The sequence below is a fragment of the Pempheris klunzingeri genome, chromosome 11 (assembly GCF_042242105.1).
Source record: "Pempheris klunzingeri isolate RE-2024b chromosome 11, fPemKlu1.hap1, whole genome shotgun sequence".
In the NCBI taxonomy this organism is placed as follows: domain Eukaryota; kingdom Metazoa; phylum Chordata; class Actinopteri; order Acropomatiformes; family Pempheridae; genus Pempheris; species Pempheris klunzingeri.
This window is the reverse complement of record NC_092022.1, coordinates 12,767,260-12,898,055: the sequence shown is the minus strand read 5'-3', so window position 1 is coordinate 12,898,055 and position 130,796 is coordinate 12,767,260. Positions and strand designations below refer to the sequence as shown.

The 130,796-nt window shown below is 40.5% G+C and overlaps 1 protein-coding gene across 1 annotated transcript; it reads left to right on the top strand.

The window, feature by feature from the left end:
• Window positions 1-14,279: 14,279 nt before the first annotated feature.
• Window positions 14,280-90,944, top strand: LOC139210019 (chemokine-like protein TAFA-2). The gene is made up of 5 exons (XM_070839969.1): window positions 14,280-14,297; window positions 49,724-49,824; window positions 82,494-82,643; window positions 86,316-86,440; window positions 90,143-90,944. The coding sequence occupies exons 2-5, from the start codon at window positions 49,725-49,727 to the stop codon at window positions 90,152-90,154; spliced, it is 387 nt and encodes a 128-aa protein (XP_070696070.1). The 5' UTR covers window positions 14,280-14,297; window position 49,724; the 3' UTR covers window positions 90,155-90,944.
• Window positions 90,945-130,796: the final 39,852 nt, after the last annotated feature.

The window sequence follows — 130,796 nt, the reverse complement described above, 5'->3', positions numbered from 1 at the left end:
AGAATAGCAATGCTAATGTACAGAAAACAAGAGGGATGTTGCTTTACTATATATGGAAATGCAGAAAAATTCAAAAGTCATGAGAAGAGGTAAGAGCTATAATCGAAAAGATTATTTCAAAACAAATCTTAGATGACCCAAAGCTTTTTCTGTTGGGTGTGTATCTGGAGAAACACAATTGTAGTAAAAATAAATAAGAATTTATAGATCTCAGCCTGCTCTATGCCAAAACATGTATTGCAACAGACTCACAGACTCAGGCACTACTCAGTGGATAAGATGGATGTTATCAAGCCTTCTGTTACAGAGGATAACTTATATTTTAAAAGCTACACAGCAGGTATTTGAGAGCATTTAGACGCCCTTCATTAATTATGTGAAGGGATTGGATCTAACAGAAGAGACTGACTGCAGACAGTGCAGTTTCCGATCTTCTAGAATTAATAATTTTCTTAAGAGGCCTACTTGTTATATTTTACACAAAGGAATTAGAGTACTCTGTTCTGTGTTTCTGTGTTTTTCAAAGCAGCAATCTACTGATGTTTATACACTATATGTATATAACATGTTGTATTTTATGTAGTTGAAAACTCAATAAAAATATTGTGGAAAAAAATAGCAATACTAAGCTGCCCAAATAGTCCTTAAAGTACCAAAAGTAAAACAATTCATTATACAAAATGGCCCATTTCAGATTCATGTACATTATATTATAGGGTTAGAGCTACTGATGCATTGATGTGCACGTCACTTAAATGTCACTGCTAGAAAAGGTGGAGCTAATTTTAACTGCTTTATACAGTACAGGGAGGCTTAATACATAATAATGTGTCAGTATTTGTTAGTTGACTAATATTTTGTATTGATAGTCTAAATCTGCAACGTAACTAACATGTCAAATAAATGTAGTTGAGTAAAAAGCAGTAAAGTAATATTGCATTCAAAATGTTGTGGAGTAAAAGTGCAAAGCAGCATAAAATGGGGATAAGGCATAACAAGACAAGATAAAAACAGATATTTGTCTGCGTATGTACGTCTGTGTGTGTAAGTGTCTCTCTAAGAATCAGTGCAATTTATTTTTTATTTTTGTGAACTGTTTCCAGAACTGTCACACTACTGCTGACAATATTTACACTTTTTTCAGCTAAAAAAGGCCCCTGCATTAATGCTGCGTGTGGCATCCTGAGACAGAAATAGTCCACATGTTATCGAATATAGTGAAAAACACAGATTTGGCAAAGAGTATAAAACACATTTGAGACAGAGGGTCAGATGCATACCACACATTTCCACCAGAGCACTAAAAGGGCGATTAGAAAATTCTCGACTGTACCTGAATGCAGCATGGTGCCCTCGCTGTTTGAGATTGCAGCGCCTCCACGCTAATGGCTGAGAGGATTTAACCGTTACAAGGTCCCTCCCCTTTACGGTTAGAGAATGATGACGTCATTTTCATCAGGAGGTGTGTGCCATTTAAGTTGTCAGCATTAGTCGGGATTTCCATTATCCCACCAGCAATATTTCTGTGTAAAATGTGAGATGAATACTTCGTTTATTGTTGCTATCATTATTATTATCATTATTATATAAGGGAGTGAACTTTGACCCAAGTGCTTTTCTCCCACAGTGCAACAGGAAATCACACTACAGGGATTTGAGCTTTTTAACATGCCATTCCCTCAATGAGGTCGTAAGTTCATTCACCCTCCAGTGCAGTGCACTGTAAAAACACAGCAGCCCCAGTTTAAGAACATTTCAGGACCTTCAATATGCACATTGTTAACCCACAGTATTATTAGCGCTCACAAATCTTATCAAGTGCTCTTTTTAAAGTAAATCAAGAAGTTTTATTGTGCTCAAAAAACAACACCTAGCGGCAAATTTCTGGTGTTCTGGTTTAGCTTCTCATGGAGGGAAGTAGAAGTAAAACAAAGGCTTAGTTGTTGAGAGGCTGGATGCACAAACTGACTGTACAAACTGATGTAAGCCTACGTCTCTGTATCCTGGCTCTTTGACAGTAATTTGGACATTTCTCTGCAGTTTCCATGGTAATACCCACATACTGTAGCATGAGGAAAAACGGTGCACAGTGGCACCTCCCAGTCCCATGCAACAGCGATGCTATTTCTGTAAGCTGTCTGGGAGCGGGAGCTACCGGCTAATGTGTGTTGATGGGAGAAAGATGAGTGTTTGAAGTGCAGCTGCAGTTCAGGGAGAACACAACCCCACATATTGGTTCACAACACACCCATACTCTCTACCATTCTCCCCTGTCCCTCTGTAAACTCTTATTTTGACACTATACTACACGGTGCGTCATCTGATTCTGTAAATTTAGCTGGTTGGATTGTATGGAGACATCTACAGTGTTGAGAAATTCAGATATTTACTTGAATCAGTGCACACAGAGTCACTTTGGAGTCTAAATGTCTTACAGCCCAATGACACAAGCACTTATTCCATGCTGAAATCAATTCATTTAAATGGAATTAAATCAGTGGACTGGCTCGTGGAGGTGAAACAGAATTGTGTTTTCACATGTAAACTCGTGCCTTTGAGATAATTCAACTTGACTGTGCAGAGGGACCTGGTCCAATATAGAAACCAAGCAATAATATTAGCTGTGTCACACCACCCAATTTAAAACACCCTGCTCTGCCAGACTATAAAATACTCCACTAAAGAGAAGTGGCAAAGTTTGTAATCCTTCGTTAAACAGAAGTGGATGGCACAAATACAATTTCTTGAGTTAACCGTTTGAAACCGAGACTCAAAGAAGTCATCACTATCAGTGAGCCTCCAGCTCATGAAAGTGGCAGCAATAAAAAAACATTTAAGTATTATTTACAGCCACGTGAACCATGTCAACATTAACAACAAGGCTGTACTAACTTCACCAAACTGAGTGTCTTCAGCACAGAACAGGCTCTGAATAGGAGAGAAGTAAAAAATACAGCTGCTTGATGAACAACTCAGAAAAGCTGATATTGGATTAACTTCAGCATGTTTTATATTATTGTTAGAGTAGAAAATTTAACTGTTATTGTTACATGCTGACAAATAAATCAGATGTCTGCCTTGAAGACCAATAAGAACCAGATCGTGAACTCTCCCCCTATTTACCTTTCAAGGCTGTTTGAAAGAACTCAATTTGTAAGTTGAATGAAAATGTTAAGTGTCAAGTAGTACACATCACATGGTAGAAAAATCCATCCATTAATGCATTATCCATATCACTTATCCTTCAGGGTTGCAGGGGGGCTGGAGCCAATCCCAGCTGGCATTAGGCGAGAGGCAGGGTCCACCCTGGACTGGTCGCCAGTCAATCACAGGGCCCACACATAGAGACAGACAACCACTCACAACCTGAAGTCAATTTAGAGTCACCAATTAACTTAACCGGCATGTCTTTGGACTGTGGGAGGAAGCTGGAGTACCTGGAGAGAACCCACGCAAACACAGGGAGAACATGCAAACTCCACACAGAAAGACCCCAACCAGCCGAGAGGGCCAAACCCAGAACCTTCCTGCTGTGAGGCAACACTGCTTGGTAGAAAAGCCTGAGGTGGAAATACAGTCACGAATTATCAGAGGAAATTTTTGTTATTCAAAAATGGATTATAGAGTAGTACAGTAGACTCTGGTGTCAACATGTCACCATTATACAGTGTCCTGCTGGATTTAAAGGCTGCTGTTCTATTCTTGAACATTTTGTCTACAGCTGAGATGACAGTGTGAGGACAGAGTGTAGGACACCTTTTCATATACCGTTGTTTTGATCAAAAATAAATGAATAAATACAGGACATACAGAATAACAGCATCGATTGTGGCGTCTAAAACTTTAGAAAGGAGAAGCTGTTGATTAACACCAGCACCGAAAGTTAGTTTTAGTTTCTATGTCTGATTCTATTTAGTTTCTGTTTCTGAAGGTGTTCTGACATCTCTCCATGCAAGATGTGAGATTCACAAACCTCTGAGTGTTTTTAATGCAAATTCAAAAACTTAACTGTTGCATTTCTGTTTTAGCTAAAAGTATCACTTTGAAAGGACTGCTTGTGTGTTTAAAGCTGTACAAACAAAGACCTGTGAACCCTTCATTGATTTAACAAAGTTTATATAACTCAGTATATGGTTAACTGTGTTTTCACCCTCAGGACACAACGTCACATTATCAATAATAACTGTGTGTAACTTAGGCTTGGCATTTCTCATCTTTTTACCCACACTGGTCGTTATGGATCAGTGAACACAGAAAACAAGAGATCAAGCTCCAGACTGCTACTGAGTCACCCATCGTGTCCCAGAGGAAGTTTAATCAGGGGAGTGGAGGTGGACTAGATGTCCTCGCTTCACCCTTACTGTACTAACACAGCTGAAATGTGAGGACACAGTGACACTTAGTGGTTGTACACATAGTACAACCTGCATCCACATCACTGTATCAGGCAATCCTGTAGGCACAGTGAGGAACACCTATGACAAGGAGCAGAAGGAAATCCACCACAATAACCTGTCTGCTCTCATTCTCTTCTTTGGCTAAAATCATTATACAACCATCTGACAAGGTCTGGCTAAAAGAACAGAAACGGGATCTGGACTCTTTTCCCTCATTTTCCTCATAAATACTTTAAAGGAAAAGGTCCTGCACACTGTCAGCAATTAATTTATTAGAGACATATTCTTTAAATTTATGCTAAAGTCACGGGCTGTAACAACAAACACCTGCCACCTGACTGAACACACATACATTTAAAAAAAACGTGTTAAAATGAGACAAACAATATATGTCAAAATACTGTGTGTAGAATACAAATTAAAGTAGAAAATATAGATAATTAAAAAAAAAAAGATTAGATGTGCAGTGAAAAATAATCACAATTAATCAACAACAGAGCTGGAATGATTAGCCGATTAACTGATTAGACGAGGAAATCTATTGGCAGCTACTTTGGTAATGAATGTCTTGTTTGAGCAAAGACTCATTGGTTCAAGCTTCTTAAATGTGATTTTTTCTTGTTTTCTTTGTCTATTAAGGTAGTAAACTGAGTATTTGGACTGTTGATGAGATGAAGCAAGATGTTTCAAAACTTCACTATGGGTTCTGGGAACTTGGGATGGGAATTTTTCACTATTTGCTGTTTTACAGACCGCATAACCAGATAATCATCAAAATGATTAGTGGATTAATCAATAATGAAAGGGTTTGTTAGTTGCAGTTCAAAAAGTGGATGGTCGTGGCAGATCAGATAGTAAAAAGTCTTTTCTCATATCACAAAAGGAAAAATCTTCATAATTGTGAAGAACTAATCATACATCTGCAACAAAACATTCAAGTAAATAATCTGATGTTACACAACATGAGGCCAATAATTTATTGCACTCATGTAAAAATAGTGGAAACAGTTGTTTCTGGTAGTATAAAAAATCAAAGTGCATGCAGACCTGACCACTAGAGGGACCTAAAATCAAACAAATGTAACACCCCTCCTCTGTATGCCTTTCTGTCTTTATGATTGCATAATAATGAATATTCTTTATATAAGGTGTTTTAGGTGACTAATTTTACCAGCCCTGACATCTGATGAACCAACCCTACCCATTGCTCATGCTCATTCTCCCCTTCAGAGGATAAGTTTGGGATTTGTAAACTAGGCCAAAACTAAATAAAAAGAATTACATTTCTCCACGAGACAACATTTATAACCACCGACCTCGTCTGCCTCCTCCTACTCTTGCTTGGAGCTGATTTTTCTTCAAAATAGTGCTATTAGTAGCAGAGAATGTGGGCTCACTGGTTTTCTCCTCTCCAAAGTGTCTTTTATCTTGGCTCCCTCTGGTGTCTTTTTCCTCGGTAAGCTGGAGTCAGTTGAGTAAAAGACACTGCTGGGAACAGAGACAGAGTGAGTGAAAATTCCCCCTGCTGCCTCTCATATAAAATGCTCCCAAATCGCAGCCAATGGCCAGCATGGATTATCATTAATCATGAGTAGGTGTTGTCATCAGACTAAAGTGAGGAGGTCAGAGGAAAGAAGCGAGGGGAAAGGGGGAAGCAGGTGGGAAAGGAAGGGCGAGGGAGGGGTGAGACGGATGAATCAATGCAGTGTAGTCCCACTGGCAGCTTATACAAACAGACTGAATTGCTTTCAGTGGCCGTGCTTTGCACAGTGATGCCTCTATGGGGTTATAGACACACATCTGTATGGGTGGGATGTTGTCTGACTATCAGGCAATTTAAACCTATATAACTGTGAATCTGGGCTGGACAGACTTTTGTTCAGCAGACCATGTTCACAAGGATGAGCAAGTCGCCAAACATAAAAACCAGGAATTGAGGAGACCTTAAAAAGTTTAATCCCATTTCACTTGGGCGAAATATCCAGCTGTGGCGCTCAAATATGTAAAGCTAAAGGAGTGCATCCATGCTTGTGTTTGTGCCTCTAATCCAGCTTATATACACAGAGCCACAGTATAGCAGGGTGTTGGATGCAGGGATGGGTTAAGGGCACAATATCTGTTAATACTTTTCAATGCAAGAGGAAGAGCAGTCTCTAAACCCTAAGAAACTATATGCTCTCTCCCTCTCTCTGTGTCTCTGTGAGTCTGTGCTATAGTACAGTATAAACCTGCATTTGCAGAAAACTTTTCTCTTCAGCTTCCAAATAGAGCCCTTTGTGTCTGATCCCATCCTGATAAGAACTAAAGCTGTTTACGAGATTTAGAGAAGGAAAGAGAGAGAGAGAGAGAGAGACACTAAGAGGGAGACAGAGAAAGATAGGCTGAAAAATGGAGAGTGAGAGAGGATTAGAAAAAGAAAGACAGAAGTAGCGACAGATATTCCTGTCCCTGAACCGGTAGCGCGGAACAACATAATCCCGGATTTTTATGGGCGTTGTTTTTCTTGAAAAGCTTTTGGATTATGAGTGGCTGTTGTATCATAACGCCTGTATCTCATTGTGCTCTGGAGATTATAAACACGACCTCACTGCCCACGCAGCTCAGATGAGTGGAGCTAAGAGGTCAAGACACAAGGCAAGGAGAGAGACTGAGAGAAGAGTTTGAAAAGATTAGACTAAGAATTAAAAAAACAATTCTCTATATTTTTCTCTTATATACTCAGACACTTCATTGGCCCTATTAACTGTAAAAAGCATTAGAGCTTTTATTTGCAGTGTCAAAGCCAGAATGCTTTGTGAACCTGTGCCATCATCTTCACCACTGAATATTTTAAAAAGCCATGGAAACAAGTCTCATGCAGCCTCTCTCATTGCACTGAGAGAGCTTTCCAGCTGGTGTGCATATCATCCTCCATGTATGGGACAACTGACTCCCATCACACATGGATACCTGATAAGTTAAAGGGTCATCACTCTGGGTCCTCCTCTTGTTCCAGAGCGGCCCATGTGTGACAAAAAAGGTGTCGCTGCATTCCTAAACAACACATATGTGTGCTTTCTCTTCTACTTACCACTGTAGTTCAGCTTGGTCATATGAGATCGCCAGCATGGTAAACAGAAACCATCAATGACCGAGTTCAATGTCAAAAGTTTTTTTGAAAGCATCACACCTTTTCCACATTTGGCACTGAATTTCAACATCAGCCTCAATTAGACTATAAGGACCTAGGCAACAATTATTCCTGCAGAGGACAGTGTGTTCCCTGCAAAGGTGTCCCTGCTGCACTCCTGTTGTGTTTACATTAGTGCAGAGCCTGACAAAGCATAAGGAAGTGACATTTTGAGAACAGAACATCAAGTAGTGACCCAGCTCTCTTCATTTCCTCCTTGCTGTGTTTATCAAAGTCAACTGGATGTAAGGAGGCCGCTATCATGAATGTCCTAAAGCCTACTGTATGTGTGTGACCATTGCATTTATATATGAAAAGAGCATTTGTGGAGTTGTTGCCCCTCAGTCCTCTCACATCACCAGTTTGGATAATGGGGAAAGACAAAGGAAAGTAATAATGTCATCACATTGTAAAGTATCATACTATTATTGAACTAACTCGAGGGCCAAAGGAGAGACATACAGTGGTGATCCAAATTGTGTTTAAAGCAGTTCTTAGCCATGTTTTTATTATGACAATGGATTAAATGACCGTGTGTGAAATGGGTCGCTCGTAGTGACACACACACAAACTGACAGATAATTGTCACCCGACTCTGGTGATCCCCTCAGCTCTTAAACTTTCTTTCAGCTCAATGCTTTGTTTTTACAAACGTCAACTTTACTGTCTGGTTCACACTCACCGCCATCATCAACCTTTTTCCCTACTGCAGCAGGCAGCTGTTTTCAGTGAAAAAGCTCTAATAAATCCACTATCCTGCCCAGCACCAGACAGACAAAGAACTTAGCAGCTACAGAGCCAGAGGCCAAAACAGTGCTGAAAGGAGAGTGAATATTGGACTTATATTTTCAGAGAGGCCAGAAACAAGACTCCAAATGAATGCTAATGTTGCTCTGTGTCTACTGGCTGGAAGTGCGTGCTAACATTTTTGTCATAACAATTCGACAGTGTTGTGTTTACAACTTGTTCTGCTGCCCCAAGTGGCAAAAAAATCAATTAATGCTGCTTTAAGAGAAAGCTATTTTACTAAAACTAATAAATGCAACTTCTCCCGCATCTTCCAGCTGAACTTTCAGGTTAAAGGTGCAGTGGCATCAGGTCAAGAGTATCGTAGATGTTCTTTATTGAGAACATCTCTCCCTGGAGGATCTCCAGATGCTGCCATACCAGCTGGGAAATGTTGTCATTCACTCTGTCATGTTGCTCTTGAACTTGAGGTTCAACAACTGCATATTGTCACGTGTTAGCATCGACCAGCATTCCCAGGGGAAACGCTCAGTCTGAAAAAGAGGTCTGTTCTTGTGGTTTGACCAGTCACAAGGAAAGTTGGGGCTTAATGCAAATGTCTGCATTTCTAAAGGACTGGAATGTCTGGAAGTTTTGATGATTGATCTCATTATTTTACACTAGAGACCATTTTTCAGATTTTTCAGATAAAGTAGAGAAAAGTGCAACATTCTTGCATCTATTGTTATTATGCAAATTAAAAATTAATCAGACCATATAAATGTAGGCGCCTTCCTCTGCAGATCATTCAGCTCACTTCCATGTATTGTAAGTGACATTTAAAGTGAAGGAATTAGACTGAGAGGAGATCAGTGTAAGGTGTGTCTAGGATGTCTGTAATGTAATTTTAATGGAGCTAACTGTAGTGTAGTTACCGCTAATGAGAGTCTCAAGCAACGCTCATCTAGCTTTCATGCTGCGATGCAAGGCCATCAATTAGCAATGAGGGCGGAGACTGGTCTTTCATGCTCATCGTAGCTTTGAAGGAATTAGTCCGTTTGAACATTTACATCTTTGAGAGAGAGAAAGAGAGAAACAGACATGAGGAGAGAGAGCTGAGATGGTAGGTTGCACCCTGCTGCTATCTGAGATAAAGTATTCTTTGCCGAGGGCAGCTCTGTCTTTCAACTCAACTTACAGCCTGTGATAAGTGATCTACTGTAACTTTTTTACACTGTAACTCACATTATTCTGAGTTTCAAAAATCACTGCTCAAGTAAAAAAAAATGGCTTCCTCAGCTGTTTCAATTTTATAAATGAATACAGAGTTTTCCAGATTAAGAGAATTTATAGGAAATAACCTTTAGAATAAGTGGAAAGTCAGCATATGTTTGAATTTTGACCAAGAAAAATGAAACAAAATATGATGAACAATGTCCACTCAAACATATACTGTATGTAGTCCCTTACTTTCCCCGAGAGATGTGATTAGTCACACGTGGAGGCCCAGGAAAAAACACAAGCAGTATGACTGACAGACAGAAGGAGATACACAGAGAGACAGGAAGGAGCGCAACAGTGAGCGCTCATAAGACGAGGTTTAGGAAGAACAGGGGAGCTGCCATCCAAATGGATAACACAACCAGCAACAAGCAACAACAACAGTGACAGCTACACCTTCCAGCTGCTGCCTTTCATATGCTAATGTTGGTATTACTGCCTGCCAACGCAACACAGAGGACAATGTGTGTGTTTTTGCGTGTGCACATGTTTATGTGTGTTTATTCCAAATGAGACGATGCACTCACATGGTATTGGTAATACGAATCATCTGGCAAGGCTTTGAAACATATGCACGCGTTCACACATATTACTGTGTAAAAAGCTTTCATCTTTGGTTTGATGTTTTTACATGAAAATGAAAATGAAATGCGATACAATATTGTACTGAGCTAGGTTTGTGATGCCAGTTGGCGGCCAAGGGAAATGGCATTTTTCTTAAAGGACAAATCTGGTGATATTCTACATTTTTCTTACTGGCAACAAATCCCATGAAAAGACCAGAACCAACATTTTACTGATCCTAAGTATTCTCTGTCAAGCCAAAGCCTGATACACTGTTGCTTGTTCCTTTGACCTTTGTTGTTGTCCATAAACTATTCAAAAAAACTTAAATTAGCCATCATGTTGCACTGAGTGACGTGTTCTTTCCTTGCAATCAATATGGTTTACTTAGTCCATCCCACGTACACCATTCTGCTGCTGTAAATACTCAACAGTACAGCTGTGATTGTCACCAACATGTACACTATTTACTCCTGTTTCAAGGACGTTTGCTAAAATTTTCAGTGCCCAGTTTTAGAAAATTACTTAAGTTTGACTGATCTTTGTTTTGGCCACATTTGGCAGCAGAAACAAGTTGTGAAGCAGCACTATCATTCAATTAGAGTTGTGTTTCTGGCCACCTGCCGAATGTAAGTCCAATGTTAATTTTCTGTTTTTGGTCATCCTCCAACTTCTGAGGGAAATATCAGCCATTTTCATTGCTGAATTCCCCACTATGCTCACCGGCTAATTGCTGACTATGTCTGCCTGATGTTTGGTGCTGAGCTGCAAGTATACACTGTATTTTTAAGGCTTTTTCACAGAACGCAGCTGCCTGCTGGGGCCCAAAACAATGCAATGAGAGCTGTGAGAGTGAACGGTAATTTGTGGCTGGACAGCTACACAATGAGCTGAAATTTGTAATGAAACTCCTAAAGCCGAGTGGAGATATAGATTCAGGTGATAACTCTCCACAGGTTTATCAATATGAGTGACCTGATTCATTTTGTCACGTTTTCTCATTGTCAGTTTTTAGATTAGTTATTCATTCATTTCATTATAATCTTAAAAAAGGAACTTTTTCTCTATGAGGTTTTGTATGTGATAGCTGCACCACAGAACAAAACACTCATTAACAGCTCTGATGATTACGGTGAGGAAAAGTAAGGTCATTTATATTTCATGTGTCATGCATTAAAAGGTGCCCAGCCTGCACTGGCTTACAAGACACTACAAACATAACAAACAGGAACAACAACATAGAACAATGAGAGCGAAAGAAAAAATGGAAAACACTCCCATACATGTTAATCAATGTCTAACCAAATAGGCAACACAGTCCTGCTCCTTAGACATTACAGCTATTAACAGACAACTTTAACATAAAGCACCCTTGTCTGTTGTTCGTAAGACTTTAACACAATTTCAGGTAGGTGTAACACTATTAATGTACTGAGGTCTACATTCATCTCATATACAAAACAAATCAGGACTTTCTGCAGACATTTTAGGAAATGCCTGTGTCTAAAATTATGACATAATGGACAATAGAACAAAAGTGAATTTCATTTTCGATCTCCCCCTGAATCACACAGGATTATGAGAAGCTAATATGCAGGACCATGTGGCAAACTCCTCATGTCTGCATGGATTATCTCATAGTCCAGCAGCATTTGTCTCCATTTCAGCTGTTTTGTTCAGCTGATTTCCCATTTACTCCAGTGAGTGAGGGAAATGTGACAAATGAATGTGATTAGACTATTTTGAGCTGCTCTATTAATGTGTCCACGTGCCTGCCTTTGTGTGTGCACACAGGCGTGTGTGTGTGCTACCCCATGTACATGCCTCTCCAAGGCTGTCATGTGGTCTGTAAAGCTTCTCTCCGTGGGAATCGACTATCTATTCTGTGACAGAAGTGCACCAGTGTCTCTGATTGGCACATGTTAAATCCCTCTCTGTGTAACTGGGAGGCCAACAACTGGAGCGTGTGTGGGTGAGGATGTATGTGTGCAAATGCCACAGATCCCAAAGGAATTAGGTTGATTTTTGAGGGCTTCCAAGCAGCCCTGGGATCTTGCATGCATGTGTGTCTCCATTTGTTATCTTGCAGTCCACATGCTGAGTTTAACTGTGCTGCCAGAGAACAGTGCAGAAGACAAATCCCATGCCTAGGTTATCCATGATTCACCCGTGTTATACTTAAGAGAGGGAGAGAGAGAGCAATGGAGAGACAGAGAGAGGGAAGGAGAATGCCTTGCTATATAAAGAAGATATTATGGAGGGATCAAAAAAAAGAAATGAAAGCACAGAGGTTGGGGAAAGATGAAAAAAAAAAGAGAAGAAGAGCATAAAAGAGGAGGAGAGAGTGTTGAAGGTTCAAGGAGGAGGACGGAAAGGAGAGGAGAGATCAGTAATCTGAACTCTTTGTCAGAGTAACAGATTAGCTCACTGGGTGAAATGATATATGACTGGCACTGGGCCTCCTCACATGCACACGCGCACAATCACGCCCCCACTATGGATCAATTACCCTGTCATCCATGTGTGCAACCATACATCATCACCTCGATTACATCTCACACACACAAACTCTCAGGCACTCGCATGCTGACTCCTATATATTCTATACACACACTGCTAGAACTTCAGCTGTACTTTGTTTCACTGAGCAGGCTGTGTTTGTGTGTCTAGTGTTTTACGACCAAGTTTCTCTACTGCCTGACTTCTGTGGCCTTAATACCTATTACTGTCCATCTGTTTCTCTTGCAGCCAGAGGAGAAACCCACACCCCGCCCCACGACACACATACACATGGATGCACACGCACACACACACACAGTTACACCCCAGAGCCGCTGGGGCTGATTCCTCAAATGAACTGCATTGGTCAGAGTGACTGCGTCTGGACAAAGTCATTTGTTGTGAGTAAACTTCTTTGGGCAGTGCAGGTCATTTCAGGCAGTGGAAGAGACTGAGACCACACACACACGCACAGGTCAGTGTGGTCGGGCATGGTGTCGATCACCCCTCTGCTCCTCTTGGTGTAGTCTACTGGGAAATGCCCATAGCTCAGCTAAAGTGAGTTCAATTTAATTTGAACTTCACACAGTAGAGAACGAGAGAGATAGAGAGAGAGGGAGAGGGAGAGGGGGGATGAGAAGGGAGGGAGGGAGGGAGAGAGAGATGGGGGGGGAGGATGAGAGCCAATATTGTTTTGTCCTTCTTGAAGTGACACAAACATTTCAGACTTCCCCCATGTCCAGCATCCAGCCCCCTGAGGAACAATGCTGACGCATCTGGAGTTGTATGACTCTGTGTGTGTGTGTATGACTGTGTGTGTGTGTGTGTGTGTGTGTATGACTGTGTGTATGTGTGTTTGACTGTGTGTGTGTGTTTGACTGTGTGTGTGTGTGTGTGTGTCCTTTTGTGAGTTTGAGCTGATACATCAGTCCATGCCTCTTTCTGTGTGTCTGCCAGTCTATGCTGAAAAGAGACGACTAATATCATATATCCAACAGGTCTTGGCGCAGCCCATATGGCCCTCTTCACATTACTGTACAGTATCATTTACATTTATTGCATGCGCTCCTCTGCTTAGCCGTCCCCCCCTCGTGCCGCTAGGGAGCGCTGCTCCACTTCACAGCTGAGCGTCAAGCTGCGCTCTCCATCTTCCAGGCGGACGGACGGGAGCGCACCAACAGTCTGCCTGACTCCCCGACCGCATCGCACCTCTGTCCCGTCACTCTGGGCTACTTTCTCGTCTCTCCCTATAAAGAGGATAAAGAGGGGATTCTCGGTGCAAAACAAAAGCCTGATTGCGGCGGTTTAAGTTGGATGTTTCCTCCATGTTGGTATGGCTTCATAACTAAGTTTCCTGTCTCACCAAGAGAGGAGAGGAGAGGAGCGGAACTTTCAGGGGACCTTTCCTTGCACCGGAGTAGCGCGCTGGTTTTAATCCAGGGGGTCACGTCTAGTTTCTCTGCGGCCCGGCTGCGGCAGGTGGATGGTATGGTATAACTTTACCGCTCCAGTCGAACCTGAGCGGCCGGTGCGTGAGAGGAGCCGATTTATGGTACTGGAGAGGGGATGCGAACCTCTCCTCCGTCTCGGATAGCGGAGCGGCTATGAGGAGAGAGGTTCACCTGCTGGGCTAACAGAACAAGACCACACTGCACCAACAGGTATGGATCCCTGGATCGCCTTTACACCTGCACAGACCAGCCCGGTGCATCTTATGGTTTTAATGTTGTTTTTGTTAACGCCATGATAAGTGTGCGTTATAAAAAAAGGGAATTCGAGGCACACCTGGCGTGCATGAATATGCCTGTGTAAACAGTCCACTGGTTATCTCATCTTTGAAAACCATTTACGCACAGAATGGATTACACTTCATCTGTTCTATTTTAGTGAATTGACAAGGATTTGATTATATGAAGGCATGAGAGTTATGCAAAAAGATTGCTCATGGCAATATCCCATCAGCCTGCTCTGGTGTGGTATCACTTTTATTATCACGGTTGTGATTTTACAGCAGAGACAAATGATTGCGGTTGTTTTAGGTGTTGCACAGTCTATAGCCTATAGGCTTGCCCTCCTCTGTCGCTCTTTCTCTCTCTCTCTAACACACACACACGAGCGCGCACACGCACACGCACACACACACACACACACACACACACACACACACACACACACACACACACACACACACACACACACACACACACCGGGGCGCAGATCTTAGCTGTGCGTCTATGGGCATATGGCGCCGGGTTCAGTGCGCTATTTTAGGCAGAGCTGGTGCTTAGCGGCTGCAAACAGCAGTCTGACTTCCTGATGATTGATTGTATGAGTTGCGATTTGTCCAGAGGTGCTAAATAACAAGTATGTTTGTCTTATTTCACCAAGGAAGAGCAGACGAGGAACCTTGACGTTTCCCTTCGCACAGGGTCGTCCATTAAAAACATAGTTGCAGTAAACAGTGGTTTGTGTAGTCTTTGCGTGACAGGAACATAATGTGGGTGCATGTAGGGAAACTCATCACCCTGAAAACAGTGATGGGCGTCTTCTGCGCAGGATCACCTGATGTACTGAAGATGGTTATTCATAAGATGACCTTTACTGGTGACAGTGACAACAACATAGTTGCAACAAAATGCATCAGTTTGGTAGAAGAGTTGAAGCGGTGAGGTACTGGCTACTTACTGCTAGATATGTTCACATGCACTGTTAGAGGTCTCCTAATCATGTTGTTTTATGGCTGTTCCATTTCTTGACCTTGAGTTGTTTGTGTGAGCATACAAGCTGGTTTGATTTAAACAAAGATGGTCATCCCAACTGCAAATATATTTGACATGCTCCTGCTCCAGCTGTCTCTGTCTCCTACTCTCCCTCTGTTTTCATGAGCCTCTCTGAAGAACATAGCAGAGACGAAGCAGAGAAGCAGAGTGAGGGAGTTACAGAAAAAAAAAGGAGGAAAAGAACTGACAGTGAGGCATGATTGACAGTGGAGGAAGATGCAGGGAGATGGTGACTAGAGTGGGGAGGAAGACTGGATGTTGAGGTTTATGTGGAGATACAGGAATACATTAAAAGAAACAAATGTGCGGCCACTGATTAGTTGCTCCTGGAACTGTACTCAAATGTATTTTTAATGTGACCACAGGCCAATGAATGCCATCATGAAATGTTGTAACATCACCGGTTTATTCAGTAAACACTTCTGGTTTTCTGCTCACATTGCTAATCACATGCACACAGATGTGACAGACAGAAGAGATGGAAGTTAGAAATGGTGAAAACAGAAGGAAAGATGAGAGTTTTATTTATTAATGAAGCTTAAAAATGTGGTATACATTTATGTGAGTGTATTGTTATGAATCTACTTTTGTGCCATGTCATTTAGGAAGCATGTTGTAACTACAGCCTCCCTCCAACGACAGGCTGCACACCCGCCTCAGTAAATAAAATACAACAGTATAGTACTCCTCCTCATGTGTAATTAATTAGATATGAATTGCCATGTTGGCTGAATCACATTATATTTCCTTCAAAACGAGAAGGAAATATAATGAGACAAGACGAGAGACAGGGAAGACAGCAAAGCGATGACGACTTTTAGACTGAGGACATTTTTGGAAAGAGCTTGAAGGTTGGTTTTAGGTTAGATTACGTTTAGGTTAAGGCTTAGGATATGGGCTACATGGGGGCATACAGGGCACATAAAGCTGATCCCTACAAGGATAACCATTTATTGTAGGCCAACACACGTTTTTTGGCTAAAGATAATGCGTGTGTTTTCATGAATGTGAAGATGAATGCATGTCTTTGCTTTTTATAAATAATCTTTAAAATCACTTTATTACATAGCAATCAGTGGAAAGATGACAGGAAACAACGGCAAGAGAAATGAAAAGAAGTCAAGCAAAAGACGGTTAATGTCTTAATCCCTGTGCCTCTGTGTATATTCTTAGAAAATGAATGGCTGCATATGAAGAACAGTGTATATGACACTGCTTTTAAAACCAGCACAGCACTCAAATGAGCCTTTTGCAGTTGTTTTCCAATTGTTGATTGTTGTTATAAAACACACACACACACACACACACACACACACACACACACACACACACACACACACACACACACACACACACACCACACACACTGCCCTCGTCATGCTCCTGTCTTGGGCGACAGGAGACTGCAGGCCACACAACTTGCTCAAATTGGACCAGCTTATCCTTCTTCCCCATAGCAACATGACCAAAAGTGCGCGCGCACACGCACACACACACACACACACACACTTTCAAGTGTCCACATCCCACAACTTCTTTATGTCTCCCTGTGCACCTTTAACACACATGGTCCCTCTTGCTGAATTTCTCTCGCTTACTTTATCCCTCTCTTCTACCAATAAGCCCTCTGGGCCTTAGGAATAATGTCAAAGCTCCTGCCCTGAGAGATAGAGACTGAGAGAGAGAGACGGGACAGGACAAAGACAAAGAGAGCAAGCAGGAAGACATAAAAAGTACTGCATGTGTCCTATAAAAAGTGATCTCTTTTTCATTTGCCACCTCCTGTAGCTGTGCATGATGAGAAGAGAACAGGAGAGAATGAAAAAAGACAGATCGAGAATGAGAAACCCGAATGAGACAGCGAGAGAGGGACAGAGACAGAGAAAAAAAAAGAAAGAAAGCTACAGGGGATAAATAAAAATAAATAAAAAGCATGTGTCCTATAAAAGGTGTTCTGTATTTCATTGGCCATCTCCAGTAGCCGTGTGTGGTGTGCTGAGACCCAGGGGGGACGAGTAGCCACTCTAAATGTGTGTAACCCACATAAAGAAATTGTTTCTAGGAGATCGGGCCCCGTAAATGAATTCCTAGCCGCCAGCCCTGTTCTTATCCCACCTCCCAAAGGTGAGCTATAACATCCAAACACATATATTTTTTAGATTCTTTCTCTCCACATGCACAGACACACACACACACAAACAGACTTTTCTACCAAACACACACACATCCAGACACCTTCCCTCACCCATAGACACACATCTTTCAGCAGAACCTCACCTTTATCAGTATGCGATTGTTGCTCAGGATGCACATAGACATGCATACACTTTCACACAAACATACACACGCTGCTTTGCTTCCCCAACGGCTTGTGTGGGACAGTAACGGTGACAGCTACAACAACATCAGTACCTGCTGTGGAACAGAACAGCGTCAGTGAGAAACAGCAGCAGATGCTGCGCTCACAGCTCCAGGATTACCTTAGCCTGAACAAACTCCATTACTGCCTCTATTACCCAGGTATACACAGCCTGGGAAAAAGCACTTTGCAGAACCACTGTTTACCCAGCACCTCTGAGCCCCACACACTGTGTCCCTTGACTACAGAGCAACTAAGGGGTGAAGACCAGAGGGAGAAGAGAGAAGCTGCATGGGGGGGAGAACATGAAACTTCTCTTTCAGTGAGTGTCACAGCCAGGGCAGTGTGGAGAGCTGAAACAATTAGTTGGTTAATTCAGTTGTCCGATAAGAAAAAACTAATCATTAGCCAATTAGTTAGCTGCTTGTCAGAAAATGAATGCCCAAAATGTTGATGACCGAGAGATCATTTAGACTTAAGAGAACTTTATGGACAACCCATTCATATACAAGAATAATTTAGTTTCCCTGAGGGCAGTGGTGCTACATTTAATATTTTAGCAGATGAAATAAGGCAGTCATCACAATGTGCAAAAAGACAACATAAAGTGCCACAACAAAATAAAACAAGTGCAAAAGTCAAGACAGATTCAGTGCAAGAATGTAAAATGTTCATTCATTAATCATTTATAAACTTAAAAAACCCCAAAAACAACACTTGCTTCTCAACTATGAAATTTGCTGACTTTCTATATCACCACTAACTGAATATTTTTGTGTTTTGGACTATTTGTCGGCTAAGCGATTTTAAGACATTTTCTGGACTAAATTTTCAATCAATAATCAAAATAATCGGTAGTTGCAGCTCTGAATTATTTAATAATATAATAAATATAATATAATAAATAACAAGCTTCTGCTGGTTACTGTCATATTGTATCAATTAAAGTTTTTTGACTGTTGGTCATAAAAAATAAACCATTTTAATACGCCATATTAAACTCTGCTGCAGTAATTCCAACAAGTGTGATAAGTGAGTGAGTTTTTAGGTCATTTATTAAGCAGTGATGCAAAAACAATCCTTGTTGAAATGTCTAAAAAAGGATTTGCTGCTTTTTCTGTTTTATATGATTATGAGTGGAATATTGTTGTGTTCTGGACAATTTGTTGAACTAAACAAACAACATTAAGACATTTTAGGGACTAGATCATTCAAAAATAAGGAGAGAGGCTGTAATCACTAAGATAATCAAAATGTTGATTGATAATAAAAATAACCAACATCTGTAGCTGAAATGAATTCCTATTTGTCAAGAAAAAATACCAAACATTTGTCAGTTACAACCATTTTGTATTGATTTTAAAATGGTTGCAATTTTGTTTGACTGACAAAATAAGAAATCTTAACACATCACCTTGAACTCTGTTATTCTGTGCCATTTGTCATCATTTTTGTACATTTAAAGATGAATCAATTCATTGAAAATAATAAGCAATAAGTAACAGATGATAATCGTTTGTGGCAAAGAGACAGACAGACAAGATGGAGACGACAGGGGAATACTGTGCTCTTTTTCTTTGACTGATCAGAGTATGTGATAGGGCAACGGTGAGTGATGCTCTGCGTGTGTGTGTCTGTGTGTATACACAGTGTTTTTCAAGGCTTTATATGTAATTGCAGTGCCAGCAATACAGTGCTGAATAGCATGTGCAAAACAGAGTAAGTGGATGTGCAGAAGGTTAATAAGGGAGAGAATGAGAGAAAGCATGAGAGAGTGTGTGACTGTGTGTGAAAATGCCCCGTGAAGAATGTGTGTGTGTTTGTGCCTGTGTTTGTCTGAAGTGAGTGATGAACTGCCATGTATTTGAGTGGAAAGCCATCCATCACCCTCATCAGTGACTCTGGGGTCCTGTCATTACATGTTTCCCTTCATTTGCACTGTTAATGGCTATCTCTCTTGACCAAACTATCTGCTGTGCTGATTTACTGTCGGTCGCTCACTCGTAGATTCTAATTTTCATTTTCAAATTTGGGATCAACTGCACTTTAGTATTACGTCAGTAAATGGACACATCACCACTCATAACATTGTAATGTTAATTCTGACTGTCCTTGGTTCAGTAGTGTGTTCAGTCTATTGCTGGTTCAAACTGTTATGTTCAGTTCAGTGTAAAGCTAGGCCCATACATGCAGTGTGTACAGGTTAGATAAGTCAGCAGCTGTTCATTTATTTCATTTATTTTATGAGGCTTTTGTGCTGTCAGTCACCTGTGAGGGGAGTGCCACTGCTACAAGCCACTGATGGAGTCAGTGACAATAGTGATTGAGTATAATCAGTTCATTTTTGGCATAACAATTATGAATTTCTCAGAAAAGACAACAAGTGGTTTGCACATTACTCCATAACATGCTATAATTACAGGTGACTTTTATTTTTAAACCTTTTTACATATTTAGAGTTCAAAGGGACTGGTAGGTACAAAAAGTTTTGGAATTGGTCCAGTAGGTTGCCTCCGCCAGCAGCTGTGGACGACCCTTAAACAAGCTACAATGATTGTACTGTAACCCTCTGGGAAATGTAGTAGCTTTTGCTTCTTCCCCTACACAGACTCTCGTGGTTTTCTACTTTGATGATGGTCAGAATTGCCTCCTAAATATCAATAAATCGCATAGTGTTAAAGTCGTGGTTTACTTTGATTGCAAAGCAACAAATTTGCCCTGTAAGCAGTTGTTTGATTGATGTCAGTTTTGTGTTGCAGAACTGTAAAACCTGCAGGCTCATTGAGCAATAATTGACAATATGTCAGAAACATCAAATTGCGGTGGATGCTGCAGTACCATGGTACCGAATTTCACGAAGAGAAGGTTAACTGCTGTAGTTGCTATTGTGGCAGCAAACTTGCTGCAACATGTTACAACTTATTAAGAAAGCAGTTTGATTTGTTGATTTTGGCACAGCTATAGCTTCTGCTAATTAGTCTGTAGTGACAGGACTGTCCACCAGCGTGTGGGCAGGGATGTGGAATCATTTTCAGCACTGGTTATAAACGCACACACACACAGTAGCTCTGACGGTGTCAGGGCTGACTCATTACGGCTGACAGCAAAGAAGAGCTGTTAGCCAAGAGTCCCAGCTACACCACCCATACAACCCTCCAGCTCCTGCAGCTTTCTTCATCAACAACAACCAGACAGTAATCACTGTGGTCATTAGGCCAGCATAATTAGACCTGGCCTTGTGTGTGTGTGTGTGTGTGTGTGTGTCCTATCTGTGCTCTCCTGAGGCGTGCTTGTGTGAGTCTTGCCTTGGTCATTCCTTGGGCAATGGTGTGGAGTAAGGAAAGGTAGGGAGCAACTAATGTCCCAAAGGCTGTGACATGGGAAGCTTAGAGACACTCACAGTCACCGCTGAACTGAGCCACTGTTGACAGAGTATAATAAGAGTAGTGAACTCCCTCCCTCTTGTCTTTTCTTTCTTTTTAATAATTCCTACTCTTTTTTGTGTGTGTAGCTCTGGGCCTATCCCACTGGCTGCCTGTGTTTGTATGTGTATACCCTTTTATCTTGTAGTCTTTGATTATGTTCTTATAAGTGGAACCACTAACTATTTTATGGCTGCCTCATTATGTTGTCAGGCAAGCCCACAGCACATGCAATTATATCTAATTATGCAATTATGAATTCAGCATAGAGCTTCATATACTGTAGATTGGTTTGTATGAGCTGGAGCACATACACAGGAGTATTCAGTGTAATTGTGCGAGTGGTTGTGGTGTGCATGAGTACACACTTCATTCAACAGCTTACCTTGGCTTCTTACCTTCAGTCTCACCGAACTGAAGGATCCTCTAGAAAACAAAACAAACTAGGAAAATGTAAAAAATTTAGACATTTAAGCATTTTCCGTTGTTACAATAGCAACAATAATAACAACAATAATGAAATATTGTCTGCTCAAGGCTTAAGGGCCTACTGCTTCTGTTACAGCAACTACAAAATGTAATAGTGCAGATCAAAAATGGTAATAGCCTACAGTTCCACCTATTATGCTATCTTACCACTTACAGGTTATTTTCTGCTGTGTTACTGCCATCTAACTAGACTGATGCAGCGGGAAATGGCCGATATTGTGGCAATAACAACACGAGATTGGCTACTCAACCAATCGCTGATGAAGACCACTGATTTATTGCTTTTAGAGCAAGTCTTCTGCACCGTTTATACACCCATATACTTGTATTAGATGGAGGCAGGATCAGGGGGAAGCCAGTGCTGAATTAACATGTGTTGCATGGCAGGGGTGGCACCAATTAGGAAAGAGAATACAATACATTTTATTTTTGCAGGTACCTTAATACTGTATAATTTCACTTGAAACTTGCCCAAAAAGTTAATATTAATATAAAGTTAATATTAAGTTTTTATTTGTTTATTTCAAATGTTTAGAAATAATCTATTAAGATTATGTTAAATAATTTAAGCTTTGTCGCTAGTGGGTTGCTGCATGTGCATCCTCTATAGCAAGCACCACTGGTATCAACACTGTATTATGAAAACATACTGTAAAAGAATATATGCACTTTAGTCACTGAGAAGTTTGTCACTTTGGCTTCAACCATAAATGACACATTTGGCCCAGTAAGAGAGGGAACACCTTGTTAAGCTCAAGAGCGTAGGACTTGCTCTCCTAATCCGTAAACTTCAACCTTCCAACACAGCTGGAGCATTTCTGTTTTTCTACGCGACATGTTTCACAACAGCACTTCAATAGATGAGATAAAAAAAAACACAGTGGAAGAGGGGAATGAGCTACAGTAGGTGGTGCGCTTCAGTGTGTCATGTTTCTCTACAGATCCTATTGAGGAAAGCAGGCGAGGCTGCTAGGCTCCCAGTGTGTGTGCGAGACAGGGCTGACAGTAATACAAGCAGTATCTGGCACCCCCTCCCAGGGATCACATCCTTAAGACGGTTTCTCTTACTAATCCCCTCCTAATATGACTAATATTATGACACTGCCATTAGCCACAGCACTCTGAGGGCACACACAGTCAGAAAACTATAGCCATGCACATGTGCTTGCACACAGAGTAACAGTAGTGTTTAGGTAGGTTTTAATCTGCAACATTTTCATACAAATAAACAGCAATTTTAATCCTCTGTTTGTGACTAAACACAACAGCTATCTAGCTTTTACTTTTGCTATTTGTCATCTTAAACATCCAGTGGTGTTTTGTTCATTTCTGTAGAAAACCATTTGGAGGACAGATAACGATGCCCTTTATTTTTGAGAGCAGCCAAAGCTGTTCATTACAGGAATGTGTTGCTTAGCTGGACTTAGTCATGGCCCCCAAGACCCCCAAGATATGTGTCAGTGCCTACAGAGAATGAGGCTTAATCAACAAATGGCGTGAAGAAAAAAAGAGTGACAACAAAAAGATGATATCTTTAGTAGGCAATGTTAACCACCAGCAGTGTCTCTTTAGCACCAAACATTTCGTTACAGTAAGAAAAGAGGATTTTACTCACTTTAACATAATTTAGAATCGTAGTAATTTTAAGTGTTCACGTTTTTGTACGATTAAAGTAAAAAAAAACAAATGCCTCACATGTCTGTCTTGTCAGTAGATAACACAACATTCTCTCAGTTTGAGCCAGGACGAGACTCGGGCTGTGTGGGAGAGACAGAGAGAGGCTCTGAATGCAGAACAAGAATTCTAATTTTAAAGCCATGAATTACCAAAAGACTGCTTTCAATTTGATTGAATCCAACTTTATTAGCATTCCGCCTGCCTTTATGTGATGAGGCTGAGCTGGCCTTGTGTCCTCTCCCAGGCTGCAGCTGTGGGAGGGAAGGGCACAAAGAGGAGCTTAATTTGTGGTGCCTAATTTGTGGTGCCGATGGCTTTAGGGCTTTCGGTCACAAGGAATTACATTGTCAATTATTTTTTTGTCAATATGTTTTCTACACTTTTCTTGCTCTAATCTCACATAGAAATTCTTTGGTTGTGACCTATTAAGAATGTCTGCACTATTATGTGGAAATAAGACAACAGCAAAGTTACATTTTTAGCCATGTTAGTGGTATGGCTCTATAGATGGCAATGTTGGTCTGTTGGTCTGTTGGTCTGTTGGTCGATCTGTTGGTCCAACACTTTGGTCCAGACTGGAATATTTAAACAACTATTGGGTGGATTGCCATGACAAAATACTAAACTAAGATGGTGAGATTGTGTCATAGTGCATCCTCACAGAGCCACTATCATGGCTGCAGGGTCTTGGTCTTGTTTTTTCAAGTGTTGTCTTCAACAATGACCTTTATGATAGTAAGGATCCCAGATTTCATTGACTTTGCATGTTTTTCCTTTCTTATTACTGAGCAACAAATGTGGATGACTGTGATTTACATTTGACATAAAAGAGATTACAGCAGCAGATAAACTGGGGTGTCAGTGTTAATTTGTGAACATGCTATTGTGTAACTATACTTATTATATACGTTAATACTGTCAGATAGACTGTTATTAATCGTGTATGTGGAAAGGTGGCATTGGAATAAGTGATAGTGTCGTTAAAAGTAAGATTTCACCATCTGTGTTGTAGGCTGTAGGAAATCTGTGAGTAAGCTCCAAAAGGCCATTGGACCCCTTTTTGTGAGTTGCAGTGCTGTGTCAGCCAGACTGCACCTTATGCAGTGGGGAGCTGTCTGTGGTGCTGACCAGTGCAGCAGGATCCAGTGAGGGAGCTGTCTGCGGTGCTGCAGGAGCGATGTGCAGTTTGAAACAAACATCAGGAAACAAAGACCTTTACAGGGGTCACCGTAACCGACTTTTGAATTACATGAATTCATCACATCACAATAATTCCTCACTGTGAATGTGTCTCTCTCTCAAAAACCTGGCCACCCACATGATGATGACAGTGCTGCCCTCTGGTTTCCTGTCTAAGACAGTGGTGGGAGGCTCTGCTGCTTCAAGGACAGATTTCCTCACAGTTGAGACTTCCCAGCACGGAGAGATGCTGATCTTAAGAATCTCCTTGACATAGCCTGGTCATTCTCACCCCCAAAGGTGTTGGAAAGAGAGGAGATAATGCATTCAGGCATGGTGTAGAGAAAATCCGCCTGACGTGGAGTTGTTTGTTCGCAGGGAGAAAGAGGAGATGGGAGGGCAGTGGGTCACTGCAAAAGGAAAAACAGCTGCTGAAAAAAACAAAAAGGAATGCCGGAAAGGGAGCATAAGGTGGATAAACAAAAGATGGAGATTTATGAAAGAAGTATGGTTTGCTTCCCCTTTCATTCAGTATAATTACCTGCAGAATGCATGAGAGCTTAATATTTTTTAGGGGAACTCAACTCTCTTTGTGCCATTTCAATTCACTTTCAACTTTAAAACATCCTGATTAAATATGAAACAGCCCCTCTCTAACTTTCACTCTCTCTATGAATGTGTGTCCGCTTGCTAGGGAAAGTGAGTGCATATGTGCATATATGCGCATGCATGTGTGAACCTGCACCTCATTAATAGATGATAACCCTGCCTGGACACAACCGTGCTAATGCACTTGTTGTCCGCATCTCTTTTTCTTGTCTCTCCATGTCCACCTCTCTCATATGAAGAACAACTGCTATGGACGAAGGAGAACTGTGAAGACTGAAATGGGAGTTGGGGATAGGGTTGATATGAGGATCCTGTGTGTGTGTGTGTGTGTGCTTGTGTGCTTGTGTGTGTGTTTGTGCAGGGTAAGCCTAGGGGTAAGCTTTTAGAGGTCTGAGCAGAAGGGTGTGAGTGAGAAGGAGAGGACAGATTTGAGCAGTTATCTCTCCCAGCAGACCTCCTGTCCTGCCTGCCTGCATATCCACAAACACACACACACACACACATATATATACACAGACACACACACACATCTGTAATCATGTTTAGCATGGCACCGCACAGCACACACATACACAGTCCAGCCTGAGTGGACTATCACATCCAGCTCGAACAGAATGCCTATGCGGACTGAGTCTGGCTGCTCTGTATTTGTTGTGCAGCAACAGCAAAATCTCTTCACTGTACCTCCTATTGCTCACCAGAAACAAGCCCTGAGCTGCAAGCAGACAGAACAGTGCCTGGGATTGTGGGGTTGATGCTATTTTTACAGCCAGTGTGATGAGGGGTGTGCTGAAAGAAAGCTCGGCTCTCTTCCCCTCCCAGATACTTTAATTAGAATATTTGCAGTTCTTGCTGTCTCACCTGTCTCTTTGTTACCACAAATGAATACATGTTAGGGAGATTCAGGTAAATGGATAAATGGAAAGATAAATTGAGTGAGCATACAATTTTCTTTGTTTCTTGTGAAGGCAGTTTTGCAAAGAAAAGGTGCTTCCAGGGAGTCGATGACTCTGCATGCACGGGTGTAAGTGTGTGTGTTTGCGTGCGCACGTGCATGGCACAGAGTGTTGCATTTGGAGTGGAAATCAATGCAGAGAATATAGTGGCAATTACTACAGCAGCCTGCAAGTGAACCTAGTGGAACAAACTAACTAATACATGAATAAATAAGCACAGTGAAATGGAGATGTGTATATGTGTGTGTGTGTGTGTGTGTGTGTGTGTGTGTGTGTGTGTGTGCAGACTGGTCTGTAGATCTTGGACGGTCCTTTGCTGTGCCAGCCAATTAACGAAGTGTGTAAACCGAGCTCATTAAAGAAACACAGCATTGGCCACACACTAACAAACACTTTCATACACACACACACACTTTTAGTCTCAGTATCAAGTAAGACTCTCTCCCATTTCAAGCATATCATGCATAGGAAGTGAAAGCCTTTTTTGTCTCACAACACAGGTCTGCTATAGTGTGTCTACAAAGTGTTGAGAATTGTCTGCTTGTTTGTGGTTGCTACTGTGTGTATGTCCTTTTTCAGGCCCATGTGTATGTGTCTATGTGAGTCTGTTTGGACAAGCTGTAAAAGATTGATTCAGAGTTTGTAGCTTTGAACCAACTGCCAAGTGCTGCCTCACTAACCCTCCATGTTCAGAGAACAGAGGCTCCTCAAGGTCCCCACCTACTAACCATTCCTCTGTCTTTCTCTGTCTCTCTTCCTCTTTGACTTGATGCCTCATCTTGCACTCATCTGTTTCAATCTGGTTTCTCAATTTTTCTGACTCTGCCCTTTGGTTTTGAAGTTGTGGATGAGTGAAGCACAAATACAAGCTCTTCATTTGCTTAACTGTGTTACAGTCATGAAGATGCTGTTTTGTTTGTACCATGAGCGAGTGCTTGGTGTCTGCGGCTTCTCTGTGGGTTATCTGCTCAATGAGACTGTGAAAAATAAGCAGCCAGGAGACTTAGGTGCAAATATTTTCTCTTACGTTGCTTAATAACCATGATTCATGGAACTGTGTGGACTATTATTAGTCACTTAAATATGGGAAATAGGATGGAGTGGGAAAACAGAAGGAGACTGGATCAGATGGTGTTAGTCACTCAGGGTAAGGCTGTAGAGAGTCATGCTGTCTGTCCTGTTTCTCCACCAGAGGTATCTCAATTCAAATCAACTGAGTTTAGCTTTATTCAATTTGCTGTGATTCATTTGCATGAATGTTAATGAAGTGTGTTTCCCAAGCTTCAAAATAAGATTGCAATTATAGATGATAAGGACTCAATATTCAATTTCACACAATGAATCACAGCCATTTGTGAGATTTTGTTAATCTTTTGAGTCAAGTGAAAATAAAAAGTATATATTTGACAGTTATGGCTTCTGAAATGTGAATATCTGCTTGCTTCTCTCTGCTTCACATCATTGTAAACTGAAAACCTTTGGGGTATTGTTTGTTTGTTAGAACTAAGTTATCTTAAGAGATCAATTTAATTTTGGCTCTACTGACTTGTAATATTAACAAGCATTTGTCTTTGTTTTTAGTATTTTATTATGGAATAACAGATGATTAATAAAAAAAATCAATTATGAAACTAGTCATTTGTTGCAGACCTCATTAAACTGCCTTTATCCTTTTGTGCATGTGTGCATGCCGTGTGTTGACAGTGGATGATCTGAGTTTAATTTGATTTCTCTTTGTTCTCACAGCAACCCTACAGACGTAGACTATGTGATGAATTCATGCTATATGTTTGCTCAACTGCATGCAGTGTTACCTCCTGTGTTCTGGTTCACTAGCAGAAATGTAAAGGATTTACATACTGTACATGCATATAGATACATAGAAGCTGTACGTTAATACAGACGACAGATGCATCCTTTCGTTAAACCTCTTGCAAAGCTGTGTGTGTGTGTGTGTGTGTGTGTGTGTGTGTGTGTGTGTGTGTGTGTGTGAGCGTTGGGGAATGGGGACATAGTGTGGGTCTGTGTGCATATCTTTGTTTTTTGTGTCTGTATAAAGACTGATAATGTGCTGAGCGAAGGATTTGGAGGATAGGAAAATTAAGCTGCTGTGTCCAAATTTTGTCACAGATTCTGGTTGGTTATACAATCCAGTGCAGCCAGTTATACCTTTAATACAAAACATGACCCTCTTTATCATTACATAAAAAATAAAAAAATGCTTTTCTTTTCTTTTCATCAGTCTCCTTTTGGAGCTAAGCCATACATGGTTGACCTCATTCTATCTTCAAGACATAGAACAATTCTGCTGCACACATTTACAACAAAGAAGTGGACAGTCAAGCCAAAATGCTAAGTCCTCATCCAACAGATGGGAAATTTCACTACATGCCACATGCTATATTGCTGAAGGGGAATCTTAGAAATGTGTCATTTTGAAAAGCCTGACTACAAACTGGTAATCAAAGAAGAGCAAGAGCAAATCATCCCCTGAGGCAAACATTCATGTATTCACATACACTTATGCAGCAGTATAGCCTGCAGGGCACCCATGACTCCAACTGTAACCAACACACAGCAGGACTGATCAGGAGAATGCAGTAGATGATCTGTTCAAACAGTTATCTTTGAGAGATTGAGGTTCAAAAATAGGCTACATGCCCTTTCTGCACTTACATGCTCCATCCATCCATCCATCCATCCATCCATCCGAGTTCCTGTTGAACCCTCTGCAACATGACAGTAAGGGTTGCCAGATTGGAGGTCTGTGTGGCTTGGTGTGATGCCAGTAGAGCCAGGTGGTGGGAATCTGTTGGAGATTAAACTGCCTGGTGACCAGCTACCCGGCTCACCCTGGCCCTAACTGACGTGGCACCCCTGGCTGATTGACCCGTGTAGCAGGTGTCATGGGTACGGGTGGCAGGTCAAAGCCTTCTCCTGGCTCAGGAGAGCGGTGGATGTGGGAGGTGGTTTGGTGGTGCTACCCAGTGATTAACACTTGCCATAATGCCATGCCACATCAAAGCAACTTATTGCAGTAATATTTCTAGAGAGGAAGATATTGGACAATTCAGCATAATCCTGGATTACATTCAGTCACATGTTTTTGACACTTAATGCCAGCATGTTTAACATTTTTTGATTTCTACAATATCCAAGCAAGGCAACTATAGTATGGTTAAGGTATGGTTGAAGGAATATGGTATGGTTGAAGGGTAATTTTCTGGACCATTTCTCATTGCTGTATGTTATGTAACAATAGGTGTTTCTTGATGTAAAATACCTCATTGTAATTGGCCACTTTTTCTGAGTAGCTTGTAGTAGTATTAGCTTTAAAACAAAGAGTATTGTTTCCTCTTATGGAGAGTAGCTTATATAATACGCACACTGAACTGCAGAATTGTCCAACATAAATGTAATTCATAGGGATACTGGGCTGCTTATTTTCACAATGATGCTGTATCAATGATCCAATCACATGTGTTGTGAATGTAATCTAAATGGGGCCTAGAGTAAGGCAACCTATTCAGCCCATTAAGGACCCTATTCTGTGATGTATTCATACCAGGAATACACAGAAGAGTCTTAGTGAATATGCTGACACATTTCAAGCTTTTGCTAATATCGTCTCATGGGCACAACACTCTATTGAGAAACAAAGGAATCTGAGTGAGTGATATTGAAAGGAAAGAGCAAGGAACTTACTTTTTGTAGGTTTTTATCCAAGGACTCTCCATGTGTCTCAGTGCTCTATCGCTGTCCTCTCTTTCTCTCTCTCTCTCTCTCTCTCTCTCTCTTGCATTTGCTCTTGTGCACAGTATCAAATCTATGCAAGTCACTGGGGAGCTGTAGACATTTACCTGCTCTGGTCTGGCTGTGTTAAAGGTCAGATATGAGAGGATCCCATACTATGGTCTCAGATGTCAACACTGACTGCCTCCCAAAGCTTAGATTAAGAGGCACGGAGACGATGGCTGCCAGAAAATCACTTGCCCCTCAGCATGTCAGTAACAGTCTGTATCTCTGTCAGGGGTGTGTGTGTGTGTGTGTGTGTGTGTGTGTGTGTGTGAAAGAGAGAGAGGGAGAGAAAGAGAGCAGGTGTATGCATGTATTTGTAATATCAATGTCCCGTTGATCCTCTTCTCCCTGCTGTGTGTGTTTCTGCACATCTCTGATTGCCAGATGTGTTTATAGTGTGTGTGTTTATGTCGGTGTGTGTGACGACCAGGTGTATGTCTGAGTCTCTAGTTCGCAGTGAGAGATTTCTGTGTTGACAGGGTTGATGCTGTTTATTTTGGCAATATGTTGTCAGGGGCGGTGGGACATTGGCTGTGTGTGTGTGTGTGTGTGTGTGTGTGGAGGAGGGGGGGAGTGGGGGGGTTGGCGTGTACCAAGCTGTACATCTGAGTTGCTGTCACACTCAGAAGACAGCAGTCTGTAATCAGGCATAACCAGGTGGATTGAATGGCTGTGTATGTAAACACTTTATGTTTATGTGTGTTAATCTGGAAAAGCACAACAAGAATCAGGTTTAATCATGGACCCACCCAGTCACCCACACAAGACCACAAACCTCCAAACTTTAGTGAGTTGAATAACAGACTGTGATCACTTAATTGTTTGTCCGCTAGTGTTTTTGATGTAGCCCTGTCTGTGAGATAGCACCCTACAGCTAGCTACAGCTGCTAGATAGTAAAACCAGTGAGGGGGCAAATGCAACACTATCATTTATTGGCACTACAGGGAGCTCCTTTAGGTGTCTAACTTAGGTCCTTCGGCACAAACACAACACATATGGTGTTATAAAAAAAACCAACCCATCCATCCATCCATCCATTTTCTATACCGCTTATCCGTCAGGGTCGCGGGGGGAGCTGGAGCCTATCCCAGCTGACTTCGGGCGAGAGGCGGGGTACACCCTGGACTGGTCGCCAGCCAATCGCAGAGCCACATATAGAGACAGAGACAGACAGACAACCTTTCACTCTCACACTCACACCTACGGGCAATTCACAGTTACCAATTAACCTAATGTGCATGTCTTTGGATTGTGGGAGGAAGCCGGAGTACCCGGAGAGAACCCACGCTAGCATGGGGAGAACATGCAAACTCCACACAGAAACACCCCGGGTTCAAACCGGGATTCGAACCCGGGACCTTCTTGCTGTGAGGCAACAGTGCTAACCACAGCACCACCATGCTGCCCAAAACCAACCCAAGATCTCTATTTAACCCTTCAGCAGCACCCCATGTTTGAGGAATACTTAAGACAAGATGACTATTTGTTTATAGTCAGACCCTTCCAAAATAATACTGGCAAAATGTGAATTGACAAATCTTTTCACTGACTTGTGTGAGTGTGCTTACTGATGACTGATCCACATTGTTTGTCCAGGGATGTTTAATTTTTTTTTACAAGTTTTCTCATTTCACAAGTTAGAGACCTCAAACTATACGTACGTGTTCAGCAGACCCTCTTCTCTCCACTGATCAAATTTGAGATGGCTGTGATTAACCTGCTGAGAGAGAGAGACGTCCGAGAATAAAACATGCACTTCCTCCCGCCAAGAAGTGGATCTGATCAACTGGCTGGTCTTGAGCCATCATAGTGTAAAACATAGCATTTCCTGTTGCCACCAGGTGGCGCTATGACTGTGAATGAATATTGACATGTAGATGTCTTCAGAGCGTGACTCTCATCAAACATGTCAAGTTTGGTGCTGATTGGATCATGTACAGTCAAGTTATTAACAACTACCTGTTTGACTGCGAGACATTGAAGTTTGACAGCTCGCCACGCCCAAACCGTTAATGTTTTGTAGAGACCTTTAATAACTTTTCATCATTGATGCCTTTTCTACCAGACCAAGTTTGAAGTCGATCGCTTGAACCCCCTTGGACTAGTTCGTTCATTTACGTCCCCTGTAAATCGCCAAAAATGCGTGAAAAATCGACTTCCTGTTGGGTTTAGGTCATATATGTCAAACTCAAGGCCTGCAGGCCGGATGTGGCGATACAATTATATACGGCCCGCGAGATAATTTCATGTGACTATTAAGAATGGCCCGTCGGTAAACAGCACTCCCACCTCCAATACTACAAATCCCACAATGCACTGAACAGCTGCCGCGCTAGTCAGGACCCATGCAGCAGCCACTCCTCCCGCAGGTATAATGACACACCGATCAGCGGATCAATGCCTCGATCAGCGCTGTTATAGCGACACTTATGGCGCATTTCCACTAGTACCTACTCAGCTCTACTCAGCGTAGGTACTAGTGGAAACGCGCCATTAAGCTAGCCCCCCCAAAATAAATAGCTAAACGAAAAGTGGAGACAGAAAACAGAGACTTTCAAAGCAGGTGGGGGGTGGAGTTTTACCTGTTTGTCTGTCGGAGGTGAACCTGTGTGTCTTGTTTGTGGAGCTGATGTGGCCATAATTAAAGAATATAAATATAAGACGACACTATGAGACAAAACATCAGGATAGTACAAAAAATTATTTAAAATTCAATTTATTTTATTGAGGAAAAGTTGTTTGTAGTTTGGCTGTTTAAATTCATATTTCTGGATAAAATATATATTATATAATATATATTATTATTATTATTATTATTGTTATTATTATATTATATTATATACTATAATAAAAGAGTCACTATTAGAGTCTTCACTAAATGTTGAGCCCGTTTGGCCCGCGACTTAGACCATGTTTTAAATTTTGGCCCTTTCTTTGATTGAGTTTGACACCCCTGGTTTAGGTCATCGCTCCAAGAGACTTTTTTGTACGTCTTGAAGAGACACATGAACCCACCGAATTTCATAAATGTACATAAAACACAGTTCCGGGGCTGAGTTTAGGGGGCGCTACAGAGCCATTTTGCCACACCCATTTGCGAAACCTATGCAATATGTAATTTTTCACCACGACTGATTTTTCTGCAAACTTTCAAGAGCTTTCGTGCATGTTTAGGCCCCCAAAATTGCAATTCATCTGGGAAAAGGAGGAGGAGAAGAAGAAGAAGAATTCCTTGGATTTCAACTATGTTTTCGACCCCTTGGTCGAGTTCGACCCCTTGGTGCTCCACCCCCATGGGGTCCTCACACCTCTTAGTGCTTGTGCCCCTGATATTTTCTTACCCCCCTGACATTTTCTTGCATCCTCGCATTTCAATAGGGTCCTCGCACTGCTTGGTGCTCGGGCCCTATGCCAGGGTGGGAGACATAATATTTTTAAGGTTTCAGTTGCATATTCTGCCGTACATTGTACCTGGATTATTTTTAGGGCATGGTGTCCTTTTTGAGAATAACCACAGTGAAAAGATCAAAGCTGAACATATCGACACACATTTGACATGTTCATATTCGTGTGAGTTGTCATTGTGCTAGTCATCAGTTAAGTGCTGCACAGTGCCAGCATCCCGCAGGCCGAACAGTGGGTGGTTATAAAGGTTATTTAATTCATAATATAATTCATAATAATTCATACTCTCTTTCATATATCCAAGGATTCCCTGTGTTAGTGATTTCCTGAACTGAAGATGAGGTTTTACTTTGTAATTTGTGTTAAGTGACAATGATGATGATCCATTTTGTCTTCTAATTTCCCTCATTCTGTGTTCTCTATTTCTGTAACACACATCTGCATGCACCAGATAATTTTCAAAGGTTTTCAACCTGGCTTGAACAATCCATCGTCTTCCGCCTCCAAGTAAAACAGCTTATGTTACTGACTAAAAAGGAACTGTTTGAAGTCTGCCTCAAAATATAGGGCTATTTGACACTGAGGCTCACTGCTGTAAGTCTTTAATGAAACATAACTGTGACCTGCAACAGAAGATGAGACATAACTAGTTGCTCCAATTACCACATATTTCACACTCCACATTGTTAAACTGATATAAGTGTATTTCTCAGTCTTCAATCGGATTGCTGATCTATCTATAGGCAAGAGACTCGATGCTTTAAATATCCTGAAAATCAATTCACGCAAGATAAATGGATGTGAAAACAAATATTTGAATAAAAGGGGTTGTACATGTCAAGCGTTAAGATGAATAACATTACGGATCAGGTGATTAACATGTTTCAAATAGCCTGTGATGTTTGAGAATTACAGATTTATTAGTTCAGCCAATTCACAGATGCAAAGGTGACAGCATAGTCACTTGCAAGAGGTGTCATACTATCTTGTGCTAATGTATTCACTGACTGAACACTATCTCAGATAACAGGTATTCGTCTATGTGTGAGAGAGCACCAAGTGTATTTCATTACTATTTCATTACATTTGAGTTGGCCCGTTCTCACGAAAGGTGCTTTGTCATATTCGGCATTATTTGCATACAAGTGTTTTCAGGTTGCCACAACTTGCCAGTCTGAGTAATGGATGAGTGACACGTCAAAACCCTGGAGAGGAGAAGCTGTCATGTGAATACAGAAGGACGGGGAGGAGTGATAGAGGAATGTAGTAAAGGTAGAGAAAAAGAAACATATAGGGAGAGAAATCCCAAGTGAGAAAGCAGCCTGTTCATTAACAGCTTAGAGTTGTGTGTCTATGTGTGAGGTGCTGCTGTGTGCCTGCCTGTGTGTGCTTGCGTATGTTTGTGTGTGTGTGTGCGTACGCTAAGCAGCAGGATGCTAACTGGGACACATTTTCCAGAGTGAAGCAAAGCCAGATTTTGAACAAGATTCTTCTTATCTCAGTATTTTTCTCTTCACTTCACCGCTCTGCGTGATGCATTCCTTAGCATATCAGCATGCAGATCTACCTCACTGCTGCTGGAGTGCTCCGTTGCTTTATTGTGTGTACACAGCTTATGTACTTTGAGTCACTAAATACATCACTGGCTCGTCAATTAGACCATTTCTTGAGTGTTTCAATCTCAGGTAATAAAACGCAGACTCAAAGAGGCTAACTCAAGTACAACTGTGTATCCATTTGCTTTTTTTTTTTTTTTGCGCCCTCTTTCCCCTCCACCAATCCTCAAAATGTCGACCTCTTTACTTTTCCCACTGAATATTACATGCCATCTTCTCCCTGGTACTTTGTATTTGCTACAGCATTTTTTCCCCTTTGTTTTCAATTTTTCTAAGCTAGCAATTGTTTTACCCGTCCCCAGACTGAATGCCTCTGCTGGTTCTGAGCAGGACTTCCAAAGGAAAAACTCTTATATATTCATAAGACGGACAGACTCACCTCAGATTGTTCCAAATTGCATTCATGTTCGTGGCTGGCTGTGTTTCAGCGACGGGTTATAAGTTGAAGATTGAATTAGGGAATTGCAAGCAGAGAAGCGAAGGGATGACTGTGTGTCTGTGAGTGTGTGTGTGTGCATCCCTGACAGTGCAAGCGAGGGATGTGTTCCATTTCAGGAGACCAGTTTTCTGTGATCACAACTCTGATAAGAATTGTGGGAAACCACACTCACAACAAGCCACCCTGGAATTCCAACTAGACACAGACACAGACACAGACACACACACACACACACACACACACACACACACTCTCTCTCTCTGCCTCTTTGTCCGTCTTTCTTCACGTCACACACTTACAGATGAATACACACTCAGACACACGCCCAAAGGCATACACACACGTGGCAGAAATGTGTATCCATGTTTACTGTTCCTGTATATAATTCCTCTAGCTCTGAATTTGATTAGGCGTCTCTCCTTGGCAATGTAAATGTGTTCTTCTTGTGCATCCATGGAAACAGAGGCATGCATGTGGATGCGTGTGAGTGTGTGTGTCTTGCAGGCATGTGGGTGCATGAGGCCAAGCAGTATAAATGATTTACTCAATTTACAGTGACAGTGCAGGAAAATGTCTGCCGAGATTAACAGGATGTAGAAAACCAAATCACTCTCAAACTCAAACCAACTCTCTCTCTTCCTGCTTATTTCTGCTTCTAATGTACACATATTGACACAGAGCAGAATTTAAAGCAGCTATAATCAATATTTTTACTGTTTTTTACTGCTTTGGTCACTTGCACCTCTCTCATATTGTTGTTTATGGCTGCAGAAGACAGCTATTTTCAGTGAAAAAGCTTTAAAAACCCACTGTACACTACCTGCTCAGCACCACAAACAACAGCAACACAAAGTTAGATATTAGTTTGTGAACATACTGGAGCATTTAGCAGCTAAAGAGCCAGATATTTCCCTCTGGAGTTGGTAGAGAACAAAAAAGCTAAAAGACAGTCGATATTAGACTTCCATCCAAATGAATGATAATGTTGGTTTAAAACTACTGGTTATGTAAATAGGAAACTTATTGCTAACAAATCTACTATATCAACTTAAAAGGGGACAATATATCAGGGTTGTTTGTCTGTCGCCCCCAAGTGGCCAAAAAGATCAGGTTTAAGAAAGACACTTTAGGTGGATAAAGGCCTCGCAGTACTCTTAGAGCTAAGTTTTGGCCTATGTAAATAAATTCTAATTTGACAATGCTGAAGAGTAGATTGGACCAATTTCCTTTTTTTCTCTCCATGGGTGAGACAGAAACAAAAAGAAACATCATTTCACCCACCAGGAAAACTAACCTCTCTGTTTGTCCGTCTGTCTGCCTCTGATTCTTGCCAGCCCAGCTGCTGATCTGCCTGCCCCAGTGGCTTCATAGCTCCATTACCATGTCTGGTGGAGGGATGTGTGTGGAAGTCAATAGCTCACCCTGATCTGTTGGCAATCACTTCTGATGGGAGTTTTGGTGTGCGTGTGTTTGTGATTGTGTGTGCCAAAACTCCATATCTGCCAGACTAACTGGCAGTGTAAAGAGGGTCCTGCTGAGTGGAATTTGCTATGACAGGATGTATTGTGGTTAAATGTTTAGATACTAACCTGCCTGTTCCCATATGAGCCTATAGATAAATGGGATGAATATAATGATGAGATGAGGACAACAGCATCACGCTCAAAATGAATGCACACAAACACACACAGCTATAAATATTCTAATTGGACGTGCTACTTTTAGTTTTTGTTACTTCAGACAATGATAAATGATATGTTAGACAGTGGTTTTGCATCCCTGTGTGTAGATTTGCATGTGTGTGTGTAACTGGAGCCCATCTGTTGTTGTGTATGCTGATATGGCAACTGCATCTGTGGGGAGCTGACTAGCACATTAGGAAAGAACACACACACACACACACACACACACACACACACACACACACACACACACACTGAACCTCCACATACTGGACAGCTAACAGTTCATTTGACACTGTAATTACAGCCAGTGATCATGGATCTATTCATCAGCCCTCTTCCTCAGGGCGTCAACTGACCTCCGACAATATCACCATGAGACATAGGGATGGAGGGAGGAGAAGAGTGGGATGAAGGGTAGAGGGAAGAGAGGAGCAGGGGTAGAGGGATGGGGAGAAGGAAAAGGACAAGGAAAAAATAATGGGTTGCAAGCAAATATGGGAGAAAGTGAATGGTGAATGATATAAAGATTGGCAGGGTACATGTTTATGGGCCTGGAGGTGTGTTTGTTGGGGATTGATTCATTCATGAGCCTGTGCGCGTGTGTGTGTGTGTGTGTGATGTGTTTCAGGCAGTTCACCTTCTACCACAGTCTCTTGTGTTGACCTTACCTGCTGCTTCACTGTTGCATCATTAGGATGAGTTATACACCATTACTGCTCTGCTGCTATCTGTGGCTGCTTGTTCCAAACACAGCACATGTACTCACACACACACACACACACACACACACACACACACAATGAACATACACACAGGCACACACCAAATCATGGCAACCTGTGTAAAAACAGAATACATAAGTTATGTGCATCAGGCTGTGAGGTGGAATGGGGAAGCAACGAGGAGTGATCTGTGGAGCAGAGACAAAGATAAAAAAGGGTGAAGTTTGTGTAATAAATGATTCTCTCCTGTAGTGTCTTTGCTCCTTTTTAAAAAAAAAGAAATATGGAAAGAAACAGAAACACAGTGATCATAATCATAATACATATATCTAAATAGATTAATTTGTCCATCCACGCACACACAAACACCCACACTAACAAGCATCTAATACCCTGAATTACAATTAAACTATTTCTCCAGATAATTCTGAAATTCTATTGTTGTTTTTATGTATTAGTATGACATTGAATATTTTAGCAGAGCACATAGTGTTGTTACAATAAAGTAATACTTTTTACAGGGCCGGTTTTGTATTGATATGTTTTCACTGTAATGGTCTGTTTTTATTAAATTCAATTTCTGTTGTCATGCCAATATACCAAGGGTTATGTTACTATAGAAACGGTGACTTCATGTTAATGGTGATTTTATGCAGATAAATAAATATTGACAACTGCGTCTTTGCCTTTCTGTGCTTCTTATTTGACTGAGTTTCCCATGTATTGCTTTATTTATACAGCTCCATTATCAGACTTAAGCAGAACAAATGTGCTCTTGATAAAAAGTCCTGTCCTGATTTAGGAAAACCAGAATACAGACTTTAGGTTTACACAGCAACCTACTTTTTTAGTGTCTTGATTCATAATTTGTCTATGTATTAAAAATTTTATCACATTTTATCCAACGTTCTTTGCTTCTATCCCACTTTTTATTATTTAACAATTACATGCTCACACTGAAACATTAACATATGAAGTTGGATACGCACAGCTCACATTTCCCTCAAAGACACTTCTTAGGTGCCACATATTTTGGGAAGTATTTTTGAGTGATAGCGTGTATGTCTTTGTGTGTGTGTGTGTGTCAGCCTCAGCCTGATACATATGAGCCTACTGGGACCACCCAAGCAGATGCTTCATTTACAAAATTATGCATTTAGGGCAGAGAAATAGGTCTGAACCGGGGGAGTTTAGGAGAGTTACAGAATGAGACCAGAGAGGACTGAAGCCATCAGTGAGACGCCCCGTTGTGATTTTTCCATTGTTCTTTGGAAGCTCCTGTCCCATGTGTTAATCCGTGTGTGCTTGTCAGAGAAGGAAACAAACAAAGGAAAATTTGAAAGGAAGGGAGAGAAGATGCACCATTGCCCTTCGACCATCTCTCAGGCTCTTTCCCCCTCTTTAAGTATTCATTAAACTGAGGCAAAAGTTTCTGAGGGCAGCTTGGACACTAATCATCACCTCCTGCCTCTCATCTACTCACATCACTGATCATCATCTCTTTCTCTCTCTCCTCTCTGCCCACACTTTCTCTCTAAAATGGAAAAAACAACAACAGGGAAAGTGGATTGTTGACTCCCTTAATACCCTTTTGCTCTGCTCCATCGCTTTCTCTCTCTCAACCACCTCTTTTTCTACATAAACTATAACCAGCAGCGTTGGCAGTCCTTCACTGACACACATGGATGAATCCAGTCATGGATGAAGTTTCATACGCTCAGACTGAACCTTCTTGAGGTTCCCAACTGGCAGCAGATTGTCTTTTAACCCGACATGACTGATTTTAAACAAAATATTGCATGCCAGTCACATTGCTATGTGCTTTTAAGTGTGTGTGTGTGTTTTCCTCAGTGACCAGTTTTGATTTCAGAATGTCCAAGAGTGTTTCTTCTTAGACTTCTTAGTGTTTATGTTTGTGTGTAGACTACTTCAATTCGTAATCTCCAGTGAATAAAATTAGACTTTTCCTCTAAATAGGCCATGTGTTGTGTGTGTTTAACCTTTGGTGCCCGATTGAAGCATTTTCATCATAAATCACAACATTCCTTGTTGGAGTCATAACTCAGTGAAAGCAGGAACACTACTATCTGACTTCATGGCAATATCATACTATACAGTATGTGGTGTATACTACATATATCACTTGTCAATCTTGACCAAAACAAATTCATTACGAATGGAAATAAGAAACAGAAAAAAAAGCAAAGGCAAAGAAACATTTGTCAGATTCTGTTAAGTGCTACTTGCACATCTCAGATGACTAATTTATTTTCGCACTTAAAATAACAATACATTGCATGTCTACTTAAGACACTTAAGTGTTAAATGCATGAAACTGTGTCTTTTTGTGTGCAGCTAGCTGCCTGTTTATAAATTAGCAATACAGCTAACAGATTATTCTCTGAAATAATTGTTTGTTCTATGAAACATCAGCAGATTGTGAAAAATACCCACCACAGAGATGGATAAATAACTGCTGATTCGAATCATTTCGTTCAGTTCACTTCAAAGATTTGTAATCACTGATGATGTAGTTTGCTCACATTTTTTCCTAAGCTAAGCAGCTGCATCACTTTTCAAATGCAATTTAGTACGTATGATAATAAGTGAAAGCATCACTGTTCTTGCTGCTGTGAATTCAAAATATGGGGTCTATAGTTCTGTTCAGTCGTGTGTTCAGTCTGTTGCTACTCCATCAGTCAGGTGTAGTTTAGTCAAAAAGGTGTCACACTATGATTGTTTCTGAGGCTCTTGTAGTTGTTAATACGCTTTTAACAAGGAAGTAATGTACTGTGTGTCATGGCTGAGATGACAACAGAGGTCTCTCCATCAGTGAGGGGAGCAACAATAATTCTGTATAGTCAATTCGGTTGAAAGATTTGTAATGGCCAAACATGAGTTCAAACTCAAAGGATATTAAATCTAAATTTTATGAAACAGAGAAAACCTACAGATTTTTTTTTTTAAATCAATTCATCGGCTATTTATTCCACCTCTAATATAAACATACTTGTCATACATGGGAAGTGACCGGCAGAGGATTCATATCAATGATGAAGAAATTAATTTGTGGTATGGAAGCAGGAGAGAGAGGCAGGAATGGAAGGGGAGGAGAGACACAATCTAAATATACCAGCTGAGGGCGGTGGAGAGGAGAAAAAGTGTCGGTCCTCTGAAAACCACCGTGTGATGAAAAATTAAGTTGGGAGGCACAGGAGAGAAGAGAGCAGAGAGAGAAAGTGCTTTTACTGCCGGTCACTTTCACCTGTCTGTCTGGGAGATGGACGGATGAAGTCAGACTCCTATTAAAGGGAAATGGAAAAGTAGAACATGCATTCTTCCTCTGTCAGTGAGTCCAGAAACCAGGGGAGAGCTGCGCCCTCTTCACAATAAAGCATCTGAGGCTCCATAGTTTCTTGTTGTTTTGTTATCTTTGATGAAACTCTTACTGAACTGCGTGAATTCCTAATGTTGCTTGTTCAGCATCATTACTAGTTCTTTGGACTCTACATTGTTGTTCTTACTCTGCAGAACAACAGCTACATTTGTCAACATGGGCTTTAGCATTAGATGAATTTACACTTTGCTCACTTAGCATTTAAATGATCCTAACCAAGATGCTACAAAAGTTTAGAAATAAAAAATCTGGATAGAAATTGAATTAAGGAAGCCATTTCTTCCCCCTGGATTATGTTTTAGTCTGTGATCGCCCATGCCTGACGCTATCCTCTCTCCTCGCGTCAGGGACCACACAGTGGAGGCCATTTGCATTTTGCTTTTAATATATTTTCCTAAATTCTAAAGCTTCAAGAGATTCCCACTTTGCATTTGTTTATTTAGTTCAAAGTGTTTTTTTCTGTTATTGCCCAAGAACCTTGCAGAAAATTGAAGTGTAGTCAAAATGTGATAGATAAATATGAAAGTGGTGCGCTATGTATTCTATGGAGAGAGGTACTTTGATGTTATTTTTGCAGTGTTAAGCCAGCTTATAGCTATGGTGAAGCCTGCGCCTGTAGGTGAGGGCTGGAAATTCCCTTTTTCTTTTATTGTCTGATGCTGTTGGACTTGTGGGTGATAGAAAGGCTCAGACAACATAACTGCTTTCACCACTCCGCAGCAGTGTGTTGCTTTTGTATGTGTGTGCATGTCTATGTTTGTGTTTGACCTGGGGATGTTTTAGGGGTGGCTGTGTCGTGTGTGGACGATGGATTTGTAGCGACATCAGGATCGTACCTCGAGGTGCTACGAGTTCTCCGGGTTGGCTCACGAGCAGCAGACAGAGACTGGCCAATAGAGACAGAGGAAGAAGATGGAGGGTGACACCTTTGGGTTGAGTCAAGCTTTTGGGATGTGTCGGGTACACACCTGCAGAAACAGAGGGCAAAAACTGATTCGAAAAATTGGTATATTGAGACAAGTGTGATGTGCACTCTGTTGAAGTCAAAGAATACACTTAACTAAGAGGCAGAGGAATAGAGGAGGAAAGGGTCAAAAGCTTCCCCCCTCCTCATTTTCCCTCCCTTTTCTTTCCATCTTCCTCCCTATTTCCCCCTAACACACACACACACACACACAACGCTTGTTAAATTGGAGGCTTAATTTGGAGCCGCAGGCTTTCTCCACAGGTCACATGGACTGAATTTAACCACAAAGGCCAAACTTTGGATTTCATTAATGAAACACACACTCATGTATACACACACACACACGCACACACACACACACGGTCCTGGGAGGATCAGGGAGGCCTAATCAAGCTGAAATCTCCCGCGGTTGCAATTAGGTTTGGAGAGCCATAGTTCTAAGTCTGGCTACAAAATAAACCCTGCCATTAAGTCTCAAGAATAGACAGATTCCTCTGACAAATCATCATACTATTGTTTTTTCAGTTCACATTCATCTGCTGCTGTATGCGAATTTAGACACTACATATTCATTGTAGCACTGCAGAAATAGTACAGGTGATACACCTGCAACTTGTCATAGCTTATTTTCTCATAGCATAGCAATACTGTCCTCTTATTCACGTTACCAGAGGTTTTGACCTTTAAACACCATTTATTTTTGGCATCTTTATTTTTGGCTTCTTATGTATGTTCTAAATGTGTGTGCCAGTGTTAGCTGGGATAAGCTCCACTCAACTGCAACCTTGCAAAAGATAAGTGGATATGGACATACAAATTCAATTTGCTTAGAAGCAAATCTTAGAACTATATACATCAGCATTTTACTAAGACCAAGAGTCTACGACCAAAGTAGCAGAGGCTGTACTTAACCAGTCTTTATGTTTCTTCACAAGTGCATGTTGGATGGTCAAATAGCTTTGGAAACCTCCCCCTCACACACCTTTCAGACATCTGATTAGGGGATGGGGCTGTATCCACTGCAACCATTTTCAAAACCAATCTGGCAATCCAACATTCACACCCACGCCTTGATTGGTCAGCCAGAGTTCTAAACTCTCAATCTTTTTTCATTCTTGACAGAGTTTCTGTCACTTGTCATGTGTTTTCCAGGAGGGACTGTCTGAAAAGGTACCCCCAATTATGTGTCCCCGTACTTAAACGATATCACATCTTCCCCTTCTCTTATGACAAACAGCTTTTCAATTTGTCTTCCTCATCGGAAAAACTGTGAACAGTTTTGATTTCTGATGTGGTTGGACAACATGTCGTATGTATTAATTCAGTTTGAGCATATCCCAAGTCTTCCTCACAGCGGCGCTTTGAGAATGCTAACTAGCTAATTATTAACTTGAAGTACAGCTGAGGCTGATGGGAATGTCAACAATGTTGCACTTATTTGGTCATGAACCAAAGAATTTTAACAATTTTATTGACTGTCCAATATTTGTTGAGGCATTTGACTCAGAACCACAAATGTCAACCACATGGAAAAAGTCATTAGGACACATCGTCTGGAAATCATAAATGTCTGCACCAAATTTCACGGCAAACCATCCAATATATGATAGGATATTTCAGTCTGGATCAAAATAGTGGACTGACTGACAGACTGACATTGCCATCCTTAGAGCCACACCACTATAGAGTAGCTAAAAACAAATCACGATAAGTCAGTGGAGTATTTTTCCTTTGTTCAGAGTAGATGGGGTTTTCACCAGCTCTAGTACACTCACATAATGTAATCTACTGATTGTAAAGAAAATGTAACCAAACTCAGTGTAGGAGAGTAACCAATTTTGCCTACAGTGAGCTAGTAATGTTTTATGATACTTCAAATACAAATTTTACTATCAAAATGAAAAAAATATATCAATATTTAATGGGAAATATTTAAACAATGGCCAACCAGTGTGCCAGCCAAATAATTCCCAGACTCATGATACTAACTGATAACCTGATACCTTTCTCCTTCATCCTTGTACCGTTCTCTTTTGCTCTTCACTTTGCTTCTATCCACTTGTCTCTTTGCCTTTCATCTTTCCATTCTGTCATCTCCGTCCTTTCCATTTGTCTTAGCTGCCTTTTGACAATATCAGACAATATTTTCCATTTCATTTTGATACTGTGACTCTGAATAGCACAGCAAGCTACTGTGGGTATCCTGATGACCTTAGCTATGGTACCACTCCACAGGAGCCTGAGATAGTCATCTCTCTGTTAAATTCTCAGGATGAATAAGATCCATATCTATTGTTCCAAATACAAATGCAAGTTAACTTTGTCTGAGAGAGGGGACATGCACACGTCAAGCACAGAGAAGCACACACAAACAAGGTAACAGCTTGAAGGGATCAGTGACTTCACCGCTAATTGGTGCTGAATTCTTCTCTCACATTTAATGACGAAATTACACTGAACAAAATATGACACAATTTAGCAGTGGGAACATTTTAAGATGCTTTCACACCTGTAGTTTAGTACATTTGGTCTGGATCAAGAGAAAAGATAATATATTGGTGTCTTTTAGTTCTGGTCCAGTTCTTCTCTAAGGGGTTTTTACAAGAGTAGCAAACATGAAATTAAAGAAAAGAACAAGTAACTCATTAACTGCACAGTCTTGGCGACAGCCATCGTGCATCATCAGGACCCCCACGGGACAATCAAATGACAGCAGAGCCTCACTACACTTTAATGCCTCTGATGTGTATATTAATTAGTTATTTGATATCACAAAGTAATAACTAATTGTGAGCATTATTAGTATTATTAGACTACAAATAGATTGCATGCATTGAATCATGAAAAATATTTAGAGACAGGATGAAAAAGAGGCTGATACAGCAATATGAGGACACTATGCTGTCTGACACTATGGCAATATGGTATTTGATACCTGTCATGTCTTTTATGGTTGTGGAATACAGTAAGGATGAAAACTAATACAAAGCAGCGATATTACTGAGAAATCACTACCACCCCCAATTTAGACCGAGTAGTACAAGCTCAACACACTGCTGTTTTAACCGCTTTGGACTGTCTGAGTGATCAGAGAGAATCCCTACATTTGCATGCATGATGCAATTACTGTAAATACAGTATACAGTACATTGTAACGGTATCGCCTATACAGATATTTTCGCTTATAGATCACAATTTTACCAATTTCTCAATATTAAAATCCTCCAATTCATTTTTTTGTGGACATGAAATAATGTGTTGTTCTGATAGCAAAATCACTTCATGTTAATTGCCGCAGTAACTGATGTAGAGAGTGCAGGCATTCCATTTTCCAAATGGCGGATATCTCAGGGAATGGAAACTCTTTGAATATTAATGTATTTCCACTGCATTTTTCTCCTCAACCGTTGGGAACTCAACCAGAGCTCATATGCCCGTGAGATGTCTGTCCGGCTTTGGCTAAGATGCATACAAACACAGGCGCCCACGCTTCCATGCAGCCAAATACAGACTGGAGATATAGAGGGGAAGCTGATCAGCCGCATGGAGCGGGGAGGGCATTCCAATGGGACTAATTAAAGGGATGGAACAGACTGCAGAAGCCATCAGAGACCACCACTCTTTCTCCAACTCTAGCTTTTTCTCCCTTTGCTCTTTCTTTCTATTTTGCTTCTCTGTGTTCGCTTAATGAAAGCTACATCATCTAGGGTTAGAGGATCCAATGGTGCTGTCTTAATGCTATTTATACAGGCAGATATTATCAGGAGTTTCGGAATTTCTATCTGACGTCTACATGACCTAAAGGGTGTTCTGGAAACATTCTTTTAACACATCTATGTGGGAACAGTATGTAAACAGATGCAAATATGTGTATTGTAAACAATCAGTTAGCATACAATCAGTTTTCAAAACTCACGAACTCAGTGACTCACACCACCGTTTTTTTTTTTGGTTTATTAGGGCATAAAAGCTGTTTGTGAGCTTGCATATATGAGTTAGTGCGTGTGTGTGTGTGTGTGTGTGTGTGTGTGTGTGCATGCGAGTCACAAGCGGCAGCTAAGTTTGACACTGATTAGGAGTCGAGCTGTTTAGATGCTATTGATCAGAACCCCGTGTTCCTGAGCAGTCAGACAGTCAGACACACACACACACACACACACACACACACACACACACACACACACACACACACACACACACACACAGCTTCCTGTCCCTCCTCCTTTCTCTCTCTCTCTCTCTTTCTTCCTGCTCCTTTCTGAATCCATTTCTATATCAGACACCCACTCATTCTGCGGCAGACAGACCAAACAACCAGCCAAAATGAAGTGGCACTGCATCATCACAAACACTGCTGTGTGTCTAAATGAGCTGGAGAGGAAGCAGGCAGCGTCTCTGCTTTGTTTCCTAATTATTTACTAGTAGCAGAGCATAGGTGTGGACAGGAGGATGGGGGTAAGAGGAGGAGGGAGGTGGAGGGAGAGAAGATGGGAAGACTAAAGGAGATGAGAAGAAATGAATGGGAGGAAAGACGAAAAGTGACATTAAAGCGTATATGTGTATGATTCTGTGTGTGTGTGTGATGCCTTCTAACCAGAGAAAGCCTTGGCTCAGCCTGTCTGGCTTTGCAGCTTCTCCCAGCTCTAGAAATGCCTGACTGCATAGCCAGATGACTCACACACGCAGCTCAGAACTCAAGCCAGGGTTTAACACACACACACACACACACACTTCCTCATGGCAAAGGCGCTCACAAACATGCACGCAGATATATGCCCAAATACATGTGCAGAAGTAAACACATTAGCACATACTCAGACCCAACCAGGTGTGTGTATAATCTCATCTGCACTGAGCTAATCTGCACAGACTCACACACAAACCTGGAAAGTTTGGTTTGTTTTACTTACATCATCACATATCTGCTCAAAAGTATTTCACAAGAGTCTTTTATTTTCTTCTTCACCTCCACATTTGCTGACTTACGAGAAAAGGAAATCACTTACTATGAAAAAATATTTTAAGAGTTAATTAGACACTATTAAGTCAATTACATACACAGTCACTTTATTATACTGTCAGGTGATTATGGCCCCAGTCTGTAATGTTCATTGTAATGATAGTGCTTTGCCTTTTTTTTTTTTTTTAAGAATAAAACTGATTAGTAATGCTGGCAACAGTACAAGGCAACATCATGTCCACTGCAATCTGGGAAAAGCTCCCCTATCAAGGACTAGATCACAATGAAACTTGCCCAGTGGAAGACAATGTGTTATGTTATGTTTTTGTATTTCAAGTTTTAATAAGTTAAGTTTATACAAGTTTATATATACATTAGGCAGTATCTAATTAAGTATACACAGGTTAAAAATTCTTGTTTCTTTTTGTTGACATCTTAGAGGCAAAGGAAAGAAGGAATAAAACTGGAATGGTTGGTGTATGTGAGTGCTACTGAAATGGAGATCTGTAGTATGAGAAAAAAACAATTTTGAGAAAACAGCCATGAAATTACACACGAGATAGATAATAGATATGAAATTAGGAGAAATCTGTATAATCTAAAAAAATAACCCCCTATGTTTGGAAGTTTTCTTTCAACTAGTCTCACAGATGAGATGTTGTGGAAGCGCGATACCCCAAAATCTATTGACCAGTGGATGAAAAAACAATGTTTTCATCTGTAGTGACTCACCTCAAGACAAATAAAGACAAACTCATCTCTTGGAGGTGTGGAGAGTTTGGAGTCGTCGTAGTTTAAGGAGTCCTCAAGATGACTCAGCTACATCCACTTCCTGTTTATTTTAATGTCCACATGGCCTGTTTGAAATAGAAACGAGTTGTTATGTTTCTCTTTGTGCTGTGTTTTAGTCTCTAATATGTTTCCTTTTGCTTCGCTAACCTAATCGGTTATTTATTCTCACAGTGACACACATGTATACAAGATTACTAACAAAACATTTTCCTTGGTGGAGAAAAAGAGTTTGTCTGTTGTGGAAGTTGCCATCCTACTTAGTGCTCAGAATATAAAGTGCTTTAATCATATGCGTTTCTGCTTGCCACTTTAATGTAAACACCTGCCAGCATTTGTACAGAGAGAGAGACACACAATATATCAAGAGATTTTGTTTTTCAGTGTGTACTTGTTGTTTACATCAGTATAATATAATAAAAGAATAAAATGCATTATTAACACCACATCGCTGACTAATAGAAAATGTACCTCTTGGTTGTTTTTGTTTTCTATGAAACTATTTTTACTTGTTTTGATTTGATTTGATAGTAGAAACGTTTCATTACTGTTTTTATTTGAAGGTTTATTTGTGAGTCTGTGTGTGCATATTCTCAGCAGACATTTGTCAGACCTCAGTAGGCTGTAAAAGCTTTGGACTGCTATGGTTTGGATTACAGTACTCTTCACTCAACAGATGCCATCTATTTGCAACTACCCAAATTTACAAACATATGGACAGCGACTAAGTAGACTGTATTAACAGACCCTGGCTCATCTCTGTTTTTGACATTGTTTTCCTGTTGACTGCCAAGATACAGAATTAAACAGAGTTTCCAAAGTAACAATAGTCTCCCAACTTCTGTCTTTCATCCTTTCATCACTTTTTTTCTCCCTCCGTGTCTCTCCATCTCGCTCGCTGTCACTCAACATCTTCCCTTCTGTTTAAGTATATTTGCAGTAAACAATAATTTTCCATGTGTAAATATAGTTTTTTTTGGCAGGAAAAAAAGGTACTGCGGCGTGTGTGTGTGAAAGTCAGTTCTGTCTATACGGTTATCTTGGAAAGTTGTGGAAATTTATGCATGCATGCTTGGTGGCTGCTTTATCGAGATGTTATCATGCTCACAGTGACAATACTAAAATGCTGGTATTATGTTTCCAATGTTCACCATCTTAGTTTAGCATGTTAGCATGCTAACATTTGCTAATTAGTACTAAACACAAAGTACAGCTGAGCCTGATGGAAATGTCTGAAAAGGTATAGAAAGTACTGGAAAAATAGAAATTTTGACCTGATGATGGGCGCTAGACGAACAGTCAGGGGAACACCAAAATTCAATTTCAAGGGAACGTAAATGTCTGAACCAAATTTCAGAGCAATCCATCCCATAGTTGCTGAGATATTTGACTCAAAGCCATAAATATCAACCTCATTTTGGTGCTAGAATTAAAAAGTCACTGGATCACTTAAGTTATTAGAATTCATCATCTGGGAATCATGAATGTCTGTACAACATTTTATCCTACTACATGAGGTAGATTAGTGAAAACTGCGACCTGCTGGTGGTGCTAGAAAAGTCAATGGATCAGCAAAGTCAATTAGGATTTATCTTCCTGTGACCATGACAGTTTGAACAAAATATTATGGAGATCAATCCAATGGCTGTTCAGATGTTTCAGTCTGGACCAAAATGGTGGACAGACAGACAGACGGGTATAAAGCCAGTAAGGAGAAATATATCTGCATTTACATAGTACCAATAGTTGAAAGAAGTCATGCAATGCACAGTATATTCTAATGTTGTTTATCTGTATTCTCATATGAGGTATGTGTGCTTCTGTTTCTTTCTGGCAGAATGCGGGAACGGGGTCCTTGCATTTGTGGAGTAGGTGTGTGGAGTCTACTGCTGTCTCTCTGTCTCGCCTCCCTTACACATGCACACAGGAGCCACACAGGTAGGTAGATGTGTGTGTGTGTGTGTGTGTGTGTGTATGTGTACAGTACATATTCCTGTCTCCTGGTCAGTGTCTGTGTACAGCATTTATGGTATTGGATCTATTGTGGATTACCACTGCGGGCAGCCTTGGCAGCCAATTTCTTTTCACATGTTGTAAAGTTGGAGTGAAGAGGCCGTGTGCTACCCGAGGGAATGCGCAGGTTGGACTCGCAATGAAAACCGAGACCACAGAGGTGGTTTGCCAGGAAGAACACAAAAAAAGTTCTTTAATAAAAGGAAGTGGAATACGAGTGATCCAACAAAAAAGGTCTTCTCAGTTCAAGGGCTTTCACATCTTTACAGTCCCATCAGAGTGGGGTGACTATCCAAGATGCCTGTGGGTTACAGCACAGACAGCACGCGGTGAGCCTTATGGATTAGAAATCCCTGATTACGTGATACCCCTCCCATGTGGGCCAAGTGGCTGAGTCACTAGCATGATTGAGCCCAGAGGCCCCTTTCTTCTTTCCAGTTCATTTCTCATGTGAAGGTATCTTCGCCTCCCTGGTTCACAATGATCACCTGCATGTGACACTGGAAATTACCTGCCTCTGGGAAAAGCTTTAATAGAGAGCACCTGCTACCTGTATATGAATAAAACCTTTTTATGTGCCTGAGGTCATGCTATTCACTTACATACATTCATTCTGTGGAAATATTATAATATGAACACCTCCGTGTATCATTGTAAAGCTTTTATGAATTACATTTTGGATGTAAGACCCCATGACTCCATGTTGACTGTAGTTTTGTAGTGAATTTCATTATAATGTGAGATGTTGTGAATAATGCCCGTGTGTATGCATAAATACAGTATATACACTAAGTTGCCAGTTTGTTATGCACATCTAATGGTAACCAATGTTGCAGTACAACAAACCTGCAGCAAACAGCACATTTAACTATGACCTCAACAATAAACATAATTTAATTTACACATTTCCAACAATGTTAAACACGCAACACTGTAAGTTTAATAAAGACAGATGTTAAAGCAACTGTTGGTTTGGATTGCATTAGATAGTACAGGTGTACTTAATAAAGTGTATATTGATTTTTTGTTTGCTGAGACTATGGTCACTTTGATGGTTGTTGTTTATAGTGTTGCTGTATTGGATTACTTATTAAAAGCATTTCATTTTTTTATAGAGTGCTTTGCATTCATTTTACAGGTGTTTGTTCATTAATAAAACTATTAGCACATGATATATATCATATGATTGCATATGATATAATCCATAGTACATGATCGTCTGAAGTGTGACACACCATAGATGCTGTGTGCCTCTCTCCATAAAGCCAGGACTGGATTTAAAAAATAATCACGTCTAATAGAGGTTGAACCCTGTGAAAGAACATCCAAAGGTTTGAAAGCACTTAGCAGCGCCTGTTGGATTTTGGTCAGGCTCAGCTCCGGGTCTGTTCCCTCCAGTGCTTAATCAGTCTAGACATTTCAAATGATAGATTGTAGAGCCTCACATTGGGGGGAACCTCCTACGTCCCTTTGTGACCACATTTTCTTTATATTGATCCTTGGTCTCTTCTTGTTCGACAGAAAGCATTGGGTAATTCTATCAAATGCTTAAACATTTGCAGTAATATACTAACAGACAACATCATGGAAACATGATTAAATTGTGGGACAACCAGCATTTCAACCACATTATTTTTCCCCATAGAGGAAGCTTCAATTTTCCCATTTATTCTGGTTAATTTTTTCCTTCAGGAGTGGCTCCATATTTAAAATCATTACTTCCTGCAAATTTTGATCTCAATTCCCAGGTATTTCATACTTGAAGGTACTCGTTTGAAATTAAATGAAGTAACATCACCAGAGTGACATTTATTCGATATATGCATACCCTTCAACTTCAGCAAATTTAACTTAAAATCTGACGATTTAAAATATGAGTTTAGACATTCAAGCAACACAGGCAAAGAGCTGACAGGAATAATGCCCACATACATACACAGGTTATGCTTCTTTATCCCTGCATGCACATTGTTAATTTTTGCATCAGCTCTGATTGCTAATTTTGAAAGAGCAAGCTTAAGGATGGATTCCATTCAGTCAAAAGCCTTTCAGCATCAAGCAAGAAGGCTGCCACTGCTACCAGGCTAGAGCGATTCATGCATGTAAGATGCATTAGCCTTTGCATGTTATCAACTGAGGACATCTTTTTAGTGAACCCATCTTCATCACCATTTATGTTGTCCAATAGTGCTTTCTCTGAACATGTTGTCAGTGCCCTTGTCAAGATCTTACAATCTATTACAAGAAGACTTACAGGTCTGAAATTAGACAAGTCTTAAGTATCTCATTTTTAGGGATAAGAGAAATTAAAACATCATTAAACCCAATGGTCCAAATGGGTCCAAATGCACATCATGTAAAAGGAAGCCAGGATATCAATATATTTTCTTTTAATATAAAACTGAGAGGCCATACAAACCCGGTGACTTCCCTGTTTTCATGGTTAGAGTAGTGGCTCTCTTCTGTTACTAAAGATACTGGGCAGTTGAACACTTGAGAAAAATGTCTCCACTTTGTCCGTGCCAGGCATACAGTGTTAAGATTCTTATCAAACTTTTCAATAACGCTACTAATTTCCTCAAATGAAGTTACTACCCATTACTGCCCCTAATCAATGGAATGCTGTTAGAGTTATCCTGCTGTTTCTATTGCCTAGCTACCAGCTTTTCACCCTCTTCATAAACATTAGTTTTAGGTCTAAATAAGGCATATTCAGCTTTTCTGTTCCATATGTCATGTAAATGATAATGCCTGCCAAATCCTTCTCCAAATTATGCAGGCTATCTCTTTGCCCAATCTTCTATCTTACTTTTGTGTTTTCACTTTGGAAGAGCGGGCAATGACTATCCCTCTTACATATGTCTTATTTGCTTCCCAAACAGAGGGTATTTTTTCTGTGGAGCTAATATTAATTTCAAAAGAAGGATTTAAGATCCTTTGACAATGTGCCACTAAATTACTCATTTTGCAGGAGCATAATAGTGAGCCTTTTACCTTATCTTTATTCAAGTCATCATGCCGCTTCACTATGCCATGGTCACTGAGGGTGATGGCACCAATCTTGCAGTCCATAACTGAGTCTACTCAAGTGTTAGGTATCAGGAAAAAAAATCAATCCTTGAATGTGACTTTTGGCAGTGAGAGCAAAAGGTGTATTCTCTCTCACATGGATTCACTAATCTCTAGATATCCACTAAACTCAAGTCCTCTGCCAACATCTGGATTGCAGCTCTATCCCTGGGTGAGGATTTACCACTGGGCTTGCTCTTATCAATCAACCCAATCATTACCTGGTTGAAATCACCCTGCAGTATAAATTGACCCTCCATCTTTCTTACTGCTCTATTAACTTAATGAAACAAATCAGGCTCTTCCTTATTAGATGCTTAGGTATTGCATAGCACAATCATAATTCCATTGATCAAGGCTTCAACATGAGTAGGTTTTAATTATAAAAGTTGTGTTGTTTCAGTATAACAAAACAACTTTGTTATACTTATACTTTTCTGATGAGAATCATCATTCAATTTCGTTCGCTTGAGTAGGAGCTATGAAAAACCTTTCCTGTCCAACCTTTTTACATTTCACTGCTTCCTCATCCTCCATTAAATGGGACTCCTGAATGCTAAATCTGTATTATTTGATTTCAAATATGCCAACACCTTTCTCCTTTTCATTTGGCCCTGGCATCAATTTATGCTCCACGATATTACATTAATGTACCTTTTAGCCATCATATTCAAACCTGTAAATATTGTGACTGTAATTTACCCATCAGGGCTGCAATTTTAGCAAAACAGCCAAAATATTATTACACCTGCTCAAAAACACTGTCTGGGTGCAAAAACCAAACATGAACAAAAGTACACAAGCCTCAACAAAGCAACACAGACCATGTTGTTGCTAAGCAATCCCCTCCAATTCTGGACTAAACTAACTTAACTTGGCAACACAACCAGTTTGGCCCATAACAAATTAAAGTTACCTTACCTCCATAGATTCACACACATTTCATGTTTTCAATATTCAACATCTTGCATAGACTTCGCTCTCTTGTCAGATCTACAAAGAAGGACATTTGATTCTACACTTCTCCTTCTCGGGCCAATCAATGTAAGAAACCATCATTATGGCTCTAGGTGGCTCATTCGGGTCGGTCATGAGGCCGAAAGAATGATGGGTGTGTTCAAGAGAGAGAGAATCCTCTCCTGAATCACTCTGCCTGTCTCATCCTTGCCCTCTTTCAGTCTCACCATTGGGACATTTTTCATCTGACTTTGATTTTCGAAATCCTCCACGTGTTGCACCTCTCTGTACCTTACTCCATCAAGGCATTTAGGTCCTTCATGTTTGACATCTGTAGTTCTGCCTCTCTTAGCCTTACTTGTTTGTTCTCCACTGAGTCTTTATGTCACCCTTATGTTGTCTCCTTAACCATGTGCAGGGTAGCGCAGGGTAACATATTCTTATTGTCCAAAGTAAAATTTGTCCGCTTTCGGTTTACTCAGCGGGGCATTTCTCTCAGTGAGGGCTCGTGGACTGCTTTTCGCAGCTAGTTTGCTTCTCGTTCCCGCACCCCTGTAAAGTTTGCCGCGCTATGGCTTGACATTTCATCAGGAAGCAGCAAACTGTCCATCAGTTACTGACAACAATACTTTACTTTAGTAGAAGACACTAAATGTCATAGCCAAGACGAAGTGTATGTTTCCAAATGTATATAATTAGTTCAGTGTCAGGTTCCTTTTTTCTTCAAAGATACAGATCCTTGGTGCTCCAATGGTTGCAATATGTCAGTGTGGAAGTTTGAAAGGCTGATGGCAATGTTACAGAAATACAGAAAAGGATTAGGGCCACATGTGAAAAAAAAAATAATTTGAGTTCTGACTTTATTCTCAGAGTTCTGAGTTTTAAGTCAGATTTCTGAGAATTAAGTCAGAACTCAAACAAATTTCTCACATGGTCTTAATCCTCTTCCATACAGACATGACCACTAAGCCAGCAATTTTTATTTCACGACTGCTCCTTCAGAAGACCCAACCAGGGATGTGACTAACATGTTAAAAAAACATATCTGACCAAAATAAGTAATGACAATGACAAAACAATCACCTAAGGATAAAACAAAGAAGTGTTGATTGTGGATTTTGTCTTTGGTTTGACTACATATAATAGGTAATGATGGCTTTAAAATGTTAAGCTCTGCCTTTGGCTTTCATGTCTTGATAAAGTGGCGTGCACCAGCTGCCCTTCCTATGAACTTCTTTCTTATTATTGTTACCGTGTGTCTAATGTCTCTGATGCTAAACATATTTATAGTGCAGCCAGTGTATTGTATGTCTCAATATCTACCGTGCACCGATGCTCCATTAGTGGATGACAGAAAGGGAAAATGATAGATGGCCTGAGTGTTTTCTTTAAATCTTCAAAAAGAACGCAGCATTTTAGACAGATAGTGCGATAATCCTTTGGCCTTCTGCGTAGAAATTGAAAATTTCTCACAATGTTATCACTTCATGGAGACTACAAGGTTCTTTGTGTGAGTTTATGGGTGTGTACAGTACGTGTCCTTGCTGGAATGAGAGTACCTTTAACCGTGGCTTTTTGTGAGTTTGTGGGTGCGTTATTTGTGTTTGTGTGTAAGATTGACTCTGTTCTTCTCTGGCTGCCAGCTATTCTTGACAAGGCAAGGGCAAACATTTTCATAAATGGAAGGATAGTGAAAAGAACTTGGAGAGGATGACGATGCTCTCTTATTGTGGACCATCACTAGGCTTTCAGTGAAGTGCTTAGGTCTGCACAAATCAATGAAAACACTGAAAACTCTGCATGAGAGAGATAAATAGCAAAGTCACAAGATAAGAAAAAGTAACACTTGTGGCTTTCTGTAGCTGAAGATTCGGTGGTTATTTTATTATACTATCATCTGAAATAATGGTGGTTATGGTGGTGTTGGTATTTTAGTTTGACACAGCCGTGTGTGTGTGTGTGTGTGTGTGTGCATAGGAGGGATGTGTATCGTGTGTGTGCTCCTGTTAATGGGTGATTGATTGTAGAGTAAGTTGTAATCAGGGAGTTACAGCGTTATCCAGTTGCAGGTTGTCTGAGTGGGGAAAAACAGACGAGTAATCAGATAATTACTGAATACAATCCCTTAGGTCACTTCAAGGTTGACGCTCTCACACATACATTACACACCCCCTGTCTATTTCTCCTACGCACACACCTTCACAGACACACTTGCACACACATATACACCGGCATGTGAAGGAAATTTTACTGTAATAATATTGAGCTGAGGGAGTAACTGAAGTCATTCACTTCATGAAAATGGTTCCCCAGTGCATGATGGTGGCTGCGATAACTATATTTGTAGCCAGGGCTATTCCAAAGGTAGCGAGTATGTGTGATTGAATTCTATTTTTTTGTTTTTGCATTATGTGTGAAAAAGTAGATATCTTCAAAATCATGTTAAAATGTGCACAAAAAGTTATTTTCTGTGAAAAGGTCATGTAGATGATAGATGGCTACATAAGCTGTCTTGAGTCACAACAGTCCAATAAACTGTGGCATGAATAGTTGCACTGTATGCTCTCCTACAGCAGGTTATGGGACTATCATGACTCCAGGTGTCTCTGGCCGTCTTGTAACAAATTTAAAAGTCGAATCAATAATAGAAAAAGACTGAAAAAAGGCACTGATGTGAGTTTGATTTAAAAAAAAAAAAGAGGTGAAGCCATGGGAGTCGACAGAACAGTGCGCTGATTCTACTTTCGTCATTGTCATTGCACAGAGTAGAAGTAGTGAGCAAGCAAAATACAGCTTAGCATCTACCCATAAAAGCAAAAAGCAGTAATATACACATACAGTATATAGTGTTAATAAATAGAATAAACAGTAAGGGGGATGTATGAATAAACTAAGAACCTGATGTCCTGTCAACAAACAGCAGAAGAAAATACATTTTCTATTTATTTATAGAATAATAAAATATATACATATGCTCTCTCTGTGCTGAAACAGATAATTATGTCCATGCTCATCTTTTCTGGAGCATCTGGTGCTGACCATACATGGTTGTATGGGATAATGGGTTAATTGCCCTCAGGCTTGAAAATTTGGCCATAATGCCCAGTCCAAATGTGTGTATGTGTGTGAGCATGTGTGAATGTGTGTCCTTGCCACCAGCTCAAGAGCCATGTGCTGACAAGACAGCTGTGGCGACCTCAGGAGGAAAGTCGAGGGGGCTGAGAAATGGCCAAAGCAGTCTCAGCATGAGTGTATGTTTGTGTGAGAGAGAGAGAGAGTGTGTGTGTGTGTGTGTGTGTGCCTGCTGAGCTTCTGCTCACCTTTTATTCTGCAGATTTTTATCTCTCAGGCCAGAACAGAAAAAGATGCCTCTCCTTTGCCATCAGTGCCTCTCCATCTGTTAAACCATCCATCCTCCTGTCTTTTTCTCTCATTCACATGCTTTGTTATACACATCACTACAGAACTGAGTGAAAATTACAGGCTTTATACCCAGACCACAGTGCTGTAACAGTCTTAGAGTTCTCCTGCAATGAAGACATCTTATTTGTAGACAAAGTCCAGGCCTTGGATAACTGTCTCAGTGGCTTAGCCAATAGTTTCAGAGAAACCGCTTGGCTTGGATTTTGAAGCAAAGCGGAACAGCGATTATGCTGATCACTTCACCACACACTGTCGAGTCATTGATTCTCAGTCTATAGGCTGCAATCTCCATACATCGCCACTGATTAGAGCCTACTTAGACTTTAACTTACTCTGAAAGGCATTCTGTCTGCCAAGAAGGGGAAATAGAGATGTAAGGACAAAGTTATACAGGGATAGTAAGATGCATGTGTTAAACCATTCTCACACAAGCTCAGAGGCACATGTGCATTCAGTCAGGCCCACTGACAGGCCTGCAGTAAATGCACACGGAAATACACACACAAACACATGCACACACACCTACATGCATGCACACTCAAAGAGGCTCTCCTAATGTGATGTGTGGAGACAGGCTGTCTGCCCTCCTTAGAGGCTGCTCCACACTAACGCTGCACTCCATGCTTGGTCTACAACACGGCTCCATATGGCTTGTGAAAAATTCAGTTTGAAAATTATGAATGTGAAATTTTTCATGCTGACAAACATCCCAGCATTCCTTTCCACTTTTGATTCACTGGTCAAGAGATAGAGAGAGTGTGTTTATGTGTATGTGAGACAGAGAAAAAAAAATTTGATTTGGAAATTTTATTTCAACTTGAGTTGAAATAAATAAGGAGTGGGTCAGATAATATATTGATCACAATATATTGCCATTCAGTTTCTTGCAATACTTGAACCAACCCCATATCTGTAAGAATTGTGCTCATATTGCACCTCATGATTTACGTCAAATGTACCAGTGTATCAGTGTGAAAGAAGTAGTGCCCTTTATGTAGCAAGGTGGAAAGTAAGGGTGTCGAGTTCAGGGCAGTAAATACACATATAGCACATCCAATTGTCATTCAGGAGATTGCAGTTAATTAATGTTCACCTTCTAATTAATAGTAAACTGATAATGTTTCACAATATTGAAGAAAATATATTGGACAATTGTAAAAAGTTTGGCACTGGACTTTAAAAAAAAAACCTTGTTGAACGTAAACAGGGAGCTTTGCTTGTCTTCTTGTCTGATGATACTGATGGGATAAAAAGGCACCATAATTGTAATATGTTCTTTTGTGATACTGAGGAAGAGGTTTTTCCTCCTTTTACTGCAGACATTTTGAAATGTTCTGTTTTTACACAGCTCATGTCTGTGACATTTGAGTCACCATGTTGCTGTGTGTGTGTGTAAAAAGGCTCAGATTATTTGCACGTTGGTAATATACACTGTTTTATGTGTATCACAAACTCATTGAAGTCAATGCATATGGCAAATCATGCTTCCTGCTTTTTAAAAACAATATTAACTGACTTTTTAGTAAATGTGAGTATTTGTTGTCCTGGTTATCTTTTGACAATATAAAGATCAGTGGCTATACACACAATAAAGCAGGTCATATAAACAAATAGAACAGAAATTGCATTCTTTAAAGATTTAGGTTCATTTATAGCGATTCCTAAGGTGGGTTCCACAGCACCGTTGGCAAATCTTCAAGGTACCCAAGGGCAAGATTTGTTCATTTCATTCATCACTTATTGTGCAATTGTGAGACTCTACAGGCAAAAACCAAATTTTTTCAAGCACTGGTCAATTTTGAGATTTTGCCTATTTTGCTTCAGTAACATGTCCTCTTTAAGACTAGTGGACAGAAAATGTCCAAAATACCCATTTAGGTGTTTATTTTACTAAACTTTGTCTGCTTGTCTGCTGCTGCAGATAAGGCATCATGTACATATTCAAACATAAAATTTCAGATAAGTTGTGATACAAAGAAATAACTGTCTCAATGTAAGTAATCAAGCATACGATTATTTCACCCCTTTGGAAGAAGCACAAAAAGCACACAGAGAACACGAAGCAGGAAAGGAAACCTGTGCGCTTTTTCCACTACAAAGAAACATGCACATGTTTTCTCCTGCTGCTCTGTTTTCTGCATTCTCTCTCATATCTATTACTCTTTTCAGTCCAGTGCCAGTTCTCCACTGGTAGTGAATAACAGCATAATAAATACATGAAAATAAAGAATTAAGAAGGGTTCTCTCCTCATGAAAGTAAGACCAGCGATTTGCTCAGACAAGAGCATATCGACCAACCAATAGACCAACCCACCAGAAGATGTCAGGCCAAATATTGAGGTTCAAAATCTCATATAAGGATGGATAATGTTTACAAATGCCATTTTGCTCATGGAAAAATGCTGCTAATTATAAAATCACAATAACACAATATTTTGTTATACTGGTTTCCACTGAAGACATCATGATCTTTGCCTTACAGCGGCAAATATACCTGTTAATTATGATCTGTTCATTTGTTCATCATTATGGGTGTTATATAGCCTCTAGCTCTCTTCTTTTCTCCCTCGCACCACTTCAATTGGTGTTGACAAATTCCAAGGAACTACATTTGCATATACTCACCTTCGCCAATCAGTGTGTCCTTGGTAACGCATGTGTTGTTTTAAGCATGATGTATTCAGTTATTAAGGTGCCAGGAGTGTATTTGATAACTGCCTACAAGCACTCTGGCCTTTTGTAGTCTATCAGAGGATAATCTTCTGTGTTTATCCCTACTCAGACATTATTTCATTAGATATTCAAGAAATTGTGGAGATAAGAAATACATTGTCTAATGTCTTTTGGACTGTCTGGTTGCTGAAATATTGAACAAGAGGTTCACAAAGGAGCCAAAATGGCTTTTCTTCCACTGGGAAGTGGTTTATAGCTGTTGTTTTCCACCAAGTGCAGAAAATGAATATCTATGAAAGTAGAAAGGTGATGCCAGACAGCGAGATGCACTCTGCTGAGAGGCAGAGTGATTCATGGCCTATGCCTGAAGAACCAGGTCGACAGATAAACAAACGGACTGTGAGGGTGTGATTGGATTACTAAAATGGAGCCATGTGCTGTGAATATATCCAACTATGTTTAAGTGTCCTCTGATTTGCCATTTATGTGAGTGTTTGACTGTTTTAGGACAGTGATTCTAGATGATGCATAGGTTCATGAGAACAAAAGGTAGATGTGCTTTGTTGATTTGGATCTGCTATACTGCATAAGGTATAGAATGTAATATAATGTAATGGTAATGTGACATTTCTTATTGTTTAGGATACCTTATTACACAGCTTTGTTGAATACTCACTTCTAATTAGTCAATTACAGCATTTGCCGGTCTATTATTTCTGTATAGCAGAACGCTGCTATGTATAACACACTGTGGGTATAGACACAGTTCTGACTATGGAAGCAATAAAACCATTTTTAAATTAATACAAGGATCCTGCATCATCCTGTCTGTCGGTTTGTAATAATAAGCGGATCGCTCTACATTATGTCCACAAAGTTTAAAGATCAACGACATCAGAGGTTTAGCAGGTATTATGGTTACCATGTTCACCATCTTAGTTTAGAGTATTAGCATGCTAACATCGCTAATTAGCAGAAAACATAAAACACAACAGCGGCTGATGAGAGAGACATTAGTTTTGCAGGTATTTGGAGAAGAAAAGTCTGGGGATCACCAACGTTATTACAATTCATCCTGAGGGGGAAATAAATACAGACTTCACAGCAATCCAATCAATAGTTTTGAAGACATTACACTCTAAACCACAAACATGAACATTGTTTTGTTAAGAGGAAAAGTCAGGGGATCGCTTAAGTTATATGATTGATCATCTGGGAACCATGAATGCCATTTCATGGCAGTCCTATCAGCAGATGTTGAGATCTTTCACAAGATAAGTAATACTAACTTTTCTGGTGGTGCTAGCTGAAAAGTCAATGGATTAAGTTATAAAATTTCATCCTAAAGGAAACATGGATGTCTGTTTGAAATTTCACAGCTGTTCAATAGTTTACTCTCAATAAACTAAAATGTTTATACTAAAAAGCCTCTGGTGGCACTATAGTAGAAAAGTCAAGGGATCATCAAAGTATGAACCACAGTGGTGGATCAAGCCATCATTGACATCCATAGATCCATGTCATGTGCATCGCTAAAATTGTGTTGTTGTCAAATTAAATGCCTATGTGGAAAAACGTACTGTGATCCACGGTAGCCTAAAGATGTCCTCCTGCACTGTTGTGTGAAAATCCTACAGGGCATGTATTTCTGTAAAGTTACCATTAGGCCAAACAATACAGAAAGATTTCCCGTGAAAGAAATGAGCCACTACTAGATTTTATTGATAAACACAACAACAGAGAATCTCAGAAAGATCCTGAGGAAGATGCAGAGCAATGGATTCGGTCTATGCACCCACACAAGATGTTGAGCCCTGAACAGTAAAAGCATTTACAGTATGTGTCTGGGTGCTTTGGCCAATGTCTGACTATGTGTTTGCACTAATTGGTGTAAATGGAGAGTTTCCTCTGGCTGCACAGTGAGATTACCTCATTGGGGCCCTCTCATTGCATTTATTAGTGCTAATCGTTACCTGTTAGCTCACCAGCCAACCCCACATAGACCCTGCCTAGTACATCTGTATGGTTTCTTAAACAAAACCAAAGCCTCTATTGACTCTCTGCCTTTGCTTAAGCCACATTGTTGAACGGGTATGGTAACAACAGTTATGTGGATTAACATTTTGGCAACAGAACTACAGGGAGACACATTTAAAATAATAATAATCACTAATTATCCTTGATTGCAGTTTTTACAAGTCATAAAGTAAGTCACTATCCATTAAATTCATGTATCCGTTGATCTATAACTTTCCAAGTCTCCCTCCCTCTCCTTCGTTGTTCCGCTACCACTCCATTCCTCTCTTTTGCCCTCTGTCTCATATTCTCTCCTTCCTCCTCTTCCCAACTCTTACTTTATTTCACAGCTATTAAACCAGGAAATTTCAATCAGGTAGCACAGCGTGAATTTCTGCAGGGGCAGAAGAGAAAGAGTGAACTTTTATTTAATGCAGCCGTTCTTTCTTTTCTCCTCTCCACCTCCATCTCGTCTCTCTTTTCTTCCGCAGCTGAACTCAACCTTGGCTCTTTATAGTTTATGATTCAATTTCCAATTTGTCCTCCAGAAGTATTTGCCTGGTGGGTGGCGCAGTGGTTTTGTTCTTATGTGTTTGTACAATACTCGCCTTTGGTATTCATAGAAACACAGTCTTACGGATACATGCATTTGAATTTCCAATTCTGTGTCTGCAATTCTTTTAGCTTTATTTTACATGAAAGTCACAATCGCCCTTTCAAGTAAGCTCCCAGCAAGCAAGGAGAGATGCTCTGAAATATGTATAACCAATACATACCATTTCCTTTTATTAGAGTCAAGGATGATGAGATGAGCTTACTTTGGTACTTGAATGTTGTTGGGTCATTGCACCCTTCAGACAGAAAACCATACATTGCAGCAATAGTGTTGCCCCTCAGCCTACCGAGGAATACACATGCCTGCAGTGGGTACAAAAATACAAATAAAAGGGATCTTACTAAAATGTTTAAAATCATAAAAGTAGTACTAATACTAATATAGTAGTATAAATTGGACTATAAATTTGGACTGTGAGAAGAAACCAAAGCACATAAAGAGAAGGGATCACCACTCTTATATGTTTAGTTTAGTTTTTATGTTATCTTTTTGATTGTTATATTGAAATTACTGCCAGTTGTAGTTGTTGTTTGTGGACTGGCACCCTTTCTTTTATTCTTATACTACCTGGCATAGCCTGATGCCATTCCTGAAGTCTTGATTGTGGATTTTGTTTGCTAGTATTTGCCAGCATCAAGCGTCCTGAGTTACAGCTTCGAATGATCACATTCACTCCCTTCCCCATTCAACTCCCTCTAGCTGTGAACCTTTTCACAATTAAGCACTTTTTTTATCCTTATAGTGTTGTTCTGTCAAAGAAATCTGTGGGCGAAAAATGCATTAAACATCCATGAGTGAGGAGACTTACTGGAGCGATATGGCAGTCTGTGAGAGTTGTCAGCTTGTCAGTTCTAAACTTAAGCAGGACATCTGCTGCCTGAAAGACGAGCCGAGGAGAAAGGATAAACTCATTTTTGGCTTCTCCACAGAGGCATCATCCCAGGCTAAGCACATCGCAGCCATAAATGCCACCGATGGAAGCTATGGCACACAGGAGTAACAATCTGAGCTCTCAGACAACACCACTGAGCCATTATCGGAAATGTAAGGTTAAAAGCAAGCCTCACCTATTGCCACCCAGATGTGCGCTCCCTGGACATCACCGAAAAATCTCTTTTATTTCAAAATGGCATTTTGTGTCCTCTACAATAGTAGGAGTTGATGCAGGAATTAATGGCACAAGTAGCGATCAGTCAGAGACCCTGAAAAGCAACTTTAAACCTCTGATAGCTTATCGTCTGGGGAACATATTGTTCTCTCAGGCCCAATCCCCACCATCGGCTGTGGCTGTGACCTTGTTTCTTGGCTGCTTTCCGGGCTTAAATCAGAATACTCTGCCTGAAAGCTGAATTTGGTAGAAAACTTCAAATTATTTTGTAACTGATGTGAAATTTTTAGATCTGATTAAACCTAATCTGCCTGGTAGTAAGTTATTAGCTCTTATATTCCATACTGCACTTCCCATACACTGCTGCTTCCTGCATCTGAGACAATCCATGCCCAACACAGTAACCCTTAATATTAACATATTAACTGATATTAACATATCAGTCTTCCAAAGCCAACCATAACTCTGTTTACTGCACTTGTCTCCACCCTCAACCAATACAAACTTCATATCCTTCTATATCGCTATTCTGTGTGCATGAGTTTATCTCAGATCTTGTGATGTGTGTTGACTGCATCATTATAATTGGCGATTCAAATGTACAATTTAAACACCCAACACATTAAATTGAGCCTTCACAACAATCATTCTCACACTCAGACAGTCTCTGAGCCCAACACTGCAGCAGTCACACCATCAATCTACTCTTACTCCACAGTCTTTCTGTCACTGAATTTTTTAGTCTCCTCCTCCTCTCACCATTATCTCTGATTCAATTTAATGTTCATATGCCTTCCATTTCTCAATATCGCTGCCTTCCCAAAAAGAACCATGTTATAAATTCATCAGCCAGAGCAGCGTTAGAATCGTCCCTTTCTGATGTTATTACAAAACTTAGGAATTACCATGGTTCTCTGGATAGCTTGACAAATAAATGAAACGTCAATAGATCCCTCAGTTCTGGTATCATTATGATTGCTTTTAAAAACAACCGTGGTTACTCGCTTATTCAAAAAGACCCTACCTAGACCCCCAAACTCTAATCAGTTATAGACAAATGTCACATCTCCTCTTCATGTCGAAACTGTTCCACCTATCCAGTAATGACCTTCTTGAGAAGATTCAATCCAGTTTCAGATCCAAACACTCTACAGAAACTACCTAACTAAGGTAACTATCATTTGCAATGGACTCTTATCTTCCATCCATCTTGCTGTTATTAGATTTAAGTGCTGCCTATGACGCTGTGGACAACAACATCCTCCTCCAGCTGCATGAGACGAGAGTAACATGATCAGGTCTAGTTTATGGACCTAAAAAGAAGTTGAATCATATAACATCTGTCCTGATATCTTGGCATTGGCTGTTTCAAAATCATCCTTACTTATGAGGCCGGACTGGCTTCCTCATATATTTCCAGCATTAATTCTCCATATACCACATCACGTTTTTTCATGGTCGATTGATGTTGGTTACTTAACTATTCCTCGATTTAATAAGTGGCTGAGCCTTTGGCTACCAAGCTCCATTTCTCTGCAATGATCTACCACTACAAATTAAGATCCAGAAACATGAAAACACGTGCTTTTCATGTATTACATTGACTGGGTTATTGTTTCTTATTTGTGTGGTTAAAAATTACCATTGAAAAACATGACTCCCTGAATGTTATTGTATAATTTGCAAATAGTCAAGCTCTAAGCACATCAAAGCATTTTGCTCTGCCTCCTTGGGATCCACTTGCCCCTGTTTCCTTCTCCCTTCATTCCCCATGTACACAGTTTCTGATTTACAGTCTCAGGAGATTCTGCAAATGACCAGATGTATGGCAGTGAAACAAATGGCTGGATGTTACCTTTTGAACCACTTAGATATGTGAGACGGGTTTTGAGGACAGACAGGAACCAATTCAAAGCTTTTGTTTGTTGTTTATGTGCACCCAAGAATGATTTGGATGGATTAATGCTATTCCATTGTGTATCATAACCCAACAACAATGCTCCTTACCAATAGCTTTTCTAGTTACATGTTTATGGTTCCCAAGAGTGACTTGTCTTCTGTTGGCTGGATCTAAAGTAGAATAGCCTCTTTCCAGAGTTTTCCCAGTAGAGCTGGCATGCTTGAAGCTATGTGAATAATGAATGAAACATACTTATCCCATATAGAAGCCTTCATATGTAGGGAGGACAAATGTAGCCAAGCAAGTTCATTCTTTCACTTTCCAAAGCAATCATTCATTAGAAGCAGACCCATTACGTTCATGAATGGACTACCACTGTTAGCAAATACCCACCAATGCAGGAGAAATTTGTAAAAATATAAAGCTTAATCTTTGACAAACCAGTAACCATTTCAACAATAAAGTAACTAAATGAGAGCAATTGTGGAACCATAACTTGGACCAAAAGAGGCCTGAATACACTGCTCAATATAAAATTGGCACCAGTCGTGATAGCTTCATTAAAAATATGGTTGAGGAAAATTAAGCTATTCGGTTAAGCACTGTGAACGATCCCAGTGTGTAGTCTCAATGTAGTACAGTTAAGTGGATTAACAGTGGCTCTATTTTGGCTGATTTAATGCTAATGTTGATATATAGTAGACAGCATACATATGATTTTGCGTCTGTGTGTGCACTGTGGAGAGCAGCTTTAGTATTCTTTACAGCAGCTCCTCAGCCATGCACTGATGGATGGGGTGCTCTTTACTTTACTGATGTACTGTGATCAATGCTGATGCAAGGAAAGAGAGTGTGGGAGAGAGAGAGTGAGACAGAGAAAGAGAGGGAGAGAGGTAATGTGCTGCCTCTGCAAATCTCTCTCTCATTCTCTCTCTTTCACCATCTCCCTCTCTCTCCCAGTCTTTTTGCATTAATCCTATCCTCTCTCGGTGAGTTTCCCACTCTGTTGATCCTGCCAGTATCTGCATATGCTGCACTCTCAACAACATCATCGCCTTAACAGATATGACACAGTGTTTCCACGTGTAGCATATGCTGCACAGGGCAACTTTCAGCAGATTACTCGATTAAAGATTAAGTACAGAAAGTTGAGTGTGTGAGAAAGTGTGTGTGCGTGTGTTTATGAACATCCCTTTCCAGCACAGGTTCTTTAAAGGGGACACAAACATGTTTGTCTAACTGTCCGGTCTGGCCTCTCATGTTGCCTAAATGTGGCTAAGAGGCTTTTATTTTTAGTCTTTTGCTGTTGTGAGTTAAATAAAACAGCAGTAATGCAGCTTCACTAATCCTCTCACACAACTAATCCTAGCAGAACACCACTGTAAATACTCTGTGGGCTGCATTAAAGCACAAATCACTCAATCCCTCACTGAGTGTTTTATGCTTATTTTGGTTCAGATTAATAGAAATTCTTCTATTTTTCATCTATGAGAGAGATGTCCGGGAAATAACCGGGCTTCCTCTTGGACTTAATATATTTTCTGTGTGGCTTTTGTGTGTCTGGAAGTGTGTGTGTGTGTGTGTGTGTGTGTGTGTGTATTTTTTAAATATCTCCGTGGACGAAGCGTGCTTTAGCCAGCACATACAGTACTCATTGTGAGAATCAATACAAGACTCTGTGTGCTTGAGGTAGAAAAAGGTTCTGAGATGACCTGTACGGTCACCTCTTTACTTTAAATATCATTTATTTGAGGATTGTGTGGGCTACTTGAAACTCTACAATGTATCATCAAGGAAGATGACAATGATTCACATTCCAATCCCCAAAGCAGTCATGACATTTGGTCTCCATGTCTTCTTCAGATTCTCACCATAGTTTACCAATACCCAACTTTCACACATTTTATTTAGCTGAGTGTGTGTTGTTTTGTGTTGCATTGCAATACACCTTTATTGACTCCTTTATCTGCTCTTCTGCGTGATGTACAGTGGCCTCTCTCTCTACCAACAATTGTTCTTAATCACTAACCTACTAGCCAAACAAATAATGGCCTGAAATACAAAATCAGGGTGAAGTTTTTCCTGACACAGCAACATTTAGGCTCAAGTTGGGTTATGCACCAACTGTGTACAAAAATGTTATTACAAGGACATGTGCAAGGTAACCTAATCAATCAGGAAACTCCTACCTGATAATTAAGGAAAAGTTGCCTCTTCAATATTTTAATCAACTAATTGCTCTTGTGGAATTTAAATTACACTGGCCTTGTTGTATAAATAAGATGCAGCTATTGAAATAGTAAGGATAAACTTACATACACACAGATAAGTACGGAAAGTAGCCCATAGCTCTCCTTGGATTCCTCAGAGCAATGTTTGCACATTGTAGCTTATTGAAAAAAAAAAAATACAAATGCTGAACACTGAAATGTTTATCAAATAAATGTGTTTTTGTTTTTTTTTTTTCTCCAAATGAAACTCTGCCACTGAGTTCTTTAATATCTCCCCTGGTGAGGCTGAAGCGAATTATACAAACTGCCTGAAGCAAATACAGAATATTTGCTGTGCTGCAACAACTTTGGTGTGATTTCCTTTAACAAAAAACAAAACGTTTAGAATAGTGATGTGTCGGTCGCGAACGATCCGGTTCTTAGAGCCGGCTCTTTGAAGTGAACGACGGGAGACGGCTCCTGATTGAGAGCCGATCTGATCGGGAGCCGATATGTTTTTTTCGTCTTTTTTCTGTTAAAGCCGCACGTGATTGGTCAAGATGTGTGGTGGTGTCTGTGTGTCCACACTGAGCGGGGGGGGGGGGCACAGACACACAGCGCAGTGAGCACACGAACTGGAGTGAGGGCGAGACAAGGGAGCAAGAGAGCACTGCTACATAGTCAGACTGCAGGCAGGACAGGTGAGAAACATGAGCGACAGAAGATGTAGAAAAATTTGGACAAATTTTAATACAATTGATCAAGTTTGAGGGCAGAGTGCAGACTTTGCAAAATTAAAATTTTATATCAGGCAGGCTCCACAAACAACCTGCACAGACAAGTGTGTACTGTTCACCCATCAATTCAGTTAGAGGAGGAAAGACAAGCAAGGGACCCTGCTGTTAATGAAGGTGCCAGTGTGTCTACTGCTCCTACAATGTCTACAGCATCATCCAGGACAACACCACAGCCACCAAGACCTACAGCCCAGAGCTCTATGACCCCAGTAAAACTAAATAATTTAAAATGAATAAAGCAATATAAACAATAAATATTCTATATGATGTGTTTTTTACATTAGTAATTCATTTTACACATAATTTGGTAATACATTTATTGAAGCAACAAAAAATCTGAGGAGCCACTTGGGAGCCGAAAGAGCCAAAAGAGCCGACTCTCTAAAAAGAGCCGAAATTCCCATCACTAGTTTAGAACCTCCAGTGTTGTGAGGCTGCGAGAACCAAAGGGACATGCAAAAAGGATAACCATTATAGGCAATGTCCTGCCTCTTTTAAAGGCTGTGCACATCCACATAGGTGTTTTGAATCTGCTGACTAGACCTCTGATTGGCTTAATGTTGGGCGGAGCTATGCTGGAATTATCAAGTTGTCCCACCTTTATGTACACCATGCACCAGAAGACTTTGAAAAGGCTTCTTAAAAGACTTAAGTCTAACACCCCCTCACATCTAAAGACAATGTGTCAGTTTTTACTCACAGACTATGAGGTTTTGCAGAGACCGGGGATCTTGAAGGATCACTATTTGTAAGACAACTAGAACATGATACATTTCTCCAAAACCACAGGGGCTTTAAATACTAAACTTAAAAATGACCAAAGACCTTAAAAATGACGGACTTTATTCATAGCCCATAACATAGAAATATAAATTGTGTAAATACAATATAGTATAAAGCACAGAGTAGCAAAGCCATAACTTGTCATGGCAGAAAAAGTAAAGTTGAGCCAAATTTTATACATAATGGCTCAGTTTCATTAAGTGTCCCAGTGACCCAGCGTGCACATTACCAGGACACTAAATGGAATGGAGTCATTTTCAATGTTGTCTGCTGTGCTTTTCCTGTTATGACATGCCAAAATGTCTGCTGTGAAAAAAGTCTATAGATGCAATAAAACCAACTGGAGAACAAGGGAGATGTCAGTAAAGCACAATTTGTTCATGCCTGCACAGTTCTAAGAAGAGCTCTGATTAGGCGACATAAGTGAAAACACCTGTATGGGTGAAGCAGGCATGTGATTGGGTTTCAGGCCATAGGAAGAGGACGTGCTGCTTGATAGGCCGTGCTTTTGGTCAAACCATAATTTGCTTGGTGAAATGTACTTGCGTCATGTAAAAAGTAGACAGGACAGGAAAGCTAAGTCAGGGTTGTAAGCCTAAACTGCAGGCAGCTAGTGGGCCAACAACACCAGCCCACATAGTTGTGGATTATACAGTATTTAAACTAACATTTTACTGTCATCAACCTCTATTATTGTCCTTTCACCCATTGCAGCCATCACCATTATTTTGCATTGAGGTTCAATCAGAATGATTCTTTACAGTGAATAAAACTGGTCAATTCACAGTCAGAAGTGAATTGTGTCACTGAAATGACTGTTGAGTCCTTGAGAGTTTTTTTAAGCAAAATAAGAGAAAACACCCTTGTGCATGTAATGCAGGGCACATGCTTTTGGACAGTAACGGTTTCATTCAAAATATATGAACATGAAAGAAATAATGGCAAAATGTTTGCAATGTTTGAAAGTTAGAATGCAAGCTTCTTGTTTCGAACCATGATTTACAAATATGAGGTGACAATGGAAAGAAATGCGTGGATGTTTTGGCTCGACTGAACATCGGAGCAGGTGTGTTGGTTTACCATGATGATGATGTTGTTGTAGCGACGTTGTTACTGCTGTTTCAATTCGTTGTATAATGTTTGGGCCTTGACTTGCTGTTGCGTTTTCTATGGCAAGCCCAAACCTCGGATCTGGCTCAGCATTCAAAGTTTAAGAACATAAATATTGCTCCACTGTAGTGCAACCTAAGGAATGAAACGGGAAATACACAACACCATCTTGATTTATCCAACAACAGCCAGAGCTTTTAATCTTCATTCTTCACAGGTTTTACGTTCCCCTAATGATCTCAGCTACCCACACAAACACAACCCCCGTCATTCAGTTCAGCCAATGAACGACAAGGGTGTTGTTAATAGAAAGTGTTCATGTTGATCAGTCACAACATTCTCCTGACTCTTGCTTACAGTGTGATTTTGAAAGCTGCAGACAGAATTTAAGCTTAAGTTTTAGCCTGCTGTGTACTAATAGCACAACAACAGTGCTTCTTCAGTTTCTTTCCCAGAGAGTCCTAACGGAGACCAATCATCGCTTCAACGCTAACTCTCCTCTTCTCTCACAGCATTTACAGTCAGAGCAGGCAGAGCTTTTTCTCCTCTCTCCGTCTTTTCTCATTCCTTCTCTTTGCCTTCATCTCCCCTCCCTCTCTCGTCTCATCTTTCCACCTCTGGCTCTGCTGCCAGCCAGCCTCAGACACACCAGGGTTTCCCTTTCATTTGGTAGTGAGGGATGGGATGAGAGACAGAGAGAGGCAAGGGAGGAGAGGAGTGGAAGGATGTAATGATCTGTCCTGATGAATGCAGTTAGAGAGAAAGTGCTGACGCAATGGAAAAGAGGCTTTAAGAAGAGATGGGCCTAATGCACCAATCACAGAACTCATCAACACACCTGTCAATGTTCAATGGCCAATGAAGGTGTTTGAAATATGAACCAAGGAACTTTATCAGAGAAAGTCTTTAATTTTCATCAAAGAAATTCATTGTGTAATTATGCTCCAGTATAATCAAGGATGATTAAGGATTAAGTATTCAGTTGTTTGTTGTGCTCTTCTGTTGCCACTGTTGGATATGAACATAAAAGTTTTAAGAACTCATCTCTTTAGAGGGATAATACAGTGATGCTTCTGTATCTGTAAAGAGAGAGCTAAAATTACTTTTATTAATGCCAGTGTCATCAAATGCAGTCAGTCTATACAAGACTGTGTATATGTTAGAGACAGACATTGGCAGGGACCTCATGATACAATACTGCTGTTTATTGGTGCTGATTCAATATCAGTATGTATAAAAATATACAGTAATAGCAATGATGGTAAACTTAATTTGTATAGCACCTTTCATATGAGAAATAAGCACAAAGTCCCTAACACATGAAACAGACAAACTGAACACAAAAATAATAGAATAGAATAAATGTAATGCATAATTTAACATGGGGGATAAAACTAATTGAAAATGTAATTATAAAATATAAAATAAAATAGAATAGAATTCATAGAAGTATAAAATCAAGTAAACTTCTCCCTTTGATGTATGTTTTGAACTAGTTTCACACAGTTAGAATGGCCAACCAACTTTTCAAGAGTATTGATTGGGAAATCATTGTCAATCGCATCAAACGCTGCGCTCAGGTCTTAGAGGATAAGAACCTTATTTCATCAGTATATGTCACAATTTATTAAATTCTGCACTTAACTATGATCAGGAAACTTGTTTTTTAGAGGGACACCAATTTCTCTTCAGTAGGCAGCCAATAAGGGCAGTCGTGCTCTTTTTGGTCACATACATATTAAAGCTGTGGCCGAGTTCCAAACAGAAGAAAAGGACAAAACACCAAAATACGCTGTATTAACTGGCTGTTAATGAGTAAGTAATGATGAATGAATCACTGTCAGAATTACAGCTGAACAAAAGTATATCACTTGAAAGTTAGCAAAACGTGATGTCGCCACGGTTACTGCAACGCTCCTGGTTTGAAGTGGGATGGAAAAAAAGCAGCAGGAACAGAATTTGTGCATCCCTGAGACACTGCTTCCTTCCCTGAGTGTGCTGTCAAGAGCTGCTTGATGAAGCTTCTAGCTCTTCATCTAAACACTGACTCTTTTCCTATTTCACAATAAAATCTCTGCCATTTTTTTAAATCTTTGAGAGTAAAGTAGTGCAGTGAAGGCATTTCATGCAATGAAATAGTCTATACTGGAGCTTGGTGATGAGGTGGCTGCTTGTGGGGCATGCAGTGGTTACTTCTGTTCATGGACTAATGAATACAAAAAGGGGCGCTCTATTGGCAGCCAATGTGATTAGCTTCCTCTGAATTGTTTACTCCATTCCTTCAAAGGTCAGAACTATGAAGATTTGCAACTGGCCAATGCTGCAAATTGGGCGGTCAAAGTTCACCACAATTGAACTCTACATTAAAGCAGTGAGCAGATTTATTTCACCTCAGCAAGCAAATCGATTGATTACAGTGATTCAACATATCATCGTCCTTCATCCTGCGAGCCCATGATTGTTTCAGCACCACACTATGCATTGCTTCACTCAACAGTACAAAACAACACACCTAAAATGTGTCTGTCATTATCGGGAAAAGTAATTTCCAATCAAACATGCTCTCTACGGTCCCCGTCTCTTGTAAACCTTCAGTTCCAAAAAAAAAAACGGTTAAGAGTCACTCACATGAGACTTACAAGGTTTGCAGATGTGCAAACCTTGCACTGTGCATTGTGTGCTCTGAGTTGACTGGTGTGGTGTAACATATGGGACTGTCCAGTCTTTCACAGAGAGTAAACAGGGTGATAGCAAGCCATTTATCTAGATCTGTGAAAACGACACTCTACAACACAGTGACATAAACAACAAGCTTAACTCACACACACACACACACACACACACACACACACACACACACACACACACACACACACACACACACACACACACACACACACACACACACACACACACACACACACACACACACACGGCAACCTGTTAAAGTGAAATACGCAGAGCTTGACGTTTACGAGTGTCCGTCCTCATTCGTTTGACAGGAAGAGAATTCAGACTGAATGAAATCATCATCAACATCGCTGCTGGGCTATAGATCTCTGCTGTTCGTCAGCTGACTGACAAAGAAACCTGGAGGAAGGGCATGAGTGTTTGGACTGAACACAATCATTGTGTTTCTGTCTCTATACTGGTTTGCCAGAATGACACAGAGAAGGAGAAAGAAAGACTGACAGGTCGAGCAACGAAAAGAGAGAGACGCCAGTTTCAGTCAGAGAAATTAAAGGAGGCTGGCCTGAGTCTGAGCTGCTCCACAACTATGAACATAACCGGGAGGGAGGAATGATGAAAATACTCCCGGAACACTGGATAGGCCTCTAAATTCAGAGAGAGTGGGAGGAGAAAGAGGGAGACAGCAATACAGATGAGCAAGGAGACCTGGACATTCCCCAAGGGCTTATGAAAAGTCACCTCCAGTCAACAGTTAACAATTAACGCAGGGTTTAAAACATGAGGGCACACACACACACACACACACACACACAGGTTAATGGCTGAGTGGTAATGCTGTGTTAACACATCTGAGCATATTAACAATTTATACCCAATTCGCCGCCCTAATATCTCGCCTGAAGCACAAATTAGTACAAATTATCTGCTGTGGGGTGGTAGCGATGGTGGCTGCAGGCTTACTTGTATGCCAGAACACACCATGTGTCAGCAGGCCTGCGTTGTCGCATGAGCTAATATCTTGTATCATGTAGCAGAAGGGCAGCGGTGGTGGTGTGGGGAGATAATTCCCTTGTCGGTGCTGCATTAAAACTGCATGGAGATCAGTGATGGAGAACAAGGGGCGTGGTTTTGGGGAGTAGACAATCTGGCACAAGCTGTTCTAATATCAGTGAGGATGATTAGTACAGGGTGGGTAGGTGGTGGTGGAGGGAGTGTGTTGCAGATGGAGTGGCTCAGCAGGTGGCTCGTCATATCCTTAATGGCACGATTGTCACCTTGTTAGGGTGAAACAGAGCCAGTCACATGGCAGAAGTGATGGGAAGAGTAAATGCAATCAGAAAGCAATGTTATAAGTATTTGATAGTGTTGAGGCTGGTTTTGTTTTCTGCTCAGGCTGCCGAGTGCATCGAAATGGGTTGAGATTTTTGGAAAGGCATATTTTCTGACAGGGATGGTCCCCTCGGCGTGAACGATCACAGCGTTTCACCTTTCGAATCTAAATTCCGATGAGCCAGGTTCCAGTGTTTCTTCCTCTATCACTCTTTATTTTTGTCACATCCTGAGCAGGAACTGCTGCTGTGAGCAAACACTCTCAAGTTGTGGTCACTCATTCACTCGGGAACGCTGAGCTGAAGGATGGTGTGTGACAGAACCGTGTGTCTATATGTGTGTGTGTGTGTGTGTGTGTTTGGTCAGTAATAAAATTGTTTTACTCTTTTAATGATCATTTATTTACTTTATATTGAGACTGCTCTCCCATGAGGAAGTACAGCATCAGTCATTTTAGCAAAAGGCCAATAACAACATATGGTCAGGTTACAAAGCTCTCTTGGAGGCCCTCTAGGAGCCAGAGTCTGCACAGTAGGGATCCAGGCTGGAGCCGCAGTACTTCTGTCCAATATACCCACATGGCTCATTCACGGTTTAGGGTTAGCTGTCAATCATGACTACACACACCCTTTCTTACAGCATCACATAACTAATTATAACCAAACGGATCAAAATGAACACTTAAACAGAAATCAGCGTGATAAGACTCATGCTTGCTCTTCCTTCTGCTGCTCATGTTTTTCCCTGCTGGTCCCAAGGGTTATAATAACAGAGAGGGACATTAGTGTGTGAGGAGAGTCGAGCTCCTCAGGGGGTTGCCATTGATCAGTCTAGTTATGTACACATCATCACACACACACACACAATATGAGACACACAACAACACAACACAGGAAGTACAATGCTGATGTTAGTTAGTATCCAAGGAACTCATGGCGGAAAGAAAAAAATCTACAGTTCTTCTGCTTCCAGCTTGGGTACCTTTATTTCTGAAACAAAAAAGAGATAACTATGTGTCCTGTCCTTGTTATGTACCATTTTCTAACCTTCAGATGATAAGTAAGTAAGTAAGTAAGTAATTAAGTATAAGTACGTAGGAACAGCATGGCAGCAGGTGAGAAGAGAGGTGGGATGGTGTTGTAGACATGCAGAAGGCATTTGGACATGGGAGAGAATGGAAAGCAGGGTTGAGGAAAGAGAAGACAGTAGTGGTCGAATGTGTGTGCCTCCCTTTCTCTCAATGCTAATTTTCTTGGCAGGCTCTTAAACAGAATTTTAATTCGCTCTGTGTTTACGATTCATAACGAATGGTGCCATCTCAGAGGCCAATATAATCTAATTATTAACACAAATGCATGGACGTACATGCACTGATGGGCACACACACATGCACTGAGAAACGTACGTTGTAATCTAATTAACTTGGCAAGCATTCTGAACTCATTTTCCATTTCAAAATATGCTCTTTGTGAATAGAACACCATGGGCCTTGGGGAAATACTTAAATATTTATAGATACTAAATATGTGATTTATATAGTGCATCTATATGCACTATGGATACATTTATTAACTTGGACCATAATTTTCCCTGTGTCAGTTATTTTGGGCTTGGATGGAGCTGGGGCCAATGGTCAGCGTACTTTTTTATTTTTTTATTCTATGATGTATATTTCCATTCAACAGACTAAACTTTTAAAGACAATATACTGTCTAAAAATGCCAGAAACAAAAAAAATTGATGTCAACAAATGATTTAAGAAATGAAGTAATGAAGTTAAGTAACAAATTTGAAATGTAGTCAAAAACATATATCTATTTCTCAACTTCAAGAGTATGAGTTTTTCTTCTAATCAGAGCATTGTGTAACCACCACCTACAAAAACACATAAACCAGAGGGTGTGTTTAGTGTGTGGTAAGCCTCGCCATTCATTTATCATGCCAGTACTTTAATCAGACCTGATGAGGAATTGTCAGCTCCTGTAGCCGCTTTGCCAACATTGGCTTATTCTCTTGGCACTGAATATGCATCTACATAGATTGTGTTTTTAAAAAGAAGCCAATTTGAAATGTACTTCTTGGAAACTGTCAAGACAATCATGACAGAATTCATTCATTGTCAATGGCTTCAAACGACTTCATGTATATAGCGCTTATATCCAGAGTGCTTTACAGAGTTTTTTTCTGCTCATTCTGCCGCCCGAACAGTTAGAGGCTCTTGGCCAAGAATTTTGGTCCAAAATCTTCTAAAAAAAGAAAAGTTTAAAAGCTATAAATGTTGGTGCAATTGGGTCCTTACATGCAGTGATGACATGTAAAACAACTCAATATCCTGAATATCTCTATACTTTTGTATTTCTGCTGATTCTCTTTATTATATGCACTGTATTTGTGTGTGTGAGACAAAGAGAGAGAAAGAGGGAGAGAGAGGGAGAGAGGGAAAGAGGGAGAGAGGATCCCAGTGGTAGGAATGACATTTAAAAGAGGGACCCCGCTGGGACCAAGTGAGCTTTCTCAGTGCTTCACGTGTGTCTGCGAAACCACACACACACACACACACACACACACACACACACACACACACACACACACACACACACACACACACACACACACACACACACACACACACACACACACACACACACACACACACACACACACACAGGTTGCTCAGAGTCAGGGCAATCTGTCCATCTGTTAGTCTGTCAGTAGCACGTCATCCTTAGTAAATAGGGTTAACAGCCACTGCTGTGTTAAGAGAGGCAGGGATAACAAGTTCTCGTGCCATGGATAGAGATGGGAGGGGGCTAAGAGAGGGAGAGAGACATCGACACAGAGTAAAAGAAACAGGGAGAGAGAGGGAGAACACATTATAGAAAGGGTAAAAAATTCTCAGATTTAGGGCCTGTGATTGAGGATAATGGTTTGCTACCCTGCTGCGTTTGCTGTGCAGAGCTAAGAGCAAGAGAGAGCAGAGGAAAAATGGGGTGCTGGAGTGGCTAACAGAGATTGAGAAAAGGAGGGGTCATTTATGAAATAGCAGTAGGATGAGGTGAGATAGATGAAGAAGATGAGGAGGAGCAGGAGAAAGAGGAGAAGGGAGTAAAGCAGAGCTGGATAGATAAAGTGGGAAAGAGAGATGGCAAGGAGGGTAGTCACCATTTATGAAATGGAAAGAGCATTCTCATCTAGTAACACTGAACTGGATGCTCTTTTATTGTAATTTAGCATTATTGGCCTTCTCTCTCTCTCTCTCTCTCTCTCACACACACACACACATCGTGAAGCAGTCCATGTCAAGCTTTGGAGACTAACATCCCTCCGTGTTTACATTTGCTTTTTATTTTAGCAGAGCTTACACAGGGATAAAATAACTATTTGTGAGTGAGTGTATTCCATGTGTATATTTGTGTGAGTGTCCCTCTGTGCATGTCATGTGGTGAGTAATGCCTAATTTTAGCTGAGCATTTATCAGAGTTTATTTCAGTTGGTGGCCCACTGTCTGACTCACTATCTAGCAGATAATTATTAACATGTCAGCACAACGCATCGTCCAACTGTTGACTCCTTTAGCTGCATCACAGCGTTAGAGAGTTAGAGTAGACTAAACACTGTCCGCACACGTCTTAGCAGCGCTGTTTCCCTGTGAGTACCGACCAACTGTCTGTCATGATACAGACACTTGACAAAATAAAAGCTATTTTATGTGTTTTATCCTCAAATCCAATCTTATGTACAAGAGTCATTTTTATACGATGAATCTTCCATTTGGAGGCACATCATCAATCTTTATTTATATAGTGCCAACTCATAACAGCGTTATCTCAAGACATTTTCCATAAAGAGCAGGTCTAGACCAAACTCTTTAATTAAGAGAGAGACCCAACGATTCAGGAATTCAAAATTAAGGATTCAAGAACCCCCACATGAGCAAGCATCAGATATTGTATTATATATATAAATGCTATCCAATAAAAATCATTACATTTTGGGGCAATCCGGCCAACGCCTGCCATCATACACAGTAAAGCCAGCAGGTTCACCAAGCTTAGCAGTGATAGCAGCTGTAGCATGTGTAACAGGTGCATATTTGCGTGTCAGTTTGCAACATTGTCAGCATCAGCAGCAGCTCTCTGCACTGCAAGAAGCTCAGACATGCAGGGTATAATCATGACTATAGCATGATGCCGGTAAGAGCGTGACTTCCTCTTTCTGCACTTCCTCTGTAAGTGAGGACGATGGAGGAGGCGAGTGATTGTGAACAAATGAGTCAAAAGCAAACATCAAGGTCCATATTTTCTGTCTTTGTCCTGCTTACTTTTTGAATCTCAAATCAAATCCCTCCTGCTGTTAAGTCGCACTCCAACATCCTGTTGTGGAAACATGTAAAACTGATGAAGAAAGTTACCATTTAAAATGATGTGGTGTGTCCATTTTGCCTTCCATTATGTTTTTGCAAATCAGAGAGAAAACCCCAAAACACCTAAATTACTTCTTAAAGAAATATACAACATGTTTAGCACAAATCCACCGGAAACGGTATTGTTTTGATTGCTGCCAAATGGAACATATAGTAAACCAAATGAGGATTTCCCAGTGTGAGCCTAACAAGAATACTGCCAATTTCCATTTCTATCAAAGGTAAAATCAGTACTTTTAATACAATCTTTTTGACAACATGAGAACAGCATCCTTTATTTCAATAAACACGTTGTCCCAAGAATGTGTTTTACCAATTTTCATTTTTTGAAAAGGTTGATTTAAAAAGACCTCAGGCAGGATGATTACCACTGTCTGCATTTTGTAAAATCTATGAATGGCAGCAATCAAAACAATTATAATAATCAAACCATTTTGGTCAGTGGGGCATCAGCACTCACTTTTCCACATCCTTATTTTTGTTGTCTGAGTGACTGCAGTGCATAGTTAGTCATTTTAAAGTGTTACTTTCACCTGGCAGCAGTGATGGTTTATAAGCTGTCAGGTGAATTTTACAGAGTAATATCTAGAACAAGCAACGACTCTGCTGCAAATTAAAGCAAGAGGTTTGCTGACATCTACACATCAACCACTGAACTGTTTTGTCACATTGCTCCCGCTCATATTCATTTTACCATGTGGTCCATATTGGCCAATTTACTGCCGTCTATTAACATTAATATGTGCAATCAAGCCTCAATGAACTTCTACATTGCTCCAGTAAAATCCTGACCAACCGCCTCCTCATTACTCCTCTATGCTCAGCTTAGTGTACCGTCACTCTTACTAATGCTGAGTCAATTACCACTGCAGGTGCTGAGCCTAAAAATGGGCCAAAGGGGAGGGTTGTCTGTGGGGGAGGGTTGGGTGTAGGTGTTTAGTCTGTGAGTGTTGATTTTCCTGAGCTGTTTATCTGCCAACATAGTTGTCAGGCTTAAAAAGAAAAAAGAAAAGCAAGCCAATTAGGTTGGTGCACAGCGAGAGAGGGCAGGAGCCAAAATGAGAGGTGTTAGGATCTAACAAAACTAAACCTCTAAAGCCCACAAGCAATCTCTAGAGGCTGCAATGTTCATTTCATCCTAGGGTATGAAAATGTTGGATGGAATAAATGACACGCTGTTGATTCAGATATTCTTCCAACCTTGCCACAAAAGGACATAAAAGGTGCCTCCTCTGGGGAAGCATAGGTATAGGCATAGGCATTATCAATCTACAACGTCTAATGTACAAGCAGTTATTTTGGTTTAAAGGTACAGTGAAATTATCACATATTTTTCTGCAAGTAGAAATTTTGGTTTAAGTGGAAAGGAACAGTATCATCAAACTCAATATAATTCATCCTCTTATGGACAAAAAAAAAAATCAACCAATTTTTGTCTTTGTTTTGTGCACAAACTTGATGATTTGGCCAGAATTTTGCACTTGAGTAAAAATCAAGCAATAAACAAAATAGATGGAGAGAGAAACATGTGGGCTGAGTGCACAGAGAAAAAGTCAAGGGTCTCCTTAAAGGAATTACAGAGGCATTCGTCGTCTGGAGAGCATTAATATCCACAACTAAATTCACAGCGTCAGAGGAAAAATCTGATAACATGAGGATATTGCAAATATACAAATGGAACCCTCTGGCTGACAGTGAAGATGAACCAAAGGTCAGGGGTGCAATGGGAATCATTCTCTGGGGGCCATAAATTCCAACACCAAATTGTGTAGCAATCTATTCAGTAGCTGAGGAGATATGATTCTGTGGGCCAAAGTGTTGGATTGATGGACAGACAGATGGCCACATCAATCAGCCGTCATCACTATCCTTTGGCACCACTGCTAGAGGAGAAGAAAGGGAAACCATAGAACATGAAAGAACAACGAGAGACTGACACACAGTGGGTGAGATATTAAAATCTGCTTTTCACTGAGATATTAATTGGACTGGGCTTTGCAGGATTGCTGCTTTGTCTTTTTCTCATTAACGGAGCAAATTAAGAACTTTTCAAATCACTGTTAGCCTGTTAAACATATTCATACTGGGTCTTTCAGTTCAGCGTGCCTCACTTTTAAATACTCTTTAGACAGAGCAGAGTCATTGTTTGCTGCTTTAGTTTTCATTGCCACGCAGTGTGCACCCTTTGTTGTATTGTGGGCGGACTCTTTTGTAATGGAAATAGCACTAACTTCCAAAACTGTGAGAAGCCAAAAGCACAGACCTTGACTTTCACAGCCATAAGACGATACATATATGCACGTGTATGCTCACATACAACATACAAAGTCATGAACAGTGTACTGTACATTGTAGGTACAACATGTACGTAGTCACAAATAGGCATGTGCTGGCACATGAATACTGTATTCTTGCACACAGAGCTCCTCACAAGGCTTATTGTTTGTCCTTGACATTTTCCTGTATTTGATGAAAGGCTGGCATGAAAGGACCATGTGTTGACATCACACATCTTCAAATGTAGAGTGATTTCTTTGTTCCCGCTCTTAGCTGACTCAAGGGACTTCTGTGCTAGGGGTGGACTTGTTGTTAATTAACCACACGGCTGTCTGATTGAAGTGTGTGTATATAAATGTGCACACAAAGTGGTAGCTATAGAAGAAGTGAAGGGGGCTTCCCGTATCTACCCTTCATTAGTTTTGCAGCTAATATGCAACTGGGATGCTGTACCATACAATCAAATGAATATATTCTAATACAAACAGTGGCTGTTTTTCTCACTTTCAATTACCGAGTTACCATTTTATTCCCTGTGTATCGCAAAGGAACTACAAGGGACTTATCATGCATTTTCTATACAGATCCTCTTAGTGAAGGAGCAGCTGTGGCTCAGCAGCCATGGTGTAACAATTGAGACTTCCAGATTTACTACATTTGTGAGCCTCTATGTGTTGCTGTAAGCCAAATATGTATTTTTAGATGTGTGCATGGTTTTGTTTGTGCACACATCAGTGCATAAATAAAGAATTCATAAAAGGCTTAATTTGATAGTACTGCTCTTTTGTGGCTCATGGCTATCTGATAATTGTCTTATAATCACACTGAATTGCCCTTTCATTTCCCTTCATTATTCTTCTTCTTTATGCAGGTTCTATTACAACAACCTGTATAGCTGCATTGACCTGATCTGCATTTGCCACCATTTTTGTCATAATTGTTCTGTAGTTGTTTTTCTGGTTCAGGGACAGGTAGATGACATCCCACTAACAAAGTGATCCATTGGTCTGGAACCAGGCTAATCTGATTACAAAATACTCTACTATTCTTTCTATCTGTTTACCGCTTTCTTGCTAATGTTCGATTTTAGATCAAACGTTGGATTAAACACTTAGATTTAAATTGTCTTGTAAGACTGATATTTAACGATAGCAGAACCATGGAGAGCCTGGTATACTGACCACTGCGGTTGTCTCTGTCTTTGTTTCACAGTGCATGTGAAGGCAGGGACGTGTGAGGTGATCGCTGCCCATCGCTGCTGTAACAAGAACAAGATTGAGGAGAGGTCTCAGACTGTCAAATGTTCCTGCTTTCCTGGACAGGTTGCTGGCACCACCCGGGCCATGCCCTCCTGCGTTGATGGTATGTACCTCTAATTGTGCACATTCTGACATTTGCTCCGCTTTGGCTAGTCTTCAAAATTGACAAATTATAAATCAATCTGTATTGTTTTTGCATCAAATCGTGGAGTGTGTATCTTGATAAATATTAAATGGTATGAGGGGGAAAGATACACACCCCTAGTGTTCAATGCTTAATTCATACTTTGATCACTGGCTCAGTCTTTAGCTGTTTTGCTACCAGCTGAGTGGTAACATCCCATCATAATGATGCAAGTGCACAGACATTATGACCTGATTCTTTTCACTATCAACCCCCTTCATGTGTGCCATATTTTTTTGGTATGCCTGATTTAACTAAGGTTCCGTTAAACAGTTTAGTTAGAGGGGACTCTTAAGTCCTGCAATTCTTTGAGAGCTCCCTCAAAGACCAGTGCCTCTTCTGCCAAATCTAATGGCATCACCATTTGCTATAAATGGTACCTTCCCTCTCACAAGTGTCTCTGACTGAAATGTAATTGATAGGTTCTGGCTGTCCTGACGCAGTAATCCTCACAAATGTGGCTCTTAAAGACGTAGCGAAGTGTTATTTGACCCAGAGATCCTGTATGAAATATATCATTACATTATACTGAATACACCTGTCCATTTTCTGCTGAGTGCTGCTCTCTTAGAAATAAATTGACATAAAAAATGATGTATGACTGAAGTAAACTTTGATTTGATGGTGAAGGGCTAGATATCAATACTCTCTTGGCCGTATGCGCTGGTAGTCAAAATACTGTAGGTGTCCTTGTAGCCACTGAATAGAAGTGCTAAGAACAAAAATCAGACTGAAGCCTTTCTTCCCCTGTCCCTGCTTTTCTGCCATTATGAGACATAATAAGCACAGTCTCTGTCAACTCTATTCTTGTGATGAATTCAGCAGAATTACAAACATGAGGAGGTTACATTGCACACACAAGCAATTCAAAAATAATGAAATGCCTACTCCGGCTATTACCTGAATAGTCAGCAAAGGTAAAAGAAACACAAATCTGAACTATTCTAAACAGTAAAAGTAATATGTGCTTCTTAACCAACCAAATGTATCCAATTATACATAAACACTGAATACGCCAGATTCTAGTATGATATAATAGGCTCTTAACTCAGAAGCAGAATAGGGAAGATGCTCCATAAAGAAGAATTCAGGTGCCTCTGTTGTCATATTGAGCCCATCAGTCAATGTTATGTGAACATAAAAGGACTCCAAACATGAATCTTTATGGCAAAAAGAAAAGAGTGTTATCTTTCTGAAGCTGTCTTTTTGACAATGAGTGAGAGGTTGATTTCAATAGACCCAAATGTTTATCAGAGTTTTTACACATAAAAGAGCTTTTATTTATTGGTTTGTTTTTTGGCAGTAATTCTGTCAATTTTAGGCTGGAAATTAGGCACACATATACCTGAAAAATCCCCCTGGCTGCTGCTATTGTGTCCACAAACCCAGTTTTGTGGACCCCCTGCAGCTATGAAGAGTGGCACTTGATGGAATCACAGACTGCATTCTCTGCGGCTCAGTTGTTTCTTGGAGTTCCTGTTCATGTTAAAACCCCTAAGTCTTACATATTCACAGTGCACAAATAAGGAAGTACGAGTTTATAGCCATAGATTTTTTAGATTTCAGAGTTGAATTACTTAAACTACAACATATATAACTCACCAGGTGAACTCCTACCTTGTGTTTGTTTAGCATATATCATTATTAGTAGTAGTAGTAGGGAAACAACAGACAAAAAAAAGCACTTCCGTGACTCTCTCCACTTGAAAAGGGTTTATTAACCATAAAACTCTTAAATTTCTTAATCAGTATTGAGCTGACGCAAATTCCAACAGACCACATAATGATGACTTGATGAAATTCTGCCTAATCTTTGTACACTGGGATTTCTGTGTTCAAAAGCTCTACCATCTGCAACATCTGATTACAAAGAAATCCTTTGACATTTTTTTCAGACACTATTGCAAAGTTGGACTGTTCACGATAAGTATCTCCCTCAGAAAGAGTCACTAATCCCATGGGTATTATGTCACTGAATGCACTGTTCTTTAAGTAACTATATAGTTATTAAGTGTGCGTGACAATTACTTAAATAATTAGATGTTAAACGTGTAATTACCTGGTTACTGACTGAGATAAAGACCCAGTGGTTAGAGAGACAGATGAAGAAAGGGTAATCATAAGCGCACCTTTCACATCTTTGCACATTCAGTTAGTCAGTCAGCTTTGTTTGAGTGCTCTTTTGTCACTTTTTTCTTTTGTGATGATATTTAATCATCTTCTTGTTCTTAATGTGTCTGGTCTTTCTAAGCCTTTTTGGTTTTTTTTGGTTTTTTTGTTTGCTAAATGCATGTCTGCTTCTGATTTTATCTGTTGCGAACAAATCTGCTCTAAACCCTAAAAGATCACAACATATCCCAGCTGTCTCATGCATATCTTGCCTCTAGTTTTGTCCTTTTTTCCCATTTGAATGAAAATGTAAATAATCCCTTATGCGCTGATTAATTTCACATGACTCTAGTGCCCATGAACACCACACAAAAAATAATAATCTGAATTTAAAAGAGTGCTCTCCAAAGAGAACAGAACCGCTTTTTCTGAAAGGTTGTCAAAATAGGAAACGTTATATTTTGTTTTCACTTGATGGTTTAAAAGGTTGGGACATATGGACAATATCTCAATAATTATCTTGACAATGATCCATAACATTGTTTACCAAGTATTCACTTTAGTTGTGAGTAGTAACAAGCCATATGTTTAGAGTCTGCGGGATTATATTTGTTTTATAGAAGTTTTTAAAGTGAATGGTAAACTTAGTTAAAGAATGGATCTGTTAAGCGTGACCACAGATTGGCTCTGTAATTAGTTTGATTATTCATAACTATAAAGAGATTAAAGGGATTTGAGTATAATTCATTGAAAAATGAAATGGAAAAGATTGTTGTAATGTATGTTTTGTACTTGTGATAATTTATACATCTGCAGTAAATTTCTGTATCCACAAGGAAGTAAATGTTATACTCTATAAAAATGATTTTAGAAAGGTGGTGGTGATGAAACCAGAAACAACCTGAGACACTCCGATCATGGCAAGACAGCTGAAAATGTTTGGTGAATAAAGCATGGGGTTACTAGAACTGGAGCTGGAGAGGGAAAAGCTGGAAATTCAAATTTGGCCGAGGTTGAGAAGTTGGGTGTATCAATGAGAGCAAAATGCAACAAAGTGCAATCACACCTGGCGAATAAATCACTGCATAATTGGAGCATATGACTTTAATGTTCATGGAACTTTCTGCTCCACCGAAGAGAGGAAGAAGTGTGGCAGATGAAAACGCCAGATCACATGAATCTTTAACAACAATGCTACATTGGCATCAGGTTTTCCACATTGTTTTCATTTGTTTGACTCTTGACTGGAGCTCTTTTAATTACATCATCTTGTCGTACCGCCCTCCCCTACCATGGTTTAATGTCAACCAACACCTGTAGACCTTGATGTGCCCACTCCTGATACTGGCGTAAGGGTAGTAGATGGAAACTAATTTTCTGTTTGTATATTATGCAATTTTCCACTAAATTTGGATGGAAACAAACATTGAGTCATGTCTTCACTAAAATAAATGTGCTGCCCTCTGCTCTCTTTCCCTCCAGCCTCCATTGTAGCCCAGAAGTGGTGGTGTCAGATGCAGCCATGTATGGACGGTGAGGAGTGTAAGGTTCTCCCAGACCTCACAGGATGGAGCTGCAGCACAGGCAACAAAGTCAAGACCACAAAGGTTGGTGTGCACACAATCTATCTCTCTTTATTATCTCTATTTCTCTCTCTCTCACACAAACACTCTTCTCATCCCTCTTGCACAAACATGCATGCGCACGCGGTCAGACCTACCACCGAGTGACCCACTTCCACCTCCATAGTGTTATATCTCTGCCCTATCTCTTTCTCCTTTCTGCCTTGTTTGTCTATCCCCTGCTTCTTCCTCTTTTTTCCTCCATATCATTCTTTTTCTCACCCAATTTCTCTCTCTTTACTTTACTTTCCCGCCTGTCTTGGATCTAACATCAAACAGTCTCTGAAGAAAAACAAGGCCAACAGGAACAAGGCAAATAACACACACACACACGCACGCACGCACTCACACACACACACACAGGGAGAGAGAGAACATCACAATTCCCTTCACTCCCACTTGCCCTGCTTCCCTGCGTCTGACTGGCATGCCATCTGACTCGATGCAAAAACAACTCACCACATCGGATACACTAGAGTGGTAATTGTCCTTGGATAGTTTTTGTGCTCCAATTCGCCCATAATACAGTAATGCAGTTTGTGTATGTGTGTATTCTTTTCCTCCATTTTTCATGAACTGTCCATTTGTCCGTGTCTTTATCTGCGAATCTTAACGTGCGTTGGTGTGGATGTCCATTACATATCTTTCTGCTCGGCCCCCATTGGCACCTGTTAGCTTCTCTTCAGTGGTTTGACCTGAGCAGGCTCTTAGCTGTCTGTCATAGGAAGGGATTTGTGTTAGACTCACCTCTTGTCACTGTATGCTTCTGTTTCTAACCTCCATCCTTCTCTCGGCCTTCTCACCTTCCATTATTCATGACCGGGTGCAGTCCTTTGTTTTCTGCCTAAATAATTGATAGAAGGCGTGGTCAGAGGAGGGAGAGTGCATCTCCGTGGGTAAAAGAGAGGGATAAGAAAAGATGAAGCCACACGTGGTCTATCTCCTCTCTCTTTCCTACTCTCTCTTTCTCTGCAACACTTGCCTCCTTTACGCCGGGCCAATAAAAAATTCCTTACCTGCCTTTTGGTATGCTCACCTCTTACCTAGCAAAGTGGATCTTGCTCCCTCGAGTTACACTCTTTCCTCCTTTACTTCTCAGCAGCCCCTCTTCTTTTTCTCACTCTGAAATAGTTTTCTGCTGTGCAGGCCCATGCTCAAATTTGTGTTATGCTGTTCATGAGTGGAACTGAACTTTCCAAATTCATCACAGAGATAAAGAGACAAAGAGAGAGACAAATGGAAAATGACAGAGTGGTCTTGGGGTATGTAACGGGCATAATTGAAGAGAGAGGCACATCAACACACAACGAGGGGTTGATCAGATATGAAAATGATGTAATTTCTGTGAGTGCTGTTCGGAAGTTGCTTCATATATCTGATCTCATGCATTTAGTTTTATCAACTCCAAAGTGTGAGTTTATAATTTCCCGAACAAGATGAAAGCAAAACAGTTTCAGCCAGGCAACGCTTTATCATTGACTCTGTCATAGTTTGTAAGAGCACAAATGTTTTCTGTCTCTTGCATTCAGGTCTTTGATCAATGATCTGTGTGAGTTTGCATGTGTGTGACTTTTATGTATGTGTGGGTGTACAGTATGTGAGCGTGTTAGCTGCTGTGTTGGCCTAATGATGAAAAGAGTGTTTTTTTTTTCTCCTCTGGTGTGGTACACTGAGGTCAAGATGCGCAGGCATCCAGATCAATAGCATCGAACGTTCTCTTATAGTCCCATTAAGACCGGCTCGTAAATTGAAATTGACGATGGAGTGAGAGAGAAAGAGGATGCGAGAGAGAGAGAGAGAGAGCAGGAACAAGAAGAAGGGGGCAGGGGGAGAAAGATGAGAGGAAAAAAATAAGTGGAAAGTGGAGAGGAAAGGCAGAAGGAAGAGGTGAGGGGTAGATGAAACACTAAAGAAAACACTTGAAAACAAGAATATTGGAACTGGTCAGCTGACAAGAGGCTTATGTTTCCGTCTGGGTACACAGAGCAGGAAAAAACAGAATAGAGGGTTCGGCATCCTCCATCCTTCCCTGAATCTATCCCTGGCTGGGAGCAAAGGAGGAGCGGAGGAGGGCAGAGGGAGGAGAGAGGGAGGGGATAGAAGACAGCTCGATCAATGCCAAATAATATCATATGGATGAGCAGACAGACACAGCTGGGCTGCCGAGCCACTGAGCTGTCATAGACTGCAAGGCAAGTGTGTGTGCATTTGCGAAGATACACTCGCAGTCAGATACACACATAAACAAATGACAAGGTGTCAGCAGTGCATGTATATCTCACTTCCTATACAGCTAACTCACATCAACCCTAAACAGATGCAGCGTTCTGCAACATATTCTGAAAGCAGCTTTCTCCTTGAGAGAAACAACTTAAATACAAATCAAGACCTAATTTGATTTGATGCAGCTTATTGATTATTAAAGAATAGCAAAAAAAAAACCCAAATCAAAATCAAACAGTTTAAATAATACCCTTTCATGATTTACTCTTGTGTGACTAAGTGTGTCATTAAGTGTGTGTATAATGTAGCAATGAAGGGGACATTTGCCTTGTGGCCATCTGAGCAGCCACTAGTGTAGACAGTTAAGCTTGTGGAATGAGCAATAGAGAAATATGGCACTCATGGGCCTAAAAAGCCCATAGAGATGACGCTTAAGCACTGCTTGTGTTCTTTGTAAATTGAGATCTAACTATCTAAATCAGCTTTCTAATTGGGCACAGAAACTGCCACCTACAGGCATATTTAAACAGGCAAGGGGATGAACACCTAAAGGGACTTTGAAGCGCCTTAAAGCGTAGCAGGCACAGAGATACAGCGGTGTGCATGTACAGTGAACTGGCGTGACAACAAACGCCTGCAGACTCTTTGATCAGGCATAGGAGTAGATGCCTGAAGGCAATGGGAACGGGCCCAGGAAGGGTGGCCTCGAGCCATCGAGAGCAGATACAGTAGAACAGTTTCAGCTGCCAGCTTGGAGGAAACACTCTTCTGAGCCCTCACAGTGATGGCTGGCACCTGGGTCTGACAAAAGATCGACTCCCTCATGAGGAAGTACAAGGGGGACATCATGTGTCGTGGCTAAGAGGGGAAGCCACTGGAAAGCACAAAGAGAGTGAAAGGCATGCAAGAAAACAGAGGAATACTCTTAGAGAGTCTGGTCTATTACATGCCCAAGCACTGGCCGTTATACAGCAATTTGTGTCTGTTTGGTTGTTGACTGGTTGAAAATGTCTCCTAATAGCTTGAAATAAACCAAAAAGGACTGCATGAGCAATGAAAATGGAAAGATGGTTAGACGAGATAAAGAGACCATGTGATTAGAGTAGCAGTCTCGACGAACAGACGAAATGACATGGCAGAGGGCCAGACACAGAGAGTGAGGCATTGTGGGCGGACTGCCATGATTCAAGCTGTGTCTTGTTTAGTCTCTTGCCAGAGGAGACAGAGACCACACTATCCACGTTGTCTGTGCTCCACCAACAAGAATCACTTTCCATTATTTCCAAATAGCAGGCTGTGCTGCACGGCACCGCCTCATTTAAAATCTTCAGCTGACACAGTCTGCCAGAGTTTGCTTAGCACTTGGTTCTGCTCGGTTCTGTGACCTTTTACTATCTCAGGCTACATCCTAACTTTTTTTTAAGGACTATTTCCAGTGACCCACTTCTTTTCTCTCTGCTTCAGGTGACCCGATAGTCCAGCCAGTGTCAAGAAAAGATGAAGAAAATGGTGATGGAGTTACTTACACAGCACAATGGACCTATCAGCGGTGAGGAAACACACTCCGACGGAGTTCTATGAGGAACCAGTAATTGTTTTTTTTTTGTTGGAGGTTATGGTGGCTGAAGAGACAGGACTCTGACCATGTCTTCCATCACCTTAAACACAACTGAGTGTCCTTGGTCCTTTACCGCAGAGGACTGCATCACCCACAATCCTTTACTGCTACTACAAACAACAACTTCAAAAAAAGTGAACTATGACCTAAACAGCACTGGATTAGATGACAAAAAACAACCTTCTTTACAACAATCTGTATTCTTTATCTCTCTACTATCGCTTAATTGTGCTCCATACGCATACTGGGAATAAAGGGGATCTGGATTTTAGACAGCTATCCCACATTACAAACATCACTACAAAAAAAAAGGAGTGGATCCAGAAAGGCTGTTCATGTAGTATGGATGACACATTTAAATTTAACTGTGCCACATATGACACACTTGATGCTGTCAAAATGTTTCTCAGATCTGAAACCGAAACTTTTTCTTTTTTCAGATTTCACCTCCATAAGAATATTTTACCTTGAATAGTTTGTGGCTTACCACATGCCATTTTTTAAAATGGGGAGACAGTTTGTCAGTCTTCTTCTTTCTTTTGTTTTTTTGACGAAGGACAAAATCCTTTCAGGGGTGAGGTTAGACTAATACCAAGTAGATGTTATGGTATATTGAAACATGTAAACGTGTAAAAAATGGTCGTTGGAATCAATGGGGCTAAAAATAAATTGACGCTCTAATGGTTTTAATATCTGTGTTTTTAAACGCCTGTTAACCGCTATTGAGTACATGTGTCAGTATTATATGAAATGAATAAAATCTTTCAAAAGAAAAGATTCATCTCTGCCGTTTGTTTCAGCCCTACTAATTAATCACACATTATACACTGTGCGTAATTCATAGCTAAAATAAAACCAGGACCGCATCGTTTCATAATGGATACATGAAGCTATTAACACTGTTACATTAGTGTGAATTCATCTCTTGAGGCTACTTTTTTTTATGAACACAACAGAACACAACAAATACATCAAGACAAAACAGGGAACCCAAGGCAGTGTTGGTGTGGCTGAAGTAGGAACTTCAGCATAAAGGTCTGTCCAATGTCCACTGTACCACTATCGCAGAAAGTGGGGGGGTAATAATAAAAATAAACAAAACAAAAAAAGAAAATGAGAATGAGCCCGTCAGGTCCCGTGTAATGAGTGAAATTGCAGAAACTTTCCCCATTTATCATTATACTTCTCTACCTCATTCATCAGACTGTATGATATTTATGGCCACATCCGGCCCGCGATACAATTATATACGGCCCGCGAGATAATTTCATGTGACTATTAAGAATGGCCCGTCGGTAAACAGCACTCCCACCTCTAATACTACAAATCCCACAATGTACTGAACAGCTGCCACGCTAGTCAGGACCCATGCAGCAGCCCCTCCTCCCGCAGGTATAATGACACACCGATCAGCGGATCAATGCCTCACTCAGCGCTGTTATAGCGACACTTATGGCGCGTTTCCACTAGGACCTACTCAGCTCTACTCGGCGTAGGTACGGAGTAGGTACTAGTGGAAACGCGCCATTAAGCTAGCCCCCCCAAAATAAATGGCTAAATGAAAAGTGGAGTTTGAAAACAGAGACTTTCAAAGCAGGTGGGGGGTGGAGTTTTACCTGTTTGTCTGTCGGAGGTGAACCTGTGTGTCTTGTTTGTGGAGCTGATGTGGCCATAATTAAAGAATCTAAATATAAGACGACACTATGAGACAAAACATCAGGATAGTACAAAAAAGAAAAAAATTATTTAAAATTCTATTTATTTTATTGAGGAAAAGTTGTTTGTAGTTTGGCTGTTTACATTCATATTTCTGGATAAAATATATATTATTATTATTATATTATATTATATACTATAATAAAAGAGTCACTATTAGAGTTTTCACTAAATGTTGAGCCCGTTTGGCCCGCGACTTAGACCATGTTTTAAATTTTGGCCCTTTCTTTGATTGAGTTTGACACCCCTGCTCTAGGGAATGTCATCGATAACTGGTAATTGCTTTCCTTTTACTTTTAAATTAAACAGAAAAAGCTCAAAATATAGAAAACTATTCTGTCATTACTGTTGCTTGTGCTTGGTCATTATCAGCTAGTTAGAGGCAAGAGAATTGCTAATTTAGGACCTCTGTGTCAACAACGCAATGACTGTTACAAACAGAACAGAAACTTGAACATTTTGTTTGAGGTTTCACCAGAAATCCCAAGCAGCTGAGGAAGAAAATAACATAATTGTGTTTCAGCCTGGACTCAGAAAACACAGTAGGCTGGTATACAAGATTTCTTGAATGTGGTCGAGCTCGATCAACAGGTGAGTTTTTTGGTTGTGAATTGGTACTATTGATTGATTGATACTATGTTACTAACACACGTTGTAGTAGGACAGCTGAAGCTTTGGGCTGTGGTCTTAATGTTGGCATCACTAAGTTAACATATCCCTCTTCCATCTTTACACACAGTAAAAAATAGACCTTGTTTTTCCATTCATGGCATTGTGTTAAAAAGATTTGGTTCATGACACATAAGCTGGTCTAATTTCTCAGGTATACTGATTTTCCGTCAGCAGAAATAAACTTTGAATTCAGATACGTGTTTCTGCCGTTTTCAGTTTGGATTGTTAAAAGCTAATCTGCCTCAGATACACAGTTTATGAGTATCTGATTCCGGTGGCATTCAACAGAAACACCCTTACCATCCTACTGTTGTTCTCTCCAAGAAAAGTCTAAATAAACTATGGTGTTTTTTTAACAATTATTTTATGTTTTGTGTAAGTTTATGATGATTCCACAGTAAATCACCTGCATACTCAAGCCTGACTGATACACTGGCATGGCTGATAACGTACAGGCAGATATCAGGCAGATCAGCTGTGTTCAGCATCACATATCAGTTTCCAAAATTTAATAAGAGGGGTAGGGAGGGCCTATTATGATATTTCATAAAAATGTAATACGTAATTATTTCCTCTAATGTTGGCTCTCTGTATTTCAGGCAAAGCAAGATCCTTCTTTTATAAAAAAAAAAAAAAAAACACTTGCAACAAACAAAACACCTGCAAAATGTATCCACTAGGGAGCAATTTTCCTTTAATAACCAAATTTTAGGGATCCTTTTCAAAAATGTTTGCTTTTTGCTATTTTTTATGCTAAAAATGAATATTGTCTCTACTGTATTTTTAGTAAGCTTTCAAATATTAATACTGTATTGGCCTCAAAAAGTCAGCATTGTTGAGTCTCTAATGCATACCTATATATAGATTGAGAGAAAAGGACCATGTTTCTTCTAGCTGTAAGATGGGGAATAAGACACCCACACAAGTACTTCAACTTGGTCACATTACATCAAATAAATATGGTTCCTTGTCAAAACAAATTTCCCCAAGTTCACTTCAGCTGGACCAAGTAGTGTGAACAAAAACTTGATGAAATACTATGACTGCACCTCAGCTCTCAGTCAATGACATCAGTATGCTGGGTCGACATCAAATGATCACAGGAACATGACTTGTGTCTACTATGAAGCACTAAGTCTAATACACTACCTGCTGTACTTCTGCTCTCCAGTCAGGTTATGTATGGGATATATCCGGCCCATATTTCTAAATTTGCCATTCTTACTATCATCAAGTTTGACAAGCAGATGAGAAATTCTACAAGTCACAACCCAGGAGAGCCAAGTACTGTCACAGTAAGTATTAAAATAGGATGAAGTGTATGCAGGTTTAAACATAGAACCATTCAAAGACAGTATAGTATGCAGTGGAAAAGTGCACTCAAAACAGCTGGATGTACTCAAAACAGCTGGTTGTGCTGTGCTGAAATCATGTGACCAGTGATAGATGTTAATGCTGAGAGGCAGGATGCCCCTGTTGTAACCCTGCTGACGAAGAAGGGCTCAAACTGAAAATGTTGCAAACAAAATGCTGGATTTGAGACTGTGGACATCTATCTTTTCTTACCATGTTGTGCGCGCACACACACACACACACACACACACACACACACACACACACACACACTCTATCTGTGTTGTGTTGCATTAAGGCTGCCTTTCTCTAAAACGCTTTTCTGATTTGGCTAATCTCCCAGTGGATCCTCTCAGGGGCCACCTTCCACTGAGTCTCAGTCATTCTGTGTGTGTGTGTGTGTGTGGGTGGCTGGGTGTGTGTACGTGTGTATTTCATGGCCTGGGCTCTTTCCGAGCCTCAACGCGTCATTAGTGCATGTCATTAAAAGATTATGGAGAATAAACACACATACTGATTCTCACACATACACACCAAGAGGCGAGAAATGGGAACTGAGCACTCAGCAGACTGCTTTAATGGCAGAGAGAAAAAGTGTAAAAGGGTTTTGACATCAGAATATGAATGTTTTTGAATATTCTTGGTAACTACTCGCAAGGTGTCTCTCGGGCTGTGCTTGAATCCAATCATGAGTCAACCATGTGAGGCTTGTTGAAATTCTTCCACAACACCCGTCTTACCAACCCACTCTCACTCGGACTCTCTCGCTGGGGCTGACGTGAGGTAGAGGCAACTTTAACCATCTCCTCCTATCTGTGTGACAGTTCTGATCATCCACACTGTTACCAAGCATTAATCTTGCCATTTGTTACTATGCTCTCAACATCCAGACGACGCTGAGATTAGTCAGGATGCTCTCTGGTTAGCAGTGGTGATGAAGTGGCCGCTGCTAACAACAGATGCCAGAGCAGATGCTACAGTCGGCCGATTGTTGAGATAGCCTACAAATAGACACAGCGAGGGTTGAATGGCATGCACAAACACAGTTAACCATTCATGTATGTTTCATAAAGAGCCAAAGTGACACCAGAACGTCCAAGTTCTATTTCAGAAGTAACAAAAGTTCAGTTAAAATCCCTCTGACATGTGAAACAATGCTAATAACTATATGTAATAACTGGTATGTCACATGGCTCACTTTATAGGTCTTTATGACTACTTTGTGAAAACAACTACAACAACTTTATCAAAAACAATTTCCCATAAGCCTGAGACAGTAGAGATTACAGCTAAAAATATGGAATTTTATGGATGAGGATGCAACAAAGGTACAATGAAACAAGTAGCTTTCTTGCTACGCTTTCATTGTCATGGGAGCTGTAGTTCTCTGTGCTCATAAAATAATATTTTTTTTTTTTACTGTAGTGGATGCCAATTTGTCTTAGAATATGCAAAGTAAACCTCAGGTACATCATGAGAGGTTACATTGGAGCTAAAGGCCAGTCTGGATGTGACTTGGACTCAGTATAACTGCCATAACAACCAGTTTATTGAGATTGTTTAAACTCAGTTTCCCAGCAGGCCTTGCAGTAAAATGAGAAACCGACATTTCTTAATACAACTTTAGAGTGATACCCCAGAAAAAACTGTCTGTCGGAAAAAAACTGACCAGGATTTTTTCTTTCTTTTCAAAGAAATAGGCCATGAGCATTCCATCCTCAGCTCAGTGTTAACTTAGTTTATATTAGCTAGTTCTAAGTGTACCTCGATTGCTTAGTGGGCAAAGCAATGAGGGTATTTGTCACTATTACAAGATTCTCTTGAATGGCTATTATTTACACATGTCCTACTGAAGTCAGTTCTTCCTTTAGTCCTGAAATAAGGCCATCCAGCTCATTGTATTTGTCCAACTGTGATGAACCTGAAGCCCTACTGGGTTGGAAGAAATTGGGATGTCTGTGCTATCAGATATCTATTATGCTCTCCTCCTCTGGGCCATTTGGAAGAACTCGGCTTCCTGCATCGTCCGTGCTGTCCAGTCAGACCACCCATTACCACACACAGTCCAACCCCACCCTAACAAACTCCTCCCTGTCATTCTCAAGGTCCTCTTGGCTCCTCATGATATGAACATATTTTTCTCTGACTTGTATTCCCTGAACTTATCTTAGATAATTATTATACTGGACTCACTAATCAGTACTTAACTTAATCATGTAAACCTGTTGTTGAACTTCATATATAACAGAACTCGCAGCAGACATTTTGACTCAAACACAGGTGAATGCTACTGTGATAACATTAACAGTCATTGGATTCAACTTAGCTTTGCCAGCCAAGTGCCAACAACCTTGTAATGAACATATTGGCTAACTTGCACTCTGAGGGCCCTATTTAAAAGGTCTTTTAAGGATGGTCTAAGTGTGCATTTTGGTTGCGTCTTCATTTTTGCCAGCTGTATAATCTCAGCACAAGGCGCAAAGGGGCTGTATTCAGTCTCTTGATTAATCATATGTGTGTTTTGGGCGTAACATGAGTAAACCAATCAGAGTGTCATCTCTCATTCCCTTTAGATGCCAGGTGCGCCAGCAGTGGTGCATTTCTGTATAAATGGTGGATCCAGCAAATTGGAGAAACGAACGGTTGCGGATAGTGTGTGCCTCTATGTGTGTAACAAGGAGAGTGCACTGTGAATGTGCCTATGTAGGAGAATCTTATAGGAGTGTCTGAATAGTGTGCCCTTCAACTAGCAGGAGAATACTGCGCCATTGACTTGACAAGACAAGGTTTTTGTTGGCCAGTAACGCAAGTGCTGTCAGCTGCATCATGATAGCAAGGCACCAACAATGCGCCTGACCCTTGTGCTGTGCCGTGTGTTGCTTTGTGCCAGAATTAAGATAGGACCCTGAAATAAACAGACCTGCCACCCTATTAGTCACAGCCGTGCTTTACTTGACACGTAATTTGTCTTTTATTACGACATTTGCTGATTGACATTTTCCCACAGATTGCTCCTTTTGCACCTCAGCACCATTAGAGGAGTTTGATGAGTTTAGCGTTTGATGAGTAAGTTGGTAAACTCTTCATCTTCTTATAGACTGGTTTAGAAACTGCTGCTGATCCCACACCAGCAAATTGACATGAATAAACATTACTTGGCAAATTATGTTTTAATTAAAAACAATGATGTTCTTATTTAATATTTAATTCACATAGTTACACTAAATATAATTACAAAAAAAATCTGCATAATTTGGAGACAATTCAAAGGACAGGAATGTAATTTAGTAAATAAAAAATATCGATAACTCAACATGTTTGACGATCATGAATATTAAGCCCAGTGATTTATTTCAAGTGCGATGCATCATGTGCCAACAGTGTTGCCATTCACACTATACAGCACAGTGCCAGGTGACACAGAGGAGAAAATGAACAGCTGTTTGTCTTAATTGTTCCCTTGTGCAATATGAATCAAACTGTCTCTCTCAAACTGATGCTCCTCTCTGCTTTGCTGTTATGTACAGGACAGTTTTGAATGAAGTTGAGAACTTCGGTACTGGAGTTGATGTTTAGCCATTGTTTGCATAACTCAGTGCTGACCTTGGCAAACAAACTGTTGGCAACTAGACCCAGAAATGGTATATAAAGACGTACTAATAGTTACTCTGCAAATGAAATCAGATGGCTAGAGGCTGATACCAGATTTGTTTGTGTTGCGGTATTATAGTTAAAGTTTGGTAACTACAGCTATCACTGGAAATGGAGCTAAATGGCACTGTATTTATATGGCAGTTTAATCCAAAGTGCTTTAGAAATTTCACCCATACATACATACACTTACACACGGATGGCAGTCAGCTACCATGCAAGCTGCTAGCTTGACCATCAGGATCAATTTAAAGTTTAGTGTCTTGCCCAAGGACACTTCGACATGTGGGCAGGAAGAACTAGCGATGCAACTGCCAAACCAGCAATCCTCCTGAGCCACAGACACTCAGCCCTGTGTTCCTACTGTGGGTGTGAAGCAGAGCTATTGTCTGTATCTGTAAATACAAAAACCTAAACTAAAAATAATAAAAGCTATTGTGAACTTACTAGGAAACCAAAGAGAAGTGTGGCAGGATAACAAGTCTCTCTGCTACGCTTGTCAAAGACAGAAATAGTGACTAGCAGCTACAAGTTTTTTTTTTTTTTTTTTCCTTTTTAAGAATAGGCATCTCTGTTTGTGAGTGGGACAAAACAGGTGAACTGGAAAAATCTATTTTCTTTGGAGCAACAGCAATTTTAAATAATTCACATAGTCTGCATGTACACAACTCAACCACAACCACAACTCAACAACAACTCTTGACAATAGCCACGTCACATCACACAAAGTGGAAGGGTTGTGCCACAAGCCTATATGCTTTGTATCCTAAAAACAAAAAATATCATTCCTGAAACATTTTTCACATTCACTATAATTCAACACCCCGTCCAGTTGGTGTGGTATGCAGGCATTCAGCCATAACTCTTCTCTTGTCTGATTCCTCTGATTCTGATGTATAGATGGAGACATGAGAGGATGGCGTGGAAAGAGAGAGGGAAGTGGAAAGACAGAAATAATGGAGGGGGAGTGCTGTGATGCTAGTGCGAAGTGATGGCCTAAAAGTAATATGGCTTCTGTCATGAGACTTGGAGAACAGAGCAGATCTGAGCAGGTTACAAATGAACTCAACAGATCAGCGTGACATATAATTCGGCTGAGTGTGTCTTTGTGTGTGTGGAAGGTGGCTAGCACGCGAGAAAGAAAGAATGTGTGTGGGGCTGATAAGCGGCACAGGCCCAAAGGATTTTTCACATGGTGGTCTGAACCTGTCACTTTCCTCAAACAGACTTCCTGATATCCACACACACGCACACACCTAAAGTCTGATAACCCAAACCCTGACTGTGTCATTCATGTCGAGGGAAGCATGAAAGGAGGTGTATGTCTCCCTTTCTTTTCCCTATGAGTCCCTCCTGAATGAGCGCTAAATGTGAGTCACAGTGATTAAAGTGGTACTGATGACTCACACAGATAAGATGACCTCTCATACTGTGTGTGTGTCTGCTGCTGTGTATGTGTGGTCGTGCGGTATTAATTTCCATGACATCTAGACTCACTAGCAAGCTGTTGACACATTCTGTCCACCGAGACACAAACACATCCGCAGATACAACCCACGCGTTTTGTTTATTGTGGTCAGGCAAGGCTCAAGAGGCATTTCCGAGAGACAGGTGACTGTCGCCTGTGCTGTACAATAGAGGCATCAATATGAACCCTACCTACGCCTGCTAAATGCACCGCTGACTGGTATGTCATTAGTGGTGACTGTTTCTGAAAATTCTTCAAAATTATCCACCAGAATTGTTTTTGAATTATTTTGATATGAGAATTAGGCCATGCAGCTGGTGAATCAGCTGCTCGTCCAGTTAAAATAGACTAGTTGCTCACAAGACTCACATGGCATGGCATTCAGATTAGTTTGCTTCCACCTGCACAGTTCAGGAAATTCTCACTGAACACATTGGAGACTGATATCTTGTTCCAAAACCGAACCTCATGACATTCAGACAGTGTACTATGTATGGGATGATGCAGGTCTTGAATCATCCTAAAGGGATTTATTTTGCAATAATGACCGTCGCTCCCTGCACATTATTCCACTTATTACACCACTTCGTACTAAAGAAATCAATTTGATACAAATTACTGACTTGAAAAACCTTTTTTTTTTAAATCTAAAAATGCTTTAATTGCTTTTGCTACCTGAACTGTGCTCATAGCAACAGTCTACCATACAGAAATAGCAGAAATTGGAATGCCAATTGCTCAGAATTGAGTTTTCAACAAAGCAATGTAATAATGTACAAGAAATGGCTTCTACTATACCTGCTATACTTGCTAATAATCATCTACTCTTCAAGGCACCTGATGTAAAATGTAGTCCTGTGCCTCCTCAATGAGTTAGCAATGTGTGCTTGATATCAATGAGGTACTATAAATGTCACTCATCAGTTAATAGCACTTGACTTGTGATGGGCAAAGTGGTGTCAGGTGTAGGTTTTGCAGTGCAGATTTGAAGCACTAACTTTGAGGGGACCTACTAACTGCAAATTGTTTCCTCTCTCTTCGACTAGTACAAGACTTCAAGGACTCATGTTCTGTTTCAAAATGTCTTCTGTCATTATATTCCCTCTTCACAGGGATTGATTGTTGGCAAATTAAGCATTTTTTTTAAATTTCTTGCAGCTGCCGTTCCTTATTTGGGAATGAAAAAGAATCTTTGGTAAACAGAAAAAGAAGAATCCCTTAGGGGTAGTGACACCCACCATTCAAACTTATTACTCAAGTTATGAGGTAGTTTATTAGGAAAATATTTTTACTTCTAAAAGAAGTCAAGGTCCATAGCTCAGGGATTTTAATAGGGGTGTCAGGCTACAGATGGCCTGCTGGTCATAGTTTTGTCGCCTCTATTTCTGTCACCTTCTCAGATTGAGTTTGGCAAACAGTCCAGATCAACTTCACTGTATTCTTCAGGATAGTTCTGCAGTCCACCAGTAAATTCCCTGCTGGGCTTTGGCTTTCTGTGTCAGTTTATGTGATAAATTATGACGTTATGATGGGCTTGACAGAGATGGGTTACTGATGATGCCTTGAATTATAGGCAGGAGAAGAGGTTTCTGTCCATCTTTCTTTATTAATCTATTAATATCATAGTTGAAGAAAGAGCTTTCTGCTCTTTTTTCTTTATTAATCTAATATGTGCAATATCTGTACTATCATTTATCTCACCATTTTCCTGCCACTCCCTTTCACTCTCATTCTTTGCAAATTTACATTTTAGTACTGCACTTTGAATTTAGTGTTTAAAAGTACAGTAATAATGTAGCACACTAGTTATACACTTTGAAATTATTGACACCAAATAACTACAAAATACTGTTACGGAAAATACCCTGCGTGGCTTGAAATGAGGTAAACAAGGAGAAAAAAAAACTCTGAGCTCTTTGAATCTCTAGGAGGTTGGAGAAGCTGAATATTGCAGGAAATTGCTATTTTAATATCGGTAATTGGTAATATTCAAATCTACAGCTAATCAGTCTGTGGAGGGAGGGAGACAAAAAAAAATATCTCCGTCTGGGATGAGATTTAGAGAGACGGGGGGGAGGGGTGTCAGCGTTGTGATGAATATTCAGTTGTTGACATTTAGTGTGGAGCACTGAGGATGTGAGGGTGGGATGATGCCAAGTTAAATAAGAGCATTACAGAAAATGGGGGAGATAGAGGGATGAGGAGAAGTAGAGGAGATTAGAGGAAGACAGGGACAATGATTGAGAGAGATATCTCACACACACACACACACACGCAGCAGACACAGGGGAGTTTGTTTGGGTCGATTTTGAGAATGGAGACCATGAGTGTCGCCACTGTAATTAATGGGAATTGTTGTTGATGATTGTTATTGTCAGTTTGGTTTTTGTAGGCAGCTTAGTGACAGTCTAAAAACTAGATCTGGGTCACACTGCCATAGTCTACTCATTAAACTCATTCAGCTCCCTTGCCGCGCCATCAGCTGTTTATTCAGCTATTGAGATAGTGCGGATGTTTTCTTCTCTCGGCTTCAGACGCTTCTCTCAAATTCAGACGCTCATCACCGAGGCTGAAAGACCCCTGTGTTAAATTTGGAGAGGGATAAAGGGAGAGAAGTAATAGACAGAGAGACAGAGAGAGTGAACTCAGAGAGAGAAGGAGAGAGAAAAAAAGACAAGGCGGAAGAAAGGAAACTCTTTGTGCTGTTGTTTACAGACACTGTTTATTAAGTTAATGACCTCTTTTGCATAATTACAGTCACATACAGTTTGTGCTGTATCCAAAACTCAGGAGAATTTGTTCTAAACATAGGCTCAACCAAAGAGCGTGCATGTTTGTAATTGAGAGAACACACGTTTTATGGAGTGAAACATGTAAGGACGCCTACAGGTTCACACAGGTAGATTCACACGTGTGTTACGAGGCACTGCATCGCTGCGTGCAGAGTCACATTGCTGGCAAGTGTAACAGCGGCAACGGAGATACCATGTCGAGGTCACAACATCTGTCAGCTTGTATTTTCTCCTGCTTGTTTCCGACCGAGGAGAATGTTGCCTTAGTCATAGTGGCTAGCAGAGCAATATCACGGGTCAGAGGTGTGTTTGGATCTCAGTTAAAACTTTGTTTACATTTCCTCCTCCTACCAGTAGAAAGACACGTGTGCTGAAGGTGTGGGTGGTCAGCTAGTGCTCTACAGCTCAATATCCCCACAACTCTGTATTCGCTGTATTTGCTTAGCCACTCCCACTGCTGAGTGACCCAATCAAATCAGAATAATTTGATTGAATTCCTCTTTATAATCATACCCCATAAACATAATGAATGCAGCTCATAAATACTTCCCATTAGGGACCCTCGAGACACGCAAACCTTTGTCTCACTGTGACTTCAAGAGTTAATCAGAACATGAAAGTAGAAGCTGTATAGACAGGTACACCCACGCCTTGTTGAATTTTTTGTACGCACGCAACAAAAAAGGGATCATGCAAAATTGTACACACTTGAGTAGCCCTCAATGAACGCTCTCAGAGCTCTACACGCAGACTAATGAATACATTCCACAACACTTTAGAGTCACTGCAGATAATGAAGGCTATTTGCATAATTAAAGGGGATGAATCAAAAGGTAATTTACAGTACCCTCTTGTCCCCTGCTAAAACGTAGGTTGAAAAGGAGGAAGGGAAGGAGGGTAGGAGTTGTTGCATACACTTACATCCTCACCCTGGGGAGCCTTTTTGAAGTTGTGTGCAAGGTGGGGTTTTTAAAACAGGCATTAGAAGAAAATGAACCTTTATGCCTCGGCGTGTCATTCATAATATCGATGGTATCACCCTCGGAGTGCTCACACACAGCACACACACTCTGCCATGCATAGCCCCGTGGAAACAGGGGGCGCAATTCTTCAAACACATGAACACAAAAACAGTCCACCATATTTCCTTCAATCAATTTTTCCCACCTTCCCCTCCTTTCATTTCCTTCTCCATCCATCCATTTCTCCATCCTCCCCCCTCCAAAGCCTCCAGTCAGCAGTCAGCTATAGAATTCCATTACAGTCTAGTGATGCAGCACTTCAAAGGAGGTAGAACTGCATGGGTGTGTAACTGTGGGAGTGTGTACACGTGCTATACAGTGTAAGTGAGTTTTTTCTTTTCTTTTTTTTTGCTATGTGCAAGGAATCTCATCATCAGGCACACACCAGTGATGTCCCCAGCCAATATTTATCCTGCAGTGTGTGCAAACTGTTTTCCTTTTTTTTCGTAATCTGGAATGTAGTGTAAGCAACTTGGGTTTTGCTCAAAAGCGGGATGTCTCGCAAGGATGTTTGTTTGTAAGCCTTTGTTAGCAGTAGTCGGTATGCCTCCATCCAAATACTTTGCCAAATGCAAATTTCAATTCAATTAAGTCAAAAAAGTCAATCATCAACAACCAAAAATAACCAATCGCCTGTACTTCTGCTGCATCCTAACTAACTTGGCATTTAGGAAATCTTTCCTATTTTGTCCAACGCTGTCTGTGTTTTTATCATTTGTCCTCTCGTATGAGGGAGGAATTGGTTCTGGCTGCAGTATGGTGAAGCGGCATTCACGTCGGGAATGAAAATAAATAAATACATTTTAAACAAAGAAAACAGGAGGACTATTTTCCACTATGTCATTGTTTATCAAAATACTCTATTTTGACTTGCCTTTTGTGCATCTTATCTTTTTACAGATAAATAACTCCTCCACCGCAGCTAACTGTGCAATTTTCCCTCACATTTCTATAATTTCCATTCAGGTTTTCTCATAGCTGAAAACTTAATTGCTGTTGCAGAGATACAAACTGAATAAGTTAATGAATGATTGCCAAAAGTTACTATTTCTTTAGTATAATATCTGTTTAAAACTTTATTCAAGAAAAGTCTATTTTACCTTTTCATAATAACACAGATGGAGGAGGTTTGTTTGAAATCTTTCTGGTAGCACTCTCTCTTTCTAACTTCAAATAACAAGACTTAGAAGTTATCCACCGAGGTGTGAAAATTGAAATCAATACATCTCTACTTTATCCTTTCATGTGCGTCAATGTAAATTGGCCAGATGTTAACTTTGAGTTATACAACATTTTGCCTCATACTGCTTTAGACTGTGTTAGCAATACAAACAGCCCATGAAGCAGACACATACTTACTGAAAATACAAATTCAAGGATAGCTTTCCGTTATGTTACTCACAGAGGAGAAGCCATTAACGCTGTGGTAATTGCGGACAGCTGCAAACAGTGAGCTTTGAGAAAACAAAACGGCACGGACAACAGCAACAGAATCTGACCACATCAACTGTAAAGCATTTATCTACTAAGAAAGAAAAAGCAGAGTTTCATCTCCAGAGATGTTTGGAGAAAGATTCCTCCTCTTCAATTAGATTGTTCCTGCATTTCCACTGGTAAATAATTCACAGACAGAACCATCAGCAGACAGGCACGGCAGTATAAATGTTTTAGTGTATGCGTGGGGAGGGCAATGAGTGACGCTGGAGATGATGGCGTGGGGTCTAACCATGGAAGACGTTTTTAGTGGTGTTTCCTGTGCTTTCAAACATTTCCTGTCGTCCTGTCTGTCTCTCTCTCTCTCTCTCTCTCTCTGATGGACAAGATGAGGCAGAGGTTCTCTGTCCGTGTTTTCTTGAAAGTAATTGGAGGAAGTCAGCTCCAATGCATGTCAACTAAAAAGAGCACAAAACGGGCAGCTGAAAAAAATAGCTGCAATGTGGGTTGGACATCTGTAACACAAGAAAGCACCCAACGTGTCCGTGCTGGTTTCTTTACATTTCCACTTATCTTATGTTAGAAAAACATTTTGCGCGTGTGTGTAAACACCTGTCAATGAGAGACAAGTTGGTCTACTTGCTGGTCAACAACAGAATTACTGTGAGGCAATAACTTTAATACAATACTTTTTTTTTTCCATCTAAGTCAATACTGATACTATGAGATGAATCAAGTCTTCCTCTGTAGGAGATTCACAACCTAAAAAAACCACAAAGAAGTGTGAGCTATAAACAGAAAATCCTATCAGTTTAAATTCATAGTATGAAAAAGTTTACAGCGAAGGAGCTCACACCTTGAGCCAGTTATGTTCATACGGTAAAATCGCTCATTTTTGATGGTAATGCAGCAGTCAGTGAGGTTGTTTCTCTGTGAGCCACTACTCATTCCTGAGGATGTTTCCAATTACTGGTTAGAGTGTAAGCAATTGCACTTTGTAACTCTCTTTTATATAATTGTAAATCGAATATCTTGGCAAAACTGTGATGAAATGATAAACCTGGAGATTAAACATTGGGAACCGACGCTCATTTTACATTATTTCTTACATTTTATGCATGTTTGTATGTAAGTGTGCGACTGTGAACATGTCCATGACAGTGTAAGTGACAGATGTTTCTGCTATGTGCAGGGAATTTAATCATCAGGCACACAACAGTGACGTCCCCAGCCAATATTTATCCTGCAGGGTGTGCAAACTGTTTTCCTTTTTTATTAATCTGGAATGTACTGTACGCAACTTGGGTTTGGCTTAAAAGTGTGATGTCTCATTAGGATGTTTGCTTTTATGTGTTTGTTAGCAACAGCAGTTGGTGTGCCTCGATCCAAACTGTCTTCTTAATCTGTAGCATTTCATTAACAAAACAATTCATTAATCAATTGAATGTAAACGATCATAAGTTGCAGACCGATTTCAAATCATATCCGCGTAGACAAAGATCTTGTGTCATCAATACTTAATGCTTCAGTCAAGCAGTACAAAACACAGAGGGCTGTGAGATGGCGAGAAATTGAAACTGTGAGCAGAGACGGCTGACCGAATGTCACTCTACTTGTGAGGCCAGAAGGCAGAGCAAGCCAGACCAGGGTTTGGCAGTAAACAGGGTCTGATTCACGCACTGACAGGAACAATGTTAGCCGACACCAATCTTGTCGGCTGTAGCCATAGGAACCTCATGATTTCCTTGTGACAGGAAGTTTTCTGAAGTTTTCAAGAACATATATATCGGTTTAGCTGGATCTCACCAAAGAACTAGATGGTCACCTACACAGACAACACAGAATCGCGGCAGCATCTGTGCATGATCCAGAAAAATTGGCACAATTTGTAATGAGAACATGATAATTTCTTAATTTAAAACAACTTAGTAGTATGAGACAACATTAAATGTAAATAATAAACTATGAATTAACTAAATTGGGATGACAGATTCAATGTATAGTTTACAGAGCAGAAGCCAAGTAACTGTCATACTTAACAGATAATGGATAGAAAAGTGGACAACCAATGTACGTCACATGAGCCTTACATGTATTGCTGCTGAAACATGTTATTTTAGTTTGTATTGACTTTGTACCTAACCATGATCAATTTCTGTGCTTTGCAGCCTGACTGACACCTGCCCAGTGCTCTGGTTGTTTGAGACACAGCTATTTGTTTCAGCTGACAGAAGCCGAGGGCAGCAGAGACGGAGAAAAAAGAAGAAAGGAAATAGAACAGAGAGTGAAAAGGGAGAGGGCAGAGAGGGAGTGTGGAAAGGACAGGGAGATTTCACTCACATCAGACACAAAATTCACACATTTACCCGTAAATCGTGCAAAGGGAGATTGACCGAAAAATTTGTCAGCCTGCTACAAAAGTGTGTAACAATAGCACATTGTCAATTGAACTCCCTATCATGGCTGGTTCCTCACAGCAGAGCACAACTAGACCCTCAGACGAGCAGATAGTAATGTCAGTCTGTGTATCGATGCGGCGTAATTAGAACAGACAGTTAACGGGCTAGAGTTTGATTAGTCAGAAGCATGATATGGAGGCACAAATGGCTGCAAATTGCCATTTTCTCCCCATGAATTCAACATCTTAATGCCCGCCATTAAAAGAATAACACTAAAACAGGCTGTGAAAAAGAGTTTAGTTCTTTTTAACTGCATTGTCATAAGTTATCATTATGGCAACCTACCATCGCTTTTTGAGAATTACAGGAGGTGCAGAGTGGATCCTTCAACCATTAATTGTGACAGATGGTTGATACGGTTTAGGATAGGCCATACGAGTTTAATTGTAATTTCTTTTTCCATGTAAAAAAAAAAAAAAAAAGTTAATCATGAAGGATAGGTCTAGGAGTGTGTTAGTAACTGCCAGCGTGTGTAAATCGAAGACATTGATCGGAACAGCTATCTCACCTCACTGCACGTCAGCTGCCTGTCAAATGGAGATGGAGGGTATCTGATACAGTGCTGAATGAATGAGAGACCAGTTTAAGGCGCACACACACACACACACACACACACACACACACACACACACGCACACTGCTTCAGTTACCTCTTGTACTGTACACACCTACTCATCTCACTTCACTCTGCGCTCATCATATCCGACATGTAATTATTTTCTATAGAGGACACATAGAATAGCACTGTTTACCTCCTGTGTATTTATATCATACAACATTGTATGCGGGCGTGGCTGCTGCCTTTATCTTTGTTCCATATTGGCCTCATCCTCATCTTGTTGACATCTCATTTCCACCCATCAGTTTTTCTCTCACTGATTGAGCGCAGCTGTCAGACGTGCTGCTCAACACTTCACAAACATTTGTCCTTCATATGTCGCCTATGTGAGTGCACCAACCTTGAGATGGGCTGAATTTGTCCCTTTCCACTGACAGCTGAGGAAGTTTCTTTCCTTTTGTCTGCCTATCAACACAAACGTGCGCAGACACATTCACGCGCGCAAACACAAGCTCACAAGCATCTGTCCGCCTTCTCCTTCTCAACTCGTGATCCGTGCTAAAGCCCTGGAGGTGGTAGGTGAGGTGTCAGCAGTGATCTGATAGCACTGAGGTGGTCCAAATGCATGATTCCTCTTAACCCTGATCCTCTCACTGCATCCATCTTGAAAATCCTTCTCTGTGTCGCCCCTGTGGCTGTGGAGGATGAGCTTATAGTCCCCAGGCCAGGGACTTAAATGCATTGTTATTTTTTTCTTTTACTTCTAAGTAATTTAGCAATTTGTGGCTAGCTGGCATAACTTTAAACTTTAAATACAGCAGTTGAACTAGAGGGCCTTGTGGAAATAACTTTTAAAAACTTCAATTAATTCTAATTATCATTCTTGCTGGGAAATTATTGCCCAGGTCGGCCAGAGCCTGCAGGCATGGTCTGTTAGGCCGGAAGAATGCTTAGAGTTGGGAACAGAGAGGTAGCCTGTCAGGTGAACTCTGAGCTGTCGCTGCTGAAAGTTTTAATGAAGGGGTAATCATGTGGAAATTACAGATGAGCAATCATTGATTAATAACTACATGTTTTACAAGGGGGTCAGGGATTGGTGAGGCTACAGTGGATCCCTCAGATTAACCACTTTGATTGGTTCGGTAAAAACCCAGTCGGCCAAGTGTGCAATGACTGGAGTTAGATAAATGGGCTCATAACTTCCCTAAAGTTCCTTTTTTTTCCTCCACCCCCCAACCCCTTTTCTTCATTTGTATGCAAAGTCCAATCCCTTAGGCTCCCTTTCCTTCTCTTTAATTTTCAGCCATCTTTTTTTAATCAATTTTCTTTTATCTCAGGGAAGTTATTTTAATACTCCTACATCTTATTTCATTCTCAGCAAGACTGTGTGGGGATATCAATTATTCAATGGAGAGGGAGCTGAGGAATATGTTAATATTGATTAAGCTTTCGCCACACCTAAGAAGATTACACTCTCTTATCACTATGCTAGAGTGCTGCATTAGCCAGGCAAATTAAAGGACACATAGATACACTGTGTTAGATATATAGTGATGTAAGAACATTTGTGTGTCTTCCATGTTTGGATCAGAGATTAAAAGCCTATTTACACTACATGACAAGCAGTGAAAAGAAGACATGCCCTGAATGTATAATGACTCATACAATGCTTTGAAGCTTAACCCCTTAACTGCACGAAAGAAATAAACTTACCGATTAGCCTCGAGGCCAGAGGAAGTTAAATACATTTTAACAGGTTAAATTTAGAGAGATTAGAGAGTTAGAATCAAGGTGGTCACGTCCAGTCCTGCGAACTTCTAGAATAATCTTTGTTTAGCATGCTTTGTTTTATCTCAACCGTTGTGGTGTTGGTGTGCTAGCTGCTGTTTCATTGCCAGGGGCTACAACATTGGTTTTTTTTAACAGTGATATCGCAGATACTGTGGCATTTGTATCTCATTTCCCCAGAGCTCTGTAGGGCAGCCAGGAGCTGTATATCTGTCAGGGCACAAAGCAGCCAGTCAGAGGGCCGAGGGAAAAGGGAATGGAACAGAGGTGGGCGTTAAGGGGACAGGAAGTCATTGTATGTTCCAAGAGGACTGTGAGATATGCATGTGTTTAAGATACCGCTGAAGGAGGCTTTGGAAGTCAAAGGGCTGCTCGTGATTCATGAATGCATACATGAAGGCATATATGTAAACGTTTTTCCATCCACACCAATGTACACTATGTGCACATATTTGTGCGTACCCACATGCAAGCATGAATGTAAATAAGTTTACCCTTCAGCACTTTGCATCAGCACCTTCTGCAGAACCTTTTTCCACTCTCTCTACCCCTTCATTTTGGACAGGTTTGTTTAGCCTGCACTCTTACTGCATCTTATTTATTTAGCCAAACATGCTCTTTTCACAGACCTCATTTGTTCTGTTTCTCTTGACCACAAGTAGTGGATATTCGACTGCTCTGCTGCAGTGTAGCCCCCTCTTCCAGCGTGTTGCTATGGCCATTCGTTTTTTAGTCATCAAATATGTGGGCAATTGCGTATTCATGTGCCTGTGCGTGTGCAAAATGTAGAAGCACCTGTTCTGACAGTTATTACACTAGGTGTGAGAGATGTGTGCCATTTGATAAAAATTCTGGAAAAATCCACGGATTGTCGCTGAGACCATCCATCTGCTGACCGTGTTTCACCAGCCTGTCTGTAGACTGCGTGCAGATGTTGTTTTGTTGCTTTCCACAAAAAGAAACAAGACAGAAAAGGAGAGAGAGAAGATGAGAGGGGAGGAGAAGGACATGAGAGAGACAGATAAGTAAAGATTGAGACAGGAGGAGGGAGATGGGAGGAGAGCCCCCTGCTCTGCATTAATTCTCTGTTTGCCAGTCAGAGCATGCTCTTTCCTATGAGATTAGACTGATAAAATACATGTGTGTATGAGCGTGTGCGTGTCCACACACACTCCTTTGTGTGCATGCATGCATATGTGTCTGTGTCAGTGTTTAGGAGCATGTGTGCATGTTCCTGTGTATATACACTCACACCCTCCCTTGTGAGATTAGGCTGATTTGTCAGTGATGCAGGAGTTCATCCATGATTAATAGCCCAGCGTGCTGGAAACAATGTTATTCTGCATTAGCTACCTGTGGGACGCCCCGTACAACCGCATGTGTGTTTCAGTGTATGTGCCTGAAACAGCATGAATATCAATCCTGACATCTTGTTCCAGACGTGTTGATATTGTAAGTATGTTGATACACAAGTCAACTAAGTGTCATTACAGCTGTGTGTTGTCTACAACCTTGCAGGTGTGTATTATTCATGAGTACCCCCATCTAGGTACGTGCCTCTGACAGGACTGACAAAGCTATGAAACCTAAGAAAACCAAGGAGCATCAAAGCTTTGCACAGGTGTGCTTATCACCCCTGACATCAGCTAGTATTCAGGGTTAAGTGACTTAGTGACGAGGTTGAGTGAATGCCTCTTATAGCACCATTACCATGTTAACATGGCTCTTTTGGTGAATAGCGGTCTCTTTTTTTTCTTGCTGCAGTGACTGTAATTTTCTTCACTATATCACTAAATATAGGTTTGTCACCTGGCTATACTACGCTGGAGTACTACATCAAAGGTACAAAATATTATCACGCCTCAAATTGTAGATTTCTTTGCACGTCTACCCTCAGAAGTGATGAGATGTGCATGAAGGCTAACAGATGAGGTAGATTTGTAATTCTGAGACAATTTCAATTATAGAAAAGGGAATGAAATTGCATCTTCATGACATTCTGTTGCAGCACTAAGAACAAGACTGCAGAAGTGAATCAATTCTCAATGTTTTGAATAAAAACCAAATATTTATATACTATAATATTTCAGTGTAAAAGTATGTTATTGCACCAAGTATTACTTCAGAACATAGTTGATTTTCAACAAAAATACAACACTTTGTACAGTATTTTCCTTTTTTTCTTCTGCAGTATAAAACACTATTACACTTATTCAAATGTTAAATAGGCCACAAATATTTCTAATTATATACCCCTTGAAAAATATGAGCAGCTACTAAAATCTAAGTGAATTAAAATGAGTGAATAAGATCAAATGAAACACTACTTGTTCACTCAAGAATCAAGTATGATCCTAGGTAAGGCATACAAAGCAGTGGGGGGAGATGTGTGTGTGGTATATGTACATATACATATGTGTCTGTCTATGGGAAATATATAAATGTGACACATGTCTGAAGAGCGTATAAGGCCAAGATGGCTGAGCCTAACTGGGAGACAAACTTTATATGAGTAAAGCCACGACGGGACTCCAGCATTAAATGAATTCAGATTTTGCAGCCTTAATGAATATGTAATTTGCTCTGATAGAGGTCCCATACTTTTCGCACTCATATATTACAGGATCTGGTTTCAGCCATCCTATAGTTATGCACTTTAAGGCTGCTGTAAGTTATATGTTAAGAAGATATTTCTTGGCCCTCCCATCCAAACCCTCAGGTGTTACTGCCAGTAGAGCCACGGTAACATCTTGTGGGATTTCTTGTTGGAACACCAATCGAAGGGCATCAAACACCTTTTCTCCAGAACATATTTAACTTGGGACACAGCAATATATGAAATATATGAGCATTATTAGCATTATGCATTCCACAGTTTCACCAACATGTGTTGGGATGCATTGGTTCCCAACTCTAGAGAGTTATGTATAGGAATATTTCATATATTTTAGTAATTGCTTTCTTATCTCTATTTTCCATTTGTATTTCTATTATATATTTTTCTGTGGTAGATGGTTTTGTGATGTTTTGCCATTCTTTATGTGTTGTCTAAAATGTTCTTAGCTGAAGAAATCTAAAGAAATCTGTTCTAAGGAGATCAAACAAATTTTTAAATTGTTCAAATGACTTAAAGTTGTCGCCATTCAATAACTGGTATAAACAAACTAGTCCATGATCTGACTATTTTCTCAATATCTATTGAGCCTTTGTATCAAAAGCTTAATCAATTTATCATCAAATGGGTGAGTGATGTATTTGTTTTGGGGTTTTAAATAGTTTTCAAGTTTTCACTGTATTTTCACATGCACCCCTCACAGTCATGCCGCCCACTTTCAAAACTGTATAGTACTTTACAGATTGTATGAAAACTACTGAATTTGTTTGGGTTCTTTTGTTTAGAAGGAAATGATTGTGAAATTACAGATTTTTTATTTGGATTTCACAATGAATGCTAATTGCAAAATGGAGTGATCAGAAAAAAACAAAGAAAAGAGCAGACCTACTTGAGTGTCTGTGACAAATTCTGCCCAATTTAATTTCCCAAGGCTTTACATAACACTTCATAAAGAGGCACTATTTAAGTGTTTGTGTTCCCCAGAGTGTGTGAGAGTGTGTGTGAGGCCAACTGATAGAGACACCAGCAGTAGATGGGATAACTATGGGAAGCAGAGTCTGTGAAGCCAAGGCAAGAGGATCAATACAAAATGTACTTTGTGGAGACTGAGAGCCGAGAAACTCTGCAGCCAATTAAATAGAAAGATCAGAGAGGGAGAGAGAGAAAGAGAGCTGTAGTAGTGATAGTGGTAGTAAGGAGACCCGCTGATGAAGATCCACTATTTTACCACGCACTGATCCAAACACATCCCTTCTCACCTGTTGTTACCTGTTGTGTGTGGTGTGTGTACTGGTTTCATCAACCAGCAGACTCTTGAAATCAAATATGACCAAACTCATCTCTCGATTCTTTATGTGGTAATAATACATACTCAGCAAATCTTCAAATCTCTCTCTCATTCATTCACTCACTCACTTATTCATTGATTAATTCACTCGCCTTATCCATCGTCATTTTCTCTGAGCCTGGCCCACTTTAAATGTTATAATGCTACTTTGATTTTCTCACAACGTCACATGCAAATGTGACACGCTACACACACATTCCACTTACACTCGCACATGCAAACACACACACACACAAAATCACACACTGCTGCCTCCGCGTGCCGTCACGTCATCCACATTTCCTGAAGCAACGGCTAGACTCAAAGCCCTCTGTCACTTTCATCATGAGAGAGTATCTTGCGAAACGACTAACTTCTCTCCCCTCAACTTCTGCTCCTTTCGGCAGTTGCATTCATTTTTCAGAGCAGGGCATGAATATTTCAGGGCTGAGTGACAGATCCAGTGAAGAATGAAAAGAGAGAAGGAGTAAGGGGGGGGTGTAGGGAGGGAAATCCAGGGAGGTATGGGTAATCACATTTGGTTTTGCAGATCTCATAAATGACTTAAGCTCTACAGATTTCAATCAGACTACCTTAGTCTTCGTCATCTTCATTGATTTCTGTCCCTCTCTCTGCATTCTCCTCTCCCCTCTTGCCAGTACAGTATCTTACAAGTCTATCATGAACCAAGAAAAACTTTGATGGTGACTGGGCCCAACTTTACTGAGCCCCAGTGGGCATGCGTGGGTAGTGATCAGGATAAGCAAAGTTTAAGCAGTTGTGGGTCTTTCAATCCACTGCTCCCATATTATCAGCGAACTGGGATCAGTATTTCCAAACTTTCCGCGACAAGTGAAGGCATGCAAAATTGAACTTAATTCAGTAAGCGAAATCAATAGAATGATCTGAATTTCCTCTGGTAACTCATCTGTCTAAATGCAAATGATACACTGTATTTCTTACTCACTGCTGGGAGATTGGGTTCAAAGAGAGTGATAGCCCAAGAGGAAGATATGGAACACATCTCTTTTCAGATGTGGCAGGAAACATGGCATGTTCATGTTTCTTTATTCTGCCGATGCACTTTAATTGATTTATTCCACCAGAGATATACCAGCTGTAACAGGAAAAGCATGTTCCCAAGGCGGACAGGTAGGAAATCTGAGAAGTTGTAACCTATATTGTTGAGGTTTTACAAATACAGTCAAGGAGATAAGAGTAATACCCCCTGCTTTCTTGGAAATGGAGGTCTGATTTACAAACACACAGCTGATATAAAATCCATTTCCCTGGAAATAGAGGAAATAATCTCTCCCCTTTAATGCTGCAACGAAGGAAGCTGTGTCTGGGGGAAGGTAAATAGATTTGTTTGTTGGCTGTTGTGTAATGGTTGTGTGCGTGTTTTGAGAGTGTGTTTGTGGATGCGACAGTGTGGCCCCAAAGAGTCTCACAGATATTTGGCCCTGGAGATTCTCACAGTAGAAAACCACTGCAAGGCTGATATACACATCCACCCATACATACAAAGCACTTCTTTGTACCCATTAGACAAGAATTTCGGGCTGTGCTGAACACAGGATGTGGCAGCGCTCCACTTTACCGGACATAAAACAGTCTGAAATTCAGCGATCTACTGCATAGATCTATAGTAACTGCCTAAATTACCTTTCATTAAGACATTTTCAGCCACTACAGCGGCATGGCAACAGATCTGTTGGTGTCTGTTGGTGTGACAGTCCAGATTGAAATATATCGACACCAATAAAATGAGTGTCATTAAGTTCAAATAGAATTAAGACATTAAACAATGTAATCTTGTTTTTTTTCCCCACATACATGATCAATCATCATCAATCGTTTCTTTAAACTTCCATGGAAAAAGTAGGTGAATAAGAGTTTTCTGTGGTCATTCACAATTGGATGATGTGTTCTATATCAAATTAACACATTTCTCCAATGCACTCATCAAAATATCTTATAAATCCCAGCCCATTGTTATTATTAACACATTTAAATTTGTCACTGGCAGCCAACAGCATTGCACACAAGAATGCTCTATCACAACGTTTCCCAGTGGTCCTGGGAGCCTATTGTCCTGAATGTTTTACATGTTTCCCTGCTCCAACGTACCGGATTTACATGATTAGCTCATCATCAAGCTCTGCTGAAGCCTGATTACAACCCATTCATTTCATTCAGGTGTGTTGGAGCAGGGGAACATCTTAAATATGCAGCTCTAATCACCCATCACTCTGGTCTAGCCTCTCCTGTTACCACCCACTCCATATCTTTTAGATCAGTCACTGCATGTGTTCGGGTCTTCTGTTGCACAGGTGCCCATTCATTAAATGGCCCTTTTACTTATTCTCTGTGTAGCTAGTCTTGCAGATACCCTCTGTCACCTCAACTACACCTTCCACAAGATGGCTAGGGACTCCTCGTTGGAGCAGTCTGATGCCTTCCTCCTGCAGGGCGCTCTGGTAGGATCAGTTCCAGCATTGGTCTCATGTCTGTGGAGTTCTAATTACTCAATGGATTTCGCTCAGTGGCATTTTTCCTTTTTTTAATGGAGGAGTGAAGGATGCACGGATGTGGTCAGGGTGACTGTTGGGTGTAAAAAGCACAGGACTTTGTTCAGGATGAACTTTGACAGGTTTGCATTTTGAGTACTGCATGTTGTTGGCACTTTGGTAAAGGAGAAAGTAGTAAAAATATTCAACAAGGATTACAATCTTTCCCTAACCTTAAGCAAGTGCTTAAACACAACCATAAAAGTGGTCATCATCGTTTAGTTGCTGCAAATAATTTTTTCAAATGCACTCTATAAACATTATAAAACGTGTCCTCATTACGTTGATAAAAACGCAAAATAGATTTACAATTTTATTGATTCCAATTCATATCTGGGAGACATTTGGTTTAGTTTTTGACCTTTTTTGATCTTGTTATGTAGGCTTATTATTATTATTACTGATTTATTGTTATCATTATTGTTAACTCAAATAGGTTTAATAATGATACGTATTTAGCAACTTGCCCCCATAACAAAGTACTTACTGCTGTAGGATTAGCCTGTCAATGTGATCTGATAAAGCAGTACAAACAGCATAGAGCCTAAAGATCCTGTTTATTCTTCAAAAGAGATCGTGTGTCCTCAAAGCATCAGAATTATCACTTCCATTCAGTTCTTTTCCTTTGACAGAAATTGAAGATCTGAGTAAAAACAGCTTACAAATCAAATGAAATATCAGATGAAAGGTGCTGAGTTTGTCATTTCACAGCTCTAGTATCTAAAAGCATGTCTCGCTGAGCTTTGAGTGCTTGAATTTAGATAAGAAAATATTTTGGTGGTTTTGATAGCTTTTCCAGTCTGCTCAATTTAAAAGATTACTACTCCCAATGTCCACTTTTAATGAGTTTCTTGTCTTGTAATTGTAAGAATCTCAGTACTTTAGAGAAAAATAATATTATGTGTGAGCTGCACCCTTACTTTATCTTTGAAACTTTCTTCAGGGATGTGTGTGCGTGCACGAACATGAACTTGCACAAGAGTAAAGAACAGTTCAGGTTATATCTTCTACCCTCACTCTGCACGTAGTAGCACAGCTCTGCAAGCTGAACACACTTCCAATAAAGGTTGAAGACAGCAGATTGCCTTTTAAGTCTTCACTGGAAGCAACTGTGCAACTGTGAAAACAGTATTGGGCAAGTAATTCAAGGATAATGATTGCAAATTAGAAGAAAATAAGATACCATAAAGACAGACAAAAGGCATAACCAGCGACAAGGAAACTAAAATCACAAAACTAAAGACTTATTGTGTGTTCATAGTGAATGCAAAGCGAATTTGAGAGGCAGCTAAAAAGAAAAAATGAGATTAGACACACATTTGCCTGGGGTGGTGCAAATTGACGCTTAGCCACATCAGACTATGTCAAAAATGTTTAAACTTGAGCAAAAAATGAGCATGTTTGGAGAGGCTTCATGAATCCACTTCACAAACATTCAGAGATTGGACGTAGAAGGAGAGAGGCTGGAGTTTCTAGTGAGCTCAGTACTATATAGATAAACACAAATGGTCTTTGCTTTCTGTCAAATTTGGCACAGTGTCCCTTGTACCGATAAAGTATCAGTGAAATGATTTTGCCATTCATGCAAATTTGACTGATTGGCCCCAAACACCCAATGTACCAACTCTACAGATGTTAGCTGTAAGCTAGTTAGAAATGGATGGATCAACTGTGTGCGCGGGAGTGTGTCTGTGTGTGTTTATGTCAGTTCTTTCTTTTACTTCCCTTCAGTTTCTATCCTTTCTCCTCTAATCTCCATTGTTTATGAAGCTGATTCATAATCCCGGGATAAGACCAGTTTATTTGCTCAAGTTCAAAGATTCTGCATATATCATGCCACCCTGGCATAATTTGTGTATAATCACATCTGTGCAGGGATTTTTGCACTTTCCTATAGTTAGGGCCCGAGCACCAAGCGGTGCGAGGACCCTATTGAAATTCATGGTTGAAAAACATGCAAGGGAGGAAACATGTCAGTACCCAAGAACCAAGAGGTGTACGGACCCCATAGGCCCCGAGCAGGAAGGGCTTGAAAAAATACGTGAAATGCAAAAAGAAACAGGCAACCAGGGGGCCAAAAACATAGTTGAAATGCAAGGAATTCTTCTTCTTCTTCTTCTTTTTCTTCCCCGAAAAGAGTTGCTAATTTGGGGGCCTAAACATGCACGAAAATGTGCACACGCATCAGTCGTGGTGAAAAATTACGTATTTTAAAGGTTTCGCAAATGGGTGTGGCAAAATGGCTCCATAGCGCCCCCTAATTTCAAGCCCCGGAACTGCGTTTCTATGTACATGTACGAAATTCAGTGGGTTCATGTGTCTCTTCAAGACGAACAAAAAAGTCTCTTGGAGCGATGACCTAAACCCAACAGGAAGTCGGCCATATTGGATTTTTCGTGCATTTTTGGCGATATACAGGGGACGTAAATGAACGAACTAGTCCAAGGGGGTTCAAGCGATCGACTTCAAACTTGGTCAGCTGGTAGAGAAGGCATCAACGATGAAAAGTTATTAAAGGTCTCTACAAAACATTAACGGTTTGGGTGTGACGAGCTGTCAAACTTCAGTGTCTCGCCATCAAACAGGAAGTTGTTAATAACTTGACTGTACATGATCCAATCAGCACCAAACTTGACATGTTTAATAAGAGTCCTGCCCTGAAGACGTCTACATGGCAATATTCACTCACAGTCATAGCGCCACCTGGTGGTGACAGGAAATGCTATGTTTTACATTATGATGGCTCAAGACCAGCCAGTTGATCAGATCCACCTCAAATTTGGTCAGGAAAGCCTCAACATGTTGATGTTGGTCTGTAGTGAAAACTGTGAGTCTCTATCAAAAGCTGTTGCCGTGATGACGTGGCGAATTTCGATAATACATTTTCCTTCACCATGAGCATTTAAAGTGCTGTAACTCCACTGTACAAGATCCTATCTTCACCAAATTTATAATGTTTGATGACTGTCCGGCTCTGAAGATATGTATATGCCAATTTTGAACCATAGTCATAGCGCCACCTAGTGGCGAGAGGAAGTGCATGTTGTATTCTCGGACGTCTCTCTCTCTCAGCAGGTTAATCACAGCCATCTCAAATTTGATCAGTGGAGAGAAGAGGGTCTGCTGAACACGTACATGTAGAACTACACTCATTGCGCCACCTGGTGGAAACAGGAAGTCAGACCTCCGTGCCAATAATCATTTGATTTGCATGAAATTTTCACAGTGTAGTCAACACTTCATATACTGGAATACAGGATGTGATTAGTGACTGTTCTCTCGCGCCACATAGGGGACACAGGAAGTGACATGTAACTCCTTTATGCACTGTCCAAAATACATGAAAATTCTGAGCTGCGTGGAAGGGTTGGAGTCCAGCAACAGGACGAAGCCGTCGCACACCCCGACGTGCACGGAGGTGCGAGGGCCCTCCAACGCTGCTTGCAGCTTTAATTATAATTCTTTTTTTTTTTAAATCTTACTATGTTAATTGTGACCATTATGCTCCAAAAAACCAAGGCAAAAATTTGTCAGTACACCCATTTCCAATTGTGATTCTGGTTCTGTCTTTGTATGAAATCGAGCCACAATGCCTGGCATTTGTATTATGGCCAATTTGTTTGAAAGTAAGCTGATCACAAGACAACTTAGTCACTTAGTCTCATATCAGCAATCACAAAACAGCATTAATAAAAAGAGAAACTAGATGAGCCAGATGATGCTTCAGCAAGGACATCTATGGAGTAGGTAAAACGATGCTTGTCACTATTTGCTGACAAACACTGGATGTAATTTTGTCAGCTAAACTTCCATGAAACTATACCAGTGGCAGCTGCTACTGAGAATGTTCAACAGAAACCAAATGCTCGCTGCGGAAAAGAAGCAATGATTTTAAATATAGATTCTAATATATCTGAAACTCGTGAGACACATCTGCTACGAAGCTGAAGATCAATTATCAAGATGAAACAATTGAGATGAGCGATAATGCCTTTAAATTCAAAATGCTCTTTCACTCTAACAGCAATTTGCAAAAGGGACAAAATCAATGTAGATAACATTAATAACGGTGGCAGAGCTGTTGAGGAACAGTCAAGAATTAGCAGTGCTGTCTCCATGGTAACTGCTGAGTGGAGTTGGCAGTGTTTTCACCTACCAAAGACCTGCCTTTGACATCATGCCCTGTGTAGTTAACCCTTGATCTCAGAAACACACACAGAGGCACATTTAGACGCATAATCACACACACACCTTCCCCCACACGTGAGCACACGAGCACATACAGTCCATGCACATTCACAGTGTGGAGGCTCAGTTGAGCCAGAGTTGACTGTGAGCCATCATTAAGCCTCTGACATGTAGCATACAGCTCTCTAGTATCCCCCACGGCCCTGACTGAGGTTAACCAGGCTTTTCACACTCAGCCTTCCACTCAAAGAGAAGGCTGAAAGAAAACTCTAGTGATGCGGGAACGAATGCTTTGGTGAATATGACTAAATTCAATGTAGAGGGAAGGAAGTCCTTCTCTGGGAGATTTCCAGAGAAGAAAAATTGAGGATTTTCTCGTTAGCTTAAGTGCGATTGAAATGCACAAAGATAGAAAACCGGATACTACTCACACTTTGCCTGCTCTGAAATCTCAATGAGGATTTTCTCACTTTTGTACATTTAGACGGTGTGGTGGAAAAATCAAGCATGCACAGCAGGAGCTGTTTTGAAGGCTGACTGTGTGTCTGTGCACATCTTCTTCACTGAGAAGACTTTTATCCTGAGCTGCAGTGGCTGAGTGACGAGAGAAAGGTTACCTCCAAACCTTTTGTTCTAGTTGAGCTCATTGGCTAAAAGTGGTGTGTAAATTCTGAGTGGATTAGCATATATTAGCATGTGGTTATGGACTTGCCCGGGGATTGGGGCAATCTTAGAGCGTAGAAGGAGAGGGATCCAACTTTGTGAAGTGGGAGGCAGGTATGACACCTGTGATATTCACCAGCAGTCGGTATTTCTATGCTGCTGTTATCTCTCTGATGTCAGGAGTCCAGAGTGACATTTAAAATATTGTGCCTACAAAATTTGATTATAATTTACTTAAAGCGGGTGAGCAATTCCAGTAATTCTTAGATGTCAAGGCGTCTGCCAATGGGGCTGCCCATGCTGCATTTGTGACAATGAATAATCGCTCATTTTTGCTTCAGTCGTCCAACTAATTTATAACAACAGTTTGTAACACGCAAAGACACGAGGCACTAAACAGATTGTGTTGTCATGGTAATCTGATTTCCCTGTTGTCTTCCAGCTGTCGCCACGTTCACGTGTTGTTGTGAAAAATGAGGTTAGTGCCATGTTGGATATCGATGTGTTACAGTTAATCAGCTGCAGAGTTTGTCCGAAATTTGATTGTAGATTAAAACTTTCAGTCTTCAATATAGTTATAAGTTGCTGCCAAACAAGAACATACACCAAAATATGTTTGATTCTGGGTGTATACATGTTTATTTGTGTGTTTCGAAATTACTTTAGGGTTGCTGAGAAGCACATATGGTCATACAAAAATTGACAATCGATCTCCTGCATGACACATCAAATTGCACACCCCTGCAATGAGCAAAGCCTCTGAGCTCACTCTAAAAATCACCCTGATCTCCCGCTTTCTCTCAGTCAAAAGGTCTCTAAAACAGCTTAATAGCCTCCCCTCCCCCCTCCATCTCTCTCTCTTTTACCATCTTTCACATATTTAGACACGCTGTCAGGGAAAATTTTAGTCCAAGTCCATCTTCACGTCAACACTATTAGGTGTTAGAGGGCTGATGACCCATTAATAATGCCTTACTACTGCAGTGAAAGCTATGGTGGACTTTGCTGTTTGACACTGTGGGCATTGAAGTGACAGCAGGCAATGATTGTGTGCTGCCAGTGCTGCTGTTTTGGGCTAATCCACGGGGGAATCCAGCTGGAGCTCAATTTAACTAAAGAACTACAGTCAAGCAACTCAAGTGCCTCCAACTCCCAGCATCCCCCAAGGCATCCCAAGGAGAATAGCGTATGAGCCGAGTTTCTCAGGGGAAGATGAGGAAGACTTCTCTACTTTCTTTCTGCCTGTCTCATTCTTTCCCGTTGGTAATCCACATTCGGGGGAGGGTCAGCCAGACAGAGTGTACCCCAACCAGACAGGCAGTGTGCAAAATGTATTACAAGCAACATATGTCTGTATTAAACTGCAATGACAAGATTATTTCTACTGTTTCATCTATTCCTATTCTATTCTTGGCAGAATGCAAGCCACAGTACACAGAACAGCAACAGCAAGAGGAGAGACCAAGCTAATCTCCTAGCCGGAGGAGAGGAGAGGAGAGGAGAGGAACGATACAACCAAGTTGGCCTTACAAACTGGTGAAATAATTACTAAATAAATAAAAGATAGCTCTAAATGTATCTGCAGTCTTTCAAGCTGTTTATTGCATATTAATCTACCACATGCTATTACTGTAACTGTTACATTATTACAATTACCATAAACTCTGATCCACATGCAGCGGAGCGACTCAGCCTGTGGTTAACAAACTCCACATACCACCCTACTATGCTCCCCATAAAAGACTTCATCTGTGGGACCACACACACAAACGCACACACAGCTTTTATGCAGTGAGCATCCATCATTGGTAGTTTTACCACTATTGAGCGGTCCAGACATCCTGGGAGAAGAAGGGGGTTAAACATGGAATTTTCCCCACTGAGGGAGAAGGTCTCTGGGGCAGAGTGGTGCAAATGTGGGGTAAGAATGTGGGTCATGGAGGGGGCATTAGTGCATCTGTGCCTGTTCTAACTCCTGAGTATTAGCAGAGCATAGACGTCCCTGGAATTACGTAAACTACAGACCAGGTAAAAAAATTTAATTAAAAAGAATATTAGTGCAATTAATGTCTGTCAGTCAACAGGACTTCATGTGGCAATAATACCCAACGTAAATGTCATGTCCGAGCCACAAGTCTAACAAACACACGCACACACACTTATGAAAGGGAGTAAATTCTCACTGGATGGGTAATATTCAGCTGACAACTTTATCACTGCACAACCTCTGAGGATAGGCTTATAATTCTGGAGAAAAGCCAAGACACCAAAAATTCCCACTACGCCGTCTTATTAAAGGGTGTAACTCAAAAGCTGCATAAGAGCAGTGGACGTCGGTGTGGTGGTGGACAAACAGACACGCACAGTACAAAGATACTACAGTAAATAGCGCAGTCATTATAGGCAGGGGTTTAGAGGATAAGGTGAAAAAAGTAACAACATTTTTGTTGGGCATAATGGTGCCACATCAAGCTGTGTGACCCAAGTTCAATAAGCACACAGTTTCTAGTCTGTGTTTGTCTCTAGTGAGTCATGATGGGAGCCCTAGCTAAATGCCCAAAATGTAAAATGTTAATGTGTTTTGAGTTTTTTCCCCCCAGACTGCAGCCACATTACTTCGTTTAGACTCTGCTGTGGGGGAGTGTGTGTGCTTGTGTGTGTATCTAATTGTTTCTCCCAGTCATCAGCTTTGTTTCTGCAAGTCATCTGTCGGCCTTAGATAACTAACTCTTTATTGGGTCAGCCTTTTAGCGCCCTGTTATCAGCCACAGTTCTGACAGGATTTTAAAAGGTCTCTTTCACCATTAAAAAAGATTTATTTAAACAAATGCATCTGACTTCCTGCTGCCTGAGGTAACAGAAAACAAAAAAAAACAAAAATTAAAGGAACTGAGCTCTGACCACCTCTGCAAAGATGCCTTGTCATTGAGGCCATCTTCTATGGAAATCAAATGCTATCAGTGTAAATTAGGTGCGAAACATAGCAATATGCAGTACAGTAGTCCCTCGCTATAACGCGGTTCACCTTTCGCGGCCTCGCTGTTTCGCTGATTTTTTTAGTGCAATTTTGCATGCTTTTTTTTTTACAGTGTATGAACGCGCATTGTGTTCTGCGTCCTGATTGGCTAAGGGACTGTAGACCAATGTCAATCAATCTCCTCCGTGCCGTGTCTCTGTACAGTACAGAATGCGTTCAGCTTGCCAAATTTACATAAATGTTTAATCGCTAGCAGTGTGACTTTTAAGTGCTGTCTGTTTACAAGACAAACAAACAAGTCAAACAAGAGATAAATGTGAGAAAATGTTAATGCCCGTCTGAGAAAAGTGTATAAACTGTATAGTGAGGGGTTTTACAGCCTTAAAATATATATAATAATTGTAAAAAATAAAGCTGACTACTTCGCGGATGTTGCCTATTGCGGGTTATTTTTAGAACGTAACCCCTGCAATAAATGAGGGACCACTGTAATTCAATATTCTTAAGAAAAAGTTGGTGATGTGTAACTTAAAAATTAAAGTACAAAAATCACCAAACATGGAAAATAAGATTAGCAGCTGTACATATTTGAGAGAATTTTGTGCTATTTCATTTGTTTGATCAATAACAGATAATGTCAAGATGTGATCTCCTTGCGGCTCTCAGATGTTCAAACAACATACTGACTCAGTGCCACCATTCGATCAAGCTGTCAAAACAAGTTCTGTTTTAGGTCTGATGTTTTCTTTCCTGATAGTGTTGCTTTATTGTCCTTTACTTGATCTACAGTATTTGGTGCATTCTTGAATCTACTTGAAGAGACAGAGCACACACTGTGCGGTAAGTGAAGCCTCAGTTATTGTACACAGATTGGTATAAGCGCTGTGCTTACGTTAAAGACTTTAAAATCTCATCAATATGGATTCAGGCTTGATTTGGATTCCATAGGAGCTGGCAAAGAGGTATATGATAAACCAAAGCTTTTGGCACTGTGCACAGTCTCCCCCACTGTCAGGAAGCAGGTTATGCACTGCTGAGTCACAGCCCTGGGACACATATGAAAGTAAAATATGTATGTGTGTGGCTTGTGGCAGACAGACCACTCTCGACAGGAAGTATTCGAAGAGCTTCTGGCCCTGAGGCTGAAAGAAAGGTGACAAACTGTATTCTTCCCCTGACCTGAACATCAGTTATCTGTGGAAGAATTGACTTGATACCTTTAATGGTTTTGCCAGTTTCTTCCATCTGTTCATTTTAAGAAAAAAGCAGCGTATACTGTACCCTTCCACACACACACACACACACACACACACACACACAGAAAGAAACAATGGATTAGAGTCTGCTCCTATAAAAAATCTGATATATTTCTAGGCCAGATAGTGTAAGGAAGTGATCTCAACCCTTTTCTTGATTTTGACCCCATTAAACGAAGGAATAGGAGAAACACTGTTTTTTTTTTTTCTTTTACAACAGAATTAAGTATTTTTCTTATTTTATACCCTCAAAACCCCTTGATTCATCTGTATTCACAACCCCTTGAGAGCCCCAGACTGGGGAACCAGTGACATAAGAAGCATGAAAGCTGGACCTCTGACGAACAGACAGCAATATGATCTATATCAATTGCCAATCATCTGGTGTTGGATGCAGTTATATAATGGCCATTCATCTTTTGAGAGTCATTGCTTCTATTGATTGCTCTGTGTAGTCAGAACCACAGACAAGAGGTATGAGGCCATAAAAATGCATATTTCCATACACAGAGAGTAATTGTGGAGCGCCTCATGATTACTAGCATGAAGTGAAATGTCTTCAGTGGACTCCAGAATCACCAGATGTACATACCTTTACCACCTTTACTGGATGTCCTAGGGTGAAAATTATAATGCTGTATTTTTCTCCATTCTCTTCTCTCCCTGGCGTTTGAAAAAAAGATATATAAACTGTATTTAGGAGCTGTATTAAATCAACACTGAAGATGTTCTGAAGGGTGACCCTGCTGCTTTATAGATGCTTGAAATGTCTATAATCTTAAGTGTCTGTGCGCCATTAATATACTATTAATAAGGGTGGAGGTAGGTTAAAAGGAACAACACACACGGAGAGGTAGGAGAAGCTGTGAAAAGAGTAATGTATATACTGTGCATCAGTGCTAAAAGATGTCTTGGAGTTGGAGATAATTGAGTGGTACTTGTCTGACTGAGTGACTAACTGCTGCAAGCTTCATTAGCTACATCACCACTGACAGATGTACATGTCTGTGAAAATCCATCCCTATACAGTACACGTGTGAGAACATTTTAGAAAGGATTTTGCATCTAAGCATGAGTGAAAAACACACTTAAAGGCTGCTATAAAATAAATAAATAAATAAATCACTGGCTTGTGCGTCAGTAACGCCTGAAATATGTGGTCATAAGAGTGGTACGGCATGGATTAAAGAGCTGGAAAGCTCTGTTCTGGTTGCGCATGCGATGATGTTGCTGGGAGGAGAAAAATGTCCCGTGCTTTCTTTGAGTTATTTTCGGTTTGGGGAGGGTGGGGGTGCTCCTGTACGATCTTGGTCTCCATAATGAATCACACTGTACCACACACGAGCTCAGAAATTAGAACAATGCGTAACAAGTGGGAAGCAGAAAATGATATAACGCTATTGAATCCACTTATAATTACAGTCTGATTGTTGTGTGTAGGTTTGAGTGTGTGTGTATAATCGTGTGCGTCTTTGTGAACTCTCCAAATAATATCAGTACACAATGTTCTTTATGAACTCAGCTGCTCTCCATGTCGTGCTGTTTATACTCTCTTTATCAATCACATGTTGCTGCGGGCATGCACAGAGGAGAAGGGGGTGATGAAAGGCACAGAAAGAAGAAGAGTGGGAAGAGCAGAAGATCATCACCCTTACGGCCTTAATGCAGCTGTGTGAATACACAGACCCAGCGTCTAATAACGGCAATCTGGACAAAGGAAGCTAAAGTGTTGTGCGCTTTGATGGATCTGAGCTGGATGCGAAGCCTTGAAGGATATGAAATCAGAATGTCAGTGTGACTGCAGGAAGAAGAGAACATTTTCCTATACCAGCAGTGTCAGCAAGACATACTGTACATAATAATGATGTAGCAACCCTCACATGTAGTAATCACTCTCGGGTACATAGTGGGCCGATAGTGCAGAGATTTGACCACCCACTGAAGCGAGAGAGGGGAGAGGAGACAAGAATGACCTTTTTTATAACAAGAGAAATGGAGGACTTGGCAGACAGCATGTGTGTGCATGTGTGTGTGTTGTATGAGTCGGGCCTCTTACCATCAGTTAGTCGCCTGGTGCTGACAGTGCTCTACAGCTGAGCCACAGCAGAGCGATCTGGGACCTGCGTTGACATTTTCAACTTGATTCATTAATTTATGGTTGGCAGCCCTGGCGACATGCACACTTAAACGAGCTACACACCATGGCTGTGCATCCACTTGAAATGCATAGTTTATGTTCACAAAGGCCAGAAGTGTATACATAGTCATGATGCCAGGCTTTACCGTTCAATACTGGCCATAAATACAAGCACTCTCCTCCTCTTTTTAACCCTCCTCAAAGCAGATTATTTATGTTGACACCCTGTTATTGAGACGCTCAGACAATCTTTCATAATCTTAAATGAAAAAATAAATCCTTCTGCATATGAATGTGATTGAGACAAGCGTGAGCTTCCTGTGTTAGTAATGTTCCTGGGGCAGCCGTGGTAAATCCAGATTTGTCCCAGGGGCTCCTCTGTCTAAGCCCTTGGAGTAAGGCTGGTGGGTAGGGGGTTCTTGAGGATAACTCCTAACGCTGTTCTGTTTACAATAGTATTATGGGAGTCTGTATGCAGGCCAGAATTAGCGTCTGTGATCAACAATGGGGGGCCAGTTCATTGTGTCCTAGAAGTTACATTTTACATACAACTAATCTGCAACAGCAAGCATGTTTTGATGTAACTGATTACTTTTCTATTAACATGATGTGGATGCTGTTAATTAATATACTGTGTCTAGCATGTAGAGTTTAACATTTTGATGCTGAATGTATCAGTAAAACGTTCAGTGCCAATGTATGTCATTTGTTTTCAGCTAAGCTGACTTTGCTCAGAATGAGTACAGCTTTAACTTTTGTATGGTTGCGTTCAGGCACTTGCAGCACTTGGTTAAGATTAGGGAAAAGTCTTCAGTGACTTGAAATACACCGCGTTTAACATTTAATCGAAACAATAATCTTTTAACAACACTGACTAAAGTGCATTTGCTTTCTAAAACAAACTACAGACGGGGCTTAGGGTGTGAACCCTAATCTTTCCTATCAAAGTGAAGTGTTTCTTCACCCACTGTCCACCCAAACCACCTCTTTGCAACTCCAGTGACAGAGTTAAGAACATGGTTTCATTCGCTCAAAAAATGAATTCAGCGACTGTATTACGTTATACTGACAAGCACTTCTATTTTTTGGTGCACCCCATTTATGTCAATGAGGGTAGGCTAAATAACAGAAACACATGCATGGTAATGCGATACGTTCCAACAGCACCACTAACTAAATTGTCCAAAAATACCAAACAGGTTAATAAACACCACTCTACAGCAGTTTCATCTACAACTGAACATTATAAATTTCATGAAAGGACGATTATTGCAGGACTCTTGTATTAGGCTGTATTAATTTCAGCTTGGTGTAAATAAATAACAGGTAGCGTGAAAATGTAATTTCTAGCAAGCATGGTTGTTTCAATCATGACATTGTAGCAAAGAAGTAAGTCACATTACATATAAGGACATGCCAAGAACTGTTGGCTGCAGATATTGAAATTATTATTGAAATTACACCGTACAGAAGAAAGCATATTTCTGGATAGTCACGAGTACATCCATCACTTAGTATTCACACAGTATTTCAGGATGCTATCTCTGTTTGGATGCAATATGTGCAGCCCAATATGTTATGTGCATGTATCAGTCTGATCTGATGACACGAGGACGCATACAGCCTGTAAGCCGTCTGTGCCACACACATGCAGTCTGTGTGTGTGTGTGTGTGTGTGTGTGTGTGTGTGTGTGTGTGTGTGTGTGTGTGTGTGTAAGCAACAGAGTTTTGAATCCAAAAGTGATTGTAGAGACATAGAGTCATAAATCTATGTCCCCTGGGTCCACATCAAAGAGAGATATATAACCACAGGCCATTACATTATGTGTGTGTTATTTTGAGTATATCTGTGTGTGTCTGTGTATTTGTGTTTTTGTGTTAACACAGTAAGCAAGAAAATATGTTTGTGCGTTCATGCCTCTGTGTGTGTGTAACTGACTGGGAAATATATAGCTCAGTTATTTCTATACGCTCTCACTTATCCAGTTACCTCCATAATAACAATGATGTCGAGTGTTAACTGACTGAGTGGTTTCCATCTCTATTCCAGCAGCAGGAGGCTGCCCAGATTCTCCTACAATTGTTGGAGAGACAGGCCATGATGACTACAGAAATTATATTGTGTGTGTATGAGAAGAGTGGAAAACTTCAGGTGGAAAAAGTGAACAAGAAACTTGGAGATAACATGCGTTCATGCATGCATTAATATGCAGAAATCAAACTCATCTTCTAGTCAGGTAAAAGATGTTTACCATCACTCTACAGACTAATGCATCCCCTCCATTCCCATTCATTCCCTTTTACTTGGTTGGCTAATTGACTAAGAGGATAGACATGATGTAGCCAAATGTCACCTCGGTGCTGCTTCCAGTCCCATCAAATGAAGGAAGTAATTAAGCAAAGCTCTGTCTCCACCATTAGCCAATTACCTCACTGGTCGTCACTCATCGGGATGTTGCCGTCCACCAGTTTGCAATCCATAACCGTGAGTGCCATCAGCAACATATACATGGCTGATATACAAAGTGGTTACAACGCTTATAAAAGCTTTCAGCTTCATATAAGACAGTATATGTGTGTGTGAAATGCACATTTCCACAGCACTGATTCCATCAGTGAACAGACTCTGATGGCTTTAGTGCTGTGGAAACTTGCATTATGCTGAATTTAACATGAAAGAAGTTATAGTAGGCTACAGGTTATGTCAATGTTTTTTGGCTATTTTTTGTTTGCCTGCCCTGTATTAGAAACCAAATTGTATTTGTCCAATTTACAGAAGGTTAGATTAAAGTCAACATTATTGTCATTGCACACAGTAAGTAACAGTTCCATGACATACTGTACAATATAGCACCTAACAGTGCACAAACAGTGCACAAACAGCAGCTGGAGAGGTGCACATAGAGATAGATCTAGAGAAACTAATACACAGAATGAATAATCGTAATTTGGCATAGTGATATTAAGAAAGGATGTAACTATGATATACAGACAAAACAATGTAGACAAAATGTAAAGCAGCTATGAACAGAACCTAATATATTTCTCTTGCAGAAAAAAAATAAAACTTTTGAAGGCGTCATATTATGCAAAATGCAACTTTTTCTGTCTTTTCAGCAGTAATATCCCTAACCCTGTGTCTAGAGATCCTCAAACTATGAGAAAAGACCACGCTCTCCCCTTTTCTCCTACTCCAGTGAATGTGTATGAAAGCACGGTGTTTAGATTTGGCCCTCTCGTGGAGGGCCTGTAGAACACTTGACCTCCGTCAGCCCTTCAGCATGCTAACAGTCTCGCTCAGTGAAAATCTGAATCCACCTCGCTGTCTGCCATTGTTGTGCCATTGGATTCACTTTATTTTTCATTGGACTACTGCAAAACAGGAGTGTGTGTGTAACATTACTTTACATGGTACTCTGGACAAGAGCCTTTAACAGTACAAGCTAAAGGACAAGAATGATACCCACTGTCTGTGATTCGATTTCAGGAAGCTTTACGTTTTGCCATGTTTCATGTGTTTTTTACTATTTGGCAAGTTCTAGGCAGGTTGTATGTACTATTTGGCAGGTTAGTCTGTTGAGTTTGGCGTTAGCATGTTGTGTGACTAATGTGGTTTTCCCTTCAGAAACACCAGCATAGCTGATGCAGAAACACAGCGGGCGGCGCCTGCTGTAGCTGGTGGGAGCTGACCAATCAGAACAGACTTTGCTTTTCCGGAGGGGGGCCTTAAGGGACAGGAGCTAAAACAAAGAAAAAGGATGAAAAGAGCAGTATGCGGTATGAGAAAATTAATGTGTTTTTGGAATATTAAAATATTCTAGTAGGATCCAATAATAAAAGTTTGAACCTGAAAA

Excerpts from the sequence above, each read along its gene's own strand:
- LOC139210019 (XM_070839969.1), top strand. The coding sequence starts at position 49,725 with ATGCGGGAACGGGGTCCTTGCATTTGTGGAGTAGGTGTGTGGAGTCTA. Across the intron at positions 49,825-82,493 it reads TGCACACAGGAGCCACACAG|TGCATGTGAAGGCAGGGACG; the intron begins GTAGGTAGATGT and ends TTTGTTTCACAG. Across the intron at positions 82,644-86,315 it reads CATGCCCTCCTGCGTTGATG|CCTCCATTGTAGCCCAGAAG; the intron begins GTATGTACCTCT and ends CTTTCCCTCCAG.